Below are 141,168 nucleotides of genomic sequence, written 5' to 3' on the forward strand. Positions count from 1 at the left end.
TGAGACTCTGTGCCACTCGGGGCCCATGAGAGAGAGAACAGTCATGACCAGCTTTGGGGCTCCCAAGGTATCTTCAACTTTCCTTTGCCCAAATCCCACAGCAACAGGCCAAGGGGTTTTCCTTCTCTCCTGTTCTCCCTCTGCCCTGACCCTGGCACGCTGATCTTTTGCCTTGAAACATCAATCAAAGAGACAGGCCTGCCACCCCTAAGCACTGATCTCAAATGGTTCTGCCGCCCTCTTAAGGGACTGGCCGAATTCAGAGGAGATGCTTACTGGATGGGTCTCAGGCAACAAGCTTAGCCAGGTCACATGTGCACAGGCATGATGTGGCATGAATATGGAAGTCAGAGGACAACTTGATGTTGGAGCTCTCCTTCCACCATGTTAGGCTGTGGGGATCAAACTCAGGTCACCAGGCTTGGTGGCAAGCCCCTTCACAGGCTAAGCCATCTTGCTGGCCCCACTTTATTTTTCTGAGACAAGGTCTCTCACTGAATATAGAGCTTGCTATTTTGGCTAGCCTGCCTGGCTAGAGAGCTCCTGAGCGCCCCCTGTCTCCTCTTTCCAGCTCTCAGGTTCTAGGCAATGCCACCAAGCCCCACATTTATGTGGGTGTTGGGGTCCTTGTGTTTGTGCAGCAAGCACTTAACTTACTGGGCCATTGCCACAGCCCCTACTACTTTTGTTCCTTGTAGCTGATGCTGAACTGACTAAACGGTTTTGTCAAACTGGCAAGAATACGTGGTTTGTGCTGTGGGCTACCTGCCAGGGCTGATGTCGCTCTCCTCGTTTTTTTTTTTTTTTTTTTTTTTTTATCTTTTGTTGTTTGAGTGCGATGGAGCCCAGGTCACACCTCCAACTGTTCTGCCCCTGCCCCCCCCCCCCATTGATGTGCTTTTACTGTGGGCTGGCAGGTGACATCCAGACCCAGGTTATAGTGTCCCCAGCATTGCATCTAGTGGCTCCATCCATGGACAGCTACCCCTAGACCATTACATCACAGGAGCTTACAAAATGGTCACATTTCAGATTGTGTGTTCCTTCTAGCACTGATTGGATCAAATTTTCCCTCAATAATTAATAATAATAATTATAATAATGTGTTTTCCTTATTAGTTATGGCCACTTACTTATCTTGACGTGATTGCACAGGTGAGCCTGGGTTTAATTATTTTTTGTTCGTAATCATTAATTGCCAATTTTCTGAGAAAGGGCTGGTGTCCTAGTTCCAGCAGTAACCAATGATGGCATGTTCCCTGATCCCTGCAAATTCTCTTATTCAGCTCCCTACGACTTTAACATACCTACAAGATGTAGAGAGGACGTTGATGGGAGAGAATGAGGGGTTTCTTCTGTCTCCTTCAAGTCTCAGCACTGTGCTCTTTGTGGGTCCGTATTTGTGTGGGTTGCACGCATGACCCCCTTCTGGATTCATAATTTATCAGGATAGCTCATGGAGGGAAGAAAGGATGCACTCAAGGCCACTGTTTATTATAAAGCTTAGAAATGAAGCCAAATGTGATATACAGCATGGAAATCCAGGGAGGTGACTAACCCAGGCGCGCCTATCCCCACGGAGGTTTGATGCTACTACCTTCTTGATATATTGGGGATATTTATCAATGGGGGGTGGAGGCTCCTGAAGCCTCCTTCTCCGGAGGCCTTGGCGGGGTCTCAGCACTTAGGGGTGACTGGTTCCATTGCTGGCCATGAGGCTTGAACTCTCCTGTAGCCTCATCTCTTCCTTGCAGAGGGGGGGCTCGTCTCATATTCTGGCCCTCTAATTACTTGCCTGGGATTTCTGTTTGGGCAAGCCCCTCCCTTGAAACTCTCTCAGGGCCCACCCTGAGCCACCCCAGTAGCTTACATCCAGAGATGGATGAAGGAGTCACACAGAAGTAAACACCCTGGGGTGCTGTCGTTCTAGGATGAGAGGCGGCACAGGGGCCCAGAACGGCCCTCAGTTCTGGGAAAAAAGGTCCAACCTTTTGTGGGGATGCATGGGGCTAAGACCTTATGTATTAATGAAATGAAAGCCCTGGGGTGAGGGCCTGGGCAGCAGAGAAGGATAAGGACGACAGCTGTCAAGGCTAAGGCAGGAAGTGCCATCCATCCTTGGCATGTGTAAAGTGTTGATGGACTATGGATTATCCTCTGAGCCTAACTGCCACCATTTTCAGGAGTCCACCTGAGCCTGCTTATCAGAGAACACCGAGGCTGGGCCTGCTGACTGTTAATCTTCCCTCTTGGAAGGGGGGTGAGTGGGGAAGGTTAGGCTATTCTACCCTAATTACACGTGGTCACTGGGAGGGGTTAGAGGGTATAAAGGGAAAGAACAGGGGAAGGGTTTCCTTCTAGGCAGCCCTGGGAAGCCATCACTCATGGTGGGTGTGGACATTCCAGCGTGGCAGCTTTCAAATCACCCATGCTCCTGCCTGTGGTCCCTCACCCGAGGGCTGCGGTAAGCCCAATGAATGCCTTGGTTCCTCGGTGGGAATTTTGGTAGAACCACTCCTTGGTTTGTCCTGGGGACTTAGGAGGAGGGATACACGTTATTTACATTTCTCCAAGAGAAGGGATTTTAACAGCAGAGGTGGAGGGAGAGGGTTGGCTAGCTGCTAGGCAGGACCCGCTGCATCCACACAGGTGGGAAAGGCCTGTGGATGGAGGGAAGCATGGCAAAGATGCTGTGAAAGACTCAGAGCTAGCTGGGTCTGGAGGAAATGAAGGGCAAGGGAGCGGCTGAACTTCGGAGAAATGGCGTGAGTCCGGAGCTGAAGAGAGATGTGTAGAGAAGGGGACAGAAAAGACACACAGAACCAGAACACGGCATGCTGCATGGAGGCATGTTTCTCTGAAAGTCACTCGCACAGAGGGGTGTCCAAACTGTAAGACCCTGGGTTGGGGGTGGGGAGAAGATCTGAAGTCTTGATTTCAAGAACCATCTGGGAGTGCAGGAGAAAGAAGTGGGGGGGGGGGCATCCAGGGAGCACTGGGTCCAGGGAGCACTGGGTCCAGGGAGCACTGGGTCCAGGGAGCACTGGGGCCAGGGAGCACTGGGGCCAGGGAGCACTGGACCAGGCTCCCTTTTGTAACATGGGCTGCATCTTTAAATCAATTATCAGACAACTCTAGCAGCTTCTTCCAGCATTTTCATTCCAGACCTGGCTTCCAACTGGGGTAGACCTGAGCTCCACAGCTTCCTGGGGTCTGCACAACCTGGGGAGATGAAGAGAGGTGGGATGGGGGCTTAAAGGAGAGTGTGGTGATGCACGTCTTTAATTCCAGTATAGGCAGAGGGATCTCTGTGAGTTAGAGGCCAGCCCGGGCTACATAGTGAGCTCCAGGTCAGTCAGGGCTACATAGTAAGAACTTGTCTCCAGAGAAGAGTCTGGAAAACATATTTGGGAAACTGTGACCAGAGACACTTACACACAACACACTGACAGCTAGTATCAGCCTTGCTAAGGTGGGCTTGCAGGTGAAGGCAGGGACACACCCCTGAGGAATGGGGCTCACCTGGGACCAACTTTCTCTCACCAGAAGACACAACACAATGTCTCAGGTTCCAACCAGGAAACATCTAGAGGAGTCTGGGGACAGTGTTCAGCATCTTGCAATGCACAGCCCAGCCCTCTGGACTTGTCCCCAGATGTCAGCAGTGCCAAGAAGGGCCAGAAGGAAGAATTAAATGTGCCTGCCTGTGGCAGGGTAGTCTGAAGGGCTGTGCCTGGTGTGTCTTAGGTGGACGAGGAAGCTCTAACTCTTCAGAGAGACAACTTTACCCTCTGCTTGGTAGCCACTTTCAAACTTACAAGCGGCCATGTGACAATTCTAGGTTTTCAAAAGTGTGAGAATTTGTCGGTGAAGCTTTTAATCTAATCTACTTACTATGTGATGTGTCCTATTTTTTGTTTTTCTCCCTCTGTGTTACAATGCATGTATATACATGTTTGCATGTGTGTACACACATATGTCATTTGTATGCATGTGTCTACATGTATAAGGCCAAAGGATGCTGTGAGGACTCACCATCTATCTTTATTCTACCTATTTATTGAGGCAGGCTCTGGCAATCAAACCCAGAGCTAGCCGATGTAGTTAGCTTTGCTCTGGGGATTCGGTTGACTCAGCCTTCCAAGGTTGGAATCACAGGCAGGCTGCCACATCCACCCTGCATTTATGTGGGCTCTGGGGACCTGAACTCTGCTCAACCATTTCCCCAGATTCCCCCAGCCCCACCCCACCCTGCCTCAGGGTCTAGTCTCTCAGTTATCAGTCTTTTCTCCACCTTCCTGCTTGAGGAGGCTGCACTGTCCAGGCGCCCCCCCCCAGGGGTTCAGGGCTACATGTGCTAAAATCAACCGAAGAGGATAGTCCCAAAGGGTAAGTTCCAGAGAGAGTGGTGCCCCTACTTCTAGGGGACAACTGACAGTGTCTGCAGGCATTTTGGTTGGGCACATGAGTGGTGTTAGCATGAAGGCACCAACAGGGAACAAGGCACTGCCTAGACAAAAGACAGGGCAGGATAGCCTTGCTGCAAGATTGCTCCTGGAGAGACCAGTTTCCACTATGTCACCTGTCATTGGGTTTCTAGGTGCGTGGGGCAGGGGAGATGACTGACTGAACTCCTGGAGTCCACTTTTCAATTCTTTGGGGTGCTTAGTAATTCCAAATCACTACAGCAAGAAAGCCCTTTGACTGCGTTTGTGATGGACCACCCACTTTCTTCAGGGCACTCTTACTGGCACTTTCCATGGCTGTATACTTTGTTCCCGTTCCGAGTCAAAACAGGGGGAGGCTAGCCACTTCTTTGCTTCTTCGGCTAGTAGATGCCAACACCAGCGGTCCCCTCCTCCCACGTCGCCTGTGGGGTCCGCAGGATCCAGGATCACAGGCCTGAAAGAGGGTTAGAAACTTTGAAAGTGTTATTTTCAAGACCTCTGGCCTCAGCACTGGGGGCTGGCCCTATTTGTACCATTGGCACAATGTATCCTGCCAGCTTAGGTCAAGCGATTTGAATCTACTTAAGAGTCAAAGTAACTTCCTAGAATTGTGACATTTGAAAGCTGAAACCCCTTTTGAAGGTTATTTACCACGCACAGTGAACTGTAGTGATGACCTCCTTCCAGAGACTCTCACCCAACTATAAGGTGTCACCCTACAGGGTTGCTAAGTAGGTCAGCACTGGTGGGGGTTGGGGTGGAGAGAGAGAGAGAGAGAGAGAGAGAGAGAGAGAGAGAGAGAGAGAGAGAGTGTGTGTGTGTGTGTGTGTGTGTAGAGCACCTGTTCTTCATGCTCCTGTTTCTTTGGTCTTTTTTTTCTTTCCCCCGGTCTTTCTTCTCCCGCCTTTGTTCCCTGCTTGTAGTATTGAGTATATACTCTAAGGAACCCTCCCCCTTACGTAATGTTTTTGAGACAAGATCTTGCTACATAGACAAGGCTATCCTTTAATTCAAGATCTTGTTATGTAGACAAGGCTATCCTCTAAAATAGCCTTGAGATCCTCCTGGCTGGGCAGTGGAGGCACATGCCTTTAATTCCAGCACTCTGGAGGCAAGAGGCAGTCAAATCTCTGAATTCGAGACCAGCCTGATCTATATAGTGAGTTCTACAGGCTATGTAGAGAGAAACCATGTCTCAAAAAAAACCTATAAATAAAATAAAGTATCTTCCAGCTTTCAACCTCTGCAGTGCTGGGACTGCGGCAGGTACCGCCCTGTCTGGCTTCCTTACTATTCTTTTAGTTCTGAAAGAGAAAACCAGATCTGATAAAGATGCTAATAATAGGGGCTGGATAATGGGTAAAGGGAGCTTGCTGCTAAGTCTGACAACCTGAGTTTGATCTCTTGGGCCCAACGCTATTTCTCAGGGACATCCTGTCACCTCAGACCCCTTTCAGATCAGCTAGCGCACACATTTCACATTTCCATGTAACAGAACAATTAGAAAGTAGTGCAGGCATCCTCTGCCTGCCCCAGCTTCTGCATCCTTCCTGGTTGGCCAGCCCCTCCCACTCCTGGTTGGCAAACCCCTCCCTCTTCTGATTGGCAACTCCCTCCCCCTTCTGATTGGTAAGTCCCTCCCACTCCCGAGGTTGGGTTTTCTCCCTGTCAGCTTCTCCCTCAGTTTCACGCTGGGAAAGACCCCGGGGGAGATGAATCCAGGTCAAGGAAGAAATAGCACAGAAGGGAATCGGGTTAATTCAGAACAGGGTGGGAGGCTGGAGCACAGGCACCTCTTTTTCTGGATCTGGGTCAGTAGGAACGTCCTCAGCGGCTCATCTTCGAAGTTGTAGTTGACGGTCCAGAAGATGCAGAGCTGCTGGTATTTGATGACCAGGTCCAGGACCGTCCGGAAGCCTTCAGCAGTGTTGAAGTCCTCCATGCGGCTCTCCTGCTCCCAGGCATACACGCTGAGAAGCTCCAGGGCGTACTTTGGGGGCAAAGATGCTTTTGACTTCATTTTCCTTTCACACTGACGGGGAGAATAGAGATGTCAGGTGACTTTGGCGAGGCAAGAAGGAGGGGGCAGTGTGTCTTGGGACACAGCAGGGCAACAGGGTTATGAACTAGAACCTGAAAGAAGGAGATCCCGAGTCCCAGGTAGGCTTGCTAGACTCAGCAACAGGCAGAGTGGTCCACACTGTGCTGCAGTGTGTTTGAACAACAATTTAACCACTGGCTGATTGGGGGTGGGGCTTGAGGGAGTCACGTGATTTGCTGAACCTCAAACCAGAGTTCGCCAGCCCCCTAGGCCTCAGCTACCCATGACGCCAGTTCCAGCCACAGCTTCATCTTCATCTGAGAGACAATATGATGTCTGTACAGCTGTACCGACAACCCGAGCCACACAACCTTAACTTGCATCCATGCTTCTCAGGAAATCTTGGCTGCTGCTGAATTCTTTGATCAGCGTGAGAATAAGCCACACATTGCTCTGATGCTAGGAGAGCCTATAGGCCTGATTCATACATCATGAGTAGATGAAAGCAATCAGAAGACCCATGACTTCATGGGCAGCAGCTTCCCTAAAGAGGCCCAGCCTAGCATGGGAGGATTTGGATGTTCAGGACACTTGGCAAAGTCTGTGTCCTGGCTTGCTGATAAAAAACAACCACATTGGCCGTAGGAGCTAACTGACCTGTTTATACCAGTGTTTCACCAAGCGAATCAGACTCTTCAGCTTGGTGGGCAGGCGTTCAATAAAGTCCCGTTGTAGCTCTGTAAAACAGGGTGAAAACTCTCCTCCAAGGATGTCTGATGATCTGTACAACTCAATGAGCTCCTTGTAGGCTTTGGGCCTGGAGGTGAAGCCAGAATGCAGTTGACCTAACATGGGAGCAAAATGTGTATGGTAAACAACAGAGCGGAAAGACTTTTTTTTTTTTTTTTTTTTTTTTTGAGACAGGATTTCATGTAGCCCAGGTTGGCCTGAACTTGCCATGTAGCCAAAGATGATCTTGCATTTCTGATCCTACTGCCTCCACCTTTCAAGTGCTGAGATTATAGGTGTATACCATCATGCCCAGTTCGTGCACTACAGGGGTTTGAACCTAGGTCTTGGGCATGCCAGGCAAACTCTCTACCAATGAATCTATGTCTACAGACCTCAAAACTGTGGTTTTTCAAAAACTTTACTAGTTATCCATTTATATTTGGTTTTTCGAGATAGGGTTTCTCTGTGTAATGGCCTTGACTGTCCTGGAACTCACTCTGTAGACCAGGCTGGCCTCGAACTCACAGAGATCCGCCAGCCTCTGTCTCCCAAGTGCTGGGATTAAAGGTGTGCAACACTACTGCCTGGCTCAAAAACTTTATTTGTAAGGGTGTGGTGTGTTCACACACATGTAAATGTCAGTGACTGTGGGAGCCAGAAGAGGGAACCAGGTCCCCTGGAGCTGGAGTTGCAGGGTGTGAGCCACCAGACTCTAGTGCTAGGAGTCAAACTTGGGTCCTCTGAAAAAGCAGCAAGCCACCCTTAGCCACTCAATCCATCCTATTTTTTTTTTTTTTTTGACAAATATAATTTCATTCTGGGGGGGGGGAATGTCCGCCGATCCACGTACATATATTTGAATTACTGATGGCTATCTGAGATGCAGACAGAGTGACTTCCTGGTCTAGTGGGCACAAGTGGTTTTGCTTAGCGCACCCCCCTTCTCCTGTGGTTCCCACTAGGACAGCCACCAGCTACTGTGGCTGATTACATTTGAGATGAGAGTCCAGCTCTTTGGTGGCTCCGGCCACATTTCAAGCTCTCAGTGGATGCAGACCACAGGTCTAGATGTCTGTCACTGTTGGAGAAAGACCTTTTGGTTAATTCTGAGCTCAGGCTTGCACACTGCTGTCACTGAGGTATCTTTAGCCCCCCCTCTCATTTTTGTAAATACTGTTTTAGTGGACACAGTTGCCCCTGTTTGTGAACCTATCATGGGCGGTGCTATCCCCGGGCAGGAGGTCTTGAGTTGCTTTAAATAGCAGGCTGAGCAATGGAGGGGAAGCAAGCCAATAAGCAGTGTTCCTCCGTGGTGGCTCGTGCTTTAGCTCCTGTCTCCAGGTTCCAGCCCTGACTTCTCTCCATGGTGAACACAACTGTAAGATGAACTAAACCCTTTCCTTCCCAAGTTGACTCGGTCAGTGTTTTGTTGTTTGTTTGTTTGTTTTTTGAGACAGGATTTCTCTGTGTGTAGCCCTGGCTGTTCTGGATCTGTATAGACCAGGCTGGCCTCCAACTCACAGAGATCTGCCTACCTCTGCCTCGTTAGTGCTGGGATTATAGGCCTGCACCACCACCCAGCTAGACCAGTGTTTTATTACAGCAACAGAAGATAAACTAGAACAGCCACCCTTTCAAAAGCAAACAAACAAACAAAAGTGAGCTGAATTTCATTCTATATACTCCTGTCTCTTCTGAAATTGAAACAAGGTGTATGGTTTTTTTTTTTAAATTTTTGTTTTATTATTTTTTTTCCAGTGTGTGTGGGGGGGAGGACTGTGTCCAACCTAGGGTCCTGAACATTCTAGGTCAGTACTCTGCCACTGAGCTTTAGCCCCTCCCAGGTCCAGCCCCAAATAATGGGTAAGAGTTTTATTTGCTTTACCTTGTGGTGGTGACATTGAACGCAGAGCCTTGCACATGCTAAGCAAAGGTTTTATCCCTGATTACACCTGGTCCCCAAGAGATAACAGAGTCTTTATAATTCTAATATAGGAAACACACACACACACACACACATACACACACACACAGAAGCTTGGTCTCTCTCTCTCTCTCTCTCTCTCTCTGTGTGTGTGTGTGTGTGTGTGTGTGTGTGTGGATACAGACAGAGAACAGCCTTGAGTCAATCAGCCAGCCCATTATAGGTAGCACCATTCCCTTGACACGTGTCCTGGGCTGAATAAGAAAGCTAGCAGCATTCCCCCACGGTTTCTGCCTTGAGTTTCTGCCCCGACACTTCCTTCCATGATGGACTGAGATCTGGAAGCATAAGCCAAACAAACCCTTTTCCCCTCTAAGTTGCTTTGTGAGTGTGGCTACATATGCTTATCTTTGCACATTCACACAAGGCCTGAGGGGATGCTGGGTGTCCTGCTGTATCATCTTTCATCCTATCCTACGGTCACAGGGTCTCCCACTGAACCTGTCTGATTCAGCTAGACCCACACTCCCTCCCCAGGCAGCACTGGGGTAACAGGTGTGTCTGCAGCACAGCCTGCCCTCTACACAGGTGCTGGAGATAAAATTCAGGCCCCTGAGACTGAATGGCAAACACTCTTACAACACAGCCATCTCCTCAGCCTACTTTGAGGCCTTTCGTTCATCTGTATTTCTGTATCTCTCACCCGTGAATGGGGTTTCTGAGGAGAAGTTTTCTACACCCAATCTCCTGTCTCTTATCTCACAAACCCCCTGCCCCATGCTCTGTTCATTAATTCCCTTCTCCACAGAGGGAATAAAGGCATGTTATCTATGATATGCATATAACTATATACGCCATCCCTGATGCACCATGGAGAACAGAGCAGACAGACAGCTCCTATAGGCACTCTGGACTGCTTACCTGAGAATGGAATTGCATGTAGGTGTCTGGGAGAATATTACAGCCCATCCCCCCGACCCCCCCCCCATCAGAAGCTAAGGCCTGTGGACTCTTACCCAGTGCGTCATAGGCTGGCAGGACATCAAATTCGACACTCTCATTCAGACTGGATTTCAAGGTGAAGCTCAGCACCCTGGGGGCCTTCCACTTGGAAATCTCAAACTTCACCTCCAGATTTTGGGTCTGCTGGAAGACTTCTAATTGCCTCCGGATCTCCTGGACAAACTGTGAGCGCTCCTGTTTTTGGGAGTCATAACTCTTGAGTGAGCTGAGGAACACGACGATGTCAGCATCCGACCCATACTTCAGAGCTGTGCCTTTGGCGGTGGAGCCTCCCTAGGGAGCAAAGAGAAGGTGAGGTGCTGCCTTCCTTCACCCTTGTCTCTCCAGCTCGCAAGAGCTGGCGAAGGACCAGCGCTCACCCACCTTGACAGGCTTCAGAACTTTAGTTCTCGAATTCCGGAAGCAGTTCTCTTTAAGGAATGTACAGATGGTGTCAACAGCTCTTTTGATCTGCTCCAAGAACTTTTTATTGGGCTGGAGGAAGTCAAGAATGAACTTGTCCAGTAAGTGGCTTGGGGTGATGAAGAGTGGTGTGGGCTGGGGAGGAGAAAAACTTGGTGGGCTCTCCCAGAAGCCAACACAAAACTCACCTCTGACCTTTGCCAACCTGCTTTCAACCGGGGGCAGAGACCTTCCTGTCAGAGGCCTTCCTGCCTTGCACAGATCTACTCTAAACATGTTCTGGAGATGCTGGGCAATACCTACTCCCTGCCCTGGGCCACCAAGCAGAAACTCCTGGTTTCTCACGGGCTACTTGGGAGAGACTTGGATCTTTGGGTTTGGTGGGGGGATGCACACATGGGAGGTACCCTGGGCCAGCATGAGGAGATGCCCAAGGACCTTCCAAGAGGAAGGTGTGAGGGTCAAACTTGAATGGGGTGTAAGCTCAAAGGCAGAGAGGAGGGTGTTTGGACTTTGAAGACGACACATGGATACCCTCAAGAAGCTTGAAAAGGTAACGAGGCCTCAGGTGTCGAAGGTCCAGTTCTACAAGCCTGCATTAGATTGCCCGCTGCTTTAACCATATGTTTATAGATTTAGGGTACACTTTTGAAACAGCGGGGAGGGAAGAAGACAAGTCTAAGTAGATAAGTTTCCTGGAGAGCATTGGCAGAGATCAGTGCAGCCACCTGGGGACAAGAGGGGATGCCTAGCCATGCAGTCCAGCTGGTCTTGGTGCTCTTAGATGTTGTGAACTTTAGCATCCCCTTCACAGCGGCAGCATCCTTAGTCCTTCCACTCTTACAGCTCAGATGGTGTATAAGGTGGGCATATGCACATGAGTGTACATGTGTCATGTGGACGTGTGACAGGTAGTGTATGCAAGTTTACACACTGGAATGCACGCACATGCAAGGCTGTACATGAATATTCAAGAGTGCTCTGTTTGCATGTGTGAGTGTGCACTGAGTGCACACACGAGTGCGCATGCAAATGTGAGCGTATGCAGCCATGAATGCCTAAGTGTGCTCACAAGTGTCAGCATTAGGCCTGCACTATGAGAGTGTGAGGCTCCAGGTACAAAGATGAGTGTTTACATGTGACTGTGCATGTTTTCACATGAGTATGTCATACATGTGTATATGCTTGAAATGCTCATTCCTGCTTGTGTGTTGGTTCTTGGACCTGGACTGAAGCAGCTGTGAAGAGAGGTCTGGAAGGACAGGCCAGTGTAAAAGTAGCACAGAGATCAGAAAGTGTGGTAGGAACTAGAGAGTGGCTCATCAGTTAAGTGCACTGTCTGCTCTGTCAGAGGACCCAGACTCAATTTCCAGCATCCAACTCACAGCTGTCTGTAACTCCAGTTCCAGTTCCAGGGAATCTGACACCCTTTGCTGGCCTCTGTGGATATTATACACATGTGGCATAATATACGTTGAGACAAAGATATATATATATATATGTATATGTATATATATACACACACATACATATATACACACACACACACACACACGTGTGTATGTGTGTGTGTGTGTGTGTGAGAGAGAGAGAGAGAGAGAGAGAGATGGTTTCTCTGTGTAACCATCCTGGCTGTCCTGGAATTCATAGAAATCCTCTTGTCTCTACCTCCTGAATGCTGGGATTAAAGGTTGTGCCATCATTGCCCAACGTAAAAAAATTTTTTTTAAAAGGTGGTATAGGAGAGACATGAGAGATGAACATATCATGTGTTAGAAAGGGGGACCTAGAGGGACCTTGGGATGGTTGTCAGAATATGAAAATGGTGTGTTTTCAAGCCACACAAAGTGTGGAACCATGTTTCAGTAGTCACACAGGCAGTTAAGACATATTCTCTCAGGTCAGTGTCCTGAGCTTGCTCCCTCTAGCATGGAGACTCTCTTACCAGAACATCCCAACACCGTGCAGGTGACATGTCCTTCTGCCTGAGAGAATACAGCCAGGCCTCAGCCTCTTCTGCCAGCATCTGCCAGGACCCATCATCATCTTTGCCCACGATATTGGTTGGGTCAGTTGGATCCAAGATGACAGGTCTAGGAATTTTATCAGAAATCATGGCTGGGCTTTTTAGCACTTATCATTAATCTCAGTACTCGGGAGACAGAAGCAGGTGGATCTCTGTGAATTCAAGGTCAGCCTAGTCTACATAGTGAGTTCCAGACCAGCCAGGGCTGTACAGTGAGATCCTGTCCCCTGCTCCCACCCACCCCAATGAAAAAAGCAGGCATGGGCAGATAGCTTAGAAACTAAGAGTGCTTATAAGTGCTAAGTTATAAGAACCAGAGCTTGGGCCCCACATAACAACATGGGTGTCCTAAATATGATTTCAACCTTAGCTCTGAGGGGATAGAGATGGGGATCTCTGGGCCTTGCTGGCTTCCAACCTAGTTGAGAAAGCCAGAGCCCAGATTGAAGAAGAGACCCTGCCTCAGAAAAATAGATGGACACCCCACAAACTCTTCTGGCCTCTATGTGCAAAGAGGTACACACTCACACAGACACACAAACTTTAATAAAAAAGAAGTTGGGCTGGGGAATGGGTCAGTGGGTAAAATGCCTGCCTCACAAACAGTCCCCGAGTTGGGGACCCCCAAGACTCATATAAAACCAGATGCTGGTGTGTTTGTAATCCCAGCTCTGAGGAGGCAGAGGCTGGGTCCTGAGGCTCTTGGCCAGCCAGTCTAGTCTACTGGTGAACATCAGTGAGAGACCCTGACTCAACAAATAAGGTAGAAGGACTGGGATTAAGAGCACTGGTACTCTTGCAGAGGACCTGGGTTCAAGTCCCAGCACCCACAACCGTCTGTAACTACAGTCAGATGCCCTCTCCTGGCCTTCACAGGCACTGCATGCATATGGTTCACAGACAAACAGGGAAAGCACTCATAAGCATAAAATAAATGAATCTTTAAAAATAAAGCAGATGCCAACTTATGGCTTCCACGTGCATCTGTACACACATACATGAATACACACGTATGGGAGACGCTGCTGAGGGTTCTGTGGTACCCAACCACACTGACTCCTCATCCCCTTCAGTTCTCAGAAATGTCAGATTTCACAGTTCTTTGCTGTGAACTCCTTCCCTTCCTCCAGCCCCTTCTTCCAGGCTTTGGGGGATAAAGCTGACCATGGTTTGGGATATGGGGTGAATGCATTGACTGAATCTCCTTTGTAGATTCAGATCTCCCCCTCCCCCCCCAGGCCCTCAGGTCTGTCCCCACACCCCACACTGTCAGCAAGGGCCCAGAACTTGATCTCGGTGGGGCCCTGGCCTACAGATTGGAAGCTGGGTACCTTTTGGTCCTGAGTTGGCACAGAAGGGTGTTGCGGACTGTCTCATTCTCAAAGTTGTAATTGACTGTCCAGTAGACACACAGCTTTGACGACTGCTTAATGAGTCCCAGCACAGTTCCGACACCTTCTGCGATGTCGAAGTCCTCAGTGTGGCAGCCCTGTTCCCAGGCGTACACAGTGAGCAGCTCCAGCGCATACAGCATCTGCAGAGACGGGGATGTCTTCCTCTCTTTCTGGCACTGTGAGAGAAGACAAAACCATCGGGAAGCCAGAGCCTAGAAGATGTCACCATACCCCATGCCTGGAAGTCAAGGCGTCAGCGCCAAATGCCTGGAACACTCACGCTGCTCACAGGGGTGTGCCTGTGAGTGTGTGTGAGCATGTGTGTGTGTGTGTGTGTGTGAATGAGTGGGTGTGTGAGTATGTATGATTGTGAGTGTGGATGTCTGTAAGTGTGTGAATGTGTGTGTGAGTGTGGGTGTACATGAATGTGTTGATGTGAAAGTATGTGCGTTGTGTGAGTGAATGTGTGAGTGCAGAAGTGTGCGTGTGTGGGTGTGGAGGTGTATGTCAGTGTGTGAATATGTGTGTGTGTGCATGTCTGCGTGAGTGTAAGTTGTATTTGTGAATGTGTGTGTTAGTAGGTCAGAGGTCGAGGTCAGGTATATCCCTCAGTCGCTCTCTAGCTTATTTTTTGGCCTCTCACCGAACCTGGGGCTCACTGATTGGCTGCAGTGGCTGGCCAGTGAGAGCAGGAGATTGCCTCCTGAACACGGAGTTACACACACAGGCTGCCACTCCTGCTTTACCCGGGTAGTGGGGATCTTCTGTGCTTGCACAGTATGTACCTTCCTACTGAGCCTTCTCTTCAGGCCCAGTACAGTGGCTTTGAAAATCCATTTGGCACTCTTTATTAAAGCTAAATAAATACTCTTCACTATATTTCATATGGAGTACACTTATGCAAATATAGACACACACACTATATATATATACATATACATATACACATACATACATACATACAGTCTGGGGCTGTGTCTGAGACTCCAAGAGTCTACTGCATAATTACCCAAGAAAATGAGGGCTTAAGTACACGGAAACACATCAGAGGACACCCAAGTAACAGTAACCCAAGTCACAGAGGCTACAACTTGGAAATGACCTATGGGCCCAAAAGCAGCAGAGAGATAAAAACATGGGCATGTTACTATAGTGGAATAGTACACAGGAATGAAAAACCATCGCTATGTAATGATGTGGCTGGATTTCTTGAACATGGAGTTAAATAAGGAAGCTACCACCTGTGTGCAATATGATCCATTTATAGCATTTGAAAATAAGGGAGGGCTGGCAAGAGGGCTCACCGAGGAAAGGTGCTTGCCACAAAACTTGTTGAATTGAGTTCAATCCCCACGACCCACATAGTGGAAGGAGAAAACCCACTCCTGTATGTTGTCCTCTGACTGCCACAATACACTATGGCACATTCACACACACAAACACACACACATACATACACACACGCACACTCTCACACATACACAAGTGTGTACAAATCACATTCTTTTAAATAAGATCCATTAGTTGTGATGGTTATTGCAATTTAAAAATTATTCAAAAATTTTTTATTACTTATATGTATAAGTGTTTTGTTTGCATGTTTGTCTGTATACCATATGCATGCCTGGTGTCTACAGTGGCCAGAAGAAGGCATTGGATACCCTAGGATTGGAGTGATAGATGGGTGTGAGCTTCCTTGTGGGTGCTGGGGAATGGAACCCAGGTCCTCTAGAAGAGTAGATGATGCTCTCTTAACCATGGAGATATCTCTTCAATTCCTTAATATTTTTAATTATATGTGTCTGTGTTATGATTTGGGTACCTGCATAGGCTGGAGGTGTTAGATCCCCCTGGAGTTATAGTTAAAGCTGGTTGTGGGATGCCTGAAGTGGGTGCTGGGAATTGAACTGGTGTCCTTTGGAAGAGCAATATGTGCTCTTAACCTCTGAGCTGTCTCATCAGCCTCAGGATTTCTTTTATAAAAAAGGTCTTGCTATGTATTTGAGGTTAACCTTAAACTCTAGATCCCCTCACCCACACTTCTTGAGTGCTGGGGTTACAGTTATGCAACCACCATGTCCTTGGGCTGAGAAAATACTCTATTTTGGTTTGTGGCTGAAGAGGAGATCAAATTAGATGGAAGTATGTTATTATTGTTGAAATTTACTTGCTGTGAATGATCTCAAAAAAAAAAAAAAAGGTAAATCAGTAGGGTGTGGTGGCATGTGGCTTTGGTCCCAGCACTTGAGAGGCAGAGGCAGCCTGTGAGTTTGAGGTCAGCCTGGTCTACATAGTTCCAGGCCAGCTGGAGACCCTCATCAAACAAGGCAACAACACAAATTACCTCTTGATACCAGTGCTTGACCAGCAGGATCAAATCCCTCACTCTCCTGGGATATTTCTTGAAGAACTGCTCCTGTAGTGGTGTGAAGCAGACTGCAAACTCACTGGGCACTACTTTTGCTTGATCCATGAACCTTCTGAGATTCCGATAGACCTCGGAGCTGGGATTCTCATGGGAGCCTGACGGGAGAGATCAGTGGGAGGCTCGGCCATGATGGTGGCCTGAGTCAGCTGGAGTTGGGGAGCTCTTCTATTGCCTGTTCTTCAAGAAGGCAGCTGGCTCTTTGGGAAAGCTAACAGTGGGGGTGATCTCTGATAATAAAGGCTAAACAGGAAGCCTCTCATGAGGGCAGGAGGGGTAGACCCAAGACAGGATCAGTGGAGCCATCCGGAGCACGAGATGGTAAATTACACATGAGAAATAGGTGCCCCAGAGTAATACCCCACACCTGGAGTACAGCTGTGCCACACAGTGTCTTCCACCAATCCCTCTTACGGAGACTCAGGGACACCTCGAGGTGGCGGGAGTGGGAAGAACGGAGGCGTATTGAACCAGTTAGTTTCCATTCTTGCCTGCTGAACTCCGCTATTCACAAATATAATAAGGTACACAGCCGTGGGCAAGCAGCCACACGGATTCGCCAGCAAGGGCCTGGGCACACGCCCTTAACATTTATTGAGTGCCGACTGTATACCAGGCACAGTTGGAGCCTTTTATGCAGTGATGTAAGATGAAAGTCTTATAAACCTCTTATGGAGCACAACTACCACAGTTAATTATCTTAGAGAGAAACACCCTGAAGTCAAATAAGCTGGATCCAGTTTGGGGTTAAAGGTCCTGGGGAAAGAAACCATGGCAACAGCAGCCTATCTGACCTGGTAGAGACAGGTAGGTAGACAAGATTAGTTGGGCTTTTGTATAGTAAAGGGAGCGATTTATGAATCCCCCTTGTAGGGTCTTATTTTCTCAGAAAGGCAACATTTATTGCTTCCTTGTAATTAAAAAAAAAGTCTTTAATTCGGAAGATTCAGCTCTCTAGCCACCTGTTGGCAGCACTTGGGAACTACATGTGAAGAGTTCCTTTCTCTGGATGCCTTTCTCTACTGGGCTAAGGCAGCAGAGGGTGGGCTGGTCTCCCATTACCAGTTCCTGGGCACCAGAAGAGAGAACCCAGAATTTCCTGCAGCAGTGGGGCCTCACATCTCCCTCTCACCACTGACTCCCGTCCTTTGATGCAGGCACACCACCACAACCAAACAAAGCTGGAAGCTAATTGCTCTGATCTTAGAGTTGGTGACAAAGGGACCCATGGGGTCATGTATCAGTTACTTTTCTGTCTGCTGGGATGGGACATCTGATGGAAGCCACCAAAGGGGGAAGGCTTTCTTTTGGCTCACTGTTTGAGGGCACAGATTTCCGTGCCAGGGAGCATGATGCTGAATACTCCCTCCTTGGACCAGGAAACAGATCGCAAGCAGGATTAGAGACAGAGTGGGGTTACCACCCTCCAGGCTCACTTCCCAGCCACCCACTTCCTCTGGCAAGGACCACTCTCCTACAGGTTCACACTCTCCCAAATCAGCACCATCAGCTGGGGACCAAGTGTGCAAACATATTTCACCTTCAAACCCTAACAGATGAGAAGGACCCACACGTGGGCGGCACATTCTCCAACCCAGGCCACCTTCCTGAGAATGCTGTCATGTGGGTATGCATACATCTCCATCTCGTTAGAAAATGATCAGGTGGTGGGTATTTAAGGTCCCGGTAACCCAGAAGTTCCTCAGAATTGTGGCCAATGGAGGAGGCACCTTAGCCTCCAGCTTAGAAGTCCTGGGCTGTCAGACACATTGAGTCCACCATAGGTAGCACTGGCCACCACACATTCCTGTCTTTCTGTTTTCCCTTCCATCTATCTGTCCATCCATCCACCCGTCTTTACAACCTCACTTCCATCCATCCACCTAGACATATATCCACGTATCAGTTCATTTTCCATCTGTCCACATGTCCATCCATCCACACACGTTCATCCATCCACACATGCATCAATCTATTTTTCCATCTGTCCACACATCCTCACATCCATCCACCCATCCATCCATCTCTACATACATCCACATATCCATCCATGCATCCTCACAAACATACATAGCTCTCCCACACCCATCCATCTATCCATTCCTACATTTAGTGAGCGCCCAGCCATCCGCTTCCATCCGCCAGTTCACTTTCTTTCTTGCCATTTATCCATCCACCCTTCATCTGTCCATCCCCATGCCCACCTATCAAAGCTCCACTTTAAAGTCAAGAGTCTAGAACACTTTATCCAAAGTAAATGAGATGAGAATGAAGTTCTAGATAGAGTATGCCCAGGGTAGGGGGCTCTTCTCTCCTGGGGGTTTTGGTGGTGAGCTCCAGAGGCTCATATGTTTTTGCACGCTCAGTCCCCAGTTGAATTGTTTGGGAAGGATTAGGGGAGGTGTGTCCTTGTCAGAGGACATCCTTGTTGCTGGGGATGGGCTTTGAGGTTTCAAAAGCTCACACCAGGCCCAGTGACTCTCTCTCTTCCTGCTGCCTATGGATCAGGATATAAAACGCTCAGCTATTGCTCCTGTGCCATGCCTGTCTGCTTCCCACCATGATGATAAGGGACTAACCCTCCCAGGCTGTAAGCAAGCACCAATTAGATGCCTCCTTTTATAAGAGCTGTTGCCTTGGTCATGATGTCTCTTCACAGCAAAGGAACAGTGACTAAGGCAGGAGTTTATGAGCCCCATTTTGGAAATAGCCAGTCAGTCACAGCCTCAGCCTGTAGGACTCAAGTGGCTCCCTGGTACTCCCGGAAAGTTTGGGGACCTCCCCTCCAACCCGGAGCACTCACATAGAGGATCAAAGGCTGGAAGTAGCTTCAAGAGTATCTCCTGCCCTTGTACGGACAGTTGGACTTCAAGGATGTTCCCAAGGTTTTTTAGCTTATTGTATTTCTCATGTTGTTTTAGCCGTTGTTCAATAAAGTAGACGAATTGATGTTGGTTTTCCTTCTGATCCCCAAATGTACGGAAGCCGCTGATGAACAGAACAAGGGTGCCATCAAAGTAGCCTCTTAGGACTGTTCCTCGGCCATAGGACCCACCCTGCAGGGAATGAAGCAGCAGATGTGAGGGCTGGAATTTTTGTAGCTCCAGGCAAGGATATTTCTCAAGTTGAGTGAAATCCCCAAATGTCACCATCATTTTAAAATCAGGTTGCCGGCAATAATTTGCGTAGGGGTCAACGTTTTTGTACGCTAGCTCCAAACTGGAGACAACTCAAAGCCGCAATATGATAAATACATGACACAGTGAAGTACTATAGAAGAATAAAGAAAACAAAACGGTTGCACGAACGAGACTCACAAACGTGGAGTCGAAGATGCCGCACAGCGAAGTGTGCACGCGCACGCGCATAGGACCAGTCCCCACTAATTTACTGAGCACCGATGCTAAGAACCCTGTGTGCCTCGCTGTTACAACACTCTGAAGAGGGGGTCTGGGCTGAGCTCATTCTGCAAACGCAGACACTGTGGTACAGAGAGATGAAGCAGCTGGCCAGAGTCGTGTGGCCAGGCAGAAAGAAGGTGACCTGGCTGTAGCTCGTACCCTTGCACTGTCTGCCTTTGTGTCCTCAGAGGGAGAAAAGCCTTGTGAAGTGCAGTCCTCATTGCCTGGTATGGAGCAGTGCCGGGTGCAGGATTGATGGGGGGGGGGGGGGTTAGCGATGCAATGCCCTAGCCCCAACCAAACCTGGACCTCACCTTAGCCACTCTCACCACAGGGATCTCAGAGTTCCTCAGGAAGTTAGAGATGGCATCTACGTCCTGGTCTATCAGCTTCAGACATTCTTCGTTGGGTGTGAGGTTTACCTGGATAAAGTCTTCTAGCTTGTGCGCTGGCACTGAGGTTACTGAGGTTAAGTCAAACAACTCACCAGATAACCCTTCAGATGACCCCCCAGCCAACCAGTTTCCCATAGTTGCTAGCTGGCCTGAGGGAGACAGTACACAGCAAAAGCAGGGCACTGTTGCTCAGGTCCTGGGGATTCTGCCCTGACCTGGATAGAGGAAGTTGAGTCTAAATTGCTGCCCCGCCCCTATCACAGCCTCGCCTAGGAAATCGAAACTCAAGTGTCAGGAGTCACTGCCCAGCAGCTGCAGGGGAGCTTCCTGCTGGCCAGCCACTCCTCAGCGGCCAGATATGTGTGTCCTTCAGTGAAGGCAGGGGTTAAATGAGTTCACCAGCCCAAGATAAAGGTAAATAGGTGTTTTACTGGGGAAACAACTTACACAGATAAGAGTAAACCACCACACCTTTCTGCTTCAGAAGATGCAGTCTCTGCCCTTCAGATGCTCTCTGTGACCCAAGAGAGTGTGCTCACCTCTCTGCACCTGAAACCATGCCCAAAGATTGTGGCCACTGGCAAGGCGAGATGCCACTACACATCAGTGCAGGACTGACTTCTTGGTCTCTCTATCTCCTCTGTCTGTAGATCAGAGGAGCCTGTCTGGCTCACTAAATGCTAAGTTAATTTGGTTTTATAGAGAGTGGAGGCTGTCCATGGAAACTGGACCTTTCCTTCTGTTTCCAGTGGCTGGGGGCACTCAGTGCCAGGCTGAGCAGTAGAGAAAAAGCCCAGAGAGGGGACTCACATGCTCAAAGACACACAGCAAGACAGGTGTCCTGGTAGATGTAGGCTTACTTTCTTCCTTTGGGTGAACACAGCACCCTGAGGAGTAGCTTACACACACACACACACACACACACACAGTAATTTAAAAATCAAATTAAAAACAAGGGAATTTTGCCAATTAAATACTATTATTTTGTGTGAGCTTTGAGACAGAGCCTTTCTATGTAGCCCAAACTGGCCTTGAACAGGTAATCCCCCTGCCTCAGCCTCTCATAGACTATTATTTGTAGCATCTTCCTTCAAGGTAGGGTGAGGCATTGCGTTTAGCTGTCCTATGTTGCAGATGGTTTCCTGGGAAGCTCACTGGGAAAGGCACAGTGACTTTGTATTCTTGAGTCCCTCCAGAGTCCAACTGGCTCCGTATAGGAACCCTGAAAGCAGAAGGACTCTTAAATTCCTTTAAGTGAGCCAAGGACAGAAAGTGACCGCAGGGGACACTAGCAGCTCTCAGGGACCTTGCCTCAGCTTCCTGAGTGCTGGGTTCCATGGAAAAATAGGTGTCCGCTGGTCACATTTGTCTAGAGCAATGTTTCTCAAGCTGTGGGTTTCCACCCCTAGGGGGCCAAACACCCCTTTGACAAGGGTCGCCTAAGAGGATCGCACAGCACATATTTCCAGTGGTCTTAGGAGTAGAGACACTTTCTTCTGTCCATCTCCAGGTGGGCCTGCCCACATGCCGAATGCCCACATACGAGTACCTGGAACTGTATTAAAGGGTCGAAGCATTCTGAAGGCTGAGAACCACCAGTCTAGAGCTCTGAGAATGATGGTGACCAGTAGCCATCAAGAGACATAATTTGGGGTCAGGTTTTTATCCTCAGTAAGTTGGCTAGGTGAGATAAAGTTGGGACCAACCCCAATGGGCTTTCCTGGATGGTGACAGAGGGGAACTTGGGGACCCTTGACCCCTCATCCAGGCTGGTCGCTTTGGGCTAAGCTAAGGGAATGGATTGCAAGGATGAAAGAATTGGGAAGGTGCTGTCCTCCTGGGTATCCTGCATCCCTGCATCCCCAGCTGTGGTTCAGGGAGAGCCAGGCTGTCTGAGACACTCCCAGTGGGGGATTGGCAAGTGCAGATTCCTTCCTCTGTTTCTCGTTCCTCTCCTAAGGAAGGCTCACTACCATGTCCACCCCTTAGGTGGTCTCTCTGGAGGGCCCTACTGTGGCCCTCCCCCAGCATCTGCCACTTGCTTCCTGTGTGCAGGTCTGGGACATTCCTAGGCTGTCTCTCTGCCCTCCACCCCCTGACCCCTAGCTGTCACTTAGACTCTGCTAGGAGACTGGAGGCATGTTCCCATGTAAGACGGGTAGGTAGATATTCATCTTGGAGACAGCCTGGTATCACCCTAGCCCTGGCGGGGATCAGGGAGAGAGGGACAAACGCCGTCCATCCATAGTTCACCCACAGTGTGGCGAAGGTGAAGATTCTTTCTAGAACATAGGTTTATGGGTCAGGGGCTTGCAACCCCATCCCTTCCTGCCGGCATCAGGACTCCTGCTTCCGTTGTGTTTGAGAAGAGCAGACAACAGGAAGCAGGGTGATATGGCACGACCTTCCCTGGGGAGATGTGGACATATGTCTGCTCATCCCCCACAGGGTACAGAGACTGAGCAAGGAAAAGACCCCACTTGAGTCTACGTGCGTGAGCCAGTGCATTTATTGGGGTTACTTACAGAGCATGAGTTGGGATTGTAGTAGCGACCCCTAAGTACCGCATTATCAAAAAGCCTCAACCGGCGATGGGTCAGGAAAACTGTACCCTGGGCTTCTCACCCTCCCCTTTCTAGACTCTACCTCCTGAGGGAGTGGGCGGGGCCAAGGTAAGGCTTGGGACCCTTCTTGCTCCTTCTACATTCCCAAGGCCCAGTTATCACTTGTTTTGCTTATTCCATTGCCATGGATATTAGCCCGGATGTTCTGTAGTCACCAGCACAACCTCTGCCCCATGATGGTCATGGTCACATAGCTGGACCACAGATGGTGGGTCTCTGCAGATGGAGAGATGCCAGAGAGGAGGTAACTTCTTGGCAGGGCTGGGACACTGCTAGGTGTGGCTGCGGGGATGGGGGCAGGGCTCAGGGGTAGCTGAACAACAGACTGACAGAGCCTGAGATGTCTGGATCCTAGGGTGCCTAGCATGGGAGTTTGGGGTGCTGGGATGATCAAAGCAGAGGTCCATGAGCCCCACTAGGTGGGTAAGTAGGGAGGAATGAATGGGTGGTAGATGAGTAGGCAATCAGATGGGAGACAGTGGGGTACACACATAAACATCACATATACACACACATACAAACACACAGATACATGCATACATTTATATATATGCATATACACACATACATATACATACACATGAAGAGACATGCACAGGCACACACAAAGACATATAGACACACATAGGCACACACAAACACACACACAGATACACAAACATATCACATATAGACACACTCAGACACAGACAGACATATATAGATGTAGACATATATACATGCAGATATATGCACATGCACACACACACACACACACACACACACACACACAGCTGGCCAGATACTCTGGGTCCCCCAAGCTGAGGGTTGTTGCCACTTTCTCTCAGTTGGTGTGACCATCTTTCTGGACTTCACACAGATGCCTGTGGGAAGTAAGACATGCTGGTTACCTCAGTGTTTCTGCAGAGCTGAGACCACACACCACACCAGGAGCAGAGGCACAGGGTCCACAGGGGCCATGGGTGGGTCCTGCCCCGCAGGGAGGGCTATGTCAGCAGTGACCATGCCCTCTCCCAAAGGATGCTATTGTCTACCTCACATGCCTCTCACCTTTACCAGCCATGGCTTGATGGGGTTGCCGTTCTTGTCCATACAGCACAGGGAAGATATGCAGGTTGCAGCCTCCTGGGCAAGCAGGTCCCAGCGGGCATTGTGGCCCACGTTGCCTGTTGGGTCGGCTGGATCCAGGATGATGGGTCTGCAATTGTATCCAGGGTCTGTCTTATCCTCACAGTGTCCACCTGCAATGCTAGCTGGGTTGTTCTCCACTGTCACCTAACAGTACCGAGCCCAGGGCCAGGACTAGGACTCATCTGTGGCTCAGGGGCACACGAGAAGAAGAGACATGGGGTGGGATGTGGTGGCACACGCCTGTAATTTGAGCACCCGGGAGACAGGCAGGAGGACTATGAGTTTAGAGAAGCCTGGGCTACACAGTCTCTCCAAAAGGGGCGGGGGTGGGGGACGGGGAGATCACTCCATGGTTAAGAGCACTTGCTGATTTTCCAGAGGACCTGAGTTCAGTTCCCAGCACCCACATGACAGCTCACAACCTCTGTAACTCCAGTGCCAGGGGATCTGGTACCTCTTTTGACCTCCATGGGCGCTGCACACACATATAAGCAGGCAAAATACTACACACATAAAGTTTTTAAAAAGCCCTTAAGAAGGAAGGAAGGAAAGATGGAAACAGGGAAAAGCAGTTGCATATGTACCACTTTTTCATGCTGTGTTCAGGCAGACATTACTAATCACTTATAGTGCTGCTGTTCCCCCTTCTACGGGGTGAAGAAGACATTGCTAATCGATTAGAGCATCGGTTCTGCCACTATCCCTCCCAGCATCCGTGGTAGATACTACTACTTAGCGAATGTATATCCTACACATCAGACTCGTTCTCAGTATACACTGCCTCTGCCCACAAACTGTCAGTGTAACGTGAGTTTCGGGGACAATCTTGCTTATCTCCGTCCCCATTTCAGAGGTGGGCGAGATGGTGAAGAATGGCACATGCTTATGTAACCTGGAGGCCGCTGATGAAGAGGAGGCAGGAAGAAGTGGGCATTGTGGGTCTGAGGTAGAGGAGTCTGGGGGTGACCAACCTGGACTTCTGAAGTTGCATCTTCAGGAAGTCACCGATGACCTTGTCCTCCGCACTGTAGTTGGTGGTCCAATAGATACACAGCTGACGGTACTGGCCAACCAGCTCCAGCACAGTGCGGAAGCCCTCCGCCATGTTGAACTGGGGATTCTGGCTGCCCTGCTCCCAGGCATACACGGTCAGGAGCTCCAGCCCGTGCTTCGGGGGCAAGAAGCCCTTCCCTGTGACCATCCTGTTGCACTGGGGAAGCCAGAGAGAGGAGATGTGCCGGTCCATGTTGGCAACACAATAGGTAATGCCTCACACAGGTGTAAGAGAGACTCCAGGAATTGACAGATGGATGCCTAAAACTTAACCAAGCACCCGTGTGTGCCAGGGGAATGTCCAGGCGCCAACCCTTGGCACAGAGAGTGTGTGCTTTGGGGGTGGAGCTCAGGGCCTCACACACTCTAGGCAAGAGCTTTTACCAGCACCCCTCCATGAACTGTATCCCAGTTACTTATTTTGACACAGGTTTTTGCTGTGTTGGCCAGACTATCCTTGAACCCACTCTGTAGCCCAGGCTAGCCCTGACTTTTCTATCTCTCTGCCTCAGCCTCCTATGTAGCTGAGATGACCAAGCCTGCACCAGATCTGGCTCAACCCTGCTTTACAGACAAGTAAACCAAGGTTGTCTGGGTGGAACGTGACTGACCTCGCATGCTATCCTTGTGGCCAAACAGACCCCCGTCTCCTCCACGGAAAGAACTGAGGACACAGTTCCAGGGAGCTAGCCTCGCTGTGAATGTGTGTGTGTGAATTTGGGTGACAGATAGTCCTTGTGCCTAACCTGTTGGTACCAGTGCTTTACCAGCCGGATCAGGCTCTTGAGTTTGGTGGGCCGGGAGCTAATGAAATCCCGCTGCAGCTCCGTGAAGCAGGTAGAGAATTCGCCTGCGTTGCTGTAGCTGTGGATGAGGTCCTTGTAGACTCGAGCATCAGGCTTACAACCAGACCTCAGCTGGCCTGTACAGTGGAAATGGTTAGAGCCACTCTGTCTCTCCTAGGGAGCCTGGGTGGGCTAGCTTACAAAGCCGGTCTGAGGGACCCCTTGTCTATGGGTGATCAGAGACCCACTGGGAGGTCACTGGGTGTTTTAGTGAGGGTACAGGTGTGGCATGGGCCAGCTTAATCCCTTTTAAGAGTGGAATTCTCTACCCGGCTCCTTTCCAGGCACCTGCCTGCCCACCACAGAGAAAAAGTCTTGGCTGAGAGTCAGCCTAGGGTGTGGTGTCTCTAATCCCTCTGATGCCCACTCATCTCTCTCAAGGAGAGCGTTCCAGTAGTCATTAGAAAAAAAGCCTTCATCAGGGCTCAGCAGGCAGGGGCCTGACACTGTCATGCTACCTCTGAGGAACTAAACATCAGACCAGACCAGTTTATGTAAGCAGAACCAGAGCCCACATAGCATCTAGATGGCTGCCTGGCTCATCCAGTAAGTATGTGGGTGCTCCAGGTTAAGGTTCAAACCTGGCCGAAAGGCTGAGTGAGGTGGCTATTTAACATATCAAAGTGGACCTGACCTCCAGATTCTCCCAGAATCCTCAGTCCTGACTTGAACTCCCCAGCCTGGGGGCGGGGTGGCCTCCCCCCAGAGGCTCTTCTCTATATAGTCCAGAGGTTTTGGTTACCTGCCCTTTTTTGTACCTTTGGCTTCCTGGCTGCTGTACCTGATTCCCCTCTGTCCCCTCTCCCCACATGGCCCAGCTCAGCTTGGTCATGTCCACTCTGGACTCTCCCAGATGTCCCTGTCCCTGGCTATGCTCTCCCTTTTATCTACAACAAACTTTCTCTTCCTTCACACCTAGGAGCAATCATGTCTTTTCCTTTCCATTTTACTTCTTTTTCTTTTCTTTTCTTTCTTTCTTTCTTTCTTTCTTTTTTTTTTTTTTTTTTTTTGCATTCACTGGGAACTGAACTTGGGTCCTGTGGTGGTTTGATGGTAGGGCTGTTAGGAAAGGATTAGGAGGTGTGGCCTTGTTGGAGGAGGTGTGTCACTGGGAGTGGGCTTTGAGGGTTCAAACACCCACTCCTGACCCCCCCACCCCACCCCTGTTCCTGGGGATCAGGATGTAAACTCTCAGTTACTTCTCAGGCGATTGCCTGATGTCATACTCCCCTGTAAGATGACAAGGCACTAGCCCTCTGAAACTGTAAGCCAACTCCCAGTTAAATGCTTTCTTTTATAAGAGTTGCCTTGGCCATGGTGTCTCTTCACAGCCATAGAACGGTACTCAAGACAGGTTCTCTGCAAGAGCAGTATATGCTCTCTATTACCAGGCCAGGTTCACAGCCCCTCAGCCAGCATCTTTGTAGGAATCAAAAGTGGGCCTCACCACACACTGTAGGAGAGTTATCCTACTCCCATGCCGGTGACGTGAATAGGTGTGTGGCCTAGTTGCACAGTGCACGGTCTCTAGGACTGCCTGGAACCACCCTGCCTGTGTTCTTCCCTTCCTCCGGCCTATGTCTGGGAACCTCACCGAGGGCATCGAAGGCTGGCAGCACGTCAAAGTCCACACTCTGGTCCAGCAGTGTCTGGGATGTCAGGGAGAAGCTGAGCACCCGGGGATTCTTCTTGTTGGAGATTTCAAACTTGACATCAAACGTCTGCATCCGCTGGCACGCCTCCAGCTGAGCCCGGATCTCCGAGATGATCTCTGCCCTACGGCTGCCTTGCTCAGAGAAGTGGTTGAAACAGCTGAGGAATACCACCAGGTCAGCATCTGAGCGCCCTTGTAGCGCGGTGCCTTTGGCAGAAGAACCGCCCTGGGGAGGACATGGAGGGGGATGAGCCCTGAAGTGCCATTTGATGTCCCACTGTGTGTGTGTGTGTGTGTGTGTGTGTGTGTGTGTGTGTCTCACTAGCCTGGACCTCATCAGTCCTGCCATGCTGACTGGCCAGGGAGCCCCAAGGGTGGTCTTTTCTCTATTCTGGAGTTTGGGTATCCCAGGTATGCTCCACCAAGCCCAGTTCATGCAGTGCTGGGGATAGAACCCAGGGATTCTTGCATGCCAGGTAAGCTCTCTCCCAGGCAAGCAACATTGCTTCCAGGAAAGAGAACCCCCCCTTCTTGGAGACATAGCACTCCCGGGGGCTGCCACCCAGGAAGACATACACAGTCAAGCCAACTTTGTAGATTTGTGTGGAAATCAGATGGCTGACTGTCATTAGGGTTGTTGATAAATTTCCAGTGTTTTTAAGTTCAAAAAGAAAGAGAAAAAGCAGATCCAAGAGCCAGAGAGAACAGCCAGCCCTGACACCCTGTGGGTGTGCCTGGGTCACGCTGTGCCTACAAGTGGACTGCTCCCCAGCTTCCCGTTGGACCAGCCACCTTGTTCCTTTGCTGCAGAAATGGACATCACTAGAGCCCACAAAGTGACTGGAGATGGGGTCCCAGCTCCCAGGAGCCCCTCACCCGCAGCTCCGGGGCCTCACCTTAACCACCTTGAGCACCTTGATGGGAGAATTCCGGAAGCAGTTTTCCTTCAGGAAGGAACATATGGTGTCTACCGCTTTCTTCACTTGCGTCAGGAAATGGCGGTCGGGCTGGAGGAATTCACTGATGAACTTGTCCAGGTCCGCAGCTGGGGTCTGGTAAAGGAGGGCTGGCTGTGGAAAGAAATGGGCAGGGCTGGCTGGAGCAGGATGCCGGGACACCCAAGTGCTGGCCTTCCACATCCAGGAACGATGCTGCCCCCATGGTCTCCCACATCTCATCCTTCCCCTTTGGCTGGCATGGGAGGGGCCTGAGTTCCAGATCTGTTTCTACCACTGACACGCAGCCTCAGTTTTCCCACCTTTAAATGGGTATGGCCACCTCTCCCATCTCAGTGGATCTTGTGTGTTAAACAAATGGGCTAAGAGTGTATTGACTGTGGCCCAGGTATGATCTGTCTTTCAAAGAGTCGTGCATTACACGCTGAGTCCTCAGTGGGGTGGGGTGCCTTTAAGGTGGGTCCTTGTAGAATGTGCTTCAAGGTAGAGTTAAGATAGTCCTCAGGGAACCCTGAGTGAGTCCTGTCAGGGAGATGTGACAAGAGCCAGCCTGGCCCTAAGTAGCCCCACAGCACTGTCTTGGCATGTGATGTGCTCCTTCAACACAGACTGCCCCAGCTGTGGCCCTGTCCATCAGCATCCTCAGCACAGCCCAGTGCACACCACTGCCACCGCCTCGAGCCACCTCCTCTACACAGTCGCCCGGCTTCAGGTCTTTTGCTGTAGCCACAGAAATGGATTAAGACCATAGCTGCAGGTGTCTTGACGCCTTGGGTTTTCTTCTCCAAATGCAAAGCCTGAATATTTGACTGGGGCCTCACTCCCTTAGTGGCGGATCATTGGGAGGGTGCTGCTCAGTGTAGTTTTGTCAACTTGACAAGAGCCAGGGTTACCTGGGAAGAGCGAACCTCCTTCATGTTGGCCCAAAGGCAAGCCTGTGGGCATTTTCCTGATTAATGACTGATGTAGGAGGGCCCAGCCCACTGCAGGTGGTGTCACCCCTGCGCAGGCTGTCCTGGGTGTTCTGAGCACGCCACGAGGAACAAGCCAGTAAGCAGCATCCTCCACGGTCTCAGCTTCAGCTCCTGCCTCCAGGTCCGTGCCCTGTCTGCCCTCAGTGGGTGGCTGTGATGTGGAAGTCTGAGCCAAATACTGTCTCCTCCTCAAGTTGCTTTTTGTCATGGTGCTATCACAGCAATAGAGAGGGACACGGAGGCAGAAGAGGGTGGACAGAATGAGAAGCTGGGTTCAGCCAGACATAGGCTTTGGTCTCAGGGAGCTCAGGGTGAGGACTGAACCCCATATAACGGCACTTTATTGTTTCCAAGTGTCGCCCGGGCACTGGCTGAGATCAGCTCTCAGGAGGCTGGGCAGCTGTCACCATCAGCATTCCTAGCCACTGGGGAGGTGAATCCTGGGAATGAAAGACCTGGAGGGGAGCCTACAGTGCCCACCACCCCAGTGTGCCCACCCCACCCCAGTGTCCTTTCTCCTTAAAAAATTAAGCCGTAACAATTATTATATGGCATATGATGTGGTGTGTGTGTGTGTGTGTGTGTGTGTGTGTGTGTGTATGTGCACGCACGTGCACATGTATGCACTTTAGATTGTCTGTGGAGGTCAGAGAACAACTTGGTGGGGTCAGTTCCTTCCCTCCACCTTTCTGTGGGTTCTGAACTCACATTGTCGGATTTGTGGGCAAGCACTTTACCTGCTGGGTCATCCCAGTGGCCCCGGGGCACCGGCTCTTACCATCACATCCCAGGGTGGCACAGGAGTCCCATCTCCACTCTGAAGGCAGACTTGTGACTCCAGGGTGGCTGCTTCCTGAGCTAACAGTTCCCAGCTCCCCTGGCCCACGTTCCAGGTAGGGTCCGCAGGGTCCAGAATTAGAGGCCTGGGGATAGAGCAGACGGAGGCAGGGAAGGACAGTCAGTGATGAGCAGCTGGGAAGGCCAAAATGAACATTAGGAGGGGTTCAAGCCAGCTGCCTCAGTCAGAGAGCTCTCGGGGCCCTTAACTCTAATGGCATTTAATTGTGCTAATCAAACGGGCTCTGAAGTCCTCTGGGGCACCTAATATCCATGCTTCCTCATCAGAATGCAGAGGCTAGGGGTGGGGTGCAGTGGGATGGGTGATCCAGAGCCTCCCATGGCCCCTCCCAGGTACACAGAGTCCAGGAAGGGGGGGGAGATGGGGTTGAGGTGGGTGCTGGGGAGTATGCACCTGGCTTTCTGAAGCTGGCTGAGAAGGTGTGCTCTGAGGGTCGGGTCCTGCACACTGTAGTTGACCGTCCAGTAGACACAGAGTAGCTGGTGCTGCTGGACCAGCCTCAGGATGGTCCGAAGGCCTTCAGCCATGCCGAATTTCTCTTTCCTACCGCCTTGATCCCAGGCAAAGATTGTCAGGAGCTCCAGGGCATAGGCTGGGGGCAGAGTGGTACCCGATGCCTCTCCTCCTTTATTTCGAGCAGCAACCTGTCAGCCAACCAGAGATCAGTCATCGGTGTCACCTGGAGGCTGGCCCTTGGGACTTATAAAGAGATGGGCATATGTAAAGCAGAACCTCAGAAGAGCCACGTCATAAAGCCAGCCTGGATGGTGCTTTTACAGATTGGGGAAACTGAGGTGTGGAGGAGGGTTGTGACTTGTCCCAGATCAGACTGTGAGTCGGAAAGCTCAGATTTGGGTGGGACCTCCCTCAAGGAATGTGAGGAGCTGTATGCGAACAGGGGCTGCCATCTGTCCATCATGGCATCTCATCACCCATCCCACAGGTGGCAAGAGTGGGCTCTGGCAGGGTGTGCAGAACACACAGTGATTGTGGACTAAGGGCCACCTTCTGGGCTGCTGCACGGGCTGACCAGAGCATCAGTGATTATGAGGAGGTTGGAATGTTGCAGGTCTGGAACCTGGGTTTATCTTCAGCCCATTCATTGCCCAGCTCTCGGTCTGGTTTTAGGGTTTTAGGATGTGTTGATTTAACAGCTAACTTCCACCGACCCAAAGGCTAAAATTGTTATCAATAGCATATCAGACTATAGCAAAGCTATCCCTGTTTACTGTTACCCACCACTGTATTTCAGAACTGTTTTGATTCAAGACTTTTCTTTTTTGCAGTGTTTTTGAGACAGGGCCCCTCTATGTAGTCCTGCAAGTCACAGAGATCCAACTACCTGCCTCTGCCTCTGGGATAAAGGTGTGGGCTATCACATCTGGTTTACTTAGGCTTCCTTTATTCTGTCACCATAAAATGTCATGAAACTGTCCCCACAGGACATGGAATTTGGTGACCTAAATCTGGTTGCTCATAATCCAGTCCAGGTTATACTTTTTACCCCCTTTGAGGGCAGAGCTGATTTTTGTTTTTGTCAGTGGCATGAATAAGAGCTGGCCTTCAGAAGAGAAGGTTCTAGAAGCCGCTCAGGGTAGAGTACAGCTTGAAAAGAGGTGGCAATAGGAGCCATCGTAGGCACTCAGGGATGACGACTATGACAATGGTGGCTTCTTGGGAGGGCATGGAAGCTCACCTGGTGGTACCAGTGTTTGACCAGTAGTACCAGGTTCTTAAGCTTAACCGGGCGACTGTTCACGAAGTTCCTTCGGAGCTCTGCGAAGCAGGCCGCGTGCTCCCCAGCCTGGCAGCCACTGCTGAGGAGGGAGGAGTACACCTGGGGCGGAGGTTTGTCGCTGGAATTCAGCTGCCCTGCAGAAGCACAGAATAGGAGCAGCCACCAGTCTACCCGTGCAGTTATTGGTGTAATTAAGTTCAGCATTAATGAATTAACACTGCCGCTGCCAGTCGTGAGCTAAAAATTGAAACATGGCAGAACTGGTAATCTGTCTTAGCATCAGTGCAAGATGTAACCCAGGCTGCCCTGAGACTTGCAACAGTTTTCCTGTCTCAGCCTTCCAAGTGCTGGGGTCATAGTATATGCCGTCTGGTTCACAGCTTTCACTACCTCCCCCTAACTCTGCAGTGAGTTCTGGAGCGAGACAGGCCTGGGTTCAAATCCAATCTGTGTGGACTGACTCTTTGGGCCTCAGCTTCCTCACCTGTAAAAGGGGTTCATGAGCCTGGGGAGACGGCTCAGTGAATGACAGGAATGTCCGGTCTACCTGTGGGCCTTCAGTAACAAGTCACAGATGAGGAAAGGGTCCACTTTAATGACTTTAGTCGGGGCTGGAGAGATGGCTCAGTGGCTAAAAACATTTGTTGCTCTTGCAGAGGACCTGGGTTCGATTCCTGGTGGCTCAGAACCTTCTGTAACTCCAGTCCCGGGAGCTTCTTCTACAGGTACTGCATGCACGCATGCAGCACACAGGCAAACACTCACACACATAAAATACAAATTAAAAAGAAGCAACAATTTGAAACTGGACCTAGACTCACACACCTATGATCCCAGAATACTTGGGAAGCTAAAGCAGGAGAATGACAAATTTGAAGCCATCCTGGTTTGCATATCAAGTCCTGGTTTAAAATAAAATGACCGGGGAGGTCAAGAGAACAGCAGAGATGGGACAGAACAGAGATGGGACAGATGGTCTGAGGGCAGAGAAGACAGAAGCAGGGAGTCAACATCAAACAGCTGTGCCGGTTGCTGGTGCTGGGGAAGGTTTGGTGATCTCCCAGAGGGGTTTTTAGTGCTTGGTGAAGCCCAAGGAGTATGGCCAGTACCTCCCTGTTCCATGGTCCCTGGTCCTCTGTGGTCCCACCACTCTCTTACCTACAGCATCAAAAGTGGGCAGCACACTGATGTCCACCCAGCGGTTGAGGTCTGGGGACAGCAGCTGGAGTTGCAGAGCGTTCGGCCTATTCTGTTCAGCAAACTGCAGGCTCAGTCCAGACTCCGGTTCCTGCCACCAGGACTGCAGCTGGGCCCGAATGTCGCGCAGGATCTCTGCTCGTTGGGCTCTTTGGCCCTTGAAGTCACTGAGGACTTTATAAAAGACGACGAGCTCCACATCGCAGTCACCCCTGATGTCTGTGCCGCGGCCAAAAGAGCCGCCCTGCGGAAGGAAGGACAGCTCAGACCTTGGACTTTCCAGGAACCCCAACCTTCCAGGAATCTGGGAGTTGTGCCAGCACCCCTGCAGGCCTGGGATGTGGCTTTCACTGATGTTGGGTCTGGACCTTGGCACAGCCCTGGGGCCCAACCCTTGAGAGCTTCGAGAGAGGAGTTTTATCTGCGGAGCCTGCCTCCAGGTCCCCCCGAGTCAGACCAGTGAATGGCTGACAAGCAGGAGGGAGTTGAGGCAATGGCTGGTGCCCTGGGCATGTTCACTCTGAGCACATCCCTAGCAGAAAGGCGATGTCCAGGGCCTAGGGCCTGAAGACAAATGAGCTGTATGTACTCTGCTGGCCTGGCTGAATCAGTCACTCAGCTTTTACCCACTTATTCACTCAGGGGCTTAATTCACTACAGTCGGTAATCAGTAAGTCCTTGGCTTTGGGGCTTTGCTTGGTACCTACCAGAGCAGGAAGGGTGCTGGGACTGAAGTCTCAGACTGGAGATCCTGGCTCTTTGTGTGTGTGTGTGTGTGTGTGTGTGTGTGTGTGTGTGTGTGTGTGTGTGTGAGCCAGGATCTCCACCTATGCATCTCAGGCTGACTCTGAACTCAAGAACACCCTGCCTTTGCCTCTCAAGTACTGGGATGACAGATATGTGCCACTGGCTCAGTGAGATTGATGTTTTAGAAATACCGTGGTTAGGCATTGGACAGAGTTAGCGGAGGTATGTGTGTGAAAGAGCTGAGACCAGGAGAATAGTGTGGTCCAGAGGGAAGACCCAAGGAGCAGCCCCTTGGTGAGCCTGGAGCTGATGAAGGGGTCAACGGGAGGCCCCCAAAGGGTCAGAAGCAGCCAGATGGGCCCCATGGTCCTCAGGGAAACACAGATTTTTGAGCTCAAGGGGGAAGTGATATGACTATTTTAACAGTGATTTTTATAGCAGTAGCAGCAGCAGTAGCAGCAAAATCCCAGACAACTTATGGGGTAAGGCTCAGTGTAGAGAAATTACCCAGGGTAGTAAGACCCAGGCGTCAGTCAAATGAACAACAGAACCAGTGTACCATGCAAAGTAGAATGAACCAGATGTGGTAGCCCAAACTTGCAACCCCAGTTCTAAGGACAATGAGGCGGGGGATCGCCTGGGATTTGAAGCTAGATTGGGCCACATAGTGAGTTCCAGATTAGCCTGGGTTATGTGTGAGCTAAAAACAAAAAAACAAAAACAAAAAAAATAAATAAATAAAAAGAAAACAAAACAAATGCACTTAAACCCACATTGGTCCTCAGCTCAACTGGCTTGGCGTTGGATGGCCGAGCAGTGTGGCTACCATGCTGGATTAACATGCCCAGCATCAGCTTCTGGAAGCGTGGGAACACAGGGAGGGCAAGCCACGCTAGCTCTGACGTAGGACATACGGGAGATGCCTAAAGTTATAAATGTGGTTTGGATTTACAGCAAACCCAGCTTAGATTAGGATGCGACTCCACTTTAAATGGAGGAACATCTGTCTGTCTACACCCAGCCAGCAAACCACACCTTGGGGGACACCAGTTTCCCTGGCTCATCTGGGCTCTTTTGTCTCCCTGCCCACCGTGGTTCTCTGGGGGCAACCCAATGGCACCTTTGCCTTAGGTCTCACCTTGCTGACCCTGGAGGCTTTGTACACACACTTCTCCCGGAGGCGGCACAGGATGGCATCGATGGCTTTCCTCACCTGCTGCTGGGTCTGGGGACTCAGCTTCAGGTGATCCTGGATGAAGGAGTCCAGCTCCTTGCTGGGGATCTTTGACAGATCTGGACCCATCACTGCCCTGGGTGTGGAGATGCTGGGTGGCCCTGAGTGGCCAGGAGGTATGTTTGGGGTGATCGGATCCTGACTCCAGACATTGGGCACTGAGTCACGGGCAGTCCTTGGAGAGGTTGCTTTTTTGAGGTTCTTGCTGGCTTTATAGGCTGCTGGGTTCTGCATAGCAGGGACCTTGGTGGCTGCCTGTGGGAGTCCTGGAGCTCGATGTGAAGTTTGTGGGCTCCCTGCCCTTGGCCGAACAGCACTGTGGCCTGTGTTGTCTTCAAGGGCCTGATTAGGCCCTTGTTGGATGGGGTGGCCCAAACCCAAGATGCCAGCACGTGGAAGGCCCTGGAAGGTAGTGATCAAGGTTCATCAGCCAGACCAGAGGTGTCTCTCAGCCTTTCTATCAGTCCCTCTGACCATAGCTGAGGTGACTGAGGGTTTGAGTCACGGGAGATGTGAGCCTTGGTGAGAACTGGACAGGTGCCCAGATGGAGAGACAGATAGTTGTGAGGATTGCTAGGTGGACGGACATACCCTGGGAGGAGAGGACACCACAGACAGCCCCAGGTGCTCTTCTCCGAAGCCTGAGCTGGGAGATACTCCCACCACCCCAGACTTGCACGCCACAGCCCCTAGCACATCCGTACCAAGCCTGAAGCTCCTGGTGTTCTCACTCACCGGCCCCTCCCAAGGCTGCTCAGGGACTCCAGATGCCTGCAGGAAGCAACACTGATTAAAGCAGGACTCGGCCTCCTTGGCCAGCACATCCCAGCGCCAGGTTGTCCCGTTGCCCACGTCCCAAGTCGGGTCAGCTGGATCCAGGATCACGGGCCTGTAATTCCAGAGGCAAGAAGGCCCCGGGCAGTGAGAAGGGTCAGAGTTAGGGCAGACCTGGTGCTCACCCCAGCTTTGACCCTTGTCAGCTTTGGTGTCCAGGGCAGATGACCTCCTTCCTCCAGCCCTGGTTTTCTCATTTGCATAAGGATGACATCACCTGCTCTGCTAGAGCCGGGGCCTGAACTCTGGTAAGTGGTTTGAATGAGTACAGAACCCCCACCCCACAGGCTTATAGATTTAAATACTTGGGTTTGGTTCCCCTGTTGGTGGCGCTATTAGGGAAGGATTGGGAGGTGTGGCCTTGTTGGTGGGCTTTGAGATTTCAAAAGTCCCCATCCCAGTTAGTCTCCCCTCCCCCACCCCCTCTGCTCCCTGCCTGGGGATCAGGGTGTGAGCTCTCAGCTCCAGGGCCCGCCCACCTGCCTGCTGCCATGCTTGCTGCCCTGTGGTCTCACCCTCTGGAGCTGTGAGCCCCAATCATATGCTTTGCTTTGTGAGTTCACAATGTCTCTCCCTTCATAGCAATGGGAAAGAACCAAGACATCACCCGGCTTCACAGCCGAGGTGCACGGACAGACGCAAACAGGGTCCACCCCCAGGGACTCTGAGTCACACCCCAAGGAGCAGAATGCAATCCATAGCGTGATAATTCACACAAAGGAATAGTTCCCACCAACAAAGAGAGGGCGAGCCCCAGCTCTATGGGTGGATCACAAAGACTTAATGTGACAGTGGAACCAGGATGTGTCCCTGATGCAGGAGAGGACTCTGGGAGCACTTTCCCCATGGAGGGATACTCCCTTAGCCTGGAGGCAGGGGCAGGACCTAGGCCTTCCTTACTCCAAACAACTTGACAGATGTTTCTTAGATGATCCCTCCTAGAGGGCATCACACTCCCTGTGCGGCAGGGGGGTGGGATGGGATGGGAGGGAGGTGGAGGGGCATGGGAGGGAGGGAGAGGGGATCGATATATAAAGTAAGAAAAAATAATAAATATATTTAAAAAAAAAGACTTAATGAAGGAAGAGAAGCCAGCCATTGTAGTGAGATACTCACTTTGTCCGCATCTGTGGCACTGACCACGCCCATTGGGGGTGGGGACAGGGCGGATGGTACCCGGGGAAATTAGGTCTGGGGAAGCTCCCCACCCCCAGCGCTCTCTTGCTTGCAGCACGGGGACAGGAGAGCATCCGGAGGCATCCTTGGGACTAGGGACCTGCTGATGTTCGTCTGTCTCTGTTGTGAGTTATTTCTCCCTGAATAAACACCTTTTCAGCCTATTTGTTTTTCCTGATCCTTATTAAGCCACAAGAGGGTGTGCATGCTGCTAGATTCCCTGTAATATGACTTAAGAGCAGGCAGGGCCCTGATGATGAAAGGCAGAGCAGGATACCTGTGGGGTGCTGCTGCCTGGGAGGGCCTACTGGCCTGCTGGACACCTTGTGCAGCTGAGCTGGGTTTCACAGGAGTGAACTGTCATCAGTGTACGCGTGTTACATGTCAAATAAGCAGGACTGATAACACGAGCCCTGGCTATGGTCTGTTTCTAAATTCTTAAGTAACCAGGACTAAATCATTCCCTCATGTGCAGAGCAGGAGAGCAGGCGGGGCAGCAGAAGAGATACCTGGGTCTCTCAAGCTGCCTTCGCAAGAACTCTCCAACCACAGGGTCCCCGAAGTCGTAGTTTTCCGTCCAGAAAATGCACAGGTTCTTGTTCTGTTGGATCAAGGCCAGGACGGTTCGGAGCCCTTGGGCCAGTCTGAAGCTGTCCTTCCTGCAGCCTTGCTCCCAGGCGAAGATGGTGAGCAGCTCCAGGGCATAACTAGGGGGCAGTGTGGCCTTCTTGGTCTCCTGCATCTGCACCTGTGGGCAGGGAAGAGGGCTTAGCTCAGCGAGGGGGACAGAGCTGGGGCTCACAGCACCCCACAGCCTGAGCCTGGGGCAGGCTGCTGCTGCTTCTGCTTGCCCCAGGACCCAGTCTCCCCGCCCCCACCTTCCCCCCCCCCCCCGCTCCCATTTTTCTCATCTGCCTGTGAGGTCACAGATTGACATGATGGGACGGGAAGGAATGAGTGTCAGGCCTCAGCCAAGAAATTAATATGCTTGATGACATTCAAATTCAACTGCTTCCAGTGACGGATGGCTCTTAAAGACAGCAGAAAGACAATCCAAAGACCGGGCGAACACATTTGCATTACTGCAAGTAGTAGATAAGGCTCTGGACATCGACCGGATGTAGTAAAGAACACCAGTGAACCAACAAGAAGTCAGCCCACAACACAGAACCATAGACAAAGAACATAGCAGGTGCCAAACAAAAAATGGCCACTAAAAGGACAAACCAACCAGTCTTAGGCTGCAGGCGGGACCCAGCCAAGCTGCCTCACCTGGTGGTACCAGTGTTTGACCAGCAGGATTAAGTTCTTAAGCTTGATTGGGCGACTGTTCACAAAGTCCTTTCGGAGCTCCGTGAAGCAGACCGCGTGCTCCCCTGGCTGGCAGCCGCTGCTGAGGAGGGAGGAGTACACCTCAGGTATGGGCTTGACTCCAGAGCAGGGCTGTCCTGGGGGCAGCAAGGAGGGCAGGTTAGGAAGGGCACTGAGCACTGAACTCAGCCTGTCCCTGGGAGGGCAGTTGACTTGGAGGAGGGGGTGGGGGTTGGAGACCGGGGGATGGGGGCCTGAGAGGAAGAGTGGGGTTTCAAGGAAGAGAAGAGCTTCCGCGCAAGTCAGAGGTGCTTGGGACTTGGCTATTATGGTCAGGAATTGGTCACAGTGAGAAACAGGCGACCAATGGCGGGCACCTTGTTCTCGCTCTCAGATTAGGACAGAGGCGTATTTTGGAATAAGTCAAAGCCTAGCTAGGGCATGTTTGAGAAGTCAAAATTCTCGCAAATACACCAAGAGAGACTTTTCACCGGCCCCATATCCACATAAAAGCCTTAGCCTTTAAGGCTGAGGGAAGCTAGAGCCTCCGGGTGGGGGCCAAGCGCCAACTCAGGGCCACAGACTATCAGTCCTAGGCCTTCCTGGCTCCTGTGGTGTCTGAATTTGGCACATTTAAACTAGAAACTGAGGTCCAGAGAGGCCTAGGGGCTCTCCAAAGTCACACAGCAAGTGGGTGGAAGGTCAGAATGCAACAACCCACATTTCTCCTAATGATGGCGCCTCTAACTCTGGGTCAGGCTGAGGGGCCCCTCACCCAGGACATCAAAGGCAGGCATCAGGCTAACATCCATCCAGTTTTCCTGGTCTGCTGATGTCAGCCGGAACTGCAAGACACCAGGTGCCTTTGGCTCAGAAAACTGAAAGATCAGGCCAGGCCCAGGGTGGCGTCCCCAGGACTCCAGCAACACCCGCATGGCACCCAGGGTCTCTGTGCGTCCGGTGTTCTGGTCCCCATAGCTCCTGAAGCAGCTGAGAAAGATGACAAGTTCGGTGTCACAGTCGCCCTTGAGAGCTGTGCCCCGGGCATAGGCTCCTCCCTGTGAAGAAGAAAGACAGCTGGGGACCGCATGCTCCAGCTCTGTTCCCCACGGGGGGACCCTGAAGGACTGGGTGGGTCACATGGGCTGAGAAGGGGCAGCCATGAAGCTCTCTGCATCCCACACTAGGCAGAACCTGGGTCCTGCTCATGGCAGCCAGGCCTGAGCTCTGGGAGAGTGGCTTTAATCTGTACATTTGTGACTGTCATTTGATGCTGGGCTCCAGCTCCCACCTTTTTCTATTCCTTCTAAAAAAGATCATCTATTTTTATTTCATGTGTATGAGTGTTCTGCCTGCACGTATGTATGTGTAGTGCATATGCGCCTGGTGCCCACGAGCCCAGAAAAGTGGCGCTGGATCCCTTGGAGCTGAAATTACAGACAGCTGGGAGCCATCATGTGGGTGGAGGGAATCGAACCTTGGTCCTTGGCAAACACAGTCAGAGCTGTGGGGCCCCTGAGCCATCTCTCCAGCCCCCATTTCTATTTTCACATGTGTGCATGTTTGCAATGCGTGGGTCCACGTGGGAATGGGGGTGCATGTGTACATGTTTATGTGCCTGGGGATGTAAAACGTTGATGTCAGGAGTCAACCCAGTCGCTCCTCCAGGGTCCCCAGATCAAAGCCAGTGGTCGCCAATATGATTAGTCTTGCTGGCCTGCTTGCTCTGATGATCCTGTCTCCACCTTCTTGGGATTATGTCGGTTCTGGGGTTTGAACTCAGGTCCTCAAGCTTGCATGGCAAATGCTTTAACCATCAAGCTGACCCTCCAGGCTCCATTCTTAGCCCTTCAAAAAACCTGAAATGGCTGGGCCAACCAAGTGCAGTGAGGTAAGTCCACGCTCTTTGTGACAGCAAATACAGAAGTGTGCTGTGACAGGCCTAGTGTTCCAGACCTTTCTCATGGGGTTTTGGACCCAAAGCTCCAGCCTGAGGACTTGGGAAGGAGACTTGCATGCCCTGTGCCCTGCATCTGTCACCCTCAAGTTGTGTGTGGAATGAAAGGAAGCAGCAGATGAAATGGCCAGTGGGCAGCTACCGGTCTCACACACGAGCATCCCACCCTCCCTAAGGATGCTGGGATGAAGGTACTATTGCACCCCCACCTCACAAGGGGAAAAGGGAAAAAACGAGGGGATACTTGCATCTCTCTTCTCTCAAGCCAAAAGAAAAGAGCGAGGTCCCAGCTGACACCTCGGGATGCATTGAGAGGGTCTTTTCCCTCCCACACAGTATTGGGCTCAATTATGTTTTCAAACCCATGCCATGGGGAGCTTAAAGAGGTCTCGACCCTCAAACCCCATTCCTTCTACCTCCACCCCAGTCCTCTCTTTGTGATTGAAAAGGAAATTTCTAGCCTGGAGGTGATGACTTGTGGTGGCCTGTGGTGGACCGTGTCTCTGGCCCCAGAACTCAGGGGCCATGTTAGGTCTGAAATATTGGCTTTCTAGAGCATGCAGCTTTGCAGCATAGGACAGGCAGTTGACACCCAAGGCCTGCTGCCACTCCTAGAACTGCCAGTCATCTGAGATTGGGGTTCATTCTGACGCGGCTCCTGAGGTCTGTAGCTCCCAAGTGCTGTGTCTTCCTCCTTGACTTTCTGGCTCAGTTACAAGCCCCAGAATCCCAAGAGGCCTTTCAGTGGGGAGAGACACCCCTGAACCATCAGTGTGGGCCCTGGAACCAGAGCTGACTTTCCTCTCTCAGAGCCACAGTTGTCGGAGACCACAGGCTGATGTCAGCCTCGAAGGCCTGTGTGAGTTTTCTGGAGAGTTCAGAGCTTCAGACAGCCTTGGGCTCCTGCCCTGCAGGATCCCTCATAGCCCGGTACTCATAATCCTCAGAGCCAAACAACCTCCATCTTGGGGAGTTTTGCTATGACTGTGTGCAACAGATCACCATAGCTGAGCTTGTTGATTGCTTAATAGCCATGAAGAATGCTCACCACAGGGCCCAGCGGGCCTAGCACCTGCTGCATGATTCTGCCCTAACTGTATGTGGCCTCAAACTCCTTCCACATCTCCAGCTAGTATGTAGCCTCAGGAACTGGCAGGTGACCTGAGACCTACCCAGGACAATCTCTAGACTCATCCCACCCCTCCTAGGTCCCCATGATGTCTCCACATCCCCAGGGTTACCCAGAATAAGGTGGCTCACAGCACATCTCCCCAGCTCTCTGAGCATTTAAAGGTTATAGAGGCAGTGTGGCACGACGCTCATATGACATAAAGTGGGTTGGAGAAGTAGCTTAACCACTTTCAGCCTCAGTTTCTCCATTCCTAAAGCTGGCAATAATTCTCTGTCTCAGGAAGCATGAGGATTGAGGGAGCTGGAGCAGGTTTAAACCAGGTCATGTTCATTACTACTTAGCTTTTCCTCAAAGATTGGGCCACAGTGGGTATGAGTGTCATCCTCCCCCCACCCCACCCCCCGCCTTGTCTCAGAGCAGTGAGGCTCAGCAATATCTGGTCTAGAGTCCGAATAAGTGAGTGAATGAATGAATGAATGAATGAATGGGACAGTCTTTGAGAGAGTATAGGAGTAATCAAGCCACCCTGTGCTCCTGCCTGGGCCCTTACCCTGGATATCATTTGGTATCTTGGTGCCTCCATTTCCCCGTTAAAGCAACACCTGAACCATCCCTCAGAGGACCAAGCGGGTGACCGTCTTGGGATGCCCCACCCTCTCACCTTGGCGATCCTTATCACTTTTGGTTTCTGTGACCCTAGGGCTCCCGGCTTCCGTAGGGTGGTGTCCAGTAACCCCAGAGCGCCCCGCACAGCCGCTTTGAACTCAGGGGATGGATGCAGGCTGTGGGCCACCAACTTGTCCAGAGCTCCAGCTGGCGTGTGGTACAGATCCATGTTGACCTGTGTCCCTAGGAGAGTTTCGTTTCTCCCTAGGCTTCGTGGGGTGTGTCCTGAACTGATAGGCGGGGCTGTCATTTCCTCCTCCCCCCATTTCCTCTCCTTCCAGCAGCTTAGGGCAGTATCGAGATTACCAGTTCATGGGCCATGGTTTTATCTTGGTGTGATTTCTGACCCCTTGGGCAGCCCGGGAACTCTAGGGACCAGGCTCTCTGGGTCAGCTGAGGCTTCCTGAACTCTTACCCAGGAGCCCAGGACAAGCTGCCCTCAGCACCTCAGAACCAGGCTTGAACATGCAAACCCCTCCACCCACGCCTCAGTTCTCATCTATTCTGTTTTGCTGTGGGGTCCTGTGTTTATGAGATAGACACTCCAGGCCTTAGTTTTTCCATCTGTAAGATGGGGTTATATTTGTGAGCCAGCATTAAATGCCTGGTGGTGACCTCCGTATAAATATCAACTCAGTCCTCTGCAAATTCTCACAAGGTGACAGCACTTCCATCTGTTGTAAAGGCAGGATGGCTGAGGGACAGAGAGGTTGAGTAAGTCATTCAGCATCGCATAGCACAACTCTCAGAGTTAGGATTTGAACCCAGGACTTCCCATCCTAGGCATCTTGACTTTGTGCTCCCTGTTCTTCTGGGGCACAAGGTCGCTCTATGAGGTGATGGGCTGATGAAGCCCTTAGCCTGGGCTGCACATAGGCCTAGAGAAGAAATGGGAGCTACTGAAGTTGGCATCAAACTGGGATGTACCACAGTGATGCTGAAGGTAGATTGAAGGGCAAGTCTGGATTGAGGGATGAAGGCCTAAGGCAAGGAAGCTATGGTTCTGCTCTGCATGTGTGTGCCTGCCAAGACTGCACAAGCATGGGACAGATAGTCATTTGGTCTGATATTTGGCGTCTATGTTGGAAACCTGGTGTCTTCAAATGGTGATCATAGCTGGCCAAGACACAGAGAGAGACAGAGACAGATAATGACACACACAAGAAACAATGAGAGACAGGGCAGAGAGCAAGTTTGACCTCTACACCAAGAGCCCTGAGCTACCAGATGTGGACAGCCTTCGACCCTATTATCAGGGGCTGATTGACAAGTACTGCCCGGGCATCCTGAGCTAGTGAATGGTTTCTAATGCCCTCCCACCGTTTAAGAAGCACCTAGGCTGGACACCATCAGGCATAGCCTACTCCAGCCTTGCTCAGGGCCCCAGACGCCTGTCCACAGTTCTCACCCATGTGGTTGAGGTCACTTGTGCCAGATATCAATAAAAACGGAAAGTTCTTTTTTTGGAAAAAGTCAGCATCAGGATACTCTTTGGCTTGGGGTGTATCAGCATGTGGGGTTCATCTGGTAACTTCCTGTTAAGGCTTCCTGTCCCAGAAAAGGTCCCCTATATCCTCACTAGCTTCAGGATCACCACCCTCTTCTCCGGTGTTTGAAAATTCACAGGTCTGGGTTCTGTTTCCTCAGCAGCCAAGAGCTAGGATTGGACCCTAACCCCCGGGACTCTGCCTGTGAACTGGCCTGTTGTGATCCCCTCATGTTCATACCCCAGTGTCTCCTGGAACCCCTTACATCTCAAATGTCCAGTCCCCGGCCCCTGGTTGGTTGGAGCTGGTAGGCAGTGGGGGGGGGGGAGAGGTGGCTGGGGGTGAGGCCTCATGGTAGGGCTTCAGGCCATTAGGGAGTGTGGCCTCAAGAAGGCATATGAATCTCCATAGCAACAAAATAAAGAGATACCTTCAGGAGAGAATGGGACCTTGCTGAAAAGTCCTTGGGATCAAGTGACCCTGAGATCAGAGTTAACTTCTCACAGCACATGTCACCTGTGAGTCTTGTGCTTGGTGGAATGTCACAAATGAGTTCTAAATTAATATATAAATAGAGGGCAAGCAGAACTGTAAGGTTGTTTTGTGTGTGTGTGGGGGGGGCATTTGGTCTCTAACTCATGGAGATCCACCTGTCTCTGCCTCCCCAGTGCTGGGATTAAAGATGTGCACCGCCACCACCTGACTGGGCAGTGACTTCTGCTGGGCTCAGAGCTTTCCAGAGACCAGGGTGGGCATGAGGCTAGTTTGGCAGAGTGCTCACCTGGGGCTTAACCCCCACTGTTAAACTCTGGCCTCCTCATAAGATCTCATCACATGTGCCATTGCTCCCCCCCCACACTGGCATGCATAAGCATGGACACATACCCAAACATACATGCATGCATGTACTTGCACACAGGATTCTAGAACTGAGTGGAAGTTCTGTACAGTCTACTCATTTTTCAGACAGATGAGGAAACCATGACCCACAGATGTGCTCACAGGAAGGGCTTGGACTGCCATCCTCCCAGCCTGATGTTTAGCACATCAGAAGACCACATTTTGCTTCCCCTGTGTTCTGGAACCTTGCAGCTACCAGGCTCACATTGACATTCTTAAAGAAAACAAGCTGAGTGGGCTATCCTCCCTCTCCCTTTGGAGACAGTGCTTATATGTAGCTCAGGCTGGCCTTGAACTCCTCATCCCTGGGCCTCTGCCTTTCAGATTCTGGGATTCCAAGCATGTACTGGGACACCTGGATGCCACTCCTTATTGTTATTTTTAATGTTCTCCCCCCCAAAAGGAAACAAGTACCTATAGCCAGTTCTGTCTGCTTCCAACCTGAAGGGGTCCTTACAGGACTCCAGGCCTCAGCCTGACTCCAGCTCTCAGTCCTGAAAACAACTATTTTAATTCAATGCAGATTCTCCAAGACTTTAAGGTGGCAGAGTAGACAGTGAAGGAGGTCTCACAGCTAGGACAGGACAGTGAAGGAGGTTTCACAGCTAGGACAGGACAGTGAAGGAGGTCTCACAGCTAGGACAGGACAGTGAAGTGGGTCTCATAGATGGGACACCTTGGCACATCCCACATGTTGTTTAAACTAACCCACAAAATTGTACAAAAGCATCATGCTGTACACACACCCAAACACATGTTACTGTAAAAGGGAATGTAAATCCTCGAGTTCCTGACACAAAGGCAGGCTCACTAAGGATGAGGGCCAGGAATAATTTAAGAATTAAAGGTTGAGGTTAAAATAAAAGTCACTAATTTTTTAAAAAATAAAACACAGTTTTCTCTGTATGGCCCTGGCTGTCCTGGAAATTGGTCTGTAGACCATGCTGGCCTTGAACTCAGAGATCCACCTGCCTCTGCCTCCCAAGTGCTGGGGTTAAAGGCGTGCACCACAATGCCTGGCCCTGTCCAAGAATCTAACTGCTTCAAAACAAAATAAAACAAACAAACAAAAAAACCAAAAAGCCTGTGTGTTCTTCCAGTCCTTGGAAGGGAAGGGGAAGAGAAGAGGCACAGGATGATGGCTTTTGTGGGACACTTTCACTTCCTGCTTGTAAAAGCCCTTGTCACCTTTGACTGTTGCAATCTCCTGCAGAACAAGGTGAATGTGTCCCTGTGGTTACAGTAAGCAGTGTCACTTTCAAAGCTGAACTCAAGAAACCTACAGAAGCTAAAGCTATGGAGAAATGTCTTTATTTCCAGCGAATGTTGACCCAAAAATAAACAGAGAGTGTCACCCACAATCATGCCAACCAGACAGCGACTGAAAAGGAATAGGACAGAAGGAATGCATTCTTCCAGCAAAACCAGGTTCAGTTATGAACACAGAGCAGGCACTTTCCCGGTCAATGAGTCCATCTCTGCTCCACCTGGAAAGGAACCTACTTTGCCTATTTATTGTCACGGCGTCATATCTTTGTCATCTTCCAGCCACGACATTCCAGGTGAACAACACTGTTAATTCTTTTCTGCCACTTCACGTCGTCAACAGTCTTACCATCTGTGAACACTCCCAGTAAGGACTGGGCTGGCAAGACCCACCCCTGGGAACAATAGTGGCATGGATGGTATAGGGGTCACTGGCCACATTCTGACTAGACTTGAGGCCCACTCCCCAAGAGGAAACTTGAACCTGGTACTGTACCTCTGGTCAGGAACGCACAGCAAGGAACTCACAGGCCCCAGGAATGAACCTACTGGAGTATGTCCACCAATGGACATGGTATCAGGCTGCCCTCTGTATCTCCATGCTGGTGAACTGGTGCAGCTCTGTGACCGCAGCAGAGAGGTCTCTGTGCAGAGATGGTGGTGAGTGCAGAGTCACAACTGAGGCAGAGAACTGCAGTGTCTGTGCAGTGCTCAGTCACAAGTGGACGTCTGGGTTACAGCCCCTCCCCCCCAGGGCTCTGGGACATAGAGGAAGAGGGGATGGAAAGATTGGGAGGTGGGAGAAGACTGGGGCGAAGCAGCATCGTCTGGACACTCACAGCAGCCCCGGTCACCTGAGCAAGGTCAAGCCAGTCCATGCTCGAGCCTGGATGGGAGAGACACTCACTAACCATCTGCCCTAGCTGAGCAGCTGCTGACAGTTAGTTGGTGGCTGATAGTGAACAGACATGTGCTGGGGATTCTATCTCTGGGATGAAACACGCTGACCGAAGCAAGTTGGGGAGGAGAGAGTTTGTTTCACTCACAGTTCCCTGTCTCTGTTCAACAACAAAGGCAGTCAGGGCAGGAACTCAGACAGGGCAGCGACCTGGAGGCAGGAGCTGATGCAGAGGCCATGGAGGATGCTGCTCACTGGCTGGCCTACAGTCCACTATCACAGAGGCATTTCCTCAATTGAATTCCCGCCTCTCAGATGGCTCTAGCTTGTGTCAAATTGGCATAAACCCAGCCAGCTTGGGTTAATTTTCCTCAGGGATGTGATCAATGGCAGGTTGCCCACATTCCAATGATGTTCTCACACCTCTGCGAATATGAGAAGCACTAACTAGATTAAGTAGATTACTCACTAAAGTGGCATGAAGTTGGGGAGGGAGTTGGGGGAGACAGTGAGTTGTGTGTGCGGAAGGGGAGAGTTAATTTGATAAAAAACACATTGAATGTATATTACAAAAATTTCAAAAACAGTTTACAATATGGCCAGGAGGGTTCTTAATTTCAGTGTTTTGCCCTCCAAGAGGCACAAGTCACTTCCTGTAGAGCCGGTCAATTCCTTCCAAGGGAATCATGACAAATAGCAGGGTCTCCTCAGCAGTAGCTAGACATGTGGCCAAGAGGGTTAAACCCTGTGATCTGGGCACTCACTGACTCAGTCAGTGTGATCATGGGCATTGGCCTCATTGGAATGAATGACACTTCAGATCTCTTTAAGACACACAGAAGCTTGGGGTATGGATTAGCTGGGCATATTGGCACAATTTATATAATCCAAGCACAGAGGGGCTGGGGCAGGAGGATTGCTGTGAGTTGAAGGCTTGTCTGGCTTATGTGACTATGAGACCCTGTTCAACAACAAAAAGGGTCAGTGAGATGGCTCAGTGGGTCCAGGTGTTGGTTGTCAAACCTGACCTGAATCTGATCCCTGGGACCCACATGGTGGAAGGAGAGAGAGCAGACGCCTACAAGGTGTTAGACCACACATGTTCAGACACACGAAATAAATGTAATTGAATATTTTAAAATATAATTAGCTCAACCCTCACCCAGATCTGCTCAGGACCCTCCGCTGGACTCTTGTCGTCCCATGCTAGTACCTATGTGAGGGGTCCTCAGCATCACAGTTCCCTCAGGAGTGGTCAGGGTCTTAGTGTGGCTTTCTATTGCTGTGAACAGACACCATGACCGTGTAACTCTTATAATGGCAAACATTTAATTGGGGTGGCTTGTTTACATTGCAGAGGTACAGTCCATTATCATGGTGGGGGCATGGCGGCACGAGGGTGGACATGGTGCTGGCCACGTGTTCTTCAGTAAGTGACAAAAAAAATGAACTGGAACTCTGAGCAGTATGGTGAGCATATGAGACCTCAAAGGTCACCTCCACAGTGACACACTTCCTCCTACAAGGCCACACCTTTGACTATCACAGTCAAGGTCACCAAGGGGCCTCTGTTACCAACCAGACTATGAGGACTGTACTTTTTGCTAGGAATTTGATAGGAATGACACAGCCACAGACTCCTGCTTCAAAGATGAAACCCCTTCAATTCACCTTGTGACAATAACCACGGGCAGAGCCGATGCTCCAGTTATTTCTTCAGTCTTACATTCTTTACTCTCTGCAGTGATTCCAAGAGTGATTCAAGGTGTGTGTGTGTGTGTGTGTGTGTGTGTGTGTGTCTGAGAGAGTGAGTCAGTGTGTGTGTGTATGTATGTGTGTGTGTCTGTGTCTGAGTGAGTGTGAGTGTGTGTGTGTGTGTGTGTATGTCTGAGAGTGTGTGTGTATGCAAGTGCATGAATACTTGTTTTTAGAGACAAGGTCTCCTCATGTAGGCCAGTCTGGCCTCAAACTCTTCATCTTCTGTGTCAGCCTCCTAGGACTGGGATCACAAGTGTGGACCACCTGCCCTGATGAACATCCACTCCTGCTGGGCAGGGAAAAGTTGCCATGGAGACAGGCTCCTCCCTCATGGTGATCCATCCTGGGCATAAGTCAACACTCTGCATTTCTGGAGAGTGGCAACTGCCTGGTAATGCTGGCAGTTACAGCTGGACAGAATGACAGATGCCTGTAACCTCAGTAGTCGGGAGGACAAAGCTGCAGGTTCCCAAGTTCGTGTCCATCCTGGCAACACAGTGACATCCCACATTAAAGAAAGATAAGAAGCCTTCATTCATCCTTTGTGATGGACAGATGGGGTGGTGGTTGGAGGGCAGTGAAACTGTCGTGGGCAGTGCTTTGGATGATAGGCACATGGGCCTGCATCTCAGAGCACAGGGACCAGTGAGACCCAAAGGCTGACTTCAAGCTCGCCATGGCCTGGGCAGGCAGCTCATTATAATGGCCCAGTCTGAACCTACCGTCCCTGCCACACAACCACCATAGCAGTGTTGAAACTGTGTGCCAGACATCTTTAGGCTGTTTCTCACTTGCTCTTTATGTTTTAGAGATGTGTGTATATTGCTGTTAGACATCTAGGAGACTATAAAACTATTTGTCTTTCAGTAACAATAAAAGATCAAGAAGAAAAAAAAAAAAAAAAGCCCAGTATGTTTAAAATGCTTCCTGCAGGATGAGGGTTTGAGAATGCAAAAGAAAGGCCCTGCTGAAACGCCAGTGTCAGCAAGCCCAGAAGGCATAACCCTCAGAGGTGAGTGCATAATTTGCATAGCCCCACCCTTTCTGGGAAAGAGAAACTAGCTGTGGATATAAGGTGCAGCTGGCTCTCTAGACCTTGCTTTAGTCAAAAGACATAGGTAGTCTGAGGATGGAGCAGGAACTCAGCAGGACCCCGGCCAGGGACCTGGACAAGTTCATAGAGGATCACCTCCTTCCCAACACCAACTTCCGAACTGATGTCAGAGCAGCCATCAACACAATATGTGATTTCCTGAAGGAGAGATGCTTCCAAGGTGCCGCCCACCCTGTGAGGGTCTCCAAGGTGGTGAAGGTGAGGCCCCTCAGCCTGAGCTGACCGGGGAGGGGAGGGAGAGGACCCTGAGGATCCAGGCTGCGGCCCTGAGAAGGGAGTGAGTTGCCTGCCTTCTCTGTGGCCCAGTGTTCTCATGCTCACCCCAGCTGAGACACAGGGTAGAGAACAGAGCAGAGACCCCACCTGCTGCATGGCTGGACTGATGCAGCCTCATTGCCCATGTCCCCATCTGTCAAATGACACTTCTGGACAACGGTACCTAACCCAGTCACTGTGATGGCTACTGAAATGTCATTTTGTAATGTCAGTTCTGCTCTGTGAGGTGTGCAAGTGTGTTAGTGAGTGTGCTCAGCATTTTATTTAGGGAGGCGCCTCTCAGTATCATTATTTTCTCAAACATGTTCTTTGTGAATTCACCTCTCTTGATCTAAGCTTTTCTTCTGTGACTTTTCAATTCTGTCCCAGGCTGTCTTCATGAAGACATGTGGTGCACTATTAGTGTATTCCTTTGAGAGTCTGTTAACAACGGGATCATGACAATCCTTTCAAAGGTCTGTGTTAATTTACTCAGTCTACTCTCACACACTACCATCCCATCCTTTACCCTAACACTGACCTCCCCAGAGAGTCTCTCTGATGACATGTCACATGTGTGCAGATAGAGCCAGATCCCACATCAGAGAACATGGCTGTTTTGTCTCCCCCCCACAACCCTTCCTTAATCCTCACTTCCTTTAAGTCCCTCCTCTGCCTCCCCCACATAGTTACTGTTCTATCACAGACAGACAGACAGACAGACTCTATCTCTCAGCCACATTTAAATCTAGATGCTGATATTTATCATTCTGAGTTTGGCTTACCTACTGTACCAGGAGGAGATCCAGAACCATCTATTTTCCTACATAGATCCTGACTTCACTTTTCAGGGCTGACTAGTATTCCACTGCCCATGTGCCAGCTTCCTCTATCCATCAATCTCCCTGGCTGGTGGCCCCCTCGGCCATTGAGGGTCTGGACTGCTGGGCGTGGCTTTGCCTGTTGCCTGTCATTCTCATTCTTGTTTTTCAGGGCGGCTCCTCCGGCAAAGGCACAGCCCTCCGGGGCAGGTCGGATGCCGACCTGGTGGTGTTCCTTAACAATCTCCACAGTTTTGAGGATCAGTTACAGAGACGGGGAGAGTTCATCCAGGAAATTAAGAAACAGCTGTACAACTTTCAGAGAGAGAGAGACATATGGGTGAAGTTTGAGGTTCAGAGTTCATGGTGGTCCAACCCCCGGGCACTCAGCTTCAAACTGAGCTCTCCTCAACTCCGGCAGGAGGTAGAGTTTGATGTGCTGCCGGCCTATGATGTCCTGGGTAAGCAGGTTAGAACCTCAGCTCACCCTCTCATGTGCCTTCATCCTCTCTGCCATTTCTTTTAGTGTGTGTGTGGTGGGGGGTATTCACATGTGTGCAGATCTATGCACATGTTTGCAGGTGTGGGTGAAGACCAGAGTCTTGGATGTCGGTTACTTAGGAGCCTGCTTTTGTTAAGGCTGACCTAGAATTGCTGGCCCACCTTCATGGCTGCTGCAGTGAGCAGCTGGGGTCAGGTGTAGTGTGTACTCTGATGGAGATGTACACCCAACCTCGGGCAACCTGGAGCCTCAGCATGTGTGTTAGGTACAGCACAGGGGTGCATTGCCCAGCCATGTAGGAGGTGTCTGAAGGAGAGGGCTGACTGTAAAACATATTCAGGACTTTATTCAGGCTTCTGCCTCTCCCTATAATACAGCATCATTTATCTGTGTTGAGATAGGTTGACCTTTGCCCTGGAGCTGGCTGATCCACCTACCTGGTCAGACAGTGAGCCTGAGGGATCCCCCTGTCTGCACCTCCCCAGCACTGGGGTTTCAGGTGTGGAGCCCCCTGCAGATTCTTATGTGAGTGCTGGGAATCTGCTGTGGAGTCCTTATACTTGCCTGTCAATCCCTTTAATGGAGCCATCTCCCCCAGCCCAGGGGAATCCTACAGAATACTTGCAGGGAAAGCAGCTCTCTTGTGGCTGAGTGTGGAAATTCTGTGTCTCTAAAAGAGAGACAGAGATGTAGCTATATAAACATCTGTTGTATCTTCTATAAAAGAGAAGAAAACCTCAGATTTGTGTGAGGCCTGTGTGTGTGTGTGTGTGTGTGTGTGTGTGTGTGTGTGTGTGTGTGTGTATTCCGAAATTACAAATTGCCCAACTTCACAAAGGCAATCAGGAACACCCCTGAGAGCACAGTGGGGCTTGGGAGCTTAGAGAATATTTGGATTTTACATTTGGGAGAAACAGCATCCCTGCTGGCCAATGAGAGAACTGCACTATTAACTTAGCAACCAGGCCACCATGGAAACAATAGGGAATAAGAGGCCAGCCTGGGAGTAGGAGCAGGCAGCATGCTGTGGGAAGCTGCAAGAAGGCTTAGACCCCTGCAGAGTGGAGGGGCCCAGAGGGGGTGACCCAGAAATGAGCTGGGGTGGCTGTCTTGTCATGGACTCCTCAGCTTCAAGCAGCTTTCCAGAGGGGAAGTGGGGCCACCACAGAAGGACTACCTGGGAAATGGCAGTGTGGGGGACAGCCCGAGAGGGGACCCCAGCCACAACCTTACCCAAGGTGACATAGCTGATGAGCCCTACTGTGTGCTGGGCCCTGAAATTGAAAAGACACACACAAGACTCTCCTGGGTCACTGAGTGACTGAGTGTGTCACCAATTCCATCAGTGGGTGACTTTGTCCTGTGTCAGCATCAAACCCTGATGGTATAGCCTGCTGCAACTATGGCCGCATACATGTACACAGCTAACGCACAGCCTGCTGCCTGCCTAATCTACTCAGATGTGCACAGGCACCCACACATAACCACTCAACCACATTTGTTTCATAGCCTTCTGCCTACACCCACATAAGCGTGCACACACATACACACACAAACACACACACACACCCTGCTGGGAATAGACAAAGCAAGCCTCACGATACTAAGTTGTGCACTACAGAAAGTCATCCAGAGGAAACACACAGTGGCTGGGGAGGCAGCTTGGGGATAAGGGCAATTGCTGCACAAGCAGGAAGAACTGAGTTCAAATCCCCAACATCCACCTAAACAGAGAGGACCACACATGGACCTGTCACCTAGGCCCTACATGGCCAGAGACAGGAGAATCTCTGTGGCCTGCTGGATGCCAGCCAAAATCCACATTCACAGAGAGACCCTGCCATGGGATAAGGTGACAAACTTATGCCCTCCTCTGTCCTCTTAACATACATGTGTACTTCTCAAATATACACAAACAAAACATACACCATACAAACATAAGACAGAGGCTCTGTAAGCACACGATGCATGATGTACTAACATAGCAGACTGTTCCACAGTAAATCTGACACAAGTAGGTGTGTACACACATGACAAGCCCCATGCAGAAGACACTGGACACCAGAGCATGATTGGCCATTATTAGATGACCGTGCATCCTCTTGTGTGTGACCGCAGTGAGCCATTTCTCCCCACTACTGTCTCCAGGCCTGTGAAGAAGACGCTGTACTAGGACCACCTGGGGGCAGGGACTTTCCAGGCCCACATGGAGCATGCAGTCCTGAGGTGTGGTGGGACACATGGATGTATGGGGAGTGATGCTTGCTGTGGTTAAAAACTCTGTTCTGGTCACTGAACCCCATAGCCTGTGAGCTTGTCAGCCCAGATAGACCCAATAACCCCTGGGTGTTAACTGAATAAAGCCTCCTTGACAGGTCAACTCAACTACAGCAAGCCTGACCCCCAAAACTATGCTGACCTCATCAGGGAATGCACGTTTCTGGGGAAAGAAGGAGAGTTCTCTGCCTGCTTCACTGAGCTCCAGAGAAACTTCCTGAGGAACCGTCCAACCAAGCTGAAGAGTCTCATCCGCCTGGTCAAGTACTGGTACCAACTGGTATGGCGTCTGGCCCAGCCACCATGAGCCCTGACTATACAGAGGCTAGAGAATGGAGGGGTGATGAGGAGAAGGAAAGTGACAAGCAAGGGGGAAGGGAAGGAGTGGTGGGAAGGGAAAGAGAGAGAATGGAGAGGTGAAGGGGAAGTAGGAGGGAGAAGGATGGGGAGAGAGGAACCGGGAGGAAGGAGAATTTCCATGCTGGTTAAGAATGATTTCTTCTAGTCCAGCTTCTAGTCAACAAACTCCCTCTTCAGCTGCATCTAATTCATCGTTCAAGTGTCCTTCTGATCCCTGGATTTCTCTATCTTTCTTCTGTTATTTTGAGACAGGGTCTCACTATGTAGCTTTTGATGTCCTGTAACTTACTACATAGACCAGGGCTTGCCTTGAGCTCACAGATCTGCCTACATCTGTTTCCTAATGCTAGAGTGAAAGGTGTTCACTATCACACCCAACTTTATCTATGGATTTCTAGTTTTATTTTCTTTTTAAACATTCACTGCTAATTATTATTACTTTCATTTTCTCGATGTTTCAAGCTGTGGTTTCTTTAAGCATCCATCTGGCAATATTCTTAGAGCTTTTATATTTGTGTGAGGTATATGTGCTTTGGGTATGTGTATGCCTGTTCATGGGAGCACATGATGGTGTGTGCATGTATGTGCAAGCATGTGCACAAACTTATGGAGACCGGAGAGCAATGCCAGGTCCTCCGTCAATCTCCATATTTTATATCCAGGCAGGGTTTCTCACTTGAACATACAGGGTGCTAAATCAGCAGCTCTGGACCATCATATAACTCAGGGGATCCCCATTTCCATACACTTCGGCTGGGATTACGAGTCAGCTTCCTCACGGGCCTGACATTCCTGTTCATGTTGGGGACCTGAACTCCCTGGGTTGCCTAGGGCCACTTTACCCACTGGGCCATCTCCCTGGCCCCTCCCCAGTCATGTCAGAGCCTGTGATAAACCTTCAGTAGTGAGCATCATTGCTCTCCGCCCCCACCCCCACTCCCTGGCTGTCCCTCAAGTGTCCCGAATCCTCCTGAGCCGGCTGGGAATGCTCAGTCTTAGTGGACCACACAGTCTCCATCTCAACCACTCAGCCCTTGCCTATAGCACAGGAGCATCCATAGACTGACTGTACATGAAAGGCGTGGCTGTGTGCCAGTAAACCTGCAATGACATCAGGTGGCAGCTGTACTGACCCTGTGAGAAGTGGCCCCCCCACAACAGCTGACGCCCCGTTTTTCTCTTTGCCTTTCTCTTCTCAGTGTAAGGAGAAGCTGGGGAAGTCACTGCCCCCACAGTATGCCCTGGAGCTGCTCACAGTCTACGCCTGGGAACGCGGGAGCGGATTCCCAGAGTTCAACACAGCCGAGGGCTTCCGGGCAGTCTTGGAACTGGTCACCAAGTACAGGCAGCTTCGAGTCTACTGGACAACGTATTATGACTTTGGAGACCAGAGGGTCTCCAGCTACCTGCACAAACAGCTTAGAAAAGACAGGTAGCCTGTCCCCTCGGGGCTCAGCTCCCACAGGGAGGACCATCTGCAGCGGTGGGGAAGCGGGGAGGCGGGGAGCTGGGGCATCGCCTGTCCTGGCACTGTGCTGGGCACTGTCCTGCTGTCACCTGACTGACAGGAGGACCTGCAGCCCTGGGAGGCAGGGGTGGGCCCTGCTGTCTGCAGATGAGGAGACCAAGGCTCTGACCTTGTCCAGACCCAAACTGCACAGGGAGGGGATTCAGGGAGCAGGAACTGAGATCTCCAGCTGTAACAGTATCATAAGGGCTGTGAGGACTGGAGCAATGCTAGACTAACTGTAAACAATGCATGTAAACAAGGACCTGCCTTAATCTTGTGTTATCTTCAGCCTTCACACCCCATCTTTTGAGACTTCCCATCTCACAGATCAGACAGGCTGAGGGACCTGCCCCAGGACACACAGCAACTAAAGGCTAGAGGATTGGACCCCAGGCCTTCCAGGTCATGGGCAAAGATGCCTCCAGGCCTGCTCTATGCTGAGGCGCAGGGACTCTGGACAAATCTGGGACAGGGGTGCTCTGCTGGGCTCTTCCACTGTCCCTGTGCAGTGGCACCTGGGGCACTGGCCATCTGGCCACTTCCCTCTCTGAATGTTGCTCTGCAGGCCTGTGATCCTGGACCCGGCTGACCCAACAGGGAACGTGGCTGGTGGGAGACCAGATGGCTGGGGGCGGTTAGCAGGAGAGGCTGTGGCCTGGCTTCGGTACCCATGCTTTAAATCCTGGGATGGTTTCCCAGTGCGCTCCTGGGATGTGCCGGTGAGAACTTGTCATCATCCTGCCCCCTTGCACACAGCTTTGACCACTTGATCTATTTCAAGAATAGTCAAACAAAAATGTGGTCTTTCCAAAGGTGCCAGGCTTATAGTTTGTCCTGCCACACAGGTGCCAGGCTTATAGTTTGTCCTGCCACACAGGTGCCAGGCTTATAGTTTGTCATGCCACACTGCTGGCTTTACAGTCATCGTGACCTCAGACTGTCACATCGCCTCTGCAGAGTCCCTGTCACTCAGCATCCTAAGGAATGACAGCCTCTGCCCTGAGTGTCTGCTTTGTGCTCAGGCTCTGTCCTGGGTTCTTTATCAGACAGTAGTTCACTGAATCTTCATACATGTTCATCCTGTGTTCTTTATCAGACAGTAGTTTACTGAATCTTCATACATGTTCATCCTGTGTTCTTTATCAGACAGTTCTCACTGGATATTCATACATGTTCATCCTGTGTTCTTTATCAGACAGTACTCACTGGATCTGTATACATGCTGTCCTGTGTTCTTTGTCATACAGTAATTCACTGGATCCACATACATGCTGCCCTGTGTTCTTATCATACAGTAATTCCCTGAACCCTCATCATGGCTCTACAAGGTGAACTTAATAACATCTATCTCTTTCTGATGAGACAAGAGGCTCAGACTGAGGATATGGCTCAGTCAATGAAACTCTTGCCACAAAAGTAAGGATAAAGAGCCTGATATCATCTCCAGAACCATGTAAATAAGCCAGACAAGGAGACGTGCACTTGACATCCCAATTTTGGGAAGTTGCAATGGGCTCTCTGGTGAGGGAACATAGCCTAGTTGGTGAGGTTCAGGGTAGAATGACTCAAAATACCAAGGTGGACAGAACTAAAGGAGTATATTGTTATCTGTTGATTTCACACGCACGCGCGCGCGCGCGCGCTTGCACACACACACACACACACACACACACACACACAGAGAGAGAGAGAGAGAGAGAGAATAGTATGAGAGAGCTGAAACCACTGGCTCAGGATGATCAGCTAAGGAGTTGGGCTGGGAATCCCATGGACTCTGAAGCCAGCGCTCAGATCCAGTAAGCCTCTCATCTGTCCTGTTTCATCGTTACATGGCCAACAGGACTCAGGGAAGATGTATCACAGCCAAGGAGACACAGAGGGACCTGCACTTGGACCTTTCCTCTCATTGGGCAGGAGTCTTTCTGGTGTTAGGGAACAGATGATGCCATGTGTGGACTCAGGGTGGGGCTTAGTTGGGTGCAGGGAAGAGGGAGCAAACCTTGGAAGGTCTGGAAAGGATGGAGAGGGGACCCAGGAGGGAGGCAGCTGTGGCTGCTGTGGCTTTTAGGTCTGTCACCGGCAGATAGTTTGCTAGGCCCTGTGTCCCATTTGGCAGATTTGTTACTGGATGAGGGAATCTCAGATGGGGCTACATACACCTTCAACCTGCTAAGCACCCCCCAAAAAAACTCTTGACATCATCTTCCCAACATGGGGATGTGCTGTCCTTCTGAGGGGCTGTGCTGTCATCATGGTGCCCACCCCCAGAGCTCATTCACATCCTCTCCCCAGTAGAAATTCGGGCTCCTGGCATGATTATGTGTTTTCTTTGTCAGGTGGAGGTTGATTTTCCATATCTGGAGGTGAGTTTTATTTTCTTTGTTTTTGTTTTGGTGTGAGCTTCAGTTGCATAGCACAGGCTAGCCTGGAGCTTGCCATCCTCTTGCCTTAGTGCGGGGACGACTGCAGTGTAGGCCTGATGTGTCCTGCATTCCCTCCATCCCCAGGTGGATGAGAACTGGACTTGTGTCCTCCTGTGAGCACAGCAGCACCTGCCCAGGAGGCTCCGGAGTCAGGGGATGTGCTCCTCTGAGCAGGCCTTGACCAGAAAGGGCAGGATGCTGCCCACAGGCCCCAGTGACAGTGTCCAACCTGGGGTCAGATCCAGGCTCCTGAGCCCTGCCTGCCCACACCTCCATCCTGCATCACAGACAGCCTTCCTCACAGCCTGCTTCATCTTCCTCATCCTCTGACTGTGCTCTCTGGGGGACAAGAGATTCAGAAGGGAGGGGAGAACTCAAGCTTGACTTCTGTCTGTTGGACAGTTCTGTTGGAGGGTTCTGTCCAATTTCTGATCAATAAACCATAGTAGATGCTATGAGTTGTGTGTGAATTCTGAGGGACAGGGACAGGAATGTGAATGTGTGTGTTTGTGTGTGTGTGTGTGTGTGCATGGTTCAACAAGTGCATTTATTGAACACATACTACACGCTCCAAATGGGCCCAAGCTCTGAGTACTCAACAGTGGACAGAATAGAACCAGTCTAATACACTCTGATGCCACATGGTTTGGGATCCCTCCAGGTCTCTTAGTTTACATAAACCCAAGACAGGAGTCCAAGGCCTGCCCTATGTGACTCCTAAGCTTCTCTGCAGCTGCATGTGGTCAAGGGGACCAGGGAATGATCAATGCACAGAAAGATGCACTGTGGCAGCAACATGCGGGCTGGGGTTCAAGGAAGTGCAAGACGAATAAAACATGTGACGCTGGTGGTCACAAATACTGGAACGTGGCTGTGTGGTAATGGTGAACTTTTGATGCATTAAATTAAATCATAGCGAGTATTCCCTTCGTTTTTCTCCTTCTGAGACAAGATATCATGTGGCATAAGCTGACTTGGAACTGAGAGGCATCTTTTTGCCTCTGTCTCCCAAGTTCTAGAATCACACACGCGCGCGCACACACACACACACACACACACACACACACCCCACCCTCCACACACAGACTAACAGTTCCATGTTCAGTGTTGTGACCCAATGGCACATATGTATGCACTCACCTTTTGTACTGTGCTTAGTTAAGTGTTCAAGGCATTGATAAAGACCATGTTCGTTAACAGCAGGCTATAGGATAATTGATGAGCAGCCTATGGGAGGAGCCACAAGGTGGCAGGATCAGGTTTCCATGACAACAGCGAAGAAGGCTCACCTCTCGGATGGAGTAAGATGTGCACGGTTGACAGTCTCCTACCACTGTGTCTGACTGCCATGTTGTGCAGTGTCATGCTTGCCCCTGACTGGACCTGCCTGAGAGCCCTTTGACCCTAAGTGTGGTGTTCATCCCTGCTCTCCCTTGGGTGGTCATGTTGGTTCTGACTTACTGTTCGCCAAGGAAGTGGCAGGGCTCGATGACAGACACTTTGGGTTTCCATGGCCTGCCTTCAACTTTGATCTTCTGCCCACGGTCAGGGGCTTCCTGGTTGTGAGATGTTTCATTCTTTTGGCTCTTTTGGGGGCCCACCACCCAGCTCCCAAATAAATCACACAGAGGCTTATCACTATTAGCACCCAGCCTCAGCTTGGCTTTTCTTAACTTAAATTATCCCACCTACCTACTGCCTCTGCATAGCCTACTTTCAGTCTTACTCCGTGGCTGGCTGGGCAGCTGGCTGGCTGGACCCTGACACCCTCCTGTCCTTGTTCTCTTGCTGCTGCTCCTTCTCCTCCCAGATTTCTCCTCCTACTTATTCTCTGCCTGCCAGCCCCACCTATCCTTTCTCCTGCCTCGATACTGGCTGTTTAGAGCTTTATTAGGTCATCAGGTGTTTTAGACAATCAAGGTAACACAGCTTCACAGAGTTAAACAAATGCAGCATAAACTAAAGTAGCTCACCTGAAAATAATATTCCCCAACACTTCCTCCTCTCCAGGGCCCACCCACTGAGTAAGTAGTGCAGGTCCATTGAGGGGGGTACTGCTCTATTCACCATGGTACTGCAAGGGTTCGCTTCCCCAGGGAGCCACTTTATCTACACTCAGTGGGCTCAAATTTAAAATTGGATTTAGGTCAGTAAAGCTGTGACCGCCACTGTCCTCCTTCACCAGCCTTAGATCCTCAGTGGAAACACCTCTAAGCATGTCTGTGAGGGCATTTCCAGAGATGTATACTGACTGTTTCCTTCACTGAATAACCTTCTATAGCCTGTTGTTAGCCCACCTCCCCATCTCTGGAGTTTTGTCTGGATTCACAGGGGTTAAATGATGCTTGAGAAGATCAAATATGAGAATGGTTACCAATACATAAATTGGGGGGAAGGGCTCTTCTGCTGAGGGAATTGGGAAAGCTGGATCTCCACTGACAGGAATAAATCCCAGCCTCACCTGGCCATGTACGAAGGCCACGAAATGGAAGCAGAGAATCCTAAGGAAACAGAGCACAGCTTAGCCAGGATGACCTTGGCTGTTTTCTTGGCTCTAACATGAAAACCACAGGCAACTCTGGATGATTCTTTTATCTCAGGCCTCGTGCATGCTGGGTAAGCAGTCTGCCACTGAGACACAGCCTCAGCCATTCACCGGAACACTGCAGACAAGTCCTTCCCTGCTGAGCCACACCACTGTTGCCATTCTGCTCTCAGAGGTTCACACAAGGAAGCCAATCCATCATGGAGGAGTGGGAGGTGACCATGACATATCATACATGGACTCACATGGCTGTACATTAGATGTGGGCTGATACGGTGGGTCTACAGCGTGGCAGGCAGGAACATGAGGGACCCCCTGGGCATTGTTATTAAAAAGGGTCTCTGTATCTGGGAGTGTTTCAGAAGGGACAAGACTGGAGTCATAGACCAGCGTCAGTGGGTCTGGGGGCTCAGATAGAACACAAGGCTGAGTGTGATTTGTTCTGTGGTTGAGAGACTGTGGGTGTTCTCACACCTCAGGACTTTGGGGCTCCTGGGTCTCAGAGTCATTAGAGTGAGAACTGAATAAATGAGGGCCAGGGAGACCCACCACTCCCCCACCAGAGTGATTAAAACAGGGGCTGGTGATTCTGAGCAATGCCCTGCCCTCGTAGTGAGCAAGATCCAAGGGATCACACATATGGGGCTTTGCGGTCATGGGATTTGTGTATTTATGTAGCCACACATGTTGTCTCACCACACTGAATTATGGAACCATTGGGTCTCTACATGAAGGGTGGTGCGTGTGTGTGTGTGTGTGTGTGTGTGTGTGTGTGTGTGTATAAAATCCCAGAACTTGGAAAACTGAAGCAGGCAGATTTTTGTGAATTCCAGGCCAGAGTGGGATATATAATGAGGCCCTGTCTCAGAAAGAATGAAAGGAAGAGAGAGAAATAAGTTAGTTTTGAGATTAAGTCTGAGCATTTTGATTTATTTCACTGCTTCAAATCTCATCATCGCCTCCGACAACTAAGTTTTAAAGTCACAATCAAACCAGATTCCACGCGATTTTATTTTCCTGCGCTGCACACCCCCTGACTCCAGAGCCTTGGGGGCAGATGCTGCTGTGCTCACAGAAGGACGCATGCTCAGTTCTCATCCACCTGGGGCTGGAGGGAAGGCAGGGCATATCAGGTCTACACTGCAGGTATCCCAGCACTAAGGCAGGAGGATGGTGAGCTCCAGGCTAGTCTGAGCTACACAGCAGAAGCCCACATCAAAACAATTGAAAGCAACAAAGAGGGGAAAAAAGCTTACTTGTTATTGTTGCACAGGAACTTCCATCTGCAACAGAAAACACACAATGTCAGGAGCCTGCATTCCTACTTGGAAGGGATGCAAATGAGCTCTGAGGGTGGGCACCATGAGGATACCAGGGCCCCTCAGAAGAAGGAAAGCACATCCCCACGTTAGGAAGATAGCCGTCAGGACTTTGGGGGTGCTCAGCAGGTTGAAGGTGTATGCATCCCCACCAGAGGTCCCCTCTTTCATATCTGCCAAATGGAAAGAGAGGGCCAAGTGACCTCTCTGTGGCATGGCAGTCCTAAAGGCCACTGTGGCCACAGCTGCCTCCCTCCTGGGTCTCTTTTCTCTCCCTTCCTGACCTTCTGAGGTTTTTCTTCCCTCATCCCTGCAGCCATCCTAAGCCCATCCTGAGGCCCACATGACATCATCTGTTCTCTAACATCAGAAGTCCTATGTCCCAGGAGAGGAAAAAATCCAAGTGCAGGTCCCTCTGTGTCTCTTGACAGTGACACAGCACCCTCTCCCCAGTCCCATTGGCCACATGGGGAGACAGGACAGATGGGTGGCTTCCTGGATCTGAGCGCTGGCTTCAGAGTCCTTGGGATTCCCAGCCCAACTCCTTAGCTGAGCATCCCGAGCCAGTGGTTTCAGCTCTCTCATCTTAATGGCCTCTGTGTGTGTGTGTGTGTGTGTGTGTGTGTGTGTGTGTGTGTGTGTGCAATCAAAAGATAACCATATACTCCTCAAGTTCTGTCCACCTTGGCATTTTGAGTCATACTAGATTGGAGCTCACCAACTAGCCTATGCTCCCTCACAAGTGAGCCAGGGGTCCTGCCATTTGTATTTCCCAAAATTGGGATGTCAAGTGCACGTCTCCTTGTCTGGCTTATTTACATGGTTCTGGAGATGATATCAGGCTCTTTATCCTTACTTTTGTGGCAAGAGTTTCATTGACTGAGCCATATCCTCAGTCTGAGCCTCTTGTCTCATCAGAAAGAGATGGATGTTATTAAGTTCACCTTGTAGAGCCATGATGAGGGTTCAGGGAATTACTGTATGATAAGATAAGCATGTATGTGGATCCAGTGAATTACTGTATGACAAAGAACACAGGACAGCATGTATACAGATCCAGTGAGTACTGTCTGATAAAGAACACAGGATGAACATGTATGAAGATCCAGTGAACTACTGTCTGATAAAGAACACAGGATGAACATGTATGAAGATTCAGTGAACTACTGTCTGATAAAGAACCCAGGACAGAGCCTGAGCACAAAGCAGACACTCAGGGCAGAGGCTGTCATTCCTTAGGATGCTGAGTGACAGGGACTCTGCAGAGGCGATGTGACAGTCTGAGGTCACGATGACTGTAAAGCCAGCAGTGTGGCATGACAAACTATAAGCCTGGCACCTGTGTGGCAGGACAAACTATAAGCCTGGCACCTTTGGAAAGACCACATTTTTGTTTGACTGTTCTTGAAATAGATCAAGTGGTCAAAGCTGTGTGCAAGGGGGCAGGATGATGACAAGTTCTCACCGGCACATCCCAGGAGCGCACTGGGAAACCATCCCAGGATTTAAAGCATGGGTACCGAAGCCAGGCCACAGCCTCTCCTGCTAACCGCCCCCAGCCATCTGGTCTCCCACCAGCCACGTTCCCTGTTGGGTCAGCCGGGTCCAGGATCACAGGCCTGCAGAGCAACATTCAGAGAGGGAAGTGGCCAGATGGCCAGTGCCCCAGGTGCCACTGCACAGGGACAGTGGAGGAGCCCAGCAGAGCACCCCTGTCCCAGATTTGTCCAGAGTCCCTGCGCCTCAGCATAGAGCAGGCCTGGAGGCATCTTTGCCCATGACCTGGAAGGCCTGGGGTCCAATCCTCTAGCCTTTAGTTGCTGTGTGTCCTGGGGCAGGTCCCTCAGCCTGTCTGATCTGTGAGATGGGAAGTCTCAAAAGATGGGGTGTGAAGGCTGAAGATAACACAAGATTAAGGCAGGTCCTTGTTTACATGCATTGTTTACAGTTAGTCTAGCATTGCTCCAGTCCTCACAGCCCTTATGATACTGTTACAGCTGGAGATCTCAGTTCCTGCTCCCTGAATCCCCTCCCTGTGCAGTTTGGGTCTGGACAAGGTCAGAGCCTTGGTCTCCTCATCTGCAGACAGCAGGGCCCACCCCTGCCTCCCAGGGCTGCAGGTCCTCCTGTCAGTCAGGTGACAGCAGGACAGTGCCCAGCACAGTGCCAGGACAGGCGATGCCCCAGCTCCCCGCCTCCCCCGCCTCCCCCACCGCTGCAGATGGTCCTCCCTGTGGGAGCTGAGCCCCGAGGGGACAGGCTACCTGTCTTTTCTAAGCTGTTTGTGCAGGTAGCTGGAGACCCTCTGGTCTCCAAAGTCATAATACGTTGTCCAGTAGACTCGAAGCTGCCTGTACTTGGTGACCAGTTCCAAGACTGCCCGGAAGCCCTCGGCTGTGTTGAACTCTGGGAATCCGCTCCCGCGTTCCCAGGCGTAGACTGTGAGCAGCTCCAGGGCATACTGTGGGGGCAGTGACTTCCCCAGCTTCTCCTTACACTGAGAAGAGAAAGGCAAAGAGAAAAACGGGGCATCAGCTGTTGTGGGGGGCCACTTCTCACAGGGTCAGTACAGCTGCCACCTGATGTCATTGCAGGTTTACTGGCACACAGCCACGCCTTTCATGTACAGTCAGTCTATGGATGCTCCTGTGCTATAGGCAAGGGCTGAGTGGTTGAGATGGAGACTGTGTGGTCCACTAAGACTGAGCATTCCCAGCTGGCTCAGGAGGATTCGGGACACTTGAGTGACAGCCAGGGAGTGGGGGTGGGGGCGGAGAGCAATGATGCTCACTACTGAAGGTTTATCACAGGCTCTGACATGACTGGGGAGGGGCCAGGGTTATGGCCCAGTGGGTAAAGTGGTCCTAGGCAACCCAGGGAGTTCAGGTCCCCAACATGTACAGGAATGTCAGGCCTGTGAGGAAGCTGACTCGTAATCCCAGCTACACGGGGTGGAGGTGGGGGTCCCTCGGGATACATGAGAGCCCAGACATGATGACTCAGCACGCTGTGGGTTCATGCATCAGACCCTGCCTGGACATACAACATGGAGAGTGCCTGAGGACCTGACATGACTCTCTGGCCTCACAGACACCACACACACACACACACACACACACACACACACACATACACGTGCTCCCAAGAGCAGGCATAAAGACACATAGATCCAAAAAGCCAAAAATATAACAAGAAATCAAATGTTTATATAGATAGTTAATTGAAAGGTCAGGAAAATCAAAGTGATGGGAAGTAACACGAAAGATTTGCCAAGGAAGAAAAATCCAAAGACATAAACCATGCAGCAACCAGCGAACAGAGAACTAGACATGGCCGAGGAGAAAGTTAGCTGATTGGAACGTGGACTAGAAAACAATTGAGTAGGATAAGCATGGAAAGTCCTCCTTCCTCTCAGGTCCCCTCCCTCCTCATCTCTCGATTTTTTTCTCAGCCCCTCCCCCTCAGCTTCCCTTCTACCCACGATACCTTCACATTTTTCCTCCGCTCATCGGTAGTGACATTTTTTTTTTCTTTTTGTCAACATAGCAAAAGCTAGAGTCATCTTGCAAAGACTGCACATAGGAGAAAATGCCTCCATCAGAAGGGCTGTGGGCAAGCCTGTGAGGCATTGTCTCCATCAGTGATTGATGTGGGAAGACCCAGCCCACTGTGGGCAGAGCCACCCCTGGGTAGGAGGTTCTGAGTTGCTTTAAGAAAGCAGGCTGAGCAATCAAGGACTATCAAGCCAGTAAGCTGTTCCCCTGCCCTGCGGTGTTTGCTTCAGTTCTGCCTCGGTTTCCCCCAGGACTGCAGTTTGATAGGGACGTATAAGCCGGACGATCCCTTTCCTCTACAAACTGCGTTTGCCATTATCTTTACCACAGGAATATAAGCAAACTAACTAGGACAGAAGTTGGTTCTAGAGAGGACTACAGCTGTGACACACCCTCCTTGTTTCTCTTCCAGAGGATTGTGGAAGGAGTTTGGAAGGTCAGGTTGGAAAAGCTGTGGAATGCTTAGAGCCTAGTGAGCTGTTTGTGGGAACTCAAGAGATGTGTGTAGAGAGGCTGGTGTGTGAGTTTCAGAGGGAAGTAAAGACTGTCTGGCTGTTTGTGCAAGATCTTTGAATTAAGAATCCGTGGTTTCCTGACAGGTGTTGGTGGTGCATGCCTTTAATCACAAGACTCAGGAGACAGAGGCAGGTGGATCTCTGTGAGTTTGAGGCCAGCTTGGTCTAGAGTGAGTTCCAGGACAGGCTCCAAAGCAATACAGAGAAACCCTGTCTTGAAAAACAAACAAAACATCAGTGGTTTCTCGCCAGCTGGAGCTGTAAATCAGCTCTGAGTAAGAAGAGACCAGCACCATGGAGGCCAAGTCTTCTGGAAAGAGTTTTCTCACGGTCACACACAGAAGCTGTGGTCCAGGGGCCCCAGCAGGCATCTCCAGGTGGCAGCCAGACCTGGTCCCGGGGAGAGGTCTCCCAGGTGGTTCTACTTTAGTCCCCTCAGGGCTGCAGGATTGAAGGGGTCATGGAGAGCAGCTGAGCCTGGACTGAGAGAGGCCGGGAGAAGCAGCCTCGGTCATAGTGAAGACCCTATGCTGAAGATGCTGACGGTCCTGGGCATGAGAGCTGGGGACAGCAGAGCACGTGAACAGAGCTGGCCTGGGCCTGTGAGGCCAGCTGTGTGCTGTGGATGGCAGAGTCCGGGAAGAACAGCTGTCCGGGCCCTCTGAAGCTCAGAGAGTGGTGAGTCCCAGGGATCAGACATGGGGATGTTTGCACTGATGGACTTAGCTTTGTTTTTATTGGATTATGACTGTGTCCTGGTTCTTCCCTCTTGGAGTAAGAAAGTATCTAACTTGTGTTTTTAATTTTATTGCAGCCCACAGTTGAGAGACTAATCTTTGTAAGTGTTGAAGTTTTTTTTTTTTAAACTTTGGGACTTTTAAGGTCATATTGTGGTTATGACGTGATATTGACATGAGATCTTAGGGATAAGCAAGAAGGGAATAGTGGCGGTGTGCTTGTGTGTGCTGCTTAGTTTTCATCAACTAGGCATGTGGTGGGAGGGAATCTTAATCAAGGAAATGCCCCCACCAGGCTGGCTTAGGGTAGTTTGTGGGGGCAACTAATGATTGACGTGGGTGGGCCCATCCCGTGTGGCTGGTGCAATGCCTGGGCAAATGACCCTGGGTTGTATATAAATGCACGCTGAGTGAGCCATGGAGAGCAAGCCAGTGAGCAGAATCCTCCATGGTCTCTGCTTCAGGTACTGCCTTGATGTCCCTCAGTGAGGGACTGGGACATGCAACCTAAGACCGACCTTTCCTTCCTGAGTAGCTTCTGACCATGTGATAAAGATATAACATCAATAGAAAACAAACTAGAATACCTCATCTTTACTCTGTCCTGTACCCACACCCATTGGAGAAGGGGACCACAGTGGTTGGGCCAGACACCATACCAGTTGGTACCAGTGCTTGACCAGGCGGATGAGCCCCTTGAGCTTGGTTGTATGGCGCTTCAGGAAGTTTCGCTGGAGCTCCGTGAAGTAGCAAGAGAACTCACCCTCTTTTCCCCAAGGAGGTGCACTTACTGATGAGCCTTCTGTAGATCTCAGGGTCAGGCTTACTATAGATTCACTGTGGAGCAGTCTGCTATGTTAGTGCATCATGCATCATGTGCTGGAGCAGTCTGCTATGTTAGTGCATCATGCATCGTGTGCTGGAGCAGTCTGCTATGTTAGTGCATCATGCATCGTGTGCTGGAGCAGTCTGCTATGTTAGTGCATCATGCATCGTGTGCTGGAGCAGTCTGCTATGTTAGTGCATCATGCATCGTGTGCTGGAGCAGTCTGCTATGTTAGTGCATCATGCATCGTGTGCTGGAGCAGTCTGCTATGTTAGTGCATCATGCATCGTGTGCTTACAGAGCCTCTGCCCTATTTGTGTATGTGTTGTGTGTTTGTCATTATGAGGATGTCCAGAGGCTATAGGGGGACACTGGGTGTCTTCCTTTATACTTTGTCACCTTCTCCCTTAGGGCAGGGTCTCTCTGTGAACAAGGGGCTTGGCTGGCATCCAGAAGGTCACAAAGATTCTTGTCTCTGCCCCCCATAGTGCTTGGGTGACAGGTCCATGTGTGGCACTTCCTAAGTTAGGTAGGTGTTGGGGATTTGAACTCAGGTCCTCCTGCTTGTGCAGCAATTGTGTCTCCCCAGCCACTGTGGGATTTTAGTGCTTGATTTTCCTTAGTGCCTAACTTACTATCGTGTGGTTTTAATTGACCAGGTCCTGAGAGCAACAACATACCCCCCCCCTCTCTCTCTCTCTCTCTCTGTGTGTGTGTGTGTCCCTTGTAGAGTGGATAGACTTCATGCTAGGGAATAGATTGGGTGTGTGGCTGTGTGTGGGTGCCTGTGCACATTTGAATAGACTAGACAGGCGGCAGGCTGGGTCTTATCTGTACATTTGTGGCTGTGGCTGGACCCGGCCATACCATCGAGCTTTGATTCTGACACAGGGCAAAATTACCTACTGATGGGGTTGGGGACATACCCGGGCACTGTGTGACCCAGGAAGGTTTCTTGCTCATATGTTTATTTTCAACTTTAGGGCCCAGCACACAGTAGGGCTCATCAGCTATGTCACCTTGGGTAAGGTTGTGGCTGGGGTCCCCTCTCGGGCTGTCCCCCCCACACTGCCATTTCCCAGGCGGTCCTTCTGTGGTGGCCTCACTTCCCCTCTGGAAAGCTGCCTGAAGCTGAGGAGTCCATGACAAGACAGCCACCCCCAGCTCATTTCTGGGTCACCCCCTCTGGGCCCCTCCACTCTGCAGGGGCCTAAGCCTCTTGCAGTTTCCCACAGCATGCTGCCTGCTCCTACTCCCAGGCTGGCCTCCCATCCCCTGCTGCTGAGATCTCTACTGTTTCCATGGCTCTCCCAAGCCCAGGGCAAGTGGCCTCATCTCTAAGTTAATGGTGCAGTTCACACTGTGGCCAGAAGAGGGTGCTGTACCCCCCAAATGTAAACCTCAAACTATTCTCTCAGCTCCCAAACTCCACTGTGCTCTCAGGGTGTTCCTGGTTGTCTTTGGGTAGAGCTGGTCAATCTGTAAATTTGGAGACACACTGTGTGCCAGGCCTGGTGTAAGATCTTTACATAGAGGATCAGTTAATGTGTAATATGACAGGTGTGTGCATGAGGCGGGCTGGTGGTGGCAGTGGCTGGATTTCCAGTGTTCCTGAGGCAGACATGGATTCTTGAAGTCCTGTACCCTGCACTAACCCTCCCACAGACACCCAGGCCTCTGCACAGGTTTGAGGGCTGCTATTTGGGAGAAAATGCCTCGGTTATTAATTTTCAGTCAGGGTAAGCTGAGGGGACCTTCATCTCCTCGCTGAGCCAGTTTGCTACTAAATGTCCTTCTCTGATGGGTTCTCACTCCCCACTCCAAACATTCTAAAATCCCTCCCCCAGCTCAGCTCTGAATTTCTCAAAAGATGGGTGTTTTCACTTCAAGAATAGAAGAAGTGGGTGCTTAGTGAGGAACGTGCTTGTCACACAAGCCTGAGGACCCGTGCTGGAACCCCAGGACTCAGGGGAAAGCTGGGTGTGGTGACATAGGATTGTAATCTCAGTGCTGGGAGGTAAAGACAAGGGTTCCTGGGGCTCTGCCCACAGTCAAGATTAGTGTGGAAAATCAGGCCAGGGAGAGACCGGGTCTCAGAAACAGATGCATGGCTTAAGAGGCAGAAAGAGAGAGAGAGAGAGAGAGAGAGAGAGAGACAGAGAGAGAGACAGAGAGACAGAGAGACAGAGAGACAGAGAGACAGAGAGACAGAGAGACAGAGAGAGAGAATTAGAAAAGAGGATGAAGGCACACGGGAGGGTGAGCTGAGGTTCTAATGTGCTTACCCAGGACATCATAGGCCGGCAGCACATCAAACTCCACCTCCTGCTGGAGTTGAAGAGAGCTCAGTTTGAAGCTGAGTGCCCGGGGTTGAACCACCATGAACTCTGGACCTGGAACTCCACCCATATGTCCCTCTCTCTCTCTGAAAGTTGTGCAGGTGTTTCTTAATTTCCTGGATGAACTCTCCCCGTCTCTGTAACTGATCCTCTGTAACTGTGGAGATTGTTAAGGAATCTGACCGCCCCCCCCCATCCGACCTGCCCCGAGGGCTGTGCCTTTGCTGTGGAGCCGCCCTGAAAAACAAGAATGAGAATGACAGGCAACAGGCAAAGCCACGCCCAGCAGTCCAGACCCTCAATGGCCGAGGGGGCCACCAGCCAGGGAGATTGATGGATAGAGGAAGCTGGCACATGGGCAGTGGAATACTAGTCAGCCCTGAAAAGTGAAGTCAGGATCTATGTAGGAAAATAGATGGTTCTGGATCTCCTCCTGGTACAGGAGGTAAGCCAGACTCAGAATGATGAATGTGCCTGTTTATCTGTGGAGTCTAAATTTAAGGTGTGTGTGTGTGTGTGTGTGTGTGTGTGGCGTTGGCATGCATGTACAGGGGATAGAAGGGGGACTATGTGGGGAAGACGGGGGAGGGGCCAAAAGGAAGTGAGGAGCAAGAGTGTGTCATGAGGGGAGACAAACAGTACATGATCTCTCATGTAGAATCCAGGTCTAGCTACACACACGTGACGGGAAATCAGAGAGGGACTCTCTGGGGGAGGTCAGGGTGGTAGGTAAAGGATGGGATTGGGTGGCAGTGGGTATGAGTAAATGAACACAGATGTAAGAAAATGTTGTCGTGATTCAGCATTGTTAGTTGGGGAAATGTACTCACATGACATCACATACTTGTAAGAAAACTGCCTTACATAATACAAAATAACATAAAAATCATAGAGCAACAAAAAAAAGATTCACAAGTTTAAAACAAAATAATTTAAAAAGGAGGACTCTTGCTGGGAATAATCCCTCACATGAACACCAGCCACTGTTGAGTGGGCAATCCAAATGACATTTCTGTCTACGCTCAGTCAAACATTTAGTGGAGCTTGGAGAATCCTGCAGAAGGGGGGAGGAAGGGTTGTAGGAGGCAGAGGGGTCAAGGACGCCACAGGAAAACCTACAGAATCGGCTAATCTAGCTCATAGGGGCTCATAGAGACTGAACTGTCAACCAGGGAGCCTGCCTGGGACTGACCTAGGCCCTCAGCGTATATGTGTAGCTTGGTCTTCACCTGGGGAGCAGGGCTGTCTCTGAATCTTTTGCCAGCTTTTGGGACCCTGTTCCCCCTACTGGATTGCCTCATCCAGACTTAATATGAAGGAAAGGATATGCCATGGTTGACTGATACCCATGGGAGGTCTAGCCTTTTCTGTAGAGAAACTGAGGAGTGGGGGGCGTCAGAAGGGAAGGAGGGGAGAGGCTGGGAGGAGAGAATGGAGGGGAAACTGTGATCAGGATGTTAATAATAGAGATGATGATGAAAAATATATCTGGGAATGGAGAGGTCACTCAGCAGTTAAAAGCAGCTGCCATTCTTGTAGATGACCCGAGTTTAGTGCCCAGCACCCGCATAGGCCAGCTCACAACCATCCATCTATGCAATGCCAGCTCTGAGGGACATGACACCCACTCGTCAACTCTGAGGCCACCTGCACTAACACATTGCACAGCCCCCTTCCACAAAATTAAAATAATAAACATATAATCAACTACAAAAAAAAAAAGAAGAAAACAATTTTATCTCTGTAGCTTTCACAGTGAATTAGGCACTGATGAAGTCCACGACCCAGAATGGAGCTCATTGAGGGTCCACCAACCCAGTCACCCAGGAGGGGTCCTGCTTTGTCCTCTGTGTCACACTTGACTTAGTCTTCAATTCCTGTGCCATTATAGGTGTGAACACTAGGCAAGGAGATGTTCATTCACTCACCTAAGGTCACACAGCAGTGCAAAGGCTAGGTCCCCCGATCCACCACTCTCCATCAAACTGATTCCCTGAGCCCGGCCTCAGTTTCCTTGACTCTGAAATGGATGTGGCCTGGGCGGGGGGGAGTAGGTAGAACATAACTGTAGCTGGGGCTCTTTTTCTAAGACAGATGTGGGACCTGGGGACAGAATCCACCACAGCTGGAATCAGAGGTGAGGAGAAGGGATCTGGGCCGCAGCCTAGCTCCTCAAGGTCCTCTCCCACTCCATCTGGGTCAGCTCAGGCTGAGGGGGCCTCACCTTCACCACCTTGGAGACCCTCACAGGGTGGGTGGCGCCTTGAAAACATCTCTCCTTCAGGAAAGTACACATGACATTAATGACGGTTTTGACATCTTTACGGAAGGTGGTGTCAGGAAGGAGGTGGTCCTCTATGAATGTGTCCAGCTCCCAGGCTGGGGTGCTGCTGAGTCCCTGCCCCATCCCCAGACCCTGAATCTTTCCCCATGCAGCCTGAGCTAAAGCATCTTCTCTGGGCAAAGCAGCTTTTAGGTTTCGATTTCCCCGGGAGGGTGGGGATATGCAAATAACAAGGCCTGAGCAGTCAATGGCTTTGGGGTTTCTCACAAGGTTCCTCCTTGCCTGGGTTTTCCTTGCATCCTACCCAGATCTGGTTTGGGGTGTTTCTTTTTGTCGAAAAGCCATTATATGCCAGGTTTTAAGAGTAATCTATACATGCTGAAAAAGAAGAGAAAGTCTAGAGATGCAGAAGGCGGTGACTGGGTCCTGAGCTCGGCTTCAGGCTCCTGCAGATGTTTTGGAAGAACGCCATGTTCTTTTCTTAAAAAAAAAAAAAAAAAAACGGCCATAACTGGTTTGGATCTTCCTTAAACTCTAGACCTGCAGTTCTAGGGTTCCAGAAAGCCCAGAGTTCCCAGAAGGCCCCTCTCCTACTCATATCCCCTCCTCTCTCCGCTGTGGTGCTGGGGAGGCAACCCAGAGCACTCCAGGGTAAAGCACAGTCTGTTCCACTGAGCTACCCGGTTTAAGGCAGGAGAGGAGGCACAATTCACGGGATGGGACGGGGGAAGGGACGGGTCGGCATTGGAATATTACAGTGGACTATTTGCCAGGCCACAGCTAGGTTGAAGTTTCAGCCTTTGTGTGGCGCAGGTCCCAGATGCACACTCCGTAGCCACCATCCAACAAGCTATTCAGAACAGTTTCCATGTCCTCCAAACCCCTGCCTCCATCTCTTCCTCTCTTGTTTAGATTTTTTACTTCGTTGGTGTTGCCATCTTACTGTGAGGACAAGGCTAGACTTGAACTAGTGAGTCCCCCACATTGACCTCCTCATGACACAGGGCTAGGCCAATGGGCCTAGCTATACCCACACTTCTAACACTTCTGTAATATGTGTTGACTTATGCCCAAGGCAAAATGTCACCACCAGAGCTGGGCCTCTTGTAACCTTAAACTCTCATAATTCAGCAAGACAGTATGCTTATCGTGTATATGCTTCTGTAAAGATACAGGTACAAACCCAGAGGGTAAAGAAAGTGTCCTTAGAAAATCAACACTGTGGGCTGGAGAGAGGGCCGTCACTAAAAGCATTGTGGAGAGAAGGCTGTCACTAAAAGCATTGTATTTATGCTCAGGAGCACAATGCATATAAACAAAAATAGCACTGGGTGTGCTGGTGCATGCCTTTAATCTCAGCACTCAAGAGGCAAAGCTGGTGGATCCTTGTGATTGGAGGCAAGCCTGGTCTCTGCAGTATCTGTTAGGCTAGCCAGGACTGCATAGTGAGACCCATCTCAAAGAAGGAATACAGGAGATATGGCTCAGTGTTTAAGAGCTCTGGCTGCTCTTCCAGAGAACTCTGGTTCCATCCGTAGAACCCACATGGCAGCTCACAACTACACACACACAGACACAAAGACACACACACAGACACCAACAAATACACACAAAGACACACAAACAGCCACACAGAAACATACACACACACAAACACACAAACACACACGCGCGCACGCATGCATGAACTATTAATCAGGATCAAAAGAGGAGATGTAGAAATAACTGTGAGTTTTGTTTGTTTTTGTTTTTTGAGACAGGGTTTCTCTGTGTAGCTTTGGAGCCTGTCCTGGAGCTCACTCTGTAGACCAGTGTGGCCTTGAACTCATAGAGATCTGCCTGCCTCCCTCTCCAGTGCTGGGATTAAAGGTGTGTGCCACAAGGCCCGGCTGACTGTGGCCTCTTGCAGGAGCAAAATTGCACTTGAACCAGAATACTGAAGGAAGTGGTCTCTGGTGGAGAGCATGCACCAGGGCCCAAGGGGCTTCAGGTTTTCTAGGGTAGAAATGGGACCTTTGGGTTCATCTACAGGCCTCCTGTTTCTTGCCCTCCCAAGCCGGTGCATTTTGGTGGAGTCCTTACCACGTTGGCCCCCCTGGTCCTAACTGCCCTCTAAGGTCAGCCTACACCTCTTCCTGCTGGAATCTCTCAGACAGCCTGAGGCTTCTAGGGTATGAAACCGTCACATACCCCTAAGTGAACCATCGCTGATGGTCCTGGGAGTCCAGCGCTCAGAGGGTGATGCAGGAAGATGGATTACCATGAGTCTGGTCTAGCTGGATTCTCTGCAGAGAGTGAGAAAAGAAAGCTACAAAAGATTGAGGAAATAAATGGAATGAATGATCCTGCTCAAGGCTATGGCTGACAACACACTTTCTGAAGAAAAAACACAGGAGGAGGAAGTTGTGCTAATTTTGGCTGAGTTATTCCAGGTCAGCAAAAAGAGCCTTCAGCAAAAAGAGCCATCTTCTTTTTTGGGGGATGGGGGAGGGGAGGAGGTGTAGCAGAATGTCGTGGCTCACGCCTTTGATTCCAGCACTTGGGAGGCCAAGGAAGTTGGACCTCTGTGTTTTTGAGGTCAGCCTGATCTATGGAGTGAGTTCCATGATAGCCAGAGCTCAGTTATGAGACCTTGTCTTGAGAAATCAACAAAATTTTTGTTTGCTACCATATAGATGCTAGGAACTGAACCCTGGTCCTCTACAAGAGCACCCAGGGCTCTTAACCACTGAGCTGTCTGCCCACAGCGCGCGCACACGCACACACACACACACACACACACCACTGTCCAGTACAATCTTCTTGGCCTCACGTGGATCTCCAGGGAGTTGTGATGCTGAGGGCTCTGATATCGATGTCGGGAGGGGAAGACAAGAGACCAGCAGAGGGTCCTGAGCAGATCTGGGTGAGAGTCAAGCTAATTATACTTTAAAATATTCAATTACATTTCTTTTTCATGTGTATGAGCACATGGGGTCAGAGGACACCTTGTAGGCTGTCAGCTCATTCTCCTTCCACCATGTGAGTCCCAGGAATCAAATTCAGGTCATCAGGCTTGGCAAGCAACACCTGGACCCATTGAGCCATCTCACGGACCCTTTTTGTTGTTTTGGGACACAGTCTCATAGGCTAGGCTAGCCTTCAACTTACAGCAGTCGTCCTGTCTCAGACACTCAAGTGCTGGGATTGTAGTGTGCCACTATGCCCAGATCATCTGTTCATCTTCCACACCCTCCTGCATTCTTAAAGAGATCCGAAGTGTCACTCAGCCCAATGAGGCCAATGCCGGTGGTCATCCTGACTGAGCCAGCCAGTGCCCAGATCCCAGGGTTGAACCCTCTTGGCCACATGTCCAGCTGCTGTCGGGGACACACTGCTATGCCTCATAGTTTCCTTCACCTAGCCTCCCCCCTGCTCAGCTCTGTCTGCCCTGATGGGGCCCAGATTCAGCTCTGCCTCTAACTCCAACCTGGTCCACTGGAGGTTGGAAGCTCCATGGACACTAGCTGGAGACTCACCCATACCACCTGCCATCTTTCTTTCTTTCTCTTCCGGCCTCTTTGGAGGGGGGTACCTTCCCCAGCCCAGGCCATATGTCAGGGGTCTTCATGGGTAATCCAACTGAAATGACCCCAAGCATGCTACAGAATTCTAATGTCAGAGAGATGGAATGAAGGCCTGGCCACGGCGACAAGGAAGATGTGAATGGCCTGGGGGCAGCATTTCTGTACCCCAACGATTCATGCAGTGTCCATGTCTTGATCAAGAGAAAAGAATAATTAGCCTGTTCAGGAGTCCCTGTTAGGCATGTCCCCTGTTGGGGACAAGGGTCAGTCATTTTCAGGATGAAAATTAGATGTATTTTGTGGTCTCCCTCTGCTGTCTGGCGGTGTCTGTGTGCAGCACTGTGTTGAGAAGGATTCAGAAGCCATTTGCAGCCACTGCAATGGGTGCTGTATTGTTTAATGATATCTGCCAGGAGCCCTGGGAGAGGGTGGGTTGGAGCCCTTTTATGAGCCGCCATTTGGCTCCTGTCGCCACCTGGTGGCCAGTAGCTGAACTTCAGCCTAAAGGCAGCTGTGCTTCAGTCAGTATGGAGGTGGGAATTAGCCAGCATTTCGGGAAGTAGTTTCTAATCTACACGGTTCCCAGGGATCAGCAGAGTCTTTTAGAGGTAAGGAGAGCAGGGCAATTTGAAAAGAGACTTCCCAAGTGATTCCAGTAACTTGACAAATTGTCCTGGAAGAACTTGGCCTTGGGAGGAACGGACCAGCTGGGCAGGAAGTGGCTGGCCTTCCCAGTAAATTGCTCTTAGGGATGTAAAAAAATCCTCTTGAGGAGCCAAGGGCGTTCATGCACACCTGCAACCAATCTGAACATTCTAGTGGTGAAGTTGGGGGATCAGGAGTTCAGAGCTCTCCTAGACTACATATGGAGTTCAGGGCCATCCTGGACTATGAAACCTTGTTTGGTGGTAGTGGTGGATGTGTTCTAGATTTATTTATCTGGATTTGGGAATCATTGAGAAAGTGGAATGTGGGTCTATTGGTGAAGGCTCCTTTTGTGATGGAAGGTAGTAAAGGGTAGTTTTGAGTGGTCTGTACAATCCTCAGTTACAGTCACTGTGTTGAGCAGTGGCCTGAGAGTCTGCAGGCCCAGGTCCCTCCCGTTTCTAGCTCCCTTGGTCTTCGTTTCCTCATCTGATTGATAAATGGATCGAGCAGGCCCCCACTTAAGTGTAGGTTCTGGTGTGTGTGTGGTGTGTGTGTGCATATGTACATGTTTGTATGTGTGTACACGTGTGTAGCTGGTGGTCAGAGGTCAACAATAGTGTCCTTATTACACTCTTGCTTTTTGAGGCAGGGACCACACCACCATGCCCAGCTTTAGTGTGCACGTGCGTATGCGTGGAGCATTATGCCATGACACGCATGTGGGGATCAGGTGGACACTGTGTGGAGTCTGCTCTCTCCTTTTCACACTGTGTGTTCCCGGGATTGAAATCAGGCCTCCAGGCTTATGTAACAAGATCCTTTACCCACTGAGCTGTCTTGCTGGCCCACAACTGGCTCTCCCCATAGGTTCTAGGGATCTGAACTCCGGCTGTCATATTGCCAGGCAGGCTCTTCACTCACTGAGCCATCTCTGTAGCTCCCAGGATCTCAATACACTTGATTTCACAGTTGTTGGCACTTCTCCAAAGATGGGAGGGTGGGGATGAAGGTATGCCCCGTTTGGTGGGTTCCCTCAACCTGGCTTCTAAGAAGACTGGTGGAGGGTGGAGGTGCTGGATTCCCTGAGCTTATCCACCTAGACTCAGGATGAAATCTGCCAAACAGTACAGCAGCTCTGTTGACTTCCGTCGCTGCACCCCAACAAATTTCTTGTGTGATCCACAAGCTGTTACATGTCCTGGTAGGAAGGCAGAAGAAACTTCTAGAAACCAGCAAGGAAGGGAGGCAGAGCAGCTGCTTTCTGGGATATTCCTACTTTATTTATTTATTTATTTGGCTACATCAGTGCAAAGTAAAGGCAGTGGGCATCGTGCATGCACCCGGGGGCGTGTGTTCTACGTGGAGGGACGGGTGCCTGTGGGGGGGGGGAGGGCATCAGGGTGCTTTGAGCAGGCTGCATTCTGAGTCCAGAGCCAAAACCAGCATCAGGCTTGGACAACAGGGCCAGCATGCTTTCTCCTAAGGGCGACCATGGCAGGGAAGTGGGCAGAGTGTGGGGACTATGGGGACTAAAAGGAGAGTCAAAGGAAAGGGAAATTGGTAGTGAGAGACTGCTGGCCACCCTGGGGTAGACAGAGAGCCTGATTCTAGAAGACAGTCATTTCAGGGAAACACAAGAGTCCCTCGGCAACAGCATGAGTCACAGAGTGGGGAGCATCCCAAGGGACATTTGAAGAAACAAGCAAGACTGAGTTGGGAACGAGAGTTTCTAGTCTTGGTCTGACTGCCTCAGTTGGGTTGGGGGGCTTGGGACACTGACAGGGAAAGACTATCAACATGGGGAAAAGCAGACTCTCTTCTCGTGTGTGGAAGATGGCCCAGCTCCAGCCTCCATGTACCTTCCTCTTGATTTGTGATAGACCAAGAGGGTCCCACCCTGATTAGAGTTCTTAATACTGACATTTGATTGCCCCTGGGAACCTTAGGGAAGAGACAGAACAGAGGTGGCTCTGACGGGGAGTCGGGGAGCAGTTCCTTTGTTCATTGCCAAAGAGTAGGGGAGAAGCAAGGGGCTGGAGAGGAGGTCTCCTCAAATCCAGAGCTCGATGCTACCTGTGCCCATTTGGGGAGCCGGGGACGAGAAAGAGATTCAGGACCTCAGTGTCTATATTGCTGGAGGAAGGCTGCCATGCACCCAGGCTGTGCCCACTGCAGCCCCCAGGCCCAAGGACAGACAGGCATGCCAATGGGAGATGTAACTTCAGAGTTGTGGGGCCTAGGTTCACCCAGCTTGTGAGGTTGCTGACCAGGCTGGTGAGGGGCATGGGGGGGTGAGGGTCTGCCTAGAATCCCCCAATGGAGAGGGGAGGGTAGAAGAGCCACAGCAGGGCAGAGGCTTATGAGGGTGGGTGAGAGGCATTGGTAGGGTGGAAGATGGAGGAGGGAGGTGCCAAAAGGGGGTGAATTAGTTTTCCTGGAAGAGAGGGTGCAGGCCCTCTGTGTATTCTGCGTGTCCATCTCCTGGTGTGTCTAGAGTCGGGGGTTGGGGGGTGGGTCTGGTTGTTTTGAGAGGACAGAGGCAGCAATGATGTACAATTTCTGCCCCTGTGCTGGTCTTACAGCCTAAGGGTGTGCCAGTGCCCAAGGGGACACATAGATAGGACACAAGGAATGATTGTCTATGTATGTGTTCAAGGTCAAAGCAAGCCCCTTTGTAAACAGCCCCCCGCTCCCTCCACCCCATCCCAGGGACCGGAGAGGGCTCGCACATAGATCCTGCAGCCCAGGGAGTGGGTCTTTGGCAGAGTCTGCAGTGGGAGACATCAAAGGCTCAAGGGTAGCAAGGAAGGCTCTGAGAGGGGAGACTGGCTGGGGTGGGGGCGGGGCACTGGGTCCTAATCGCTGGACACATGGTTCTCGTTCTGCAGTTGGTGCCAGCGTTCGATCTTCTTGTCCTTGTTCTTGAGACATTCATACCAATGTTTCAAGCGCTCACCTTTGGCAGAGATTCCCAGCTGGCAGCCTCCTGGAGATGAGCAGAGAAGGGAGGGAGGGGCAGGTCAGTGGGGAGGGAGGCCATGTCCACTCATGTCCCTAGTCTCAGGAGTATAACTGAAAGAAAGACAGCCACCAAGAGGTGACACCCCAGACTTGCCCCTCCTCTAAGAAGAGGTCTGTTGCCATGCCTGTTGCTATGTGACTGTGGTCATTTTTATTATCATCACTTAACTAATGCTCCCTATTGTCACTTCCCAAAGGGTCGGTTTCATCCTTGTCCCAGACTGGAATCTCTCCCTGTGCCATGTTTATGACTTTCTATCCTTGGCATTTGGAAGGGTTAGTGACGTTAAACCGTCTATCTGGAACTTGCAGAGAGAGATTAAGCAGGGTGGGGGGCAGGGGCTCCCTTCTGCCTGCTTCCTGCAGAGGGTACGCTCTACTCTTGTGGGGTTCAGTTAGTCTGCTGTGGGTGTGTACCCTCTTTCACCTAAAGGCACATCCAGGTGGGATTAAAGTCAGGATCCTGAGACCCAGGTCAACCCTGAGCCTACAGAGCTGCTAGAAGATGGGGTGGTGTGAATGTGCCCCCCTCCAGCCTTGCAACGTATCCTACAGGTTGGGGGGGGAGTGGCAGATGAGAGGCTGTCCCCAGAGCCAGGGCACTCACCAATGTAGTCATTAGATTTGCCGATGTCATAGTCCCATACTGAGATATCCAGGGACTTTTTGGCTAGGTCGCTGTGCTTGATGTCATAAAAAAACTCCTGTGAACAGCAGAGGGAAGGTTTAGCTACAGAGCGCGTTCCAAGCCAACCAGGGTTACCAAATGAGGCCTTGTCTCAAACAAACAAAAGACCTCAAATGAACAAAAGCATCTTAAATGTCATCATTTTAAAAACACATACATGTGTTTGCACACCATGGCTCACATGTAGGGGCCAGGAGACCACTGATGGGGAGTCTCAGAGAGCAAAGGCAGGCCATCATACTTGGCCAAAAGTCTCCTCACTCACTGAGCCATCTGTCAGGGTCTACACCATCATTTTCATGGTGACATTTAATGGCTGTTGGGTTGTAACCTGGTCCCTCATAATTGGGTGTACAGGCTGCTTCTAATTTTCAGACATGAATGATGCCATCCAAGGGGCAAGATGCCCTGCCCATCCACGATGATCCATTTAGGACCATTTCCAGGAAATGCATCTCTGGTTGTGGTAAATTCGGTGACATCAGGTGAACTATGAGTGGTCAGAAGTGCACTGTGTTGTTGCTTCAGGGGAAAAAAGCACTTCTGAGGCCGCTGTGTGTATGTGTGTGTGTGTGGGGGGGTCTGATGAGATACTTGTTCTGCTTTGAGACAGTGTCTTGGGGGTCTTGCTAGGTATTCCAGGACAGCCGTGACCTGTCCAGATTCTGAGAGAAGGTAGGGCCCGCTGCAGTGTGGGTCTCCTGTGTGAGTGTTTGGATGCTGGTTTTCAAAAACTATCACGAATGAACTGTATCATACACCCCTCCCACTTAGAAAGCATGGCAGAATCGACTATTAGTGAGCTCAGAGGCAAGACCAGAGAGAGAGCATAGGGTTGGAGTAGCCTATGGCAGGGGTAGGACCCAGCACTGGGGTCCAGCTCAGCCCTGGTCTCCTTGCCTCTCTTTGTTTGGGGTTTGAGGTGGAGCTGTCCAGGTGGGTGAGCTTATTTGGTCCTTCACTGATGGGACACACACGGGCACCCCTCCCGCCTAGCCACAGGTAATGGAGAAGGAGGGTTTCCTGTGAAAGGGAGGGGTGGAGGGAGGGTCCTGGAAACACGGGGGAAGCTTGTGTGATGGAGGGACATGTGTTCTGTGTTTTGAGGCATGGATAGGAGTTTGTCAGGGAGGAAAGGAGGCACCCTCCCTGCAATGTTCTCGGGCTTGGTCCGTGACAGGGAGTCTGTCCCCTCTCCTTTGACACGATGCAAAATGCTCTTTTGAGGCAATTAGGAACATTCTGGAAGGGAGCCATTCCTCTCTCACATGCAGGAAGTCTCCACCAGTACGCCAGAGAAGGAGGTGGCCTTACCTCGTTAAACTCAGGGTTCAGGGTTTTCTTTTTAATCTGAGTCTTGTGCTTGGCTTTCTTCCCCATGTCTGGTTTCAGCCAGCTGGGAAGAGACACCCGCATATCAGAAAGCGACCCAACACTGGTGACGTGACACCTTGGATGGTGAGGGCCCTGCTCTGAGCACCACTGGTCATTCTGCTGCTCAACACAGGCTTCCTGTGACCTCGGGGGAGAGTTCCCTCACGTGGCCCCAGTGCCCCTGCTTTCTCTCCCATCATGCTCCTGACCACCCCTTCCTCATCTTCCTCTCCAGCCCACAGCCTTTGCACACAGCACTGTTTCCTCCAGCCAGGAAGCTCTTTCTCAGAGTAGGCACAGTGCTTAGCACACAGTAGGTGCTCAACCAGTATCTTGGGGGTGGGATGGGAGAGCGTGTGACAGACACTAATGGTCAGAGTGGCTGAAGAACATTCCACCAACCACGTCTGCTTATGCTTTTAGGGCAATTTCTACAGGAGTGAACCAAAGTCTGAACAACCTCTCAGGGTGGGGACATCTGACTCCAGTGGTCTCTAAGCGGAGCAGCTTTGACAATATTACAGGGGCAGCCCCAAGTCTGACATATTGTGGGTCTTTTCTTTTTTCCAGACAGGGTTTTGCTGTCCTGGAGCTCACAGAGAGCCGCCTGCCTCCCGAGTGCTGGGATAAAAGGCGTGCCCCACCACTGCCTGGCAAGTTTGGTTTTTTTATAAGTGAAGTTGAATGACTTTGGCAGTGGCGTTGCTTCTTTGGCAGTGGAGATCTGAGGTACCAGGGATGGAACCAGAAAGAAAAAGCGAGGTTGGGGGGGGGGAGAGGAGAGACAAAGAGAGGGAGAGACAGGGAAGAGAGACAGGGAAGAGAGACAAGAGAGGAGGGAGGAGGGAGGGAAGAGAGCCTGCTTCAAGCTTACCTCTGCTTCCGTCTGCACCTGAGGCCATGCCTAAAGCGGTGTGAATACACTGGCAAGGCTAAATGCAGCTACAATGGGCTCCCTAAGTGGGATCACTATGCCAGTCCCTCTAGGAAGGGACAGTTCCAAGAGTTTCCATGTGACAGGCATCACACTGGCTGGCTTCCTGACACACTACCTCACCTTCAGTCTGTTCTGGGCATAGTTCAGCAGACTCCTTCCCTCTCTGGTCTCTCAATGGTTAATAGCCTGTGGGGTCTCTCGGCCTCATCCTCCCCCTCCCAGGGTCTGAGCCCCCCCCCCCCAGAGCCCCTCTCGTCTTCCCAGCACTGCCGCTTGACTCACAGCTTGACAAAGGGGTCTGAGTAGCCGTTGGCATCCATGGCGGCCAGGTGCACACAGCGGATAATGCCCACAATGAGGCCACCCTGCTGTGTGCTGTACATGAGGGACACCAGAATCTTGCCACGTTCCTCTATGTCACCGATTCGTTCCACCTGCTGCGTGCGGCAAAAAGAGAGGCGGGGATGTGGGCGCTAATGGCGGGAGGCTGCTGTGGAGAGCCAGGGAAGGGGGTCTGTCAGCACCACGGACAGCGGGTGCCACTGGCACAGGAGTGTGCCCTAGGCTAGGCTCACACATGGCATGTTAGGCCCCCCCGAGCTGAGCTCGAGTCAGTCAGGAGCAGAGCCCCGACTTAGAACATTCATTGGAGCTGGTCTCCATCCTGGTCCCTGACCTGACTGGCCTTATGTCCCCATAAAGGGATGGGCATGCCATTGCTCTTATGTGTAGAGCCAGCAGCAGAAGCCACGTGAAGTAGGCCCTGGAACGTGGGTATGCAAGAATAGGGTCAGTCCCTTCCTCCCTTGGTCTGACCCTGGGGGTGAAGGTCATCCCCCCTCCCGTCCCCATGAGCCAGCAGGGGAAAAGACAGAGGATGAGGAGAGAGACGTGGCCCCTGGTAGTCTCAGCAGAGACACTGCTGTGTCCTGCCCACAGCCAGCTTACCTCCTCCTCGTAGAGTGCCATGCCACGGGCTGACCCAGTGGTGCCTGCACGCTTCATCTGGGGGCAGGAGGAGACAGAATGGGAAGGTAACCTTAAGGGCTCACCTGTCTGCCCAGGTAGGACTCGGAGCACAAGGCACATTCCTACACTCTCCCATTCACTGATGCTTACACAGCATTAACTGTCAAGATGGGAGCAGCAGCCGTGTGTGATCTTTACAGAAGGGGGTACCAAAGGTCAAAGTGTTGGGGAGCCCACATGTAAACTGCAAGTATTCATTCCCTTGGAATGCCTGGCTCAGGGCTCCTGGGGTCTGACCTTCCAGATGTTTCTTCTGTGTGGACCCCAAGGCTCTTTGGAGCAGGATGTGAACTATGGGTTAAACTCAACCTCCACCCTATAGAGATGAGGACATCTGGGAGGAGGGGCCAGCGTTGACGAGGCCCCTGCCCTGAGTGTAGCACACAGTGAGGTAGGAGGAGGAGGCCCCTCAGACACCTGGCTACCTGGCATCCTCTGTGACTTGGCACAGCCATGTCCACTTTAGCAAGACAGGCATACCCAGAAGCTTGTGGCGATGAAGACAGCACTTAGCCACTGTCCTGACCAGCTGGATTCATTGAGTGAGAAAGAGAAAGAAACCTCAAGAGCCAGCCGCCACCAGACAGGGTCCCAAAGAGACACCTCCTGCCCAGGACTGGCTTTCATGACTTTACTCTGTGTGAGCCATACCCCCAGTTGGCTGAGGAAGCACAGCCCAGTGCCTAGTAACACAGCACAAAGAGACTGTGGCACACCTTCTCCAGAGGCTTCCCTGGGGGAGCTTCTTGGGCGACCCTGGCCATTTGTCCCTAACTAAGTGACCCCAGTTCCTCCCCTACTCTGCCCTGCCTGATGCCCACACAGCACTCACCGGAATCACCCGCTCCAGGCAGATGTTAAAGTTTTTCCTCTGGTTAGGCTTCAGCTTTTTAAGGGAGAACCTGGTCTCGCCAATGAATTCGTTGTGGCCGAACTTGTCCTCATCGCACACGGAGATCCTGCCGTGGACCAGAGAGAAAGAACAATGGGATACTGAGCCCCCTATGCACCTGGGAGAGGGGCACTGGGTGTGGCCTCAGTTTACCTGCAGAGGAGTGAGTGACTCAGATCCCAGCCTGAGGGGTCTATTCTCATGATCCCATAAAACGGCTGCTCACATAAGAGCTAGAACATTCCAATGCTGGAGGCCCTCAATCAGGGTCCTTCCCTAGAGCCTCCCTTACCCTAAGAGGCCCACTCTTGCCTGCAAGGAGCTATGCACCTGTACTTGATCATGTGTAAACAGGACCACACAGTGTACAACAGCTTTTCTTGAGACAAAGACTTGAGAAGTAGCCCAAGCAAGGACTTATGATGTAGCCTGGGCCGGCCTAGAATGCCCGAGTCTCCGGCCCCAGCCTTCCGATCTACCCCTCCCTGTTGGCTTCTTCAGCACCATGCCTGCAGGTTTTATCTCTGCCTGTGGCCATGGGTTCTGCAACCAAACACATTCAGGGACAAAACCCCTCTGTCTGTACTGAGTTTGGGCAGATGGCTGTCACAGCTGCCTGGACAACACAGGCTGAGAGCCAGCCATGAGCACCTAGATACGGAAGGCCCCCTGCATTTACAGTTCCTGCTGAAGTCCCTCCCTCCACTGCCACCAGCAGTCACCTGAGTGTCTTTCTCTGCATATCCTCCTCCGTAATGCCATGGTACTGCAGTGTCTCGTTCCACACAGGGTTCCGTGTGTTGCGCAGGGTCTTTGTACGAAGCTTGTTTGACTAGAGCCCCCCCCAAACAGAGAGACAGGCACCCATCAGTAGAGACAACCTGGAGACCCTCCTCAAACATCCCCTTAAGTGAGGCAGCTCGGGCATCCTCCGTGGAGATAGACATGGCTTATAGCGGAAATGATGCCACTCATTCTGAGGTAGGGGCCTGGGGGTGTTTCCTGAACCCTCAGGCAGTGTCCTCCGTGCCTGCAAGTCCTCAGAGGAGACAGCCTGCCTCCCCTCCCACCCCCAGCACTGAGGAAGGAGGCCATGGCTTTGACACAATACACAGGTGCTCTCCCCCGAGGAACACCTCCATCCTAAAACAGGCTTAAACCTCAAGATGGAGCTCACTAAGTTGCTCAGGCAGGCCTTGACCTGGTGACCTTCCTGCCTCAGCCTCCCCACTATCGGGGGTCGTAAACCCATGCCATCAGGTCCAGCCTTTTGAAAAAGTAGCACAGAGTTTGTCATTTAACCCCAGGAGAGAAGGCTAGAAGTGCACCTACAAACACAGGAGGGGGCTGGGTGGTCCCAGTTCACGCAAATGTGGAAGGGAATGGTTGGACTTACTGGGGTTTGCTGGGCAGCAGCAGTCACCAATGGACTGGAGGAGGGGGGGGTCTGCAGCATCTCTAGCCAATCACAGCCAGAGGTGGGCATATCCTTAGCGCAAAGACAACGATGAGGCGTGTGTGTACATGTGCATATGTGCATGTGTGAATGTATGTGTGTGTACATATACATGTGTTTAAATGTATATGTACGTCTATGTACTCTCTTATTAGATATTTGAAGCTCACAGCCATGTATATAACAGGCATCACCCCAAGAACATGAAGTCCTGTGTTCCCCGACCCCAAGACACCCACTTTAAACGAACACTGGCTGGGACCGTGGTGCCAGTACTGGGGCCAGGCCAGCAAAGGGGCACACACGTGTGTGGCTGCCTCCTTCCTGGCCGTTGGCAGCTGCTGGGCCCCAGGGTTTCCCCCTCTGGGAGGGCTTTGCCTGTCAGGGGATGGGGTGGGGTGGACTCAAGCTCTGAGTGGAGAGCCCGTGCAGAACCCGGGGTCACTGAGTACCTTGCTGGCCCCAGGCAGCAGGTGCAACTTCACATAGGGATCGGCCAAGCCATTGGAGTCCATGGGCTTCAGTCCCTGCAAGAGGCGGCGGCACAAGACGATCAGCCACAACAGGGGATGGCATCTGTCTCACCCAATGGGGACAGAACAGAGGGACGCTGTACCACAGATTTAACAGTGGCATCAGGTGCAGAGTTTAGCAGCATACCACTCCCTAGCTGTGTGGCCGTGGGCAGCTGTCTATGCCTCTCTGGGCCTGATTCCACACTGCTGAACGGAGGGGTGGGGTGCTTTTGGCATAGTTGCCCCTGGGTGTTACAAAAGGAATGCAGAGCACATTCAGCATGGGTAGCAGGGAGGAGTGGCTGGGGACAGAGACGTTCCTGAATCCAGGGCCTGGCCTCTGCCTTCATTGGAGACCTCAGTTTCTCCACTTGGGGAGTGAGGCTCACACCGTCTGTCCCTTCTCAAGGCCAGGAAAAAGTGGTTTTAGCACCCTTTTCTGAGATGAGTTAAACTGGCCTTGTTCACCCGAACAACCCTCAAGATTCTGCATCTCAGACACCCTGTCCACCCACCCAGGCTAGGCAGGAGTCCCACCCGTGACCTCAACTTGCTCACCTAATTAACGGGCCGATGATGTCCACAGCTCTGTGGGGGTCAGAGAGTGGCAAATGAGCCACCTATATTCATGGGAGTAACTCCAGGCATAGTGCCTGGCCTGTTTCCCCACCTGACTAATGGGGTTGGTAAAAATGCCTCCCTTACCTGGTCACCAAAACAGCAGGGAAGAGAATAATATACCCCTGACCACCAAACCGTAGTGTCCAGTATACAGTAGGGGGTCAATAAGTGCATGTTGGAAAGTGGGAGTTGCTGTAAGCATGTTGGTTGTTGTTTATCCTCCAAACTCGGGTGTTTGGGGAGGGAAAGGAGGGCTGTGTCATTTCTACCATAGGCCAGAAGGGACTGTGCATTTGGTTTTCCCAGCATGCCTTGGAGGAAGGACACTACTGTCACCCAGAGAGGGTCAGCCACTTTCCCTAGGTAACAAACACAGTGAGGTGTTCTCAGCCAGCAGCCACTCCAGGGGAATCTGGTCCAGATCTTGCTGATTTTTTTCCTGGGGTCCCAGATTTAAGTTCACCCCAGGTATCCCAAGGTCTGAAATTCATTCAGCCCACATTCATGTAGCCTGCTGTGTACCTCCCTCCCCACAAAACTACCTTAGTATCCACAGCCTCACTGCTGCCCCTGATGATGACATCAGCAGGAGATGGAAAATTCAGAGTCACCAACTTAGGCTGTGTTGGTACTCAGGTGTCCCCTCTGCATGCTGTGGGTAGCCTAGGTGACCCTCCCGGACAAGCTGCCTCCCACTCCCAGGAAGTAGCCACAGGACCATCCATCCCCAGAGGAAGTCCCCCCCCCCCAGGGAAGTCTGCCATGACTAATGACAACCTTGTTTATATCTCTGTCACTGCCACAGGCCAGTGACAGCAGGAGCCAGGCCTGGGACTCATGCCCTGAGTCTCTTAGGAAAACCAGAGCATCCCCAGAGGTCCCCACACACCTTTGCCCTGATGATGGTACACTGTAGGTTGCTGTTGTCCTGGTCATAGAGAAGGCTGAATTCCAGGGCACCCAGTGTGGCTGCAGGCGACAGAGACAGGAGTCAAGAAAACTGTTTAGTCGGTCCACAAACATTTCCTGGGCACTTACCAATGTGCTCAGCTAGGTACTGGGACCACAGGAGGGAGGAAAGGCCCTGGTTCATACTCCATCATGGTAGACCTCTCTCCTGGGAGCCTTCTGCAATCATGTGTGTACGCGTTTAGTTAGTGACTTCCTCCCCAGCCAGATTGAAGATAAGAACTTCTTGATTGACTAGCATGTCCTGACTGTGTGCATGGTGCATAGTAGGTACTCCTATGTGTGTTGCAGGAACAGATGCATGTCAGTGTTTGCTGTTCCCCCTGCCGGGAATGTGCTCGCTCTTTATGCTCACATGGCTCACACCTTCTCACGCTCTACAGCTTGGCTCAAAAGTCACCTCCTACAGCAGCCCTCCCTGATTGCATCATTGAAGCAGACACTGGTGAAGTCACTCAGCATTCTACTCTGCCTCCCCTGTGGCCTTTCGTCCCCATGTCCTAGGGCCTGAAGAAGTTGAGACACCTGGCGTGAGGTCAATAAATCCTTGTCAAGCAAGTGAGGAACACAGAGAAGCCAGGCTGGCTGTGGCTGAGCTTGTGCCAGGGAAGCCTGGAGGCTGACAGAGGTCACACTCGGGAGATGGAGGACAGAAGAGCATCCAGAACGAGGGTGGATCTGGAATGCTGCTGCAGTTGACAAGGCAGGTGGGCTCCCCTCTCCCCTTCCTAAGGCCCTAGACCCCTGACTCCGGAGAGCCCTGGCGTCAAAGGGGACACCTGCTATACCATGTGATGTGTCCTTCAAGTGACTGAAACCCTGTCACGGGCTGCCAGCCCCTCCACTCACTGGCTACCCTGGCTAGCTTTATGTTACCTTGACACAAGCTCGAGTCTTTTGCGAAGAGGGAGCCTCAACTGAGAAAATGACCCTCCCAGACTGGCCTGTGGGACATTTTGCTTGCTTGATTGATGGGGAGGGCCCAGCCCATTGTGGATGATATCATCCCTGGGCTGGTGGTCCTGGGTTCTATAAGAAAGCAGGCTGAGCAAGCCAGTAAGCAACATCCCTCCATGGCCCCTGCATCAGCTCCTGCTTCTGGGTCCCTGCCCTGCTTGACTTCCTACCCTGACTTCCAATCTTGATGGATTACAGTCTGTAAACTGAAGTAAACCCTCCCTGGTCATGGTATTTATCACAGCAACAGAAACTAACTGGCCATTTCTGAGTTTCAGGGGGCCTTTCCAGGACTATAAGCAGAATGAGAGGAGAGAATGTCTCATTCCCACTTTCTAGGGACAGGGAGTCAGGAGTGTGGATGGCCTGGTGGGAGGGAAGGCCCACTGGAGCTCAGGTCCACCAGCGTCTACTCTCCTGACCTCCACACTGTTTAGTAACTGCTGCCATTCAACACGTGTACTCAGCACAATGCAATCATGGCGGTGTCCAGTTTACCAAGTACTTCCCCTGCAGTGCCTTTACCCATCCATCAGCCTACACTGTAAGTGATAAGGGCTAGGGGTCCAAACCAGGTAGCCCCCACCCGAGAGTAGCACCAAAGGTTTTGCTGTACTGGCTGTTTCAGCCATTGCAGACAAAGAAAAGGCTTTGTGCATGTGTGAATGTGTCCGTCCGTTCCTGGGCCTCTGGGTCTGAGTTCAAGAGGGACCCTGTAGGTATCTAATAAACCATTGAGCTGATGACCAAGCAGGGATCCCAGTCATGAAGAGAAAATGACTGCAGACAGACACACATTATTAGACTTCAGAGACTCGTGCCTGTTTGAAGGGGTTGTGGGCCACCAGATAATTCTGTTTGGCTACGTGGGCTGAATCTCAAGAAACCCCATAAGAGGCTTCAAATGACTCAATGACGCTCCACCCTTGTTTTACCCCAATAAGACATGTGTTACATCATTCACCACACGGTGGCGCTCACCAGCCATCCCAGCTCTTGGGAGCTGATGGCTGTAACCCTATCCCAGCACATGCAAGGCCCTAGGTTTGATACCCAGAACCAAGGGATTTTGAAGGTCCACATGTTAGTGGTGAGGAGCGTCTACTGACACCCATTCCCGCCCCAACCCCAGCTCAGTTTCTGAGTGACTTTTCCCATCATGCACCCCCAGCCACCTACTTGCTTCGTCAGAGTCATAGCTATTGGCTTCTTCTTCCTCCTCTGCAGGTGGCGGCTGGCGGGCAGGGGCCGCCTGGGAATAGGGACCTGCAGTGTGGGGAGCTGATGGGAAGCCCCCTGCAGGTCCTGTCCTCTCCTCCCGGGATGGGGCCACAGCCCCTGCATAGCCAGGGTCACTTGGAGGAGCCTCTGTGGGGACACGAGACAGGGAAGAGGCAGTGTTGAGTCTGGAGGAAACTTCCAGAATGCAGGTTCCCAGGATGCACTCAGAATTAGGGAGGGTGGAGTCAAGCCCCAGGGATGATTTGAATAAAAGCATGATAGACCCCCCACGGAGGTCAGTCAGTGGTGTGGACTCGGCCAGACAGCATGAACCTTAATCTCAGCTGTGTGGTGTAGGGTCAGTTACTTAACATCTCTGAGCTTTAAGTTTCCTTATTTGTAGAGTGAGAGTTACCAAATCCAAAGGTCCTTCTCTGGCAATCCATATTAGTTGCATTAGATAATGAGGATTCATGAAAAAAAAAAATGCTACCTCGTAACCATGACAACCAGGCAGCTGAGGCCTGCATGTAGGTCATGGAATAATCACGGTTTGCTTATCATGGGCCAAACACTCAGCAGGCTCCACAAAAAGTGGTTTTTATTTGTTTGTTTGGTTGGTTTTGGGGTTTTATTTTTAACTATTTTTTAAATTGTCCTAGTGTGTATAATCTTCCCAGCAAGGCAGTAAGGGAGGTCCTAGCCCAACTCACACGTCTTAGGAAGCAAAAACCAGTGGGGCGGTGGTGGCATACACTTTTGATTCCAGCAGGTGGATCTCAGTGAGTTTGAGGCCAACCTGGCCTACGAGCGAGTTCCAGGACAGCCAGGGCTACAAAGACTGAAGAACAAAAACAAAACAAAACAAAAAACCCCAAACAAGAAACCAAGCAAACAAACAAAACAAAAAAAAACAAACAAACAAAAAACAAAACAAAAAACTGAGGCTCAGAGAGGTTTAGTCTTTGGCCAGGAGTAACACAGCAGGGGGTGAAGGGCCAGGGCTGGTGCCAGGCAGTGTGGACTCTGAGCCACCAGGGCTGGTGCCAGGCAGTGTGGACTCTGAACCGCCAGGACTGGCTTGGCAGTGTGGACCGTTCTGGGTTTAGAAAGTGAGCTGTCTGGGCCTCATCTGACAGGTCTTGGGGTACAGGCTGAGGAAATGTGTTCTCAGAGAGGCTGGGACACTTCACACTTGCCTGCAGTCTGCTCTGGAAAGCGTCCTCGCCCAGGATTGGCTCTGCTGCCCCCAGGGGGTCCTGTGAGGAGAGGGAAAAGGGGCAGTGATGAGGTCATACTTCCAGTGTCGATCCCTCCCCTCACTTCACAGGGTGGACAGGAGGCAGACAACGCTGTGCAGAGCTTCCCAGGGTGTCTGGAACTGTCCGGAGGTGGAGGGTAGGACTGACATCAGAAAAGCCCAGGTACAACCTCAGCATGGAGATCTTCCCCTGAGTCCCACTTCCTCCTCTGAGATGTGGAGGAGGCACCACAAAGGCCCTGTCCCTTCACAGTGCATAGGATGCCCCACCCACCCCTCCACCACCATCCTGCCCTAAGCACAGGGCCTTCTTGACCCCAGGGTCTAAGAAGATCTCAGGGCTCTGCCTGTTGCAGTCCTTCAGGGTGATGGGACTGGGGTCACTGCTGGAGGACATGGGGACACATGGTGGCTGTGTGGCAGGTACCTGGCTGCACAGGTTGAGGTGGTGCTGGGCTTGGCATTGGGGCTGGGGCGGGGCGGGAGGCCTGGACTGAGTTAGCCCGCCTCAAACCTGCAGGAAAAGGAGGGAGACAGCATCACACACACACGCACGCACGCACGCACGCACGCACGCACGCACGCACACGCTCATGCCCCAGCTCTTGAACACTCACTCAAAGCAAAAGAGAACAGACTCATGGGGCTTCATCAGAACTAAACCCCTGGAAGTCAAGCGACACCATCTACAAAGAGAACAAGAGAGCCGCAGGGGGTGGAAGCCACTTACAAAGGACACAATGACAAAGGGCTGGAATCCTTGATGCAAAGAATACCAGTAACCCAACAGCAACAGAGTCCAGTTTAAAACACCAGCCAAGGGCCAAACCAGACATTCCTATGGAGACTCCAAGTGGGAAAAGCTGAGTGCCATGGATTTGCAGGGAATTGCCAATCAAATCTATGGTGCCACTCTGAGATGCTGACTCAAACCCATGGGGGGAGCTAGTGGTTAAAAACCAACCAACAGCTGAATGTGGTGGCACACACCTTTAATCTTGGCACTTAGGAGACAGAGGCAGGTGTTTCTGTGTGAGTTTGAGGTCAGTCTGGTCTACATAGCGAGTGCCAGGCCAGCCAGGGCTACCCAATGAGACCCTGTCTCAAAAATAAAAAGCAAGTGAACAAAACCCAGCAGCTGGGCTTAGTGGCTCATGCTTGTAACCTTAGCCCTCAAAGAGGCTGAGACAGGAGGATCACTGTGAACTCCAGTCCAATCTAGCTACAGCAGGAAGTCCTCTTCTCAAAAGCAAGCAAGCAAACACACAAAACAATGAGACAAACCAGTCACACTCATTGACAAAGTTATGTAGAAACTGGAACCCTTGTGTATTATTGACAGAAAGATAAAAGTAGTCTACACTACATAGGAAACAGGATGATGGTTTCTTGAAAGAAAATGCCCAACATTGTGGTATTCTCACTTGTAGGTATCTACTCCAAAGACTCGAATAGATATTTGTAAGAGACATTCATAACAGCACAAATCACAAACCTAAATGCCCTTGGACTGAATGGATAAATAAAATGTGGTACGTCTGTTCAATGGATTATTACTATGCCTTTCCTTCTCTCCTTTTTCTGTGTGTGTTGGGGTTGGATATAACAGATCACTGTGGGTCCTGAACACTAAGCCACCACATTGAGACCCAGCACCCCATTATAAAAACAGGGATGATGTCCCAAGGCTCAGACACAGTTTTGTTAGAAACAAATGTTCCTAGCCTAACACTCTTTGCCTTCAAAGTCAAATGACCAAGATACTCCTCACTGGGCATTTCATAGTAACCTACTCCTAGTGGTCCCAAGAAGCGGCTCTGATAATGGTACCTGTCAGTCAGTGCTCTCCTGGCCACATTGTCCTGTCCATGGACACTGACAGCAGAAGCCACAGGGGAACGCAATTAGATGGATACTCTCTTTGCTCAAAGCTAAGTGGCCTTTCTTCTCATTTTGGGAGTCAAGAAAAGCTACAACTCATGTGATTTTCATATGTCATTGATCACAATTATGATGTCTGGAGCTAGAATTGTACAACTCCTTGACTACAGACCAGAACAAATGGTGGGAACAAAGCATGTTATATAGTAGATGCTCAATAAAGGCAGCAATGCCCACCTTGCTCACCTGCTGGGCTCCGGCTGGTGTCTCCAGCACCCCCACCATGGCCATGGTCCCAGCCCTCAGAATCCCGGGCAGTCATATTCATTCGTGCCTCAGAGGCCCTGCGCATGGGAGGCCCATGGCTTCCCCGACCAGGAGCAGAGGTGAGGTCGGGGCCTGCAAGGAAAGGCATGGCTTGAACAGAGAGAGGGAAGTGGTGGGGTAGGGTCCCAAAGTGGGAGACAGTTTGTGGAACCCACCTGGCTTCTGACCTGGGGCCCTCCTCTCCTCCATGTCACCTGAGAGAGAGAGAAAGAGAGAGAGAGAGAGAGAGAGAGAGAGAGAAAGAGAGAGCAATAATGCAGAGTGCTGGTTTTTTGGTGTCTGTAGAGTTCTTATTTCAGAGATCCACAAAGGGCCTAGCCTCTCTTCCTAAGAAAAGTTTTCAAATCTTAAGTATATTTTCCTCCAGCCTCTCCTCCAAGCTTGTTTCCAGTGTCTCATTTCCTTATTGAATGTGAAGATACAAGCACAGACTAACAACACAATGACCATATCTTCTGCCTAGACTGGTAGGTCTGTCCAACTTTTGATATCACAAAATGGCATCGTTATTTGCCACCACACAGCCACATTACAGAAGGAAAAAAAAAGACTAAAAATTCTGCTTCTGTTCTAAATAAGTTTTGTTTTGGGCTGCATTCATAGCTATCCTGGGCAGCATATGGCCTGTGGACAGAGGGAGGAAAGGGTGACCAGGAGGAAGGATGGTTGATAAGACTGCATATTCCTCAGGGACTGTGTTGACAAATTGGTGATTCTACAAGAAGTAGAAATAAAAAAAATAAAATAAAGAAGTAGAAATGGCTCATGTCACTCCATAAAGAAAACCTTTGGCACCAGGCACCATGACTCTGAGAAGTCATCCTATGAGAGATCATGCCAGGTGCTTAGATTTGAGCCCTGTATATCTAGCTCTCTTTTGAGAAATGATGTCCCAGCATTGCTGGTCCAGTTGGATCTTACCATCCAGTGTTAATTGAGATTATTACAAGGGGTTTATTTGGCTAGTCCAAGTGGTGCTGTCCAATGAAAATGCAATTTCATGAAGTCATTTTTCTTCCTGTTTGTCTCTCTCTCTTTTAATGAACACTTTAATTATTAATAAACATACTCAGATAACAGCCATGCTATTAATAGCACTGATAATTTTCTTTTGCTAATTTCATTTCTATTCATATTTTACTTTTAATTAGTCCAGTTTCAGAATTGTTTATAGTCAACAGAAGGAATACAAGTGAAAGTCAGTCATGGTGCAGCACACCCGCAACCCCAGACCTTGGGAGGTAGAGGCAGAATATTAAGGTTCAAGGTCACCAAATCCTCAGATACAAAGGGAGTTCTAGAATATCATGTGCTACATATGATTCTACCCAAGAAGAAAAAGAAAAAAGGAGGAAAAAAAAAAAAGAGAAGAGGGAGAAGGGGACAGAGAGGAGGAGGAAGGAGAAGAAAGAAGAGGGGAGAGAGAAGAGAAGGAAACACAAAAAAGCCAGGAAAGCCTCTTTAGCAGACCCAAGTTCCTCAAGTGGCATATTCAGTTGGGGGGAGGCTCTCCCAATTCCTAATTTTAATTTCTTCTTTTGTGTTTTTCAATTTCCCACTAAGGAAGATATCAAATTCACTTAGCAAGCTGGCTTTTCTACAAAGTTCCCTGTGCTGCCCTCCCAAACAATGTTCATGGTAAACTGTGAAGGGGCTAAGGAGTCTTAGACAAGAGGCCAGAAGCTAGCTGGCAACAAGTACTTTGCTAGTACACCTTCAGGTAGACCAGTAGGCTGGGACCTGTCCAAGGTTCTGAAAGGGGTTAGTTGTGTCCTACCTCGAGCTGGAGCCCGGCTTGTGTGCCTTGACTCAAGTGTAGGCTGCTCCAGGGTGGCAGACTCACCAGCAGGCTGCTGGGGCTTGGTCTTCTTTATAGGCATGGGCTGTGGAAGGACCTGTTTGGGAAAACCTTTGAAGAACCACGCTCCTGAGCGCTTCCAGACCTGGGAAGGGAGGGAGGCAGGTGTGGGAGACATGACAGTCAACTGCCAGTTTTTTAACTTTGCTCCCATGGTTCATAGCCATGACAGTGGCCACATACACCCTGTTCCACTCATCAGCCTCACCACCACGATGACCATTTTATTGATAAAGTCGAATGTTTGCCTTAGATCTAGGCTGGTTCCTTTCCTACCAAACCCTTAAAATACAAGAGCCAGGCCAAACCCAAGCCTCCAAGCACCACTGCCCACCCCACCTCAAGGCACAGGCCTAGCCACTCACCTCCCTCTGCTCAAGGCAGATCTTACAGAGCCATACTGGATGTGGGCGGTTGTTGGAGGTCTCCACTCCACATTTGGTACAGACATTCTGCGGACAAAACAGCCAGGGCACACACAGGTGAGGCACTTTGAGCTATTGGGGGACTAGGGATGGGCAGTGGGGAGATGGGGTGGGGATGGAGGGCGGTAATGGAGTTCAAGATCAGGCTAGGGGTTAGGGTTAGAAAGAACTAAAACCCTTCCTCACTTCCTCAGGAGAGCAAGGCCAATTGGAACAAAGTTTCACTGGGGTCTTGCTGCCAATATCAAGAGCTGGGTTCTTTCCCAAGGTTTGGAGGGGAGGTCTCAAAGAATCCATCTTATAGGGTTTGAGTTCTCACATGCCACATGGAGGAAGCCACTGGCATGATTTTTAAGAAAAGCCAATATTTGTTCTGCTTATTGGCTTCTTTCTTTTCATAGAAGACGAGACAATTTTACCCATGACCACACACCCACCACTCTAGTAGACAATGTCTGAATAACAACCAGACAACACAGGGGGGCACTGCACTCAGCTAAGGACAAATAGGAAACCCATGAGGACAAAAAATTATCTGTCAAGGGAACTGTTATAATGCACTGTCTTTCAGGTGAAAATTTCCCCCCAATACTGTATTTGTTTTGTTTTGACTGAGACAGGGTTTCTCTGTGTTGCCTTGGCTGTCCTAGAATTAGCTCTGTAGACCAGGCTAGACTCAAACTCAACTCACAGAGATCCACCTGCCTCTGTCTCCTGAGTGCTGGGACTAAAGACCTGAGCTACCATGTCCATCTAGCTCAATACTGTACTCTATAGGCTGCTTCATCACAGGGTGGAAATGCCCAATAGCATGATGAGTAACTCTAGCTGAGTGTATCACCAAATTCCCTTGAGTGGGATCAGGTGGACCAAAGACAGTCATGTTTTATTCTGCAAAGATTGGGTGTTCATAGTTCAGGGGAGCAGGGCAAGAGCTTGGGGAGGGATTTCTCTGCTTGGAGGAATGCTGTTAAAGTCCAAGCAATCCATGCTGGCTGGAGAAAGGCTTTCTAGCTCTTCCTTTTTAAAAATTTTATTTATTACTAGTATGGGTTTTTGAGTGTATGTGGCCAGAGGAGAACTCTGTGGCATTCTCTTCTACATTGCCAAGGTTCCAGGACTGGACTCAGGTCACTAGGCTTGTGTGACAGGTGCCTTTACCTGCTGAGCCATCTTGCATGCCTTTGCTATCTAAGTCTCTTGTAGTTTGATGTATGTTAAAGGAACACTCATACATGTGTGAGCTCATACATGTACATGCATCCATGCACACACAGAGAGAGCTTGCTTTTCAGACCACACCTAACTTACTAAGTAACCCATAGCCAGGATTTTCATGCCCCAGACTCCTGAGTTCAACTATGCAAGATGAACTCAGCTCTAAGGGGACATAAAGAACTTCCATGGAAGGAACCAGCACCCAGGTGACTTTGGGAGACCGAGAATCCTGCAGAATTTACATCCTACAACTGCCCTTCAGAAGCCAAGCACCATCCTACAGACCTCGGGCCCCAAATCTACAGTCCAAACCCCCACATCCCTCTCCCCCATGCAGGTGTCCAACAGGAAAGGAAGGAAGTGCAATGCTGGTACCTTCTTACAGTCTTCACACACCACACAGGTAGAGCCCAGCATGCCCAGCTGCTCTCCACACAGAATGCAACGGTTCACACCATCCCCGGCCACATTCTTCCTCATGTTCTCCAGACGGTCCACCAGGCGCCTGGAGCAGAGACAGGGCAGTAAGGACCCTCTGGAGCAGGTGCTCCCGGTGTGGCCCAGGCACCAGCACTTTCAGAATGCCTGAGCCCACTCCAAGTCCAGGCCCCTCAGTGGCTACCTGTGCTAATGGCTTCAGGGTCAGGCCTTTCCTAACTCACAGGGCCTCCTCCAGGGACCAGCCTTCAGAGCTCTGTGTCAACTAGCTAATTGCGACATACCTACACTTGGCCATCAAATGCTTTCAAACTAAGCATACCGTAGGCACCTGCCAAAATGCCAATTCTGAAACATGGGTCTGAGGAGGGAACTTTCTAGAAAGCTCTGAAGTAGCATTGCTTAATGCTGATGGCCCAGGCGATAGTTGTAAACATGGAACCTGCGGGCACTCTATAGGGCCTTTGGCATCTGGATTTTCAGACATATATACCAATTTCAAAGTCCTCTTCCTGCCCTTTTCTCAACCTGAAGATTTACTGGTCCATCTGGGTGAGATGGCTCAAATCTATAATCTCAGCCCCTGGGAAGCAGAGGCAGGAGGATTGCTGGGAGTCCCAGGTCAGGCTGTGTTCCAAGGTTATAGAGTAAGAACATGTCTCAAACAAAATAAAAGTGATGTCAAACAAACAAAACCAAAAGGCTTGTGGTCTTATCCTAGACGGGGGGGGGGGGGAGAGCACTGGAAACTGGGCTTGGCCATAACTTTGTGGTGTGAAGCCTACAGTGAACGGTGGGCAATAGAGGTCTTGGAGCCACAGGCTCCAGGGAGTTGACAAGCAGCCCTGCCCACAGTTATCAAATACAGGCTCTTCCCGAGGGCCCTCTGGCTCCTGATATCATTTTCTGGTGCTTTCCCCATGAGTCCCCCCCAGAAAGGAATGAAGAGCAGTCTGTAGGCCATGGAGCCTCCACTGTGACCCAGGCTACACCTCACTACTGGGATGCATCTGTGAAGAGATCAGGCTCGCACTCATGTCCAGCAGCAGCAGCACCCACCTCTCTCTAGACACTATTCCTATGGATCCACAGATGCAGTCATTGAAGCCAGCAGCAGTCTGTGGTCCCAGGATGCCCGAGGTGGTGGTGGCTGCCCCTGAGGGCACCAAGGTCAACACATCCTGTCAGTTCACTGAGCAAACCTTCCAAACTCTCCAGGGACTCAGGATTCCCACAACCCGTGACTGAAGACTTTCTTTCCCATGTTTTTAAAGAGACTCAGTTTAAACCACCCCCCCAGGCAGGGACATGGCTCAGCTGAGAGCGCTTGCCTAGCATACACCAAGCCCTGGGTTCTATTCCCAGAACACACAAATCAGGAGTGCTAACACTTGGGAGGCAGAGGCAGGAGATTCACAAATTCAAGGTCATCCTTGGCTACATAGTTGAGTTTGAGGCCAGCCTGGGCTACATGAAACCCTGTCTCAAAATAACTAGCTAAACAAACAAAAACTGCTGTAACTTTTATTTCCTTCTAGAAGATAAACCTTCCATGGTATAGTCCTCTGTCATGGTGGTATGTCGCAGCAGTGGGCCTGGCTTCCTGCCAGCCCCACAACCATGAGGGACTACATTTGACTGTGCACTGGGCCACTAATGGGAAAGTCATACGCATTTCCTACTTACGATGTCTGCAACTTCCGCTGAGTTCATCCTACCACCCCGGCACACTATGAGGATCCTCTGTGCTCCTGTACCCATTTATTCAACTCAGAATACTGAGGCCACTCTCACAAAAGGCAGTGAGAGCTGAGATCAAGAATCAGGCAGTCTGTCCCAGACCCTGTCCCTTCCTGCCACACACACAGCATCATGCCAAGCAGTGTCGGGCTCCACTCAAGCAGGCGAACCTCCCCCTGCCTGACTCTCCCACACCAATGGCCTCTTAGTCACTGAGCTGCACACAGTGACCTCTGCTCCTGCCTCTGTACCCTGTGACCGAGCAGCACAGTCACACCTGCAATTTGAGCGTCTGGGAGGTGGAGGCAGGAGGATCAGGAGTGAGAGGACAGCCTGGGCTACTTAGTGAGTTCCAGGTCAGCCTGGACACATAGGGCTACTCCATGTACCTCTCCCACCAGAGAAGCCAACAATAACAAAAATATCAGGGGCTGGCGAGATAGCGGAGCTGACAAAGCGCTTGTCCTGCAAGCAGGCGAACCCCAGTTTAATTCACAGAAATGCAAGTTTAAAAATGTGGGGGTGGGGGTGGGTGCTCGCTGGTAGCCGCAGTAGTGAAATGGGAGGCCCCTGGGCACCTACTGGCCAGCCAGCCCAGCCTGTTTGGAGAGCTTTAGGCCAGTGAGCACCTGTCTGAATAACCACATGTCCTGAGGCCTGTACACACATGTGCACCTGCACACACATGAACAGAGACAGAAGAGGGGAGAGAGAGGAAGGAGAGGGGGGAGGAAGTGAGGGAGGGAGGGAGGGGGAAGGGAGGGAGGGGGAGAGAGATCAGCCACCCTACAAACAAGCCTCCTTTCTGTAGGACCCTGATGTTGGGATTTCAGCCTGGCTCTGTCCTCTAGAGGCCAGTTTCATCCAGAAAACGATGGTTATACCAGTGTTTGCCAAACTGTGCTTCTCAGTGTCCTGGGGGTTGGCAAGAGATTCCGAGAGCCTCATACCATCCATCTCCTCTGAGCCAGCCCAAATTCATCACTGTTCATTGGGGCTGCTGGATGAGGGAGGCAGTTTGGTCTCGTGGTGAACCAGCATGGCTCTCCAAGCAGTCGGATTGTACAGTGCAAGAATATAAGGTCAGCAGTAGGGAAACTGGCAGGGATGCATGGTGACATTCTTCTTGTCAAGACGACTTCCTCTTCCATTCATTTGGCTCACAGTTTCAGAGGGTCTCAGTCCATCATAGTGGGAAAGGGAAGAACTGTTTAATCCACAGCAGAGGGGGCGTGTGGAAGAGGCAGAGTGCACTAGAGGCCAGGGGTGTGTGTAATCTCCAAAGGGTGATCCCTAGTGACCTCCTTTTTCCAACAAAGCCCTATCTCAGGAAGTTCCATGGCCTCCCCAAAAGAGCTCCCCCAAGTGGGGAGCAAATATTCAACACAGGAAGACTGGCCAAGGGAGCATTTCAAATAGGATCTATCTATCATGGGGTCCCAGGCACAGAGAGGGTAAGATGTTCACAAACGTCACACAGCTATGGCCAATCTAATCTGCAACGTGCTTCACTGGGGAGCATTTTAAAGAGGTTTCCTGCTTTTCTGCCTCTTCTTGGATAATAAGGGCATAGGTTGCCCCCACTTGCAAGCCCACATTGTGGCTGCCCTGCCAGAATGCCTGGTCCTCCCATCATGCTTGCAGGCATTTTACCCCATATATCCACGGCAGGCCTCCTGAATGTTCATAAGGGGCTTTACAAGTCCTACAGACTGCGTGAAGGTCATGTCCTGACGCCCCCAGCCCCTGCCACCATGGTTAGGAGGAGGGTGTGAGGTGACAGGTGGGCCTTTCTTCTTGCCCCAGATCTCAGGAATGAGCAAAGCATCTCATATCCACCTGCATGAACACTCTGCTTGGCACCAAATGTGGCCTACTTGGCAGGCCCCTGGAGCCAGAGATCTCAAATCCAGAGACCAAAAATTTGCAAGGGGCTAGGTCAAAACCCTGACACTATGTGTGACCAGCAGGTTCATAGCCTGGTGACAAACATCTCTGTTCTTTTACACCAGAACTATTTGTTCTTACAGGCCTCAGCAGAAGAACTTAGGGCACACTGGGACCCCTCACTAACTGTCAATCACCCAGCTTTGTCACAAAGTTCTCATGATCAGGTTCTGGCTCCATCTTGGTATCTGGTCCAGCTAAGCCTGGACATCCATGTTCAGTCATGCAACCTTGAGCAAATCTTCCCCAAGCCCATGGCCCATCGTGATCCTCTGGGGAACACATGTAATGCTTGGAAGATGGTTCTATGGGCCCAGAACTGATGGGGGGATGTCCTTCTGTATGCTGTGAATATGTTGCTGTACAGACCTCCAGACATCTATGGCTAGCTAGTGGCAAGCTCCAATACAGACAGACTTTATTTGTACAAGCAAAATCACCCTACAGAACAAGACTCAGGAATCCGCATTTTTAAAAGGGGTTCCCTGTGCACTCTGCACTGTTTTGTTTTTGTTATTTTCTGGTTCTGGGAATGATACCTAGGGCCTCATGTGAGCAAGGCTGATGCTCCAGCTCCCCCACCTTGCCAAATGCTGCTTCAAAAGAGGTGAGGGGGAACCTCGTGTGAACCCTCGCCCCAATCTGCTAAGTGGGAAAAGAGCCCCAAGCTAGAGTGCAGAATCCATCAGACTGTGAATATGAGATTGGAGGTGTTATGTCTGAATACCTTTGTTGTGTGCATCAAAGAGAAAACAAAAGAAAAATCAAAACACTGGCAGAAACCATTGTCCCTGTCCCCCACAGGAAGCAACACTAATGGCTTCTCCTCCACACTTTAACTCCTCATGGGCAACACCCATCACCTTTCATTAGACAAGAAAAGGACATTTCCCAAACTTGAGGTGTGCAGGCAAAATGCTGAAGGGTATGAGAGGCAACCCTTCCTCTTAGCCAGTTGATGGCTGTGTTGGTATTTTCTTAATTGCCACTGAGTATGCAGCTCAAGCTGAGCAGAAATCACAGATCCTTCATTCAAAAACACACTGCACAAACAATCAGTCCCACAGAGTCTGGAAGGGGCTTGCAGAATTCCTGGTGAAATCTCCTAAGCCAGGCAGGCCACCATTGTCTGCTTCTATTGCAGCATTTCTTATTAAGCTCTGAGCACTCAGTAGCCTTGCCAGCCCCAAGCTCCAAAACCATTCCACAATGCCTGCCCCCCAAGACCACAAGGTCAGGTTTGTCACAGTAGTAGTCCATCCTCTAGTACCAATCTCTGCCCAAGCTAATTTTCTATTGCTCTGATAAAGACCAAGACCAAAAGCAACTTGGGGTAGGAAAAGGCTCATTTGGCTTACATCCATCACTGAGGGAAGTCAGAATCTAGAGGTGGGAACCTAGAGGGGGGGAACAGAAATAGAAACGATATTCAACCACCTTTCTTATGCTTCCCAGAACCACCAGCCCAGGGGTGGCACCACCCACAGTGGGCTGGGCCCTCCCCCATCAATCATCAATCAAGAAATGTCCCCAAAGACTTACCCAAAAGCCACTTTGATATATTTCTCAACTGAGGTTCTCTCTTCCCAGGTGACTGTAGCTTATGTTAAGTTGACAAAACAAAAACTAATCAACCCACCCAGTGACCTTAAATGACCCTGGCTTTCCTAGTACCCTCTGCCTAGCTTCTGCTCTAAGGGAGTCATGGAAGCCACCCCTTAAACCTCCTAATGTAGACAGCACTCAGAGACTTTAGGTCCTAGAGCCCAAACACCCAGATGTCCCTTCTGGTCCTTGGTGCTGAGACAGTCCCTGAGACAGCCTGGCTTTATGGCTCTCTCTCTCTCTCTCTCTCTCTCTCTCTCTCTCTCTCTTTTGCACTCTTCCTCTGCTCAAGCAATTAGCTGGCCACTGCAAGTAGCTGTCACTCTCTGGTTAGGCCCTTACATGCCCAATTAACTTTATGATGTCCGATGCCATCCAGGACACATCCATCACCAGGCAGATGCTTGAGGAGACCATTAACTACTCAAAGGACTTGGATGGCCACCTCCCATTCCCAAAGATGATCTTGGGAGCACAGGAAGGGCCATGCCCCTCTACCTTCCTTTCTGGATATGACCTTTCAAGATGGTGGGAAGTGGATCACCACTGGCCAGATGTTGCCATCCAATTCAGGAGGATGAGTATGGTGGCAAACATTGAAACCTGCTGTGTGCCCCATACTGTGAGATAAGGGACAGTGAGGATGGGTATCAGTTGGGCTCTGCATCTGCCACTTCCCAGCTCAGTGATGCCAGGTGAGTAACTTAGCCATTCTGGGCCTCAGCTCCTTGCCCTGTGACCTAGGGAGAACCAAGCCCTTCGCTCTGGAAATGTTATGAAGGTGAAATCATGTGTGATATGTCTGGGTCATGGTGACATTCACTGATGGCTACAGGCTTTTATACTTTCTGTACCCTCCAGTTGCCCCATGTGTCTCTGTGACCAGGATGCTGTAATCTGCTTGAGAACCCATCCCTGTTTTATAAAAGGCTGCAATGACCATAGGGCTCAAGGCCTATTCTAGACACATATCACATAGGACAGTGGTTCTCGTCCTCCCTAACGCTGTGGCCCTTTAATACAGCTCCTCAGGTTGTGGTGACCCCCCCAACCATAAAATTACTTTGTTGCTACTTCATAACTGTAATTTTGCTACTGTTATCAAAGAGTTGGTCAATCCCCCCCCCCATGTTGAAAACCACTGGCATAGGAATACCTGCACCCTCACACATCCAGCGCACACTCAGATGATCAGCATCTACATGTAAGAACACACTCTTACACAAACATGGCTCTTGGCTCCTGGGAGAACCCATCCCCAGCCTGCCCTGCAGAGACCAGTAACTGTGACTCTCAGGCTCCTGTGAAAGTCCACAACATCCCCACCACTAACTGCCAGTTAGCACGGCTGTGGCTCCTGAGATGTGGAGGAGACAAATGGCTTTCTGATGCAGGGAGAACTTGAAGTCACCCAGCTAGCCTGGGTGCAGTGGTTCGTGCACTGGTCTCTGAACCAGCATGGAAAATGCCTGAACTACGTGGTCTCACTAAGGAGCAGGCGGGAGCCGGAGCAGCTGCTGCATTACCTTACAATGACTCGTAGCACAGACAGTAGGTGCTGTGTCGTCTGTCTATCTCTGTTCCATCAATTCCTGAATCCCTCTGCTCACTCATTGCCTCCCCCTGATTGCCAAGCAGGGGCATATTAGCATGGTGCTTAGTGAGCTTCAGGGCTGTAGTATTGTCAGAAGCCATGAGCAGGAGGTGGCTGCTCTGGCGCAGGCCAGCCCCAGGCTCCCAGGCAGAGCTCTCAGAACCTGTCCTCAAATGACCGAGCTCCCCCACGCACAGCTGGCAATCAGGGTCATCGATTCTCTCAACCGAGCAGCCACAGTTCCCATCTCACCTCGGGGCATTTAGTGTTCCAGGTGCCATGCTAAGTACTCACCGCCATGTTTTTCTTGATTAGTGAGCACCTGTGAGATGAATTCTATCATTCACCCCCACTCTACAGATGGGGAAACTGAGGCATGCCCAGGGCAGTCACTTGCAAGGGGCCCTGGCTGGTGGCTGCTCTAATTGCCTGGACTTTGGACAGGGGAGGTTTTGTGTCATTCGGCGCTTAGGGCCGTGGCTCAGGCTACGCTGCTCCACAGGCTCCTGTCATGACAAATAGAACTGAGAGAAAGTGGCAAAGCTCTGTGAGTGAGACAGAACCAATCAGTCCGACGGATATCCAAGACACCCATGAATGCCTGTCCCTCTGCGTCCCTCCACCATCTGTCAGCTGCCCCCGCCACTCACTCCCCAGTGGCAGTAGGACGTGAGAGATGCCCATGTCTAGTCTCGTGTGGCCAAAGGAAGGCTGTGCCCGCCTGGGCAAACGGCTTCAGATTCCTCAGTGGCTAGGCAGCAATGAGCCTTTCTCTCCCTGAGGATATTACATGGATGAGAGGAAGTGATCAGCATCCAAGAGTCCCTGGCACAGGGACAGCAGAATAGGGCCACCGCTGTGGGCTAGCCTGGGCACCTGTTCCTAGTTCCATCACCTGTGTGGCTCTGGCCAGGTTGCTTAACCTCTCTGTGCTTTCATTCTCTCATCCACAAAATGGTGGTGGCAATGTGCCCTGGGCCACTGCTGACAACGACTGCCCAGCTTGGAGCTCTAAGCATGGGGCTGATACTAGATGGTTTGGTCCAGTGTTCTCTTTGATCACCCCCCTCCCTAAGAGTTGGCTATAATACACCAGACTCCTAAGCCCATTTCTTCTGTCCACAAAGCACAGCAAAGGGACACAGGGAATGGTTTTCAGCAGGGATGACTTTGCTCCCGGGAGGCTCCTGCTCAGGGCCTGGAGAGGTTTTTAGTTATCACAGTCAGTGGCATACAGCCAGTGGCCATTACCTACAGGCAGTTGGTAGGTAGAATGGTAGAACCCAGAGATGCTGTTTAAGCATCGAGTGATCCACTCGTGGAACAGCCCTTGGTGTGAAAAATTCCCAGGTCCACGTGCAGGTGGGAATTGAGGCTGCAAAGCCTGGGTGAGAGGAACTTGGGAGCTGCCTGCTGGACTTCCGGCTTTACGGCTAGACTATGGACTGCTTCAAGATCAAAGAGCCTCAGTGAAAGACAGTATTATTTACAGCCTATCCACATGTACCATTCACACAGTATGATAATTTACCATCCATTAATGGCAGACATGGGAGGAATTAGGGAATTAAAAAAAAAAAAATTACCATTTGCTTTGGTGCCAACAGATTCCACAAAGCTTTAGGGTTGGAGTGTGTGTTCATGTGTGTGTGCCTGAGTGTGTGTGTGTGTGTGAGTGTGTGAGTGTGCGTGCATGTGCACACACGAGTGAGCACATGCTTGAGTGTATCTGCAAGTGTGTGCTCATTGTGCATGCAGCCGTGTGTGTAGGTCAGAGGTCAATGTTTACCTTTATCTCTCTCCATCTTACTTTGTGAGATCCAGTCTCTCAATTGACCCTGGCTGTTGCTGATTCCACTAGCCTGGCTAGTCAACGCGCTCCTGACATCAATGTGTCTCCACCCATGACCCCTAGCACCTGCTGACTTTTATATGAGGGCTGGGATCCAAACTCAGGTCCTTACATCTGCTTGGCAGCCACTTTACTAACTGAGCCAGCCTCCTCTACCTTCAAAGTTTGTTGGCTTGCTTTCTTTTTGAGTCAAGGTCTCATTGTGAGCCCAGGCTGAGCTTGAACTTGACATCCTGCTGCCTCAGCCTCCTGGGTGCTAGGATTACAGGCATGTACCACTAAACATGGCTAAGGCTGAACAGATACGGAAAGCACTTGGGGAAACTGAGGCATAGCTTAGCAGTTGTTAACACTGGGAGGTTACAGAGGACTACTAAACCTGATGGAATCCATGGATGTTTGGCGTTTGCATCTTGTGAAAAAAAGCAATGTCCCGACCCTGACTCACACCCCTCTCTGGAAGGTCAGGGCTCCAGCTGGTATAAAAAGGACAAGACTAACCTGGCTGTTCGTGTCCTTGTCTGGCCATAGGAGTGACACCTGCCTAAGGACAAAGGCTGTGGAAAAATTCTGTGTCCCACAGTTGGGAGGGGGATAGCGAACTCCAACGGGGAAGAGGCAGGGACACAATGGAGTCTGTGACAACAGGTCTTCCTTTATCTCTCCAGCTTCTCCATCATCGAGTTGAGATGCCAAGGTTAATGACAACTCTAATTACTTTTTTTGAGCCCGTCTGTTTCAGGAAGCTGACCTCGAACAGAGACACCCAGCTGCTGCCTCTTTGCAGGCAGGATACGTGCAAATGCCTTGGAGGGGATCCAGACAGAAGGAAGTGCAATGGGGACACAGAAGGACAGCCTCACGGACAGAGGCTCTGTCACGTAAAGGGAGGGGGTGTGACTGAATTTTCTAGGCAAACGTTTTATTCCAGACTTAGCACACCCTGAAAGTCCAGTGACAATCAGTGTGTCTTTCCGATTCAGCTGGAGCCCTTTCCCACTCAGAGGAAACCCCCAGCAGCCTCGTTTCCATGGAGAAGTGGCATGGTGTGTTTGCTAACACATGGAGTGAGAGGCTTTTTTCTCCCTGAGGTTGTGTGCCTGATGGCAGATCCTGTGGGACAGCCCTGCAGCTTCTGGTTAGGTCCCCCCACCCCACCCCCGTGTGCACAGCTCAGACGGGAAAGATGGCAGCCAGTCCCCCTGCACATACCTGCTACTCTTCTCTTGAGGAGATGGGACCTTCAGCCATGGTCTCAGTCCCAGAGCAGGCTACAAAGACGTTTTTAGTGACCTCTACCTTTGTGCTCCTGAGACCTCACTGTAAGGGGCCGGGCAGGGGTGGCTACTGAAGGAAGGGTAGGAGAGGTCGGGGGAACAAGAAGACACAGGACCCTCCAGTGTCGTCCTACCTTCAGCTCAACACAGCGAGCAGCCCAGGTGCCCCACAGGACACAATCACCCAGCAGAGCCATGCCCGAATTCTTAACCCCTTGAAGTCTGCTTTAGCTAATCGTGGAGAACAAACCACCTTGACCCCGAAGAGGGAATGCGTGCAAAGGACAGTTAGAAGAGATTCTCTCCAGGCTATCATCTTTCTGTCCTCACATTCTGAACAGGGCAGAGCTGGGGAGATGGTGGAGAGTGTGTGAGCATTTAGACTCTGGGATGGAGGTTCAGAAAGACAGCTCGGGACTCTGAACAGCCTGGGGCTCTTCTGGGTTCTTGGTTGCAGCAAAACTGTCCCACAGAGGAAGCAAAGCCTGGGGGGGCTGATGACTTACCCCCCCAGAAATCAGAGCCTGACACTGCCAATACGGCAGACACAGGAAGTGGTTAACAAGACAGTAAGGAGTCGGCTGGAGAGGCTACTTGCTGAGTTTGGAAGTTTGGATTTGGGGCTGGCAAGATGGCTCAGTAGGTAAAGGGGCTGATGACCCAAGTTTAATTCCTGGATCAACAGAGTGAAGGGAGAAAATTGACCCACAAGGACAGCATCCTGACCCCCATGCATATGCCATGGCACACACATGTGCATGGAAAGCAATAAGATGAATATGTGATTTTAGAAGTTTAGGTCCACAGAGTCAGGGAGCTTGGGGACTGGTCCAGGGAAGAGACCATATGGAGTTAAGGACATCAATCTGAGGGCCAACCAGAAGGGAAGCAAACCTAACATGTCTATGGCCGTGTCTCTCCCAGCCTCAGTTTCCCCATCTGTACAGCGGGGATGCTAGAGTGCCCACTCCATAGGGTGAAGAGGAGCGGCGACTGTGTTGAGTTAAATGAAGTTTAACACAACTTGCCTGCAATAAACAAAGCCCTGGGTGCCATTGCCAGTGCTGTAAAAACTGGATGTGGTGGCTCATGCTTGTAGCCCCAGAACTCAGGAAGTAGAGGTGGGGAGGGCATCTGTCGGAAATTCAAGGTCATCCTCACCTATATAGTGATCCCCGGGCTAGCCTGGGCTACATGAGACCATGTCTCAATAAATAAATAAACAAACAAAATGCAGGACTTGGCACATTGTGGGTGCACAGTAAGTCGTGTTCCTTATGGGGATTCATTTTCATGTTGATTCAAAGTGGCCTCCTACTGTCCCAGATGGCTTCCCTTGGGTAACAGAAGGGAAAACTCAGTAACAGGACTCGGGTAAGGGACAGGAGCACCTGAAATCCTAACCCAGTTACAAAGAGTCCCCTTCTTCAGAGACGCAGCCAACGATGCATGGTGAGGTCCTCACCTTGCCCAATCACTGTAGAAGCTGGATGAGCAGGGAGGCTCCTGAGAGTCCCCTGGGGAAACTGAGGCAGCAGCTTTGCTCACTGAGAGTCTTGGGTTCCTACAGAGGATGCCCCAGATAGCAGAACCCCTTCTGCAGTCCCCCTCCCTGCCTGGTACCCCACCAGGCTTTCATCTGATTTTCCTCCGGGAAGTGTAGGAGGAACAGGAATGAAGGCACAGTGTGGCGCTTAGAAGACACAAATAGCATCGGGCTTGCCTCTGGCGATGCTGCCAGCGAGGGCTGCCAGCCTCAATGGAGGAGACACAGGCTGCCCAGGCCTCCGGGGCTGCCCTCCCCACTCCGGGAAGCCAGGGAGAAAATACACCAGCTCAGCAGAGGTACACCCTGCCAGCCCACATTTGGCCCAGGATCCCTGGAAGTCTCTCAAATCTCCTTCCGGGAAAACCAAGGGATGCTGGGACTCCGGGGCTTGCCAAACTGGAGCATCCCAGCACAGGTGCAGACCAACAGTGCCAGCGGGCACCAAAACGAAGAGAGCCTCTTGCTTTAAAAAATCTAAAGTGGCCCTTGTTGCTTGGATATCTGTCACTTTCTAAATGTGTGCCTCGCTGTCATCCTTTGTGTGTTTATTCACCAAGGAGTGTCATCTCCATTTTCACACAGGGAAACTGAGGCATAGAAGTAAAGGGGCTAGCGTGAGGTCACAGGGAAAATGAATGGGGTTTGAACCCAGGTCTCCGTGATCTGGGAACCACAGCGCTCTGCCTCATGACATCGTCAGTGTCAGGCCACAGAGGATGTGGGGGGGGGTCTTAAAGTTGAGGACCAGAAGGGCCGGGTCAGGTTCTCTGCAAGGCATGAAGAACTGTTTGCACTCAGCTATTTCCTTATACGCTATCCCAGGACCCCAGCCTGTGGGACAGTACCACACATCAGCAGGGCTAGGGAGATGGCTCAGTGGGTAACGAGGCTGCTGTGATCCCCAGCAGCCATGTAAGTCAGACATGGCAGTAAGGAAAGGAGGGTCCCTAGACCATTGGCCAGCCTAACTAAATGGATGAAAGGTAGAGCGTGCCGAGAAAGACACCTGGAATCTACCTCTGGCCTGCACACACGCACGCACGCACGCACGCTCAAGCAGATGTTACTGTTTCGCTTTGCACTAAGACAAAAAGATTCCTGAGGACAAGAGGCAAGGTGGCTTCTCAGCTGCTCCCTACTTCCCACCGGAGACTGGAGTGTAAGGGACTGCTTGGTGGGTCCCTCTGTAGCCATGCCTCAGTCACCCAGGCCTCAGTCACCCTGACCCTGATGATCCCTGACATTTTCCCACCAACACAGCTTCCAACTCCCCTCCAGATGCACTCACTCTGTTCTCTTCCCGCAAGCCCTGCCTCCCTCCCTTCCACAAGCCATTATCCCTGCTCTGAGACCTACTTTGCCCTCTTTCCTCCCATCCATTAAACACAGTTACAACTGGGGCGCGCCCATCATCTCACTCTATCCTCTTTAGAGCCCTGTGGTGTCATTATGCCCTTCCTCCCGTCAGCAGACCAGGCTCGGGGAAGGATATCTATGTGTTCCAGCTCCACCAAGGACCCCGGGTTCTCTAAGCCCAGAGTGTCCCCACACCAGGTCCACTTCAGCTGCCTTACACACAGCTGCCTGCCATATGCCTGTTGCCAGGGTAACTCTATAGCTTACTTTGGAGTGTGTTCTTATATACTCTCTTTAATATATTTATGGGATGCACAGTGATGCTTTGATACATACTTACATATATGTACACATATGCGCAAGTACACGTGCGCGCGCGCGCGCGCGCACACACACACACACACCCTGCCTTGATCAGGTAGGGGTCCTCCTTGTGTCCATCTCATCATTGGGAATACTCGACACTTCTCTGCTGGCTGTTTTAAAATTGTCCTCCATGGTCACTGTGCTGCACTGTAGGGTACCAGATGCCATTCCTCCTGGCTCCCTGCCCCAGCCATGAACCTTTCTCCAGCCCTGCCCTTCCTCTGAGCCTTTGCCTATAATGTCAGATGCAGTTTCTTCTGCTCACCATCTCCACTAGCTCTGCCCTCAGCGTGGCATCCAATACTTCCGGAACTTTCTATGCAGCTCTCATCAGCTATGATGGCCAGTGTTCACACCCATAGCGCAGCCTCCCTGGTAAACCTCCCTCTGCCCTGTCTCCAGACCCCTCAACTTCCCTCCTTCCACACACACCCAACATGGACGTGCCCTGACCCCAGCCCGTTCTGTCCCCTCTCCATCCTCCTCATCTTCTGGATCGGATTGCCACCTCATGCAACAAGGATTCTGAATCACAAGTGGCCAAGCGCTCCCACTCTATCGTCACCATGCAGCCCCAGCAGGAGGAGCTGGACTCACCCAATGCGCTCCTGTTCCATCTCCTCCATCTTCTCCGCTCGAGCGATCACACGGTTGATGATCTCCTTTTCCTCGTCTGTCAGTTCTTCCTGGTTCTTCTGCCTGTCGGCCGGCACTCCGGGATGGACGGACCATCCTGCCTGCAGCCTGTGAGGACAAGGAGAAGGCATGAGGTGGGCTGGAGAATCCCGGAAATCAGCACAGAGACCCAAGGATCTGCAAAACCAGGGCTGGAGCTTCTGCAGGGAGCCTCATTAGCCCAGAGCCCCTGGATGGAACTGAGCCTCTGAGCCTCAGCTTCCTGTCTGAACAATGCAACATGCTTCATTCCTTCACCACACTTGGATGCATTTATTTCAGTAAGTGTCCCAGACCACATGCATGAAAAGAAGTTGAAAGGCAAGATATTTTCACAAAGATCCCAAACCAGACCTCATACACAACACACACATACAGCTGCAGTGAACACAGTCAGGCCAGGTGGACCCCAAGGAGGGCCTGACCCAAAGACGTGTTGTTTGATACATGTTTATTTATTTTTAGATAGGATCTCATGTACTCCAAACTGGACTGGAGCTCCCTCTGTAGCTGAGGATGAGCTTGAACCCCTGGACCTCCACCTTCCACACACAGAGGTGACTGCTATGTGCTGTCATACCTGGGGTGGAGGGGGGCACAGTTCTCTTTAAACTTAAACCAGTTGCTAAAATGGTTGCAAGCATACCTTTATAAGGACAAATAGCCAGGTTCTCCACCATTAAAGGCTCTGGTAACATTTGGGACTGTCCTCTGTGCATCTCCCCTGCCCACCCATTTTGAGACAGGGTCTCATATTGCCCAGATTAGCCTTTAACTAGCTATGCAGCAAAGGTCAACTTTGAACTTCCGATTCTCCTGCCTCCATCTCCCAAGTGCTGGAATTATGGGTGTTCACTACTTCCTCTAGTTTATGTGGCCCCGAGGCTCAAACCCAGGGCTTCATCCATGCCAGGCAAGGGCTCTCAGCCAAGATATGCCCCCAGCCTCCTTCTACCCCCCTTTACAAATCAAACACAGACATACAAGACATATCCAAGTCAGCAGCTTTGCTCTTCCCAGCATCCCTGCCCTTGTCCCCTTTCCTGGTGTGCAGGGAGGACCTGCTGGGAGCTGTGTTCATGAAGAGCATTGCCTGGCCTCTCAACTCCGTGCTCCACACACAGGGCTGGGATGTCCCCCACCCCACCCCTCTCTCCCCAGTTAAATACCAACTGGGAAGCTCTCAGACTTCCCTGGCTATCTGGGAAACTCAGATCTGGGAAAACACTGGAGTCCAGGACACACGGGCCACCGGCTCACACTCACGTTGGCATGGGGGCCAGGAAATTGCTTTTGATCCAGCAACTGGGAAATAAAACCCAGTTCCCTTCCTCCTCCTCCTCCTCCCCTTCCCCCTCCCTCTCCTCCCCTGCCTCTGGTTCCCCCATCTATCAGATTGCTTTGGAGGAGCAGAGGAGGATTACAGGGAAGGGAAGCAGATGTCCTGTGTGGTCTTGTGAGGGAGGAAAGGAGATGTTGCCTGGAGAGATGGGATGGAAACACAGGTCTGACACGGAGCAGGTGTTCCAATGCTAGCCTGAGCTTGGACCCTACAGTAGCACCTCACTAACGGTGAAGCTCAGGACCAGACAGCAGCGACAGCCTTTCAGGTGATGAACGTACCAGACTGCCGAATTCAGCTCTTTAAGATGCTCAGTGCTAAAGTCTGTGAATTTTACCGCCATAGTAAAATCCCGGAGCTCTTTCCCGCTATGGCAATTCCCTCCCATCTGCTTTCCCAGCCCACTGCTGGCAACCCCTGCTCCCCACCCACTGAGTCCCAGCCACACTGTCCTCTTTGCCCAACTTTTGTTTCTGCCTCAAAGCCTGAGTCTCACAGCACCAGCACACCATCTCCTGCTGCCCAGGTTCAAATGTTTCTGGCTGAAGCCATCCTTAAATAACATTCTTGGTACCTGTTCATTCCCATCCCCCCACCCCACCCCCGAGCTTCGGGGACCTCATCATTATTGTGCTTTGGTACTCAAGTCAACATCTGAGGACACAGGGTCACAGAGGCCTTGACTAGAACCCAGGCTCTTGTGAACAGAGGGATGTTAAAGTCTTCTATTGGTGGTCCACAGGGGGGATGGGAGCAAGGCAAGCCCCTCCCCCTCAATCTAGGCACTGCAGGGCATTGTCCCGGGAGGTAAAAGGATCCTGGGATCCTAGGGACACTGAGAGTTCACTCAGTTTTCACCTAACCCAGTCTCCGGCTCTGGGGTGTCCTGGCATTGGTCAATTCCTTGGGAATTTTTGCAAAAGTCGGACTTGTCTCCCACCTCTGGAGGAAGGACTCCTAAATGAAGGAAACTTCAGGTCCCTCCAGACTATTCCAAGACCTCAGATGTGAGCTGGGAGAGTGTGAGAAGTGGGTAGAGAGAGAGAGAGCTGGGAGAGAGGGCTGCCTGAGGTTCCTTCCCCCTCCCTGACATTGACACTATGGATTCTGACCCATCCCACAGCGCCCAGCCATCTCCCCAGGCCTGTGGTTTCCCGAGGGGATGGTGGTCTCCATCTGCCCAACTCTTCCTTTTTCCAACTCCACCTCTTTCCCTTGCTTGCTCCTCGGGTCCCGATTTTAGTTGCTTTTCCTATTGCTCTGATGAGAAGCAGCTTAAGAAGGGGCTCATTTTAACTCACATGTACGGGCCGGTGCATTCCCTCATGCCAGGAAAGGCGGAGTGTGAGACATGCATCCTCAGTCAGGAAGCAGACAGAGATGAAGGCTGGTGCTCAGCTGGCTTTCCCCTTTGTATTTGCTCCAGGACCCCAGTCCAGGGGACGGAGCTGACCACACATAAGGTAGGCCCTCCCACCTCAACTTATCTAACCTCAAATATCTCCACAGGGGTGCCCAGAGGGTCTTCAAGATGATTCCAGATCTTCATGTCAAGTCGACCTTCAATATGAGCCATCACAGCCCCCACAATGGTCTCCCCTCCAGTTCTTTCCTGCCTTTACCTAGCAATTACATGCTAAACTCAGGGGGCATTCTGGACTTGAGGCCCAGGTACCATAGCCAGTGCCTCCTTCCCACCCACCACCATACAACCTACTGGGCTCTGTGCACACCGAGAACTTAAGCTGCTGCACAAGCATGGCTTCAGACATACAAATGAGCAGAATGGATGTGTCCCCAAGGTCCCTGATAGGAAGATTGTCCCTCTCTGTAGATTGTAGGGAGCAGAAAGGTGGCTGGAAGCTCCTGCTTCCTCTGAACCCTCCTCCTATCTTGATGTAGAAGGAACAGTTGATACACAGCTCAGCTGGTGTTTGGAAACTTCCTCCTGGGTCTCAGTGGGAGACCACAGGCCTCCTGTGGGTTACATGTTTTCATTCCCAAAGCAAACAGAGGGAAATGAGATGGGCTTTTCAACCAAAGCCTTTTACTCTCTGGGAACAGAAGGAACTCCCTGGGTTGTGAAGCCTTGTGGACATGGGGGCCTTGGGACAAAACAGTGGGTTTTCTACATATAGAAATATGTGAATGTAGCTTGAATATAATTGGCCCCTATAATCTCGAGGAGTGGCACTATTAGGAGGTGTGGCCTTGTTGGAGTAGATGTGGTCTAGGTTGAGGAAGTGTGTCACTGTGGAGGTGGGCTCTGATGTCTCATATATGCTCAAGATACTGCCCAGTGTCTCAGTCTACTTCCTTTTGCCTGCGTAACATGTAGCAGCCCCTTCTCCCACACCACGTCTGCCCACCTGGGTCCATGCTTCCCACCTTGATAACAATGGACGAAATCTCTGAAACTGTAAGCCATTACCCTCAATTAAACATTTTCCTTTATAAGAGTTGATGTGGTCATGGTGTCTCTTCACAGCAATAGAAACTCTAACTAGGACAGATGCCAATTAAGTGTCATTAAGACAAGGTCCAACGTTAAGATCTTAGTTTGGGTTTTGTTTTGTTGCTGTTTACCTTTTTTGACAGGGTCTCAGGTATATCAGGCTGGCCTTGGAATTTCTAAGTGGCCAAGAATGACCTTGAATTCCTGATCCTCCTGCCTCCACCTCCAGAGTGCTGAGATTACAGTATGGCCCATCATGCCCAGTGTATAAGGAGCTGGGGATCAGACCTAGGACCTCTTGCACATCATGCAAGCACTCTACCAGGGATCCTGCTAAAAGCCAGCGCTGGAGACAGAAGTACTGTTATCCATGGGACAAGTTACACAGAGGATCGGATTGTGTGCCCAGAGGGCCCACCCCATACCTGCCAGCTCAATCCTCCAAGGAAGCAGGTTCCCAGGCAACCCAGCCTGAGAACTTGAGGGTAGGGTGTTTATTTCTGTGGGTCCATCTACAAGTCAGATAACTGGGGCACCTGCAAATAGGGTTCACTGAGTAAGATGCCTTAAGATGTTTTGACACAGAGCAGAAGCTAGCTGATACACTTGACAGTAAAGAGAGAAAGAGGAGGCTGCCCGACTCCCTCCACTCACTTTACCGAGTGGAATCGTTTTAAATCTCAGCTGTATGAAGTTCACGGTGAACACGCTCAGCCACGGAAGGTCTTTACCTGGCTATATCCCCACTGCTCACCAATATTTAGCTTTTGAATAAAATATTATTCAAAGAAAATTTCATGGCTGATGGAAGCGGGAAGATCACCACTATCGAATGTTTGCTTCCCGGATGCCTGACACTTGGGGGGAAGGGACCGATGCAGACTCAAGATAGCATGGCCAGGAACTCGCACGTTTCTGTCCCTGCACCGAAAGAAAGTGGAAGGTCACTGCCACCAAAGCCTGCATCAGAGGACACTAGATGAAGCCCCGCCCACCTGCTGGTCCCTGAAACACACAGAGAACTACTCGCCCTTTCTGATCACTCACCTGCATTCATTTCACACAATCATCACGTGCCTGCCAGATGTCTCTATTAACACATGGCGAGTCCCCAGAGGAATGGGATGGTGGAAGTGGGCGCAGGGGCTCTGAATCTTCCTCCACAGCAGCCGGAATGAACCCTTTTCTGTCCCTACCTCCTGCCCTCCCTTTCCTGGGATGCCCACAGCGCAGGTATCAAAGGGCAATCTTTGCAGCTCAGTGGGGAGATGCTAATAAAGGAGCCAGGAAGGCTGTGCTGAGAGACATTTTCATCCATGGTCAGCAAGGACGGACCCTCTGCACGGATTCCATCCTGGTAACACCACAGGAGATGCAGGGGGACACCAGGGTTGCCACGGCCCTCAGTTGTCATCAACCCCCTCTGCTGCTCTGAAATCCTGCACTCTCACATGAAGATACCGCCTGAAGACCTTCCCATGTGGATCGATGTCTCTCTCTAACCTGGCCTGCCTTTAATGACTCCTTCTCTGAAAAACCCTTGCATCATGGTCCCCAAGTCTGGGCTACATAATATTCTTCTGGGTCCCACATCTATATTGTCCTTATATGGGAGAATATGTTGATTACGGGTGGTTTTCATGTAGACCCCAACTAGATGTCACCCATACTGGGGCTATGCATGTATGTGTCTCTGGCGTTTAACATGGCAACTGGTATACAGCAGGCACTTGGTCATTTTTTTTTTCTTTAGACAGAATTTCTCTGTATAGCCCTAGCTGTCCTGGACTCTGTAGACCAGGCTGACCTTGAACTCACAGAGATCCACCTGCCACCGCTTCCCAAATGCTAGGATTAAAGCATGTGCCACCATTTCTGTCTCTTTTAGTTTAGTTTTTGGTTTTTGAGACAGGGTTTCTCTGTAGCTTCGGAACGTGTTCTGGCACTCACTTTGTAGACCAGGCTGGCCTCGCAGTCACAGAGCTCCATCTGCCTCTGCTTCCCGAGTGCTGGGGTTAAAGGGATGGGGGGGGGGGAGAAGAGGAAGGGAGGGGCAGTAGGAAGGAGGGAGGGGAGAATGGAGGGAAGGGGAATGAGGGCAAACTCTCCCAGCCTTCAGCCCTGGAAGCCTCTATAAGCTCTGAGACGCGGTGGGGCCCAGGAGAGACTCCGCAGTGAGGGGCCTTGGCTGCTCTTGCAGTTTCCAGCTCCCACATGGCAGCTCATAACCACCCGTAACTCTAGTTTCAGGGGATCCAACGTCCTCCTCTGACCTCCAAGTGCTCCTACACGTATGTGGCGCACAGACACGCAATACATAAATATAAAACTGTGTAAGTCGGCACTCAGTGTTTTCATGAACACATGCGACTCTTCTTTCTCTTTGGCCTCTTCCCTGCTGCATCCCCCCCCCACCTCCTCCCTTCCGCGATCATGTCATGTGCCCCCGCCCCCATCATCCTCCCTTTCACCCCTGCCCGTGCCTGAACATTCTTCTTTTCTCTCTGGTTCCCTTTCCACTTCAGAACACACTTCAGTCTAGAGTCCACACGTAGAGGTGACAGGCAGCATCTGTCCCTCTGAGACATCTCATCCATCATTAATCGGACAGCTCCTCAGTCCCCATCCCCGACATGTCTCAGTAACATGTCTGTGGTTTAATAAAAAGCAAAGCTTGTGTGACCAGGGTCCCACCAGCCAACCACAGAGATCACTGAGTGCCGTTTGACACACAAGGAAACTGAGGCCCAGAGCAGAGGGAGAAGGCTGGGGTCACCTGGGTATATGCTATTGGGGTCCATCCATTCCCTGGAAGACTGAGGGTCAGATTATTTGGATCTAAAAATGCTGAATCCAACATTCAAGTCTGTTCTCTCCCCACTACAACCACCAATGGGAATACAAGATGGTGATTCACAACTCCATTTGTTTTTTGGGGTTTTGTTTGTTTGTTTGGTTTTGTTTTTCCAGGCAGGGTTTCTCTTGTAGTTTTGGAGGCTGTCCTGGAAGTAGCTCTTGTAGACCAAGCTGGTCTCGAACTCATAGAGATCTGCCTGCCTCTGCTTCCCAAGTGCTGGGATTAAAGGTGTGCACCACCCAGTTTCACACCTCCATTTGATTGCTGATGCCTTACAGTTTACATGTGAAGGCTCCTCCACCCTCTGATAAGGAAGGGCAGGTTATCAAATCCACTTTACAGGCAGGACAGTCTAGGGAAATGATGGGGAGTGTGATACATAAGGCCACAGTGATGATGAGTCTTAGCATCCCATCATTCCCGGGTGACAATGACATCCTATAGTGTCTGGATGTGTTTGCCACTGAGATGGAGCTGCCTGGCAGCCCCTTTGTTGTGCCAGACATCCAATTTGTCATGCATAGTTAGTACATGAATCTAATTCAAAACACAAATGCGGTCAACAAAGCCAGACACTGGGAACTGATGGCACATCTCACAGCAGTCAGGGTGACCTCCAGAAAGAGACAGCCAGGAGGCATGGCCTAGAGAGCCTGCCAGCACTGCCCCAGTTGCTACCACTTTGATTCAGAACGACACTGACCAGAGTAATTGTCCTAGCAAAACTCTGCAGGGGCAGACACAGACATAGCACTGTCTGTCACCCCCCCCCCAACACACACACACCTCATTCCCTCTTTACCAACTCATTACATTAAAACTCAACTTGGAGAAAAATGAAAATGGAGTGAAATACTTACTGTTCCTTGTCACTGTGGGCATGCCAAGCAAGGAGAGAAAGAGAAAACGAGAGAGGTTACCTAAGAATTCTCAGGACCAAGAGGCACCAGTAAAGAGTGGGTACTTGCTCTTAAAGGGGACCGGGAGTTCAGTTCCCAGCTTCCCTAACAGCCAGCTCACAGCCACCTGCTAGCTTCAGCTCCAGGAGGTCTGCCCTCTTCTGGCTCCTGTGGGTACTGCACTCACACATGCACATACATCCAGAAACAAAGCATATATGCACAATTAAAAATAAAATGAATCTCTAAAAAGAACTCATCATCCTGCCCATATTTTCTAGATGCAGTATCATAGTTTGAATTCTGATGGCCCACTTTCCTCTCTCTCTCTCTCTCTCTCTCTCTCTCTCTCTCTCTCTCTCTCTCTCTGTGTGTGTGTGTGTGTGTGTGTGTGTGTGTGTGTGTGTGTGTGTGTTTTCATTATCTTTCATTTGTTTGCTTTCAGGTAATGTCTCAAATGTATCCCAGATAGCCTTGATCTCACAGAAATCTTCCTGCATCAGCTTCCCAAGTACTGGGGTTACAGAGGTGTTCCTCTGTACGTTGGATTTATTTAGTGTCACATCTAAACCATGGATGCCTCTGGATAGGGCTACAAAATCCCATCTTTAAGAAGAGACCAAATAAGTCAACTCATTAATAAACCACACTGATCAGCCAGCCATTCCTCCCCTCCTTGTTCCCTTTGTTGAGACAAAGGTCTGTGTGGCCCAGGCCGGCCTTTACTACATAGAATACAGTCAAGCTTGCCTTGACCCCTGATCTTTCTGCCTCTGCCTACTCCATGCTGAAATCACAGGTATCCACACCGTGTTCATACAGCTCTAAGGATTGAACCCAGGGCCTTGTGCATGCTGGGAGCACTCTACCAAGTGATCCCCGGCCCTGGCATGTATGTATATATTTGAATACTGTTCCTATGTGACACTAAGGGAAATCACTCAATGAAAGTCCGATTTTCCTCATCTTAGGCTGAGTCCTGCTCATGACTCCAGAACAGCAAGATAGGCGTGGAGATGCAACCCTGTCCTACTTCCAGCATTTTACCACCACGGGCAGGTGGCAACCTGTTCTGGTACCTCAGTTTCCACCTGGCATCCCTGGCACAGTATGCTGGCAGCATCTCTCTGACTGTCCTCACTCTGTTCCCACCCGGACAGGAACAGATGCACACATTCTTTCACCCCACATTGGTGTCTGCAGACAGCATCCCTAGGTCCCAGGAGGCTGAACTAGAAGGGTTTCTGAAAATTGCTCACCTGGAGGAAGACATGAACATTGTGTTCCTCCCATGTGGAGCTGTGGTGTCAGGCTCAACAGTGTGTGTGATGGCTGCAATTGTTTCATGTCTGGAGGAGGTGGAGCAGTGAGCGAGGTGGCATCATGGGAACACGGGAGTGGCTAATGAAGCTGTGTCTAGACTGCTGGAATAATTCTAATTTAATTGCCAGACAAATTGTTTGGCTTCCTATCAACGAAAGTAAATTCTGATGGATGGGATTTTAATTAACTCTCGTTTCTTAAATAAAATAAATATTTTATCCTGTCCACCCTCTGGGAAACTATTTATCTCACTGAGACGCACTTTTGGGTGGGTAGATTATTATCTACAAAGTAGGTTTGCACAAGACGACATTGAGGGAAATGGCTGAGGTGTCCTGCTGAGAGTCACACCCAGAGTTCTGAGGTGTCCCTGGTACATCTCAGGGAACAGAGGAAGGCTATAGGTATACCTGGGCAACAGATAGACAACTTTAAATTTCTTTATTGTTATTTTTATTTTAGATGTATAGGTGTTTTTTCCGCATATATGTCTGTGTACCGCACATATGTCTGGTGCATGAGGCAGCCTTATGAGGCACTGGATCCCTTGGAACTAGAGTTACAGATGGTTGTGAGTCACAATGTGGGTCCTCAGAATCAAACCCAGGTCCCAGATGGAGGACTTTTATTTTGGAGCATATGCGTGAGTCAAAAAAACTCTTCTCAGGTATTTAACTGTTAAAGGCAGTTTTTAAAGATAAGGTCTCATGTAGCCTAGCTGGTTCCAAACTCTGTGGGTAGCTGAGGATGGTGTGAATTTATGATACTCCTGTCTCCACCTCCCAAGTGCTGGGATTGTAAGTGATGCAGGGCATTGTGCAAAGTCTTGTACATGGTGGGCTGTATCTAACACCTGAGCCATATCCCCCAAGCCATGCTTTCCATTGCCACTCAAGGGTTGTTAGAAAGGAAGGATTTTTCTTCAGCTCTTTCATTCAATGGTTTCCCCCCCACCCCCCGAAGAGTTTACTATGGAAAGGAAAACCTAAGTCACAGATTGTGGGAAATTATAAAATTCTGTAACAAAGGAATGTAACCTAAGTAACAAGTTTAATGACAAAAAGAAAATGGACCTGCCCTTACAAACACAGAAAGATGGGGCTAGAGAGCTGACTCTGTGATTAGGAGCATGGGCTGCTCAAGAGTAGGGGGCCAGGGTTCAGTTCTCAGAACCCAAATGATGGCTCACAACCATCTATAACTCCATTTTCAGGGGGATCTTCTGCCCTCTTCTGGCCTCTTTGAGTACTGCATCCATGTGTATGCACCCACCACACACCCACACAGACACATGCAGTTCAACCATCAATAAATACATAGTGAGACCCTGTCTAACAATAATAATAATGTATATTGATGACGATGATGTCACTGCAGGGGATAATAAACATCATATTTAGACAGTCAAGGACTTCAGGCAGTGGTGTGTGGTGGATGCTTAGCAATGTTTTCAGTCATCATGACTTACTAGAACGCCATCACAACATTTGGAGCTAGGGATATGCTGAGACATCCCTCTGTATAGTATTCACAGTACCCAGGGGCAATAAATCAATAGCAGAGAGTTATCGACCTGTCATTGGGTCATTAAAATGTAATTAATTTCAAGTACTCATCGCCTTTTGTGTAATAAAGTGTGATTGTAAATTTATATCAATTAATTTTCAATTGTGACCATGGTCAGTAAGTGGCTTGCAAAGGTCCTGAAATTTTCACATCGACTGTGAAGAAGTCCTGTGGGTGATTGGCACACCACTGAGTCAGGAGTGATCGTTTATGAGTGACGCCACCATGTGGTCAAAGACATGAAATGTACACTCAAAGGTCAAAGACCTGGGCCACATTCATATCAACACTTAGGGAGCCCAGACAGGAGGATTGTGAGTTCAAGGCTGGCCTTGAACTCAAAACAAACCAAATAAAAAAAAGAAAAACCCACAACAAATAAAAACTGATCAAAGAGCAGGAGACTTAAAGGACCAGGAAAATACTAAAGAGAATGAAAAGAAATGATCAGAGATAAAATAACTTAAAGTTCTAAAAATGTAATAGAGTGGTTTAGTAGAAGAGTAGTGTCCTGAAAACATCTCAGGCTGGAGTCTCTGGGAGGCTAAGACTGAGAGCTAGGCCCACTTACATTGTTCCCTTTAATTATTTATTTTTGCTACCTCCTCCTCTACACACAACACTGTTTCTTTTAATTATCTATTTTTGCTACAATCTAGACAAGGTAATCCACATGAGGTGTTCTCTGGTAAGCCAAGATCATGTAGAAATACATATATTAGTAGTTATGGGTTAATAATTAAGACAGAGCTAGCCAATAAGAAGTCCTAGTCATTTGTCCACAGTGGTGTGTTCATTTGGGGCTGACATGGTTGTGGGACCAGGCTGGTGGGAAGAACCATGTTACATGTAACCACACATAAATGTGCACCCATATAAACGTGAATGTGCAACACACACGCACACACACACGCACACACACGCACACACACGCACGCACACACGCACACACATGTGCATGCACACACACGCACACACGCGCACATGCACACACACGCACACACGCGCACGCACACACGCACACACATGTGCATGCACACACACGCACACATGCGCACATGCACACACACGCACACACGCGCACATGCACACACACGCACGCGCACACACACACACACGCACACACCTAGCCCACAGCTCTTCTCCTCCCTTCACAGGAAGACATTTAGAAATGCCCAGAGCAAATGAGCTACTTCCAGAGTCACCTCAGACTTACTTTGACTGAAGCGGGCCATCACCAGGGTACATCCATCGGTTCACTACAGTGTCAGTCATGGCGGAAGGCTGGCACACCTGGAAAACACCCACCCGAGATGGTTACCCAATCATCTGGCCACTTTTAACTCATGAGCGCCCACTCTACACCACACATGTGGGGACACAGGAAAAGGAGGGAGCTTGAGCCAGCATCTCTACTGTCCAGGTGCAGAACCTTGCACCACTAAGGGGCAGTGACCCCTGGGAGTCACAGCCACCTAGTGATGTGAGACAGGACAGCATGCTTCCTATTCATTGCTCACACACGTCCCCACTGTGGTGCTGTGGGACTTTTAAGGAGGTGTTGGACTCACTGAGAACTTGTCCTCAAAGAATGAGGCACCGTGGTTCTGTGATCTCTCTGTTACTTGGCTGTGGTGTGAGCGATCTGATCAGATGTTGGGGTGTGCCAGCCATGCCAAAGGGCACAGCTATGGGGTCACCCAGTCTTTGACTTGAGTCTCCAGACTCACGAACACAAATCAACCTTTCTCCACACGCAGCCTGTGGTGGACTCTTTGTTACAGTTACTCGGGCCCAGGATCAGTTTACCCTCCACACATTAGTCAGGGAGCACTTGAAAAACGTATCATAGTTTAACAAACATCTCCACAGCCAGACACAGGGAGCCCACTGGCCCATCCCACCTCTAGGCATCTCCCAGGAGGAGTGAAAACTTCCTTCTCTACTGGAATCTGTGTTCTTAACGGAAGTGACCCCCAAGTCCACCACACCGTGGGCAGATGTTTGACATCAGGGAAGAATGATGAGATGGGCTTGCTCATCATGGGATCCATGTAATAAAGCTGGGCATGGAGCAGGAACCTAAAACTCCACTCTGTGAGGCAGGGGGACTTGAACTCACTGGCCAGATGGTCTAGCTTATTTGGAGAGTTCCAGATCCCAGTGAGAGACCCTGCCTCAAAAAACAAGGTAGATGGCCCCCAAGGTTGTCCTTTGGCCCATACACATCTCCCTCTCCCTCCTTCTCTCCCCCTTTCCTCTACCAGGACAACCACTGTCACTAAGTGTCCAACAGTGGTCTAGAGCTAGAGATACAGCATCAAAACACAAACTAGAGACGGAAATGAGGTTGGCTTTGGGTAGGGAAGACAGAAAACATGCAGGCCAAGTATGAAGTGTGCCAGCTGCTGACACAGGGAAAAAGCTGGGGTTGGGTTGGGTGTTTGGTTTTACATAGGCATCAGCAGGGTCTCGCTGAGCCATGCCGTTTGACCTGGAGCAGGGGACTGATCGTGTGGACAACTGGAGCAGAACATCTCAGACAGATGGGAAATGAACTGCAAAGGCCCTGGGGTGGGCAAGCATCTGGTAAGTTACAGAAACATCAGAGAAGCTAGAGGAGAGTGAGTGGCTGGGTATCGGAGAAGCAGTGTCTATCCACAGATGACTCTGGCTTCTTCATCCTCTGCATCTGATTGGCTATGAAACTTCCCATGACCAAGGGGATGGCAGCATGTCTGTCCAGTCAGGATTTTGAAGATGCAAATGCTCTACAGCTGGCTTCTTGCTATATAGGAGGAGCCCAGGCTAGCCCACTGATAGAGTTACTCGCCCAGCCAAGCCAAGTGAGCCAAATCTGGCCTAGGCCAGAGGAACTGCCCTGCTGAACATAATCTGATGACTGGCACAGAGAACCGAAAGGCAACCAACCATGGTGGTGCTAAGCCATTTGTTAGCGGGATGGTTTGTTACACAGCACAGACAGAAGTTGCTGGCTCAGACCCAACTCCCACATCCAACCCTGAGTCGTCCTCTGAGTGACTCTGGTTAGCTACCCCACTCTGAAATGAGGACTCCCACCCCAGGGAGCTCACCTCCCAGGCTAACGAGTGACTGTCCCTGAAGGGTTTGTCAGCTGATTTGCTTTCCAGGCTCTAGCCAGGGAGCACTCTGTCCACGTTCCTGGGAGAGAAAAATGTCTGTCTTCAGGGTGTTGTAGGTCTGAGTGAAGGTGTAATAGATACCTAGGATGCACTGTGTGTGTGTGTGTGTGTGTGTGTGTGTGTGTGTGTGTGTGTGTGTGTGTGTCTAGGTCAGAAGTCAACTTTAGGTGTCATTTCTCAAGAGCTGTCCTCTGGTCTTTTGCTGGCATGTAGGTTGCCATTTCACCTAGGCTGGCTGGCTAGAGAGCCCCAGAGATCTGCCTGCCTCCCTCTCTCCATTGCTTGGCATTACCATGCCTATCTTTTTACGTGGGATCTGGGGATCAAACCAGGGCCTCATGCTTATATGGCAAGCACTTTACTGACTGAACCATGGTTCCAGTCCATACACGTCTCTAATTCTGTATTGGGGTTGGGGGTAAGAGTACTCCAGAATTCCTTCCAGATGGCTCCTTTCTTAATATCCACCAGTGAGGCTCAGGTGGGGTTCACCTAGTTCTGTCCTTAGAGATGGGCTTATGGCCCACTTCTGGTCAATCAGTAGTTGGTCTGCTGTGGTTGGCTCAGGGATCCTCACGTGACCTATCTGAGCCAATAAAAGCTTTGCTGAAATTCTGTAGATGATGATTTTCTTTCTGTCTCGGGTGCGGAGCTGGTAGGGTCAGAAGCCACCTTGCAGGGAAAGCCTGCTGCAGGGAGATGGAGAAACACTACTGTCCCATGGAACACGGGTAGGTTGGGGGGTGCTGCATCCTGCCATGCCTGAACCCATTTTTGTCGTTTTGGCTATCATAAACCAATAAAGTCAAATTTGAATAGAAGTTTTGTCCCACATCAGCTTGGAACAAGCAGGGATTCCAAAGGCAACCAGACCCGTGGGACCTGAAAAGTTAACACTAGTCCCCATCGGGGATCCACAATAGTCCTCTGACTGTCTCCTAGGCTCTGCCCTCAGATGCATCCTCCCCAAAGGGACCCTGCACTGACAATTAAAACTCATTGACAATAAACAACACTAATTAAAAGCAAAGCTAAGTACTTAATAAGACAAATGAGGTGGCAGTATTAAAAGTCAGGATGAGCAAGCTGGCCTTAATTAAAACCAAAGATGAATGCCTTCCCCCTTTAAAAACCATATGGTGTGTGTGTGTGTGTGTGTGTGTGTGTGTGTGTGTGTGTGTGCTAGGACTGATGAGTGGGGGGGGTGAGGATGGGAGGTCTCCCCAGAAAAGGAAAGCTTGGGTTTGAAGTGGGGAACTGTGGTATACAAGTCATAAAGGAGGAAGTGGATGAAGGCTCAATGTCCCAGGGATGGGGATGTTAGGCAATGGGAGGTCTGGCGAATATGGATCCTGGGTGGGGAAGACACAGCGCAGAAGGCTGGTTTGCCATTTCCGAGCGAGGCCATCCTGGGTACACGTCTTTCCTCCTACGCCTCTATTTCCTCACATGAAGGCTAGGAATAAAAGTAGAACCCATCTCCACATGGAACCATGAGAGTTAAACGAGATCAAGACCAGGCATCAACAGCCTGTTGTGGAGTGCAAGCATCATTGATTTATCACTGCTCAAGTCGGCTGTGTTTTTCTAAAGAGACTGGGGTCCTACTTTGGTTTGAGAATGACATATCCCTGGCTTCCAGAGCTCTGCGGGAGGAAGTTGATGGTAATAGGGGTAGGATGGAAATGTCACCAACAGCCACATGGAGGCAATGACAGCTTTGTAATACCAGAGGGCTCATCGCTTGAGTGCTGCAGACTCACTGTGACTGAGGGATGGATGTATCTTGTGCCGGAACAAGGTTTGTCTAACTCCTTATTTCCTATAAAGTTTATCACTCGGGAGCCTTTTCACACGGGAGCCAATTTATAAACAGCAAAGCTTTTCTTTGAAACCCTGTCTCAAAAAAAAAAAAAAAAAAAAAAAAAAAAAAAAAGCCTTATTTTCCTTAGGGGTGGAGTGCATGAATCGGTGGGTGAGTGGGAGTCACAACCTATGGGAGTTGGTTCTCTCCTTCGACCATGTGGGTCCCCCCTCTGTGATCAAACTTGGGCTTTTATGTGCAGAGTCATTTCATAGTCTGACTTGTAACATATTAAACTTAACAAGAACGGTCTGCGAGCACTCCTCACTCTCACAGAGGCAAGCGGAGCGGGCCTGTTTTATGTCTTATTTTCTGAGTGTGGCAGAGACAGTGGGCTCATCAGGATATGAGTGTCCAAATGAGGCCATCTAAAAGGCGAAATGCCAGGAGCAGAGGTTTCCTGCTTCCATCAGCTACAGCAGAGGTGCTCAACCTCCCCAATGCTGCGACCCTTTAATGAAGTTCTCCTGCTTTGGTGACCCCCCCACCATAAAAATTATTTTGTTGCTACTTCATAACTGTAATTCTGCTACTGCGATGAACTGTAAATATCTGATAAGCAGAATATCTCATATGTGACCCCTGTGAAAGGGTCATTCGATTCATCCCCAAAGGGCTTCCCACCCACAGGTTGAGAACCACTGTCCTAAAGATGCAGGTTCACCTCACCCCTGTGGAGGCAGGAGGAGGGAAGCTTGCTAAAGTGAACCTGCTGGCTTGGAGACCCATTGACTACTCTACTGATGACTTAACAAGTGTGGGTCTAGCACGCAGCTGCCCTAGGGCTGATCAGATAATAGCTGAGCTGGACTGCAAATGGGTCTCTAAGTGCCTTTCTAGTTTCTGGTGTCTCCAGATAGGCTCAAAAGTGAAGGCAAAAAAACAAAACAAAAACCTTGCAGAGAGCTGAGGGCATGCTAAGGGAAGATGAAAGAGGTTAACCCTAAGCTAAGCTGCAGCTCAGTTTCTAGGACAGCATGGGACACACGTGGGGAGGCATGGAGCCCTCCACCTTTTAGAGCTGAGGACAGCGAAGACTGAATCCCTTCAGTGCTAACTTTATGTCTTCATTAATAATGGGAGCTTGGGAGTCTCTGAAGTTTACAGGGATATTTCTGAGCTCTGCCCTGGTCTCCTGTGGCTGCACCATCACAAGACAGGAAAATGCAAAGGGCTCCAGCAAGTCTTCCTTCCTCACTCGGTCCTTGCTCATCTGGGGAACACACCAAACCAAGCTCCTGTGACACAGGATGGAAGGCAGCAGGAGGAGGGTGGCCCCTTAGGCACCTTAGAACCTAGAGAGAGGAGCCGAGGACGGGCGCTCCGCTCCTCCCGGGCCTCCTGTCCTGTGCCTCTCGGGACACCCACAGCCGCTCCCCTCAGTGCCTGCCTTTCCTGGGAAGCCCACAGAGTGTACACAAGGCATGGAGAATGCTGCAGCAGGGCCAGTCCCAGCCCAGTCTCTTGCTAGCCTGGGGCCTTGAGCCCCTTTGTGCCTCATTTTCTTTGTCTGGAAAATAAATGGGGATTATAACTGGATGAGTTCCCTGAGTTGAAGTTAGGATGGGGTGAAGCATCTAGCAAGGAGTGTGCTAGCCGTCAGAATCACTCCCTCCATGCCCGCTCTCCTCTGAGAACAGGGCTCACTCTAGCATGGCATCACAAAGCCAAGCTCAGCCTGCAAGGATGCAGTGGGTACCCATATCTCCTCTTCTGCCATCATCAGTTAATGTCAGCCTTTCCCCTCCCGGGATGGTCATCGGCACACTCGGGTACCCAGAGGGTTCTTCTGAGAACATCCTTGTGGTCCTAGATCCCCAAAAGGAAGTGAGCTAGTACGTTAGGCAGGTGTCAAGAAATAACCAGGGATACCCAACAGCTACCGCCCATCCCAAGAAAGCTTCATCTACTTCCCCATTGCTACCTGAACCCTCGAGACAGAACTCACAATAGTGTCTGCCAGAATTTTCCTAATTGCCACGCAAATGTGAGAGATTTGGGGTCCATTTTATGAATCCCCACGGTGACAGGGGGGAGGGCCCTAAAGCCACATGACTGATGAAAAAAGTGTCATAGTCTAGCTGTCCATTAAAATCACCCGGTGAACTTTAAACTGTCAAAGCCATCCTCCTGTGCCATCAGGGGTGTGGTAGCTCAGTTGGCAGGGGGCTTGCCTAGTATGCGCGCAATCCCTGGGCTCCACCCCCAGCACTGCATAGATGGGGCATGGTGGCACATGCCCTCACTCCCAGGATCCAGTAGGTAAAGGCAGGCCTCAAGGTCATGATGGTTTACCCAGCAAGTTGGAGGCTAGCCTGAGCTACTGCCCTTCCACCAGCCCCCACCACAAACAGTCCCTAATTGGAGAAGCTTAGAGTGTGCCACCCAAGCTGAGAAGCAGACTCTGCGGAAAGCCTGGGCATGCTGAGGGCTTTTTAAAAATCTTCCTTCTTTCGTTTCTCTCCCTTTCAAAAATAATCCGCCGCTTCTGGGATTATCTCTGAGCACTGGCTGCATGCTCTCACACAAGAGGCCCCGATCCTCAACACAATGCAGGTCTCCTGAAATTCTGACTTGAGCTGCCAACCCATCAATGGCAGGGGGTGGTGGAGTGGGCATGGATATTCACAAAGGCTCAAGGTGGCTCTGCAGCTTCTAACAAACCAGTTTCATGAAAATACCTTGATTCCTCCCCCATCACTCCCTGCCTCGTGTCCCCACGTCCCCTGCTCAGCCTCCAGATTGGCAGAGGCTCAGCTAGGATTTTTATCCCTTCTCTTTGCTTCTGTTCTGTGTAATGACCTGTCAAGTGAGTTGGAGCAGCCTGGAGAGGGGGCAAGGTTTCCAATTAGAGCCCAAATCATTGCTCTGACACTGCCAGCTCCATTTAGTCAACAAATATTGGGCACCTACTGCGTGCTGAGCACTGTGGGACACAGGCTGTGAGGGCATAGAGGGAAATACCACAGTCAAGTTGTCCCATTCTAGAAACAGACAATAATAAAACATACCGTTAGAAAGTATCTCAGGGTACCAGGTCCTAGGGAGGAGGAAGAGTCCTCAGGAAAAGGATGCTATTTTAAATGATGGGGTAGAAAATGACTCACTGGGAAGGTGGTCGGAATGACCAGAGATGGGAAGGGCTAAAGGCTCCCCTTCTAGAACCCCCAGCTTGGAGGGTGCATCACCCTCATTGCCAGAGTAATACCTAAGGTTTGTTGAGCTCAGACCCCATGCCAAATCCTACTCTAAGCCAAGACTGGACAGTGGTGACTGGAGGGGGAAATGGGGTGAGCAGACAGGTTGGGACCGACAAGGCAGGACCTGAGCCTGATCCCCCAGAACCCACATAGAATCATCGGGATCTGTGCTGGGGAGTGTTGACAGACAGATCCCTGGGGCTCACTAGCTGCCAGGCTAGCACAATTACCCTGTATCAAAGGAGGTAGATGATGTTTATGAGGGTGACACCTAAGGTTGACCTCTGATCTTCACATACATGTACATATGCACACATGTGTAGCTGCACGTGTATGAAAACACACACACACACACACACACACACACACACACAAGGAGAAGAAAAGACCAACCCAGCTCATTAGGACTGGCCAACCATGCACAGTCTGCAGGCACTGGCTCTCTCCCTCTCCAGTGCTATTTGAGCCTATCTGTGCCGGGAGAGAGGAGACATGTCGTCCAGGAAGTATAGAACCACTCCCAGAATGCCCCACAGACCAGCTGCAACTGGAACACTTAGGAGACTAATGTGCAGCTTCCCAGCATCTCTGGAAAGCTGAGATCAGAATTTCTAGGGAAGGGCTTTGGGGTCCTGCCTGGAACTGGGAGGGGCTCTTTCACACATGGATCTTATAGCCAGTGAGATCAGTGGCAGAGGGTGGGGGGGGGTTAGGGGGGTGGTGTGGGGAGCTTAAATTCTGGATATTGGCTTCCTCAGAGGAGTATAGCTCCCTCCACTGTCAGTCATGGTCGCTGGTTTTACTTTAAAAAAAAACAAAACAAAAAAAAAAAAACACTTAAAAATAGCTTTGCAAAAGAAGCTAGCTGCAATCAACTACTGGCCACAGCTTCATTTTTAAAGCTACATTTCAATACTGAAGAAGAATCAGCAGCAGCAGGATAGTGGGAAACCCTTCGTGGGAAACAAAGCAGATACATTGTACCCATCTGTAAATGCCTGATTTGCCTCACTCACTCCCCTGCCGCCAACAGAAAAATAGCAGGCCAATCCAAGTTTGGAAACCATCAGTAAAAGAGAACTTCCAGCAGGTTCTTGAATTAAGGGGATCCAAAGATCTGAGAGTCTGTGATGGCTGTTAATAAGTATCAGTGATGGTGATGAAGGTGATGATGTGATGGTGGTGATGGTGATGATGGTGGCGATAGTGATGGTGGTGGAGGTGATGATGGTGGCGATAGTGATGGTGGTGATGATGGTGGTGGTGGAGGTGATGGTGGTGGTGGAGGTGATGGTGGTGGTGATGGTGATGGTGGTGGTGATTTGGTGATGGGGAGGATGGTGGTGACGGTCATGGTGGTGGTGGTGATGGAAATGTCTTGAGAGTCCTTCTCATAGGGACCTATTTGTTTTTTTTTATAGAAACTTTTGACGACCACCTTTTATGAAAAGGATTCTCATTCTACAGTGAAAGAAACTGAGGCAAGGGAGCTTGGGTAACTGTCCAGATGAGAACAGCAAAAGTTGTTTTTGACCAAAATAGATCTGAACACAGGCCATGTGGTACTTTCCGGTTTCCCATCCGCTGGCAAAGCTTCCCCAGGCCCTGCTGATGGCATGTGCAAGAGACAAAGCCTAGAAGCAGGAAGGAGGCTCAACTTCAGACTCTCTGGAGAGAACAAGCCACTGGGATGCCTTGTGCTCATTGGCATGGAGCAGCTGAGGCATCCAACTGCACCACACTGGGTATCCTCACAGCCCACGTGGGAGCCCACCAGGAATGATCCCAAGGCCACTAACTGCCACCTTCTTTTTCCAGCCTTGTGTATGCCAGTGCCTGGTGAGCCTGCCATGCTTTGGGACTTCATTGTCTTGGTATTTTATTACAGTAATGGAAAGGTGGTTAACACAGACATTAACACCTGCTTGTCTATTCCTAAGACTGCCCTCTGGAAAGCAGGCCACACATCATCCTACTTCACACCCAACTTTATAAAATGAATAGTATCATCTTTATCCCATGTTGCAGGTGAAGAAATTGAGACTCAGAGACACTGTCCTCACCAAAGGTCACACAGCCATTGGGTAGCAGGGCTGGGATTCAAAACCAGCTCCAGCCAGGCAGTGGTGACACAGGAGGGTGTCTTTGTTCAAGGCCAGCCTAGTCCAAGATGGCCAGGCTACACAGAGAAACCCTATCTCAAACAAACAAACTAAAACCCAGCTCCAGACCCCAGGTTCTCTTCTGCCTCTTCTACATGCTCTGGGCCTGGTATCATAAGTTGATGCTTAGTGTTTGTCAAGAAAAATAACAAACATCCAACAGTGACCTCCATGTCCTGAAGAAATTACAGTCAATGAATGCAAGGAAATCTCGGGAATACTATGGGCTGGCAGAGAATGGCAGCTGGGGTGTAACTAGGTAGTAGACACTTGGATCAAATATACAAGGCGCAGGGTACAATCATTATCACCATGCATGTGCAAGCACACACACACACACACACACACACACACACACACACACCCCACATAATTAAACACATTAGGAACTGGGCAATTCACACCTTGGGGCCCAGCAATAGAGCAGAAGCAGATAATTGTATAGAAAGTGAGAAACTGCAGGCTGTCTGCCACAACACTGGTTACATAAGTTTAAAGGCGTGTTCGAGACGTCCATCTGCCATCAAAAGGGCAACTATTAACAACACAGAACATCATTGCCTATGAAGGAAGGGGAGTGGAGAGGGAGGAGAGTGGCATCTGGGGATAAAAGAGAAAAATTGATGAGACTCCAGTAAAGAGATTTGCCAGTTGAAGGTGTGTCTTAGGAAATGACTCTGGGCTCTGCCTCCCACCAAAACAAGTCTTCTGGCCTAGGCTGGCAGACATGATGGCTATAAGCCTGGTACATGAGAAGCAGAAGCTGGAGGATCAAGAAACCAAGGGCATCCTCAGCTACATAGTCAGTTTGAGGCCAGCCTGGGCAAAAGAGACCCCATCTCAAAAACAAACAGCAAAATCCTGCTAATTTCCAAAGCCCCAGCATCTTCCATGGACAACTGAGCGGTGGTGAACAAGGCTGGAACAGTTACCAAAAGTGAATCCCCACTCACTCCTAACCTCCCCAGCCTCCCCCAGGCCACTGTTTATTTTCCCAGACAGATACTAGCCAAGGGTAAAGACGAGGCTCGGGCATCCTCTGCAGGTGGACACTGTGATGTCTGTTCTTGATTGTCTACTTGACCTCATCTGGAATGAACTAAAACCCAAATGGCTTGGCATACCTGTGAGGGATTTTTTTTTTCCCCTTAGGTAAAACATTTGAAGCGAGAAGACCCACTGCTAACCCAGATCTTTAAGGTGGGAAGGTCCACCTTTAATCTGGGCCACACCTTCTGCTGGCAGCCCATATAAAGGGCATGGAAGAAGGAAGCTTGTGTCTTTGCCTGCTTGCTCTCGCTAGCAAGTCTATTCCTTCACTGGTATTTGAACCTACTCTTTGGAATTCTGGAGTTCAGAGTATATGAACTGGGACTTCCAACCTCATGGACAAAACAACTACAGGATTCTTGGATGTCCTGTTGACAGACAGCCATTATTGGACTATTTGGACCACAGCTTACAGATTGTTCTAATAAATGTGTGTGTGTATGTATGTGTGTGTGTGTGTGTGTGTGTGTGTTCATCCTATTTCAGTTCTGTTCCTGTAGAGAATCTTGAGTCACACACACACACACACACACACACACACACACACACACACACACACCCCACAGTTGGGTGGAAGGAAACATCAATGGTCCCCTAAGACAGGCAAGTTTGATGCAAGCATACCTGCTGGCCTGTCTTGGCCTCCTGACTGGCCCCTGGTCTTGCTTTTGGCCATAGTTGCTAGTTCCCTTGAGAATTGGTCTAGCTGACTCTGGGAGCCACAAGAGACCCAGAGTAAACTAAGGGCCCCCCCAGGTCTATGCTATGAGACCCAGAGTAAACTAAGGACCTCCAGGTCTATGCTATGAGACCCAGAGTAAACTAAGGGCCCCCAGGTCTATGCTATGAGTCCCAGAGTAAACTAAGGGCCCCCAGGTCTATGCTATGAGACCCAGAGTAAACTAAGGGCCCCCAGGTCTATGCTATGAGACCCAGAGTAAACTAAGGGCCCCCAGGTCTATGCTATGAGACCCAGAGTAAACTAAGGGCCTCCAGGTCTATGCTATGAGACCCAGAGTAAACTAAGGGCCTCCAGGTCTATGCTATGAGACCCAGAGTAAACTAAGGGCCCCCAGGTCTATGCTATGAGTCCCAGAGTAAACTAAGGGCCCCCAGGTCTATGCTATGAGACCCAGAGTAAACTAAGGACCTCCAGGTCTATGCTATGAGACCCAGAGTAAACTAAGGGCCCCCAGGTCTATGCTATGAGACCCAGAGTAAACTAAGGGCCCCCAGGTCTATGCTATGAGACCCAGAGTAAACTAAGGGCTCCCAGGTCTATGCTATGAGACCCAGAGTAAACTAAGGGCCCCCAGGTCTATGCTATGAGACCCAGAGTAAACTAAGGGCCTCCAGGTCTATGCTATGAGACCCAGAGTAAACTAAGGGCCCCCCCCAGGTCTATGCTATGAGACCCAGAGTAAACTAAGGGCCTCCAGGTCTATGCTATGAGACCCAGAGTAAACTAAGGGCTCCCAGGTCTATGCTATGAGTCCTAGCCTCTAGATTTTGAGAAGGTGACTTGAAGGGACACACCAGGCCTCTCGGTGCATCAGCCACCTCCAGGAGCCTCACTACCCCTGTTGAGCTGCTCTGTCCTGCATCTGGTAACTGATGGACATGGCCACTCCCAGCCACTGCATCTTCCGTAAAGAGGGGACCATGCCTTTAGTGTGTGCAGTGGGCACCTGAAACTCCCAGACAGCGTCCTGCTGGTCTTGCTACACTCCACTGGTCTCGGCACACACCGAGGCCCCTCTCCACCGGAGGCAGGGTCCCCAAGTTCACAGCCACTGGGCATCTGCCAAGGACAGGCCCTGTCCCTGATCACACAGCTGCAAGATATACTCACATGTCACCACCCGCTTTCCTGCTACCACCGGGGCCGGCCCCAGCGAGGCTCTGCTCACGGTTCCCTGGTCCCCCCCTCACTTCTCACTGCCCATCTCCACTGAGACCCCGGAGCAGCAGTCATTGCTAATGCTGCGAGTGGGGGTCATGGACTCCCCTGCTGAAAGTGATCCTCCACCCCTCAGCAAAGTAGTCATTTACTGGTCATTCTTCCCTGGGGCTCCCTGTTCAAAAGCAGCCGACGCTGTGCCCTCCCATCCATCTCCTCCCCAGCACTGTGCTGGATCTATCTGGATCCTTCATATACAACTATTCTCTTCAACTGCTTCATAGGAGACCTGCTAGGCTGGGGCACTGGGGGCAAATGCTGGACTTCATCCACTTCTGGGGTCCCTACCACCCGGGCTTGAGGATGTGGGAAGAGAGCCACCTCCATAAATGACAGTGACCCTTAAAGTGAGGGTCCTGGGTCAGCCGCCTCAGTGCCATATGGGAACATGTCACACACGCGTGTCTGTGAGCCCCACCCTAGCCTCACAGATTCCCAAACTAAGAGTCCTGCAGGGGAGTCTGACGGAGTACCTGGAGTTGAATCTGCAGTAGTGCCCTCCATCCCCGCTGGTGACGGATGAGTGGCTGGATGGTAGAAGGAGTTGGCTCACACCTCTGAATAGGCCACTGTGCTCTGTCTGCCTAGGCAGCAGGATTCCCAAGCTGGGGAGGGCTTCAGAAGCCAGTGTGTAGGAGGGCAAGTCACTGAGAACACGGAGCTTCGGGCCTCTGGAAAGCCTGGCTGAATTCCAGGTGTGTGGGGCTTGGAGGTAAGGCGACTGGCTTGTCTCGGCTGCTCTGGGTGCTGATGTGAGTATAGACAGCCCCAGGCGAATTGGTTGGTTGAGCCCCAGGACCTCACACATGGTCCCTTCATCTTTTAGCCCCCCTCCCCTGACCCATTGCCCACTGGGGACTGACAATGGGTCACAGAGGGTGGGGGGGACTAGAGGAAAGGGATAAGGGAGGGGATGGAGAGGACATGGTAAAGAGAAGTGAGCCCATGAAGAAAAAGAAGGGGAGGGTTTAAAAGGAAGGAAAAGAGGTGGGGGGTACAGGGTGGGCAGGCAGGCAGGCAGGCAGGCAGACAGACAGACAGACAGACAGAGGCAGACTCTCCAAAACATACCACAGTGGTACAGGGAGAAAAGGCAGGTAGAGGGGGTGTTGGGGAAGCTGGCCATGGCCAGGGCCAGCCACAGAGGTGCTTCCCACGGCCAGCCTCAGTTGCCTCCTAACTGACTTCAGGCCATTTCTGCTCTGAGCAGCCCCCAAATGCCTGCCACCTGCCATCAGCGGCTGGCACAAAAAAGCCACTTACGTAAGGTGTGTGCAGCTGAAAGTGGCTTCATTCACAAGTGTCTGCCTGTCACTGTGGAGATGCAGTGAAGGGGGAAAAGGGAAGAACAGGGCAGCTAGAAGCTCCAGGCGAGAGCTGAGGCGGGAGAGCATTTTCTTCTTCCATCTCTCTTTGCAAAGCACACTGGCTGGATGCGTGAAAGGAGCCCTGTTGGTGGTTAATTGTGGGGGGTGGGCACACCCCAGCTTCCTGAGGCATGGTCTTCTGCTCTCTGGCTGGTTCACCAAGGCAGAGTCAGCCATGGCTCCAATGCAATGAGATTCCAGCCTGCATTATATCATTAAAGCTAATGACAGCGGGACAATGGCTTCAAGGAAACTGTGGTGACATTGCAGGCTGTGGTCTGATGCCGTGTTAGAACCCAGAACCCAGAGTCCCCCAAGGTTAGCAGGAAGGAATGGGGATAAGAATCAGAAAGCAAATGGTGTGTGTGGGAACCTGGTCCAGATTCAAATCCTCCAACAGCCTCTTGGGCAGAGAGGCCTGGCCTGGGGAGCAGCCCAAGTCTCATGACATACTAGAACTGTCAGAGTGTTGTCTACATAAGAACACTGTAGTCTTACAAATACCTTCATTTAGAGCCCTGGGGACTGTGAAAATACAAGTGCCTACACTCAGGAGTTTGTGGATTAAGAAACGCCTGATAACAAGTTACTAGGGGACTTCACGGATGACAGAGAGAACCAGCCATTGATCCAGGCTCTTCAGCCTCCCAGGCATAAAAGAGGGAAGCTTAGTACTCACCATCCTCCCCACCCTCCCACCCTGCCCAGCAGAACAAAGCCAGCATCTTTGACCTTTCTCAGTCCTTGGCTGCCTCTGCACCCCTGTAGCCCTGATTGATACAAACTCCTCTGCTGCAAAACCCAAGCCTGCCTCACAGTTAGGAAGGCACAGGCCTTCTTACTATAGTGTAAAGGACTACACTTAGCTGCATCGACTCTCCACCCACCCCGCCCCAGAAGCATCCGGTATTAGTCAATGCTTTAGGACAAGGGGCTAAACTTTCGCACGGGAATTTCATCTATCCATGCACGATGTGCTTCAAGGTGTCCGGAGACCCCTTCTGTGGCCTCCCCCAACCCAAAAGCACACATTACCCAAGAGCCAGAGGAAATAGGACCTTGTCTCAGTGTTCAGCCTGGATCTGGGTACACCGTAGGTGCTCAATAAGTGAAGAAGCAGCAGTGAGTTTCAGGCAAAAGAGGGATCTGCCTGCAACAAATCTGAGAGCAAAGGCCCACCAACCCCGTCAATGACTCATCACAATCAACAAATACTAACAAAGTGCCCACTGCATACATGCCTCTGACTAGAGCATAGACTAAAGGCAGCTCTCAGACTGACCTATCCATTAGTCAATCAACTAACATTTCACCGATCAACTCATTCATTCATTCATTCAGCTGGCTGGTGATGAGCCACTACTGGGTTCACGCTGACAGCCTAGCCATTAAGGGCCTCACCATGTAGCATCTTAGGCCCCTGAGAAAGGAACACCAGGATAGGTGTAAAGACTTCTAGAAGGAAGAAAGCAAAAGCCCACACCCTGAGCTTATAGGATGAGATGACTCGGCAAAATCTCTGGGGGACCTAGAGCTATGGAAAACGTAGACCTTGTAGGCAGCAGATTTTTCTCTAACCCTCCCTATGGGCCACCCTGAACAATGGATGACTTGGGATGGCCTGGTGAAAGAAGGTCATTGTGTCCACTTTGCAGATGGAGAAACTGAGGTCTCAGATCCCCCAGCAAGCCTGCCTGCTCCCTCCTGGCTCTCAAGGCCCTGTGCTGGACCCAGGGGTCCTTCTAGGCTCCCCCTCTCCCAGGCTTGCCTCAGTGTGAGCCATGTTGCTATTGCTGATGCCAATCACACACACACACACACACACACACCACTCTCTCCAGCCCAGGTAATTTATTATTCCTTGTCAGCCTCAGGACTAAGCACCTGGCATGCACTAACTCTTAACCGTCCTTAATACTGTCCCCAACCCCATTCTTCAGATGAGGTAAGGGCCACGCACCATGCTAGAACCAAGATCTCAGCTCAGGGGGTCCATTCCCAGAGCCTGTGGTCTTAAACTACAATACTGTTCTACCTTAACACACCTAATGGAGGAAACTGAGGCTCAGAGAGGTTAAAGCCTTGCCTGAAGTCACACAGCCCCAGCACCCACACAGCAGTTCCCAGACTGGCAGGCAGGAGGGCAGGCAGGAATGATGGGCTGTTATCTGCAGTGTCTCCTCCTCCCCTGAACACATGAGCCTCTCCATCCTGGGTGGCAGCTGAATAATTTAGATGCTTCAGCTCCAGCCCACCACTCCTGGGTCCCGCGTTTATTTTTAGCCAAGTTCAGCCACAGCTCTTAACAGAAATAAACCCCACCACCTCAACTTGTCTGCCTGCAGGACCACTCTGCTCCCAGGCCCTTGCAGGATAAAAACAGAACCATATGTTGGCTGGGCAGGTGGGTGTGTGTGTGTATGGGGGGGGTGACAGAAAGCCACTGTCTGTGAGCAATACAAAAGAGGGGAAGGGTTAATAAAGACTCTTATGGCCTACATATGTCACATCCTACAAGCTACTACCACCCATCCCAAACAGACACCAGACACAGTGGCTGGGTGAACAGGGTGGCAGGCGCTGCTGGGACCCACACTCCTCCACCCTGGTGGGACTGTGGAAGCCCCACCATGAGGATTATCTAGATCTGCCTCCAAGGCTCAGCTTCCCAACCCACTACAGTTTTGGAGAGGTGATGATGGTATCCCTTCCACACGCCAGGCTAGGGATGGGAGGAGAGGGCTGTGGGAATATAGAGGTAAGGACATTCCTTGATCTCCATGAAGGTGAATTCCAGCGTGTGACTTGCTGTGTGATTTATAAACAAGGTGCTTCCCCTCTCTGCCCCCCCCCAAGAATTGGGATTAAAAAAAAAAAAACTAGCTCTCCCTAAAAGTATGTCCACCCCCTGCCTCAGCAGCTGCCATGAAGATGAGGAGATCTGGATAGAGTCTTAGTCACCCAGAGCAGCTGGCCATTGCACAGATGGGGAAACTGAGGCCCAGAAGGGCAAGAGAAGCCCTAAGACTCAAGTGCCTTGATTTAAGTCTAAGAATCTTTCCGGAAGGTTCTCTCTGTTTCTCTCATTGGTGCACCCCAATGCAGCACTTCTGATGTGTCAGGGAGGAGGCAGGCTCCTGGCTCTCAGCCACCCCCAGGGAGGTGAGGAGGCAGAGAGATGGCCAGGAAACCCTCACGTCTGATCACCCCAGGCCTGGGCTGGTCCAAGGGGCTATCCTGTGCTACGAGGTTGGGAACTAGAAGTTGACTAGGGAAATATCCCGAGGTAGCTGAGACACTTCCCTGGAACCCTTTGTGTTCCTTTGATAATCTTCCAAGCCCCACACTCTCCCCCACAGCCCAGTAGTTGAAGGGTTAACACTCAATACATCAGTGAACCTCGAAGGCTCCCTGCTCCAATGTCCAGCCACAGTCCATTCTGAGCAAAGAATGTGAAACTCCAGTATTTAAAGTGTCACCCCTGGGCAAGCCTGCCCCTTCCCATTCAAGCCAAGTTTCTTCATTTTCTATTCATACTTACAGCCTCCTAGGGAGGCAGCTTCCTCAAGGTCACCCAGACTGGAAGCCAGGACTCAGAGGAGCATAACCTTGGCACTAACCACCAGGCCACCTATGCTGTCCTCCTGTGTCCTGCCCCTGTGCTTCCCGGCCTCTCCTATCTCTGGGGCTGGGTAACCCTCCTGACATTTCCATCTTGCCAGTCCCTGGGGCTAACCATGTCTTCTTTTTGCCTTCCAAGATCAACTTCTTGAAGGAATTCCAGAGGATAGAGATGGCTGAAGTGGCCTCTGAGTGGATCACAGTGCTAAAAATACAGACTTTTATTTCCCAAAAAAGGGTAGAAGTAATTAAAGCAGGAAGGAAAGTGGAATCCTCTCCCACAGATCACAGATTACTGGCCAAGTCATGTTAAAATTAACGACGAGCTTCAGGGTGGATTGGCAAGGGGCCTCTGCTTACCACTCACTAACAGGTTAGTGTGGGGTCGCCTCGTTGCGATGGCAAAGAAAGAAACTGGTGTGGGGTACAGCTTGCCCTGCAACTGGGGACCTGGGATTGGAGTGTCCCGTCTGTCCCCCTTCTCGTCGGTGAGATGGGCTCAGTGACAGAGTCGCTGTGTCACAGTCACACACATACCCCCATCCAGTCTCTTACAGGTGACACCACCTGTAAAAATAAAGCACCCTTAGCTTGTCAGGCAGCTGACTGCTTGATCATTCATGCCAAGAGAAAAGGTGGCGCTTTCATGGATCCCTGCTCTCCCATCTCAGGACAGCTGAGTTTGCAGAACCCACCACAATTCAATTACTCAGCGGGCCCTGGCAGCCAGCCCAGTCTGAGCCCCGTCCTAAGCAAACACTGGCCCAGGATTCCCAGGTAAGGGTTAACCTTCCTGTCTCAGGTTGACTCTCTCCCAACCAGGGCCAAGGTGCCCACCCACTAAATCAGAACACCCAACAGCCCCCTGTGCCTGACCAGCCATGAAGGGTTAACTTTGGAAGCTGCCAATCACTTTCCCTAGCTTCTGCTGCAAAGCGGGCAAGCTGGGCAGAAGCCACTCTCTCGTTCACTTAGCCTGAGCAGGCACACAATTGCCCCCTTCCCCGGACACTGAGCTAAAATCTCACTTGTCTCTAGTGTGTCGCTCTACTAATAAAACCCTGCAGAACACAGGCAAAGAACTAT

At 50.7% G+C, this 141,168-nt stretch overlaps 4 protein-coding genes and 1 pseudogene across 6 annotated transcripts; 1 reads left to right on the forward strand and 4 right to left on the reverse strand.

Moving 5' to 3' along the window:
• Positions 1 to 2,837: 2,837 nt before the first annotated feature.
• Oas2 (2'-5'-oligoadenylate synthetase 2) lies at positions 2,838 to 20,383 on the reverse strand. The gene is made up of 11 exons (XM_051176559.1): positions 20,131 to 20,383; positions 19,219 to 19,471; positions 16,335 to 16,513; positions 13,928 to 14,166; positions 12,516 to 12,663; positions 10,532 to 10,705; positions 10,162 to 10,441; positions 7,147 to 7,334; positions 6,242 to 6,480; positions 4,749 to 4,902; positions 2,838 to 3,222 (listed from the first exon to the last, which is right to left on the reverse strand). Exons 1-11 carry the CDS (start codon positions 20,344 to 20,346, stop codon positions 3,157 to 3,159), a joined length of 2,136 nt encoding a protein of 711 aa, XP_051032516.1. The 5' UTR covers positions 20,347 to 20,383; the 3' UTR covers positions 2,838 to 3,156.
• Positions 20,384 to 22,706: 2,323 nt separating this feature from the next.
• Oas3 (2'-5'-oligoadenylate synthetase 3) lies at positions 22,707 to 42,491 on the reverse strand. Its single transcript, XM_051176558.1, has 16 exons — positions 42,295 to 42,491; positions 39,320 to 39,602; positions 38,506 to 38,681; positions 37,743 to 37,981; positions 35,959 to 36,112; positions 35,128 to 35,625; positions 33,204 to 33,486; positions 32,004 to 32,179; positions 30,701 to 30,951; positions 30,227 to 30,371; positions 28,415 to 28,588; positions 27,459 to 27,744; positions 25,766 to 25,941; positions 24,938 to 25,176; positions 23,886 to 24,033; positions 22,707 to 23,698 (listed from the first exon to the last, which is right to left on the reverse strand). The coding sequence occupies exons 1-16, from the start codon at positions 42,466 to 42,468 to the stop codon at positions 23,687 to 23,689; spliced, it is 3,414 nt and encodes a 1,137-aa protein (XP_051032515.1). The 5' UTR covers positions 42,469 to 42,491; the 3' UTR covers positions 22,707 to 23,686.
• Positions 42,492 to 49,723: 7,232 nt separating this feature from the next.
• Positions 49,724 to 58,325, forward strand: LOC127216037 (2'-5'-oligoadenylate synthase 1A). 3 transcript variants are annotated; one of them, XM_051176562.1, is made up of 8 exons: positions 49,858 to 49,920; positions 50,368 to 50,453; positions 50,971 to 51,259; positions 53,676 to 53,857; positions 55,137 to 55,369; positions 56,013 to 56,166; positions 57,784 to 57,810; positions 57,955 to 58,325. In XM_051176562.1, exons 2-8 carry the CDS (start codon positions 50,436 to 50,438, stop codon positions 57,985 to 57,987), a joined length of 936 nt encoding a protein of 311 aa, XP_051032519.1. In that variant the 5' UTR covers positions 49,858 to 49,920; positions 50,368 to 50,435; the 3' UTR covers positions 57,988 to 58,325. The 3 variants fall into 3 exon arrangements, with proteins under 3 accessions (XP_051032517.1, XP_051032518.1, XP_051032519.1); XM_051176560.1 differs by lacking the exon at positions 50,368 to 50,453 and having other exon boundaries at positions 49,724 to 49,920; XM_051176561.1 differs by lacking the exons at positions 50,368 to 50,453; positions 57,784 to 57,810 and having other exon boundaries at positions 49,724 to 49,920.
• Positions 58,326 to 61,408: 3,083 nt separating this feature from the next.
• Positions 61,409 to 72,112, reverse strand: LOC127216039 (2'-5'-oligoadenylate synthase 1A-like; annotated as a pseudogene).
• A 6,946-nt stretch (positions 72,113 to 79,058) lies between these two features.
• On the reverse strand, positions 79,059 to 122,986 carry Rph3a (rabphilin 3A). The gene is made up of 19 exons (XM_051176564.1): positions 122,911 to 122,986; positions 111,175 to 111,321; positions 97,229 to 97,358; positions 95,576 to 95,662; positions 95,130 to 95,295; positions 93,508 to 93,546; positions 93,272 to 93,424; positions 91,572 to 91,658; positions 91,083 to 91,142; positions 89,842 to 90,030; positions 87,626 to 87,705; positions 86,053 to 86,127; positions 84,867 to 84,976; positions 84,085 to 84,211; positions 83,172 to 83,228; positions 82,506 to 82,660; positions 81,227 to 81,308; positions 79,832 to 79,928; positions 79,059 to 79,189 (listed from the first exon to the last, which is right to left on the reverse strand). The coding sequence occupies exons 1-19, from the start codon at positions 122,967 to 122,969 to the stop codon at positions 79,059 to 79,061; spliced, it is 2,031 nt and encodes a 676-aa protein (XP_051032521.1). The 5' UTR covers positions 122,970 to 122,986.
• Positions 122,987 to 141,168: the final 18,182 nt, after the last annotated feature.

The sequence above is a fragment of the Phodopus roborovskii genome, unplaced genomic scaffold (assembly GCF_943737965.1).
Source record: "Phodopus roborovskii unplaced genomic scaffold, PHOROB, whole genome shotgun sequence".
NCBI lineage: Eukaryota > Metazoa > Chordata > Mammalia > Rodentia > Cricetidae > Phodopus > Phodopus roborovskii.

Excerpts from the sequence above, each read along its gene's own strand:
- Rph3a (XM_051176564.1), bottom strand. The coding sequence starts at position 122,969 with ATGACTGACACTGTAGTGAACCGATGGATGTACCCTGGTGATGGCCCG. Across the intron at positions 95,296-95,575 it reads TCTGCCTTGAGCAGAGGGAG|GTCTGGAAGCGCTCAGGAGC; the intron begins GTGAGTGGCTAG and ends CTCCCTTCCCAG. Across the intron at positions 79,190-79,831 it reads CAAATCTAATGACTACATTG|GAGGCTGCCAGCTGGGAATC; the intron begins GTGAGTGCCCTG and ends GCTCATCTCCAG.
- LOC127216037 (XM_051176560.1), top strand. The coding sequence starts at position 49,738 with ATGGAGCAGGAACTCAGCAGGACCCCGGCCAGGGACCTGGACAAGTTC. Across the intron at positions 49,921-50,970 it reads GGGTCTCCAAGGTGGTGAAG|GGCGGCTCCTCCGGCAAAGG; the intron begins GTGAGGCCCCTC and ends CTTGTTTTTCAG. Across the intron at positions 53,858-55,136 it reads TCAAGTACTGGTACCAACTG|TGTAAGGAGAAGCTGGGGAA; the intron begins GTATGGCGTCTG and ends TTCTCTTCTCAG.
- Oas3 (XM_051176558.1), bottom strand. The coding sequence starts at position 42,468 with ATGGATCTGTACCACACGCCAGCTGGAGCTCTGGACAAGTTGGTGGCC. Across the intron at positions 35,626-35,958 it reads AGCAGCCTTGGGAGGGGCCG|GGCCTTCCACGTGCTGGCAT; the intron begins GTGAGTGAGAAC and ends ACTACCTTCCAG. Across the intron at positions 30,952-32,003 it reads TCAAACACTGGTACCACCAG|GTTGCTGCTCGAAATAAAGG; the intron begins GTGAGCTTCCAT and ends GTTGGCTGACAG.
- Oas2 (XM_051176559.1), bottom strand. The coding sequence starts at position 20,346 with ATGGGAAACTGGTTGGCTGGGGGGTCATCTGAAGGGTTATCTGGTGAG. Across the intron at positions 19,472-20,130 it reads CTGTGGTGAGAGTGGCTAAG|GGTGGGTCCTATGGCCGAGG; the intron begins GTGAGGTCCAGG and ends CATTCCCTGCAG. Across the intron at positions 14,167-16,334 it reads TCAAGCACTGGTATCAAGAG|TGCCAGAAAGAGAGGAAGAC; the intron begins GTAATTTGTGTT and ends CTTCTCTCACAG.